The 144,179-nt window shown below is 37.9% G+C and overlaps 1 protein-coding gene across 7 annotated transcripts; it reads left to right on the top strand.

Moving 5' to 3' along the window:
* The first annotated feature begins 44,754 nt into the window (after positions 1-44,754).
* On the top strand, positions 44,755-132,681 carry TANK (TRAF family member associated NFKB activator). Of its 7 annotated transcripts, XR_009520161.1 has the most exons (9): positions 59,979-60,372; positions 78,476-78,623; positions 99,823-99,931; positions 101,046-101,164; positions 121,497-121,573; positions 122,219-122,334; positions 127,819-128,399; positions 129,612-129,776; positions 131,835-131,963. XR_009520161.1 is itself a non-coding variant. In XM_060016693.1 (8 exons), exons 2-8 carry the CDS (start codon positions 78,525-78,527, stop codon positions 132,009-132,011), a joined length of 1,278 nt encoding a protein of 425 aa, XP_059872676.1. In that variant the 5' UTR covers positions 44,755-44,772; positions 78,476-78,524; the 3' UTR covers positions 132,012-132,681. The 7 variants fall into 7 exon arrangements, 6 of the variants coding, with proteins under 6 accessions (XP_059872676.1, XP_059872673.1, XP_059872671.1 ...); XM_060016693.1 differs by lacking the exons at positions 59,979-60,372; positions 129,612-129,776 and adding an exon at positions 44,755-44,772 and having other exon boundaries at positions 131,835-132,681; XM_060016690.1 differs by lacking the exon at positions 129,612-129,776 and having other exon boundaries at positions 59,941-60,016; positions 131,835-132,681.
* Positions 132,682-144,179: the final 11,498 nt, after the last annotated feature.

Genomic DNA, 144,179 nt, shown 5'->3' with positions numbered 1-144,179 from the left:
TAGAGGGGTGGGATAGGGACGGTGGGAGGGAGGGAGATGCAAGAGGGAAGAGATATGGGAACATATGTATATGTATAACTGATTCACTTTGTTATAAAGCAGAAACTAACACACCATTGTAAAGAAATTATACTCCAATAAAGATGTAAAAAAAAAAAAAAGAACAACTTCAGTTTCCTCGGAGAGTCACTGAACCCAAGTTTGTGGTTCAAACACAGCAGCTCCCTACTTCTATCGGGCCTTTCATTTTTCCTAGCTTTGTTTGCAGCCTGAGGTTGCTGCAATTAGGTGTCCTCACTTCATCCTATAGTTCTATACATCGTATGTACTCTGAATCATCTGGTAATATAAGGCCCAGTTAGTCCAGTTCCTGCCAATGTACCTATTTTGCCTGTGTGTTAAATTTCATTATCTCTGGGACTGCATTGTGCTTCCATGATTATGACTCAATAAAATACAGCTCAGTTCAAATCTCAACAACAGGAAAAGAGGTTTGCAGGGTTTGTTTACAAGTAAGAATGCCATATGCTCCTCTAAGAAAAAAAATATGCCAATTACCAAGGAAGAAATCCGATAAGAAAAATACAGAATTGTTGCAGACCTACTACGTAAACAAGCAAGATACTTTCTGTGCAATGGGAATAAATGTGGTAAAGCCACCCCTCATGCTTTCTTGTTCAGCTGAATCTACACTGAATAGGATAAAGAGCAAGAAAAAAATCACTTTCTAGCAGTTATGTAGTATATATGTAGATTGACATATTTCATATTTTAAGTCCGAACTGTCTCACATTCCTTGTTTTGGTCCTGGTAAGGTTAAAGATAAAATAAGATACGGAATCAAAATCTGTGGACAAGTAACCTGAACTGAGTAATTACAACTGACCAAATAAAAGCAGATTCTCCTCCTTTACTTTGTGCTTCTTGAACTTGCTGCCCTTCTCCAACTTCGTGTCTTCACCCTAGAACTTGTTGCTGGAAGGAAATGTTAAGTTCAGTCAATCATTTATCGCCAAAATAACTGCTGGTGCTTGAATTCAACTCTTCAGGGTTTTTCTTTCCTCCAGCTGGTTTGTGATTATAGATAAAGCTTTGTTTAAGGGGAAAAAAAGAAAAAGGAGAAAGAAGGAAACCATACAGCTTTTCCATCCTGAGAACACATGGGCAGGACACACTGGCACAGTGAGCTATGCCTCAAAGCAGAGTTTTCATACCAAGGCACCTTCTTCCATGCCGTACACACTACCCAAGACTCTTGGAACACAAGCGTCCACACGGAATTTCCTCCAGAAGAAAACTGAGGCAGTGTGTCTAATAACCACTTCTAACTTGGTATTTCCAAAGGCTAGGATCTGTACTGGCAGTCTAGAACAAAGGCTAGCCCTCAGCAATTTTGTAAAATAGGCAATTAGGTTTGGTCTGTTTTGCTGGCAGAAGTAAAATAAGAAAAATACAGGCAAGCTTTTAGCAAATGACCCCTTAATGAGGCAAAAACTTCGGGGGGCTAACTCCACTTCTCGTCAGTTTAGCCTGATATTACAAGAATTCCAAAGGGGTGAACACGTAACATTTAGCCATGCTGTTTCCCAGGACACGGAAAGATCCCCATCGCCTTAGTTCTCAATATTTTATCCACCAAGGAGTCAGGAAGATGTCTAACTTTGGAACCATATAGACCAGAATTCAAGTCCTATACATTGTGTAGCACAGAGAAGTCTCAGCCTCAGTTTCCTCATCTTCAAACTGGAGATGATAATTTTGCAGCAGCATCATGAGGGTTTGGGGGATGGTTTCTCACCACTTACTTGCTTGCCTTTGCCCAGAGGGAGGATATTCCACCCACCACGCTCTCTCTCTCCAACAAGAAGGTGAGTGTTGGGTGGAACAAACATTGTCTTCATGTTCAAATTCAACAACAGCGTAGAGGGTCTCCTGCATGGACATTTTCAGGAGGCTCAGTGGCACAGTAGGAAGTAAAACACCAAAGTAGATAACTGTGGCAGAGCAAGACTTGGTTTTATGTGGGAACAGAGGCAATAAAAAGGTTAAATCTCAGAATCATTTAGGTATGACCGAGGCTCTCAAACCAGCACTTCTATTTACCATGCAGCTGATCTTCAATAACGTGTGGTGGCTTCAGTCTTATGAAGTATGCATGGTGGCTCCAACCTTGCGACTTTGAAGCATCTCCAAGGCTTCAAGACACCTAAATAATTAAAATATCTGTTGACAAGTAATATGCATTGCCATGACTGTTCCTAAACTTGATTAAAATGGGTTTGTGGGGAAGCGGGGGATAAGTTACTTGTAACTTTATTTCAACAATTTTTATTATAAAATAATGTCTATTTATCATTAAAAAATAAATGTTATACAACTCTACTTCAGTTCCTTCTCTGTGTATCCTTCCAGAAAGTGCATCTGCAAACACAGGAAGCCTACGCCATGTCACTTGTCCAGGCCTGCCCAAGTACATATGTTGGGCTTTCCCTTCCTGACTCCCAGTGTCCTGGAAATCAAAGACTTTGTATTATATTTCTAGGAGGGAGGAAACCACACAGGGAAATCAGATGAGTCTGGACAAAATATCACATCACAGCTAAGAGGTCACAACTGTTGAACAATCCACATGCGACATGCAGGTAACTTTCCACACAAGACCCTCACAAGAGCTAGAATATGGAAACAGCCCAACATGGTCTCTCAACACAGGCTATGGGCGGTGTCCTCTGGATGGCGACAGATTGTCTGCACTGGCAGACTCCCTCGGTGGGGGGATCCCCGCTGCCCGAGACTGGCAGTACTCAGCTGTCTACAATGGTGACTGCTGCTCTCCATGTGATTCCCACAAGTCCAGTCCCCTCACCTTGGGTCTCACCAGCATCTTTCAAAGTCCTTTTCCACCCACTTTTCTTCCATTTCTACCAACCCAAGTGAATCTCAGCTGCTCGTGTCCATTGCCTAGTTCTCTGTTGGGTTATTCGTCTTTTTCTTATTGATTTATAAGCATTCTTTGCATATTAAAGGAATTTGTTCCTTATTTCCACCTTTGCTGAAGTTATTTTTTCCCAGTACTTGTCTCTTAACTTTTTTAATAGTGTTTTTTTTTCTTTTCAAAAGTCTTAAATTTTCACTAGTCCGCCTTTTCCTTTATGATTTCTAGATTTTATGTCATGCTAGAAAAGAAAGTCTTCCCTGCTCCAACTTTTTTTGTTACTCATGTTTTTGTCCAGCGTTTCTTACAGTTTTATTTTTCACATTCAATATTTGATTGGTCTGCAACTTATTTCAGCTATGGAGTAAGTTAGTGATACAATTTTATATTTTTCAGATAGCTAGCTAGAACTCCGACATTTTTGCTGAATAATGGATATCTGTTCCTCTAATTTGAAATTCCAACATACTAAATTCCTTACACAGTTGGGTCCATTTCTGGACTCTCATTTCTATTCCTTTGGTCTGTCTTGTTTCAAAGTTTTAAAATTGTTACAATCTTATTTATTTTTTTTCGTGGGGCTGTTCTCCACTCCTAGTCCTGTCCCCACATTATTACTCTTTTGTCTCATAATTTGCCTGGTTCTTTCCCTAACCCAACCCCTAAACTTTAGTATCATTTTGAATGATGCCTCACCTCAGGAATGCAGAAAGAATTGGAAAATGAGAGGCTAGTTCCTGCTAATGAGATATCATATAGACTATAGACCTTGACCCACAGACTCTAATTAGCTTCCTTCATTTTTATAACTTCTGTAGAACAGGAGGGCTAGGACTCACAATTGAACCTGGCCAATTATTCACCAGCCAGTCTAGGCATGTGATATAATTTCTCCTCCAATTGTTGGCAAGCAAGATGGCCATATGAAACCAGCTCTTAGCTAGACTACGGGCAGCAGCGAAGTCCGGGTATATTGCTCCTGCCACTGCAACCCTGGTGGGCAACACAAGTGGATGTGAGAGGGAACAGGCAATGAAGATTATCTTTGCAATTGAGAAAACATAGGGCTAAGAGAAACTACATTCCTGTTCTTATCTCCAAGGCAAAGAACCAAAGTCCTTTCCTTGCTTCCTACATTAAAGAGCAAATAGATGGGCTATCCTATGAATTCAGAATGGTTTAAACCAACTTGGAGTGGAGGAAGTGGAGAATTTGTCTTGCATACTCCTAAGTAGGTCTGGTGTACATTTCCTAGGAAGTTATCTCCTTTCCTGCTATGAGGAACACTTACAGTCATTGGAATCATACAGTTTTACTAACCAAATCTTTTACTTAGAAAAAATAAAAATATAAAATTTGGGTTGTTTGTGAAGTGTGGTTGGAAAATCTCATTGTGAAATCCACCTCAAAGGTGATTCTGCAAATCGTAATCTAAAATAGGAAAAAATATAAGGAGTAAGAGCAAATGGCACATCTGGGCAATGGAAGCAGTAATGCCTTCCCCAGGCTATAGATTTCATCCGTGAAACTGAAGCCTCCAATGTCACTAACATTGTTACGAACTACCAGAACTAGTGCTGCTTCCTCCATACTGAGCAAAGTTTTACTTAGGTTTTCTCATCACAGTGAAAAGGAAGTTTTAAGCCAAAGGCTTTTGTTCTCCCCTTATTCCCTAACACATACAGCACTAAACAATATTCAACTAATACCTCACAACTCCTAGGCATCTGTTGAAGGGGGGATACTTTGCATCTAAGACCTCCTCTGGACTGCTACTCTTGGTCTTAGGAATGGCTGCCAGGGAAGCATTTGACCTCAGACTACAGCCAAGCTCCAAGGTGGCAGGTGTGCAATTACTTCCAATGGGAAAAAGATTATTTCCTCTTTTATTACCTCTACTGAAGCAGAAATTGAGAGATTACAGGGGTCTTATGTCATTTAAGCCGAGATCTATGGGAATATCAATCTCAAATTTCTTGATTTGTTCAAAGCACTGAAAAGCAAGTCCCACTCTGTTCTTTAATAGAAACTTTAGAGAGTAAACAAGCATAATTGCTTGATAACAAGGGGCTTTTTGTGATCCTTGTACAAACATTACATGATCTCTTCCCTTGCTGCCATATGTATAATTTACCTTTTAGGAAGAGACTTACAGATCCATCCCTAGTACCTCACAGTTGTGGTCACAGTTTATTAACCCCCCAAATATGTTAAGAGTCTTTAAGATGCATATGCCCTTTAACCCAGTAATTCCAATTCTAGCATTTTATTCAAAACACAAAATTAGTAAGTTAAAGAAAACAAAAATTATATATATCAAAAATTATTTCTAATAATAAAATGGAAAACAACTAAAACGTCCAATAAATAACTGTTTATCTATATGGTTATTTATTACACAACTGTTAAAGGGTATATTTTCAAAGAATAATTAATGATACAGAGAGATATGTGCCCAAACTAATGTATTTATTAAAATATTTACAGAGTATATATAAATGTATAGAGTATTCATTAAAATATTAATATATAAATCCAAATTTCCCCTAGGTCCCATCAGCTTATTTGTAGGAAAGGCCACTAAATCCAAGGGATCATTAGCTGTTTTTTTTTTTTTAAATATCCTTTATTTGGTTTAACAGATTGTTTACACCTTAAATATTTTTTATCTTTTTTTAAATTGAAGTACAGTTGATTTACAATATTGTGTTAGTGTCAGGCATACAGCAAAGTGATTCAGATATATATATATGTGTATATATATATATATATATATATATACACAAGATATTGAATATAGTTCCCTTTGGGGATCATTAGCTCTTAACATCCAAGTTACAAACCCTCAGGCTTCCTTCTGCTGAATACCCCTTAGAAAGTCCCCAAAGGGCACATGGGTTCTCCAAGATGAAGACTGTGTGCAGAACCCAGGCTGGGGTGGATGCATGTGCCATTTCCCTCTTAGCCTGGAACTCCTGCTCCGTCATAGCAATCAAGCCCTGTGAATGGGAATAAAATGGAGGAACAGGGCTCCAGCAGTCACCTTACAGAAAGTGACCAGAAATTCCACATACGACTTCTGCGCATGTCTCATTGATAAGAAGTTTGTCACGTGGCCACACCTGGCCTCAAGGGAACCTGGGAAATGTAGATTTTAGTTGGATGGCCATGTATCCAGGAAGAAAAGCAGAATGAATTTTGAGGTCAACCACTAGTCTGCCACATCACATTATACATACTAAAAAAAAAAAAAAAAAAAATGCAAGAAGGAAATACACCCAAAAGTTCGCAGTGGCCATCTATAGTAGGGCTTGGGGTAATTTTTCTCTTTCTACTTTCTGAATTTTGTAAACTTCCTACAATGGCTATCTATTTCCTTCATAAGATGATGAGAAACATTATTAATTTAAAAGAAAAAAAGACGAAATAAATATTCTAAAATATTATCAGAAGTTGTCTTTGGAAGGTGATGCTACATGTAATTTTTTCTTTATATTTTCTAAATTTTTTATAATCTATTTGGAGTCTTAGAAAGTAGTTCACCAAATGTCTTAGTTCCTGCAGGGGCAGGTAGAAATAGTGTTATGGCCTATATATGAGTTTCACACATGGTCACAATTACAGTGTGCTTCTGTCAGAGCCCTCTGTTTTCTTTGTTTTAAAATAGAAAGTAAGCCTGTTTGTATATCAGTCTCAGTAAAATGATGAATGACATGAAATTCTTCAACCTGCCCCCCAAAGCAACCATTTTAAGTAACTCATCTGTTCAATTCTAGAATGGAAGCTATATTTAACTGCTAACTAGTTTTCTTCAAAGTAACTTACAACTCTCCCATCTACATAACAACTTCTTACCTCCCTGCTCAGCCTCCCTGTTGGAACATTGCTGTCCCTTCCATCCTCACACTTAGCCTATATTACATTCAAGCAGGTTTATCTCACTGAATTAAGTCCACCCTCATCCACCCACCCTGGTTTCCACTGTCAGAAGCTCAAGATGTTATCTTACACAGTATAAAGAAATTTCAATGGGACATTTTTGAAGACCTGATGAAATCAATTCTGAATAGTCAAACCATAGAGACTGAAAGAGTAAGAAACTAAAATATTTGGGAAGAAATAGGGTTCTCCCAGTAACAATTAAATCATATAAGAAAAGTAACACTTTACTCAAAGACAGCTCTGTTTAGGAATGTGTACAACAGAGAAAAATCAATTAAAGTAAACTTAAAAAAAATAAAAGGAGACGTCAGTGTGCTGGAAATGTTACAAAATTGCAAAATACTTCTTCTATATTTTCCCCTTCTTGCTTACCTTCCTACCCCTGCAATATTCCATACCTGAACATCACACAGAATGCAAATATCATTGTAAAAAACAAGTACTAATAGAAACATCATCTATCAGTATTTACAAGAACAAAAACTCTACCTTCACTTTTTTAGGGGACAACTAATATGGTTCATAATGTGGCATTTTACCCTGTGATTCCCACCAAATGATTTAGTTGAAATGGGAATATGTATTTATTTAAGCACATTTATCAAAAATCACTCTGCATAGGGCTTCCCTGGTGACGCACTGGTTGAGAGTCCGCCTGCCGATGCAGGGGACACGGGTTCGTGCCCCGGTCCGGGAAGATTCCCACATGCCGCGGAGCGGCTGGGCCCGTGAGCCCTGGCCGCTGAGCCTGCGCGTCCGGAGCCTGTGCTCCGCAACGGGAGAGGCCACAGCAGTGAGAGGCCCGCGTACCGCAACAAACAAACAAACAAACAAATCACTCTGCATAAGCGATATCACCTCCTGGATGACTGGTGTACACCTTCATGAGAAACCAGTCCCAACTGACAGGTTTCACTGACCTTCTACGTGATGATTGGGTGAGGAGGAAGGAAGCGAGGAGAGACAATGACAGACAGGAATACAGTTCTATTTCACTTATCTTACATTAAGGTTCCAAAGTGTCTTCTTTCTTTCCCATCTCCCACTTCCAAAACTTACTGACTGCTGTACTCTAGCTCATTTATTTTCTCATTCAATTGTTCTGATACTACAGTTCTTTTAAACTCCACAGTAGTGTAATTTCTTAATCATTTGCTCTGACATAGTCCTTATTTCCTTCAGTTTTTCTTCTTTCTCTCCTGAGAAACATAAATTACATTGATTCCTGACCGCTGCTCTGCATCTCTCTTTGTAAAGATTGAGACAAAGAGTTAGCTAGGTCTGATACATTTGTCAGCCAAATTATCCTGGGATTTTGTATTTATAACTACTATTTCATTAATAATATAAAAAGAGTAAGGCTTTATTTTTTTCCCTACTTCCAGGTTCCATTTTCCTCACCTAGACTATCATCTATGATATACAATAGACGACTAAGACATAGATAGATAATTTACTTATTTTTAAAAAAGAAAGATGAAGAAGAGGCAGAGGGGAGACTTACTTGAAACATCCAGTAACTCAAGATTTTGTAGAATAATCTAAAGCTTATTGCTATCTCTGTAGACACAGCTTTTTATTATCCCTAACCCTTTACACTCTCCAGGTCTTAGAGTTTTTGGACTTCTGAATTAGGAATTGTAATGTTTGCATCCCTACCAGTAAATTCCCTTTAAAAAGTTGGTCCTAGTAACTGTGCTAGCTAAAGTCATCATTGTCTAGAAAACATTTTAACAAGAGCCTTTTTTGCAGTCTATTTTTAGCATAAGCTGATATACCAGGTCACCGCCAATTTTTGACTGAAATAGGAATCCTTTCTTTCTAGCAAATGGGTCTTCCAGAAGAGAATAGCATATCCAGAATGAATATTTCTAGATATGCTATTCAGAAAAGATAAAACAAAGAAACATATTTCTTTATTTTACTACAGCTCACTTCCACTGTCTCCCCAAAAGGAGAACAGTCCCCACAGGTTTGGAGAAGCAGAAAAACAGAGAGCTAAGACATAGAATATGGCTAAGTCATTTAAGTGGTAGCCTCCTTTCTAAAATGGAAAGCATCATTGTTATTTTTTCTTTTTTTGTAATAAGGAGGGAGTAAATTCTTGATATAAATTTTGCAAATCTGTAAACTGATAATAAATTATTAATCAGGGCTAAGAGGTTTTTATTAAGATAAGCTCTATGAAATTATGAATACAGAACATGTAGAGGAAATTTAGTTGCTATTGCCATCTGGAAGGCAAACTAGGAAGGTCAAAGACATCTAAGGCCTGGAGAAATGTAGATGAGGCGACAGGATGAATAGCTGCTCCTTTTACGAAAGCTGTTGATCTTCTAGACAACTAGAAATTCTAGACCTTTTATTGGATGCTTTATTGATTATTGTTTATAGCAGAATATGATGAAAGAATATAAATATGCAGATGGGTTCTGAACAGTGAATTCAAGGGGAAAATGTCAAATTTTTAAAACAAAGCTGCACAGGAAACAGACATGGGATAATTCATTTTGACATTCAAAACTAATTACACATTATGAAATAAAATTCACATTGGCCTCTGTGTAATAAATGCTGACTAGATTTGCATGTTCCTAATACAATAAGATTAAGAATATTCTATCACTGTTTATCCTTTGTGATCAGTTGTTTATCCCGTGTTAAACAAATATTGTGGGAAGAATAGATGGGAACAGGCTCCAAAACCATTCCTTGGATGCTCATCAACAGAAACACAGAGAGACAGCAGAGCTCAGAACTTGGACAGATAAAATCCAACAGGAAAACCAAAAGAAAACTGACTAGAATTTTAAATCTTTTAACAATGACTAGCGTCATGGTATTACTGTTATCAATGCAAACCTGATGCTGCAGAAAATAACTTTGGATTTTTGTTATTCAAAAATAATAAATATATCAACTTGACTTCCTGAGGAGATCCTTAATGATACATGTGCCAAGGAAATATATGCATGTGTATATATATATATATATATATATAAAATGTATTTTATATATAGTCTTTTTTGAAAAAAGCAAGAGAAAAAAAAAACATGAAGAACATATAACATATGGCATTCCCTATCGCCTCAGCTGGTGTTTGCCATTTCCTGCTTGTAACTTTCTTAATTTTACATCTTCTCCTCAATTTCAATATACTAGACATTTTAATCAGATTTGCAAGCTGGCCTTCCTGGTTTCCTCATTTGCTGCTCCAGCTCGTATTAATCTTTTCAGTTATATGACTAGGCCTACTCCATTTGAAGAAAAACTAATACTTACAATGCCTAGAGTGTCTTCATGAATAATCAATAATGTGCACATTGTGAGGTAGCTGTCTGGGTAAGCTATGCTCAGATGCAAAAAGCAATAAAATAAAAATGTATTCTAATATTTTAATCAAATTTTATGGGATGAATATACGTGATGTTAGTGAGAGTAAAAACCAATGAGTGGCGTGTAGGCAGCTGTTGAAACAAAAAATATAACTGACTTCGAGCAGCTCAAGTATTGCCCCTCAGAGGTGGGTCTCAATTTTATTAACGTCTAGCTCCAGCCTAAGTTAGGCTATATAATGAAGCAGTTCTCCTTCAGAAAAACAGGAAAACAGAACTGGTTATTTACCCTCAGGCAAATGGGCTGAGTGTCCACTGCCCAAAAGGAGCTAACAAGGAGGTCCAGGCCACTGGGCTGGCAAAACCTTCCTCACCAATTCCATGGTCAAAAGTGAAAGCAAACCATGGGAACTCACCGGAAGTCCACTGGTTCAGCCTCCGCGCTTTCGCCTCTGAGGGCCCAGGTTGGAGCCCTGGTTGGGGGAAGTAAGATCCTGGCAAGCCTTGCAGTGCAGCTAAAAAAAAAAAAAAAAAAGTGAAAGTAAGCCAAAACAAGACAGAAAGTGAAAGCCATTCCACTGATGGTAAAATAAATGCCAAGTTGTTCTCAACTAGAAATCAGAGTTACTGGGAAATGTCAGCAATTCAGGGTGATGCCCCATTCCAAGCTTCTCACTGCAGTCCGAAGAATGCTGAGTTACTGTAGTTTGCTTCAGCAGTTAACTCTGTGCCTCTAGACACCCCAAAGAGTATTGCTGGCAACTGCAAAGAGCAACCCACTCGAAACACATTCTTTCACATGCTGGCAGCAATGTCTAAGATGAGGCAATACCAGTTAAGGAATTAATGTGATCAGCAGGGCTTGATGTTGATATCTCAGATGTTAAGGTTTCCTGAGGGATTCTGAGCTAATTTCCTAAAAGTATACACACATAAGCAGGGTTTCCCTCACATTTTCACAGATTCACTAATCAAGGTGGTTATTAGAGAGTCTGGACTTCACTTTATCTTAAATGTCCCAGCACATGTGATTGCAAACTCACCCCAGCACCTTCCTGGTGTGCTTCCTCACAAAATTGTCTAATGGAGAATATGATTGATTACCTCTTCACAGGTACTTCTCCCCATGAGGATGATCAGGTTTTAATGAAACTTTTACGAACACTACTAGAGGAATCTATAAAATTTGAGAACTGGGAGATAAGAGGGAAAAAAATACACTTTTTCTAGGCAACCAGTTTTGAGGCAGTATTGTCAATAGTCGTTTTCAATTTATCATCTAGCTCTTGATATAAAAGTTCATACATCAAAGCATGAATCCACAAATGCAGAACCAGGACTCCATATATCAAACAGCACAGACATACTTCCTCAGTTATAGAAATTAAAACTCTCTTCTGATCATAAACATCCTATTTAGAATTTTTTAAATTTACTCATAAAAAGAGCCTTCATCACATTATAACAATGTAAAATTAATTTCTCTACAAAACAAAATCAGCAGACAAATTCAAAATTAAAATATGAGAATCTCACATGGATCAGAGTTCCAAAACTGGTAGCTGTAATTAAGACTAGAGGTGTCAGAAAGCAATTTTAAGGCAAGAGAATCTTAAAATCTGAAAGAAATGCCTAAATAATGCTAGATATAAGAATTTACATTAGCAAATGAAACAGGCACAAGGATAAAAATGACACAGTTAAGGAAGGCCAAAACTTAGCTTGTCCTCACATAAAATTGAACATATCCATTCCTTGCCCTAACACCTTACCCTAGCCTAGAGAATTCACAAGAGACTAAGACCTAAAGCAATTAGGTACAACCATCTGTAAATCACCCAGAAAATGATTGAAAGTGTAGTATCAAAAGACTGACAAGAAAAAAAAAAAAAAAAAGACTGACAAGAAGGAAACTCTTATGATGAGAATTTATAGCATTCAAGAAAAAAAAAAAGCAGTGAAGCCAGATGTCAAAATACGTATTTAGTGACTCATAAAATTTCATTGCCCCAAAGTGAAAAAAATGAATACCACAGTTAGGCAACATTTTCAGCAGATGCCCCTAAAATACTTCTAACTTTAAAATAGTTCTTTAAGTCTTCTTGAAGTGCTTGCTATTCATTTATATTTCTCTTAGTTTATTAACGTTTTCTTACCAGTGTCCTACAGAATTAGGGACTGGATGCAGGAGCAAAAGGAATCTAGGTAAACTGAAGATCAAGCTCCCCATACTCTGCTTATCCAGATCTAAGTCAAACTAGCTTCAAACATGTCATCAGATGGGATAAGCCGGGGGATAAAACGAGAGAAGGAAATGGATCCATTTTAATCATAGTCTTATCCTCCATCTTTATAAAAGACAATCTACAAGATATACCTCTTACATTTAATGTTTTAACATTGTTTTAAAAACCTGAAAAAGAAAATAGTACTGACTATTCCACACTGGAAAAGCTGAAGAAAACTCCAGGCATGAGAAGGATCTCCCCAACACCTCAACCCCCAGAAGACTTTATACTCAGGTCAAAGTGGAGACCGAAGGGGGCCAAATCTGTCCACAGATGTGTTTTGATAACTGGAGTGCCTTTCCACAGAGCATCACTCTTCAATATGCCACAACCCCACCGCTACACATTATATTTCACAGAAGCGCTTCACAATCCACTTTATCTATTCGTCCCTGTATACATTTCAGATTTTGACCCCTTCAAATGAAGATTTATCTTCATACTTTCACGTAAACTCAGCATTAGCACCAGCCTTAAAGTCCATCTCGGAGAACAGTCATCCATTAGGTAATTAGATTATCTAATACATTTCTGCCTAGCTTTTGGCACATCAGAAACATCAGAAGGACTTCTTACAAGTATAGGTGCCTGAATGCCATCCCTGATCTACTGAATTAAATATCTAAGGGTAGAGGTGGGATGGGGGTTGGTGGGTGGAGATGGTTGAAACATCTACACAGGTGAATCTGATGAGCTGTGAAGGTTACAAACCATTTCTTTACTATACCCAGTAATGAAGAACTCACTGCCTCCCAACAGTTTTTTGGATAACAATGTAAGCAAGTTCTTTCCTCAGGCAAATCTTAGTGTTCAGACTAGAGATAGAGAAGCTTTACCTGCCTCTCTGGGGTGGTTTGACAGTATATCAGACAGCCTTGTCAAAACTCACAGGAGTTTGTTACAGAAACTAGTCTTCACTTCTTCCACTTCCTGCCGTATGTTTCATCCCCTGCTGGCTCCGTTCTGAGAACATGTTCCACCTCTATGTCCATATGAAAGCTGAAGCTACCTATTCAGGTGTTGCAGCTGTCACCAACAATACCCTGGTGATGGGATGAAATAGATTTTGCTTCAGAAACTATGAAAAGAAATGCGGTGTGCAGAAATGACACGTTATGAAATGGTGAAGTACAACATCTGGCTCCGAAGTGAGTCATATAGGTGCCGTTAATGAGATAAACAGGAAACTTCTTTATTAAATAGCAAAGTTAAATTTCCAGGCTATTTTGGACTTTCTCTACAGGGGTTGGGGAGATTCTTCTCATGCCTATTAATCAATTCAGTCAAAATAACATTACAATGGATTTGACCAGATGTTTGGCTGAATTAGGTGAAATAGCTGGCTATTATAATACAACAAAAATTCATCCATGTGATTTCGTACAGAAATTTGATAGACGTATGTCAAAAATACATTGTTATAGGGGACTTCTCTGGTGGTCCAGTGGGTAAGACTCCACCCTCCCAATGCAGGGGACCCAGGTTCCATCCCAGGTCGGGGAACTAGATCCCACATGCATGCCGCAACTAAGAAGTCCGCATGCTTCAATGAAAAGATCCCACGTGCTACAACAAAGATCCCACGTGCCCCAACTAAGACACGGCACAGCCAAAATAAATAATATATAAATAAATAGATACTTAAAAATATATATATATATAATATTATAATATCAAGTCAAACTGTACAGCACTTTATACCTTTCAAAGCACATGCTCACAAATAATCTCTTCAAAACTTTAAAGAAATCCTTAAATCCATACGATAGATGAAGGAACAGAGACTTCTGTCAAATGATTTACCCACATTTACTCAATTAGGATTAGAGCCTGCACAAGTCCCAGATTCCCCACCTCTGAGGACATGGTCAAGTTCTGGGGAATTTCAGGTTCTTAGATTACAAAAGGAAGCTAAAAAAAAAAAGAAACAAAAAAAAATCAACATAAACCTAATCATGATTATGGAAAACACGTAACCGAACAGGGAAAAAATGCAGTAAAGAAAGAAAATGTTAGCATCTATCTCTGACTGCTTAGGTTACATGTCAGTTTTCAAACCTGAGCCCTAAGGTGCTGCTGGTGGCATAATCATATGCACCCAATTCCCAGGCCCTTAAGGAGCCAGCTGTCAAAGGCACAGATGTAGGGCAGAGAACAGAAGAGTGAGGCCACTTTATAGATGTGCAGCCCTTTAGACAGTCACAGAGAAGAGATGAGACATATTTCCCTGCTAGGTAAATACTGGCTGAAGAATATCGAGACACAGTAGCATTTGGGGAAAGAACATGTGAAGTGCAGCTGAAAGGGCTCTATGAACCTCAGCCACTACAATGCTGATGGTCAACCATGATGGGAGGTGGAAGTAAAGTCCAAGACAGGGGGCTTCCCTGGTGGCGCAGTGGTTAAGAATCTGCCTGCCAATGCAGGGGACACGGGTTCGAGCCCTGCTCTGGGAAGATCCCACATGCCACGGGGCAACGAACCCCGCGAGCCACAACTACCGAAGCCCGCGTGCCTACAGCCCGTGCTCCACAACAAGAGAAGTCGCCGCAATGAGAAGCCCGTGCACCACAACAAAGAACAAAAGCAGCCAAAATAAATAGATTAAATAAATTTTTATATTAAAAAAAGTCCAAGACAGATACTCGACTCGGTAAACAAATAACTTTGAAAACATGTACATAATGCATTATTTTATTCCACCATATTTGGGTCAGCATGCAAAGTTAAGTCATGGTAAAATGAGGAAGAATGTCTCTTAAATATCAAGATCTTAATGCCCTAAATAATTAGGCCCCTGGATCATTAGATTGAGACAAGGAAAAATTGACAGTGAAAACAGTGGCCCCCACTCTATTAAAATATATGGGAATGAAATTAGATATGGAATGACTCCTTCTTCCTACATAATTCCTTGTTATTTAGGACGTTTTACTAGAACTCTGCTATAAAATTGTTAGCAGATTGTAAATTTTTTACAGGTATGAACCCCATAGTTCATTTTATTTTACTCTTCAAATTTTATTAATTTTCACTGTTGATTTTTAGGATCAGGAAACTTCCTCAAAATGTTATGTATCCCTATACTAATACCATATATATATATATCATATACACGTATAGAGAGATATATTTCTCCTGGGCCAGCTATAAGTCTCTCAGAGAAACCCCACAGTCACATGGACCCTGAGCAATACAGGAGTGACTAAAACGAGGCGCCCGACCAGAAGGGCCTGGGAGAGCACTTTCTTCCCCAGGGCCAGCACATGACTGGGTGGTCACAGAAGATGGTTCAAGGTGTTGGCTGTCCAGCTCATGGGCAGTTCAGTAAGATCGTGGGTGAACAGACTGTAGCAGAGCCACTGCTAAGCCAGGGATCGCAGCCAGGCCCCAGAAGGTTTGTCTCACTACAACGAAGGGCTGGGCCAATGTTTCTTAAATAAAAGGAGCTACTGTTCTCCCTATAGTTTTTCTTGGGAAGCATTATGGTCTTGCCCACAGCCAAGGAGACGTGGACCTCCAGCTAGGAATATTTTCCATCAGTGGAAGATGACTCGCAACTGCATATCCCAGGGAAATCTGCTGGAGTGCATCTAAGACTGACAGAACTTTATTACATATTTATCTCTTATCAGATTTACTGTTACTTTTTGTCTAAATTTGTTATAATAGCAGTAGCTCAGATTTGACCAGCATATCAAAAATTCCATACCCAAACACACACACAGAAAGAACTGAACTCAGGCTATGATAAACATACATTACCATCAAAACAATAAATCTGTGCTAGAGAAAGGCAGTTAAGAGACAGTCCTTTAAGTGTTTTCACCCAGGGCAAAGGACATTTATTATGCATTTACAAAGAACAAATATTACTATGCATGCAACCATCATCCCCTTAAGCAGAGGATCTGATCTTTGCCCACAATTAGCTTAGGCACAATGCTGTTCAGGTCATTATATTACATCTGGGTCTGGGTCTGCATAGATCTAAACAATGTAGCTGCTACAGAGATGTACCATAGTCACGCCATATGGTCCACATCCTCTCTCTGCTCCGGCAAACAGCATGACCTTGTTTAAATCACTAACCCCTGTGCCATGGTGTTTCTATTTGTAAGACATAGAAAATACTTCCTGTCCCAGGTGCTCCTATAAGGAAGTTGTAAAAGATGAGATTAGAGATAGCAAAGCTCTTTGTTTGAAAGGTGCCATTTAAATCACAAGTACTATTATTAGGGCTCTCTGCAATTTCTCGGCTAATGGATGATGCAACAGATGGGACTTAGAAGATGTTTGATATTATTGATATTTCCCTTGGATTTTTCTTCTTCCGACCTCTCTTATTTATTATTTATTAAAATTCTAGCTCTGATCTACATGACGAGAAGAAAACAGAAGGCTTCTGTGTTCGGGCTGAATTTGTGAAGATCGCCTTATCCAGACAGTTTAAAATGTATTACTCCTCTGCATTTTTAAACGCATTGAGGTCTTACCAGCAGGAACAATTGATACAACTGGATTAAGAGGTTACTGATGTGCTAGGATTTCTTTCTCTTCTTTTAAAACCTCCTTTTTAGGTGTTTGATGTTTACAAAATAAAAATTGAAAAAAATTGTTAAACCCTACCTGTACTAAAAATGCTTATCTGGAAGGTCGAACATAAACACTTTAGACTAAACTAATAGAGTAGCATTAACTACTGGCCAGAGATATACTGAACATTTACAGTTCCATGAAGGAAGGGGATCAGGAAAACCCGGTAATGAGGGCACTGGCTGCCAGGAGACAGGAGAAGGGGGTGGAGGCTTAAATCTGGCTGGTGGAGGTGTGACAACAGGTATACAAAAGGTTTTTAAAAAGCAACTTGATTCATAGACCTATCATAATCACAGTATCATGCCCGGCAGCCTCCACTGCCTGTTTGCTTTCTGCCGAAAATCGCCTCTGGCCAAACCAATTCCATTTTGAGTGTGATCGAGCCTTCCTTTTAATACAAGTTATTTCAACAGTTAACTCACTGCCATGATGCACTTTAAACTATAAAACACACCTAAGATTAGAGAGAGAGAGATGCCTAGCAAGATACTTTATTTGGCCCCAATTTGCTTTAACCCAGGCACCCAAAGGATGCTGCTTCTGCTGCTGCAACTGTTGCTACAGCAAGTCTCCAGTGAGCAGGCTGCTGCCCGACAGCATAGGAGAGAAAGGAACATGTTGTGCCTGTTTATTGCTGCTTGGTGTCGATCCCAAATAAATGGACGCTTATGGAGAGGGAGTGTGGCTTCGTATTTGATGACACCCTGAGTGTATGCTAGGAAGTCTCGGGAAGGCCGCTTTAAATTAAAGCTAAGGTTAAACTCGGCTTAATTAGCACTGCTGTAGCGGACTTCACTTTTCCCTAACAGGGAGAAGAATGTGGTATGTTACAGTTTTTCTGCTGCAAAATACTAAACTATGGGATAGAGGTGAAGAAGTGATCTGGGAACTGAATGACTTGCTGGCAAAGGAGAAAGGGACAGGATGGCATTTCACTAATTAAGATGAGTGCTGTATAACCAGATGGAAGGAATACAGAGTGGAACAATGGAAAGAAATCCTCAGAATGACACCATTATTTTGGAAACTATTATAAATCAGATGGGGGTTGGGGACCTATAAGCAATTCCCAATAAAAAATGAGCCAGTTACTCTTGAACATTCTGAGCTAAAAAGCATTAAGGATACTGAGAACTGAAACTCTGACTTCCATATAATTCATCTGTACCTGATGGGAGTATAATAGGAACAGCAGAGGTGGGAATAGCCCCTACTTTTGTCAAATATCACTGCCAGTCAGCACACTAATTGCTCCGCCTTTGACCTCACTTAATCTTATCTCTGACACTTGCTTTTGCTTTGTTCCCATTCACACATAAGCTATGCAGGCTTTATGCTTTAGTTCAAGTTCCTTCCTCGAGTGCCAAAGAAAGAGGAGCCACTTAGGCTGCCAGTCACCCAGTCTGTTGGGGACTTCATCTGCAGTAAACACGGAAGCACAGGATTGGTTGTCTCTGGACTGGCCACCAGACATGAAGCACTGGGCATTGCATAAAGCGCAGCCAGGTCAGATGGGCTTTCACAGAATGCTAGCGCAACAAGTTGACCAGAGAGAAAAATCCAAGCTTGTAGCTTTACCTAAAACGGTTTACTAAGTGAACTGTCCTACTCAGAGTCTCAGGAGGATGACTCTGAGTTTGACCACTACACAGCTGCCTACCTCTGCCAAAGACAGCTATTGTCATCCCAGAATAAAGAGATGATTATTCTGCTCTCTGATGCAAGTCAAAATACTCATATCTCCTGCTCACAAGAAGCCAGCATAAAATGGGTACTGACTGGGAGAACAGGTGTGTTTGCACTTGGAGGAAGCAGCTAGGGATATGAAAATGACTTAGCAGCTGGTGAAAAAGATTGAAATTGTGCCAGGCAAAGGGTGTTTTTTCCCTAATTATGCAAAAGCCTTAATTTCATTGATCATGTTGTTCTCTTCTTTCTCCATCTAAATAATATAAAATCTATGTAACAACTCTTTGGGGAAGTCAAAAACATTGCCAGGGATGCTTACTAAGAGAATGTAGGTCAAAAAACACTCTTTAGTGGATAACCTTGCTACTTTCTCAGGGTTTATGAACCATGGTAAGCTTAATTAGAAAAAAATGAAAGATGTAATAAAAGGAGATGTAGTCATTAGAGCTGAAAAAAAATGGCCTAAAAAGAGTAACCTCTGAAAACAAGACCCAGGAAACCCGAAATGCTCTTTTTAAAAAAATATTTATTTATTTATTTATTTATTTATAGCTGCATTGGATCTTTGTTGCTGCGCATGGGCTTTCTCTAGTTGCGGCGAGCGGGGGTTACTCTTCCTTGTGGTGTGCTTCTCATTACAGTGGCTTCTCTTGTTGCAGAGCATGGGCTTTAGGCACATGGGCTTCAGTAGCTGTGGCACACGGGCTCAGTAGTTGTGGCTCACAGGCTCAGTAGTTGTGATGCACGGGCTTAGTTGTTCCGCAGCATGTGACATATTCCTGGACCAGGGCTCGAACCCGTGTCCCCTGCATTGGCAGGAGGATTCTTGACCACTGTGCCACCAGGGAAGTCCAAGGCTCTTTTTTTATTTGCATGGTTATTTAATTGTCGGCATTCATTCCTTTACTCATTTGACAAAAATTTATCAAACGTGTATTTTGTGCCAGGCACTGAGACACACTTCAGAATACAAGGATGAAAAATGCATTTTCTGCCTTCCACAATGGCACATAATCTAGGAGTGAAGAAATGTTTCATCCTAACTCTGTTGAAAGGGTGGTGCGGGCAGCTGCTTAGAACTTCATTCTAACTGAGAAGATTAGTTGGACCTTTCATTCCAGGTGCAAATTCCTTTTTTTTTCTTTTTTGTACGCGGGCCTCTCACTGTTGTGGCCTCTCCCGTTGTGGAGCACAGGCTCCGGATGCGCAGGCTCAGTGGCCATGGCTCACGGGCCCAGCCGCTCTGCGGCATGTGGGATCTTCCCGGACCGGGGCACGAACCCTTGTCCCCTGAATCGGCGGGCGGACTCTCAACCACTGCACCACCAGGGAAATCCAATTCCAGTTTTTAAAGTTGAAGCTTAGATGAGTTCTTGTGATGATTAGTGAGCAACGTAGCAAATGATTTAAATTGAGGACGAGGACCTTGCTCACCCACGTGTGACCGTGCGACACAGAAGGCTTGCTCGATGATCCTATAAGTGATCCTACATGAGCATGTAACCCAGATATGCTCCTCTTCTCCAAACCAAATACAATAAAAGACCAAAATCAACAAAAGAAGGAACCATCCCCCAAAGATTCACATTAAAAAGAACAACTGCTTGAAAATGTGTTTGTGACATCACTGCAATTTGCCTCGGTTCTTTCCCACTCAGGGAAGCAAGTGTGCCAAGCGACCAAGGAGTGGAAGCTACCTTCTGACTCTACAGCTTGTGGTTGTGAACCAACACAACACATCTCTCCACACTGTCAGAAACAGCGTCAGCCATCCTCAGAGCTGGAAACGGCAGTCCCAGGCTGAGGTTCCATGTCGCTCTGTTTGACTTAGAGAGTGTCAATCACTGCGTGGTCTCAGATACATTGACTTGTTCACTGTTTGGTAACATTGCAATGACAATGTGTTTTAAATATATGCTGGAAGGACAATTTAAACACTTGACAGCAGTGAGAGTCAAGACAGACCATATTTTCCTTTCTGAATCTAGTATGCAAGAGAATCTGCACATACTGCCAGTGTTTTATTGTCATTTACATAGTCTTCAAATGTAGAAGGGTTGGCTAAGCAGGCATCCTGCTAGTCGGTTTTACCTTGACAGCCTGATAGAGGGAGGAAGGGTTACTAGTTGAAGAGAACAAAGAGAACTAGAGCCAAAGGCACCAACCCACAGGTTTCCTATTCATTTTGCTTGTTCTCTGTAGGTGCTGCCTCTTTCGTTAAACCCAGCTCCCATGCCCAGGCTACTGTTCTGGAACTTACACCCTTAAAATGGTCCATGCAACACTTTAAAACTTGTCATCCACTTTCTTTTTTTAACCTATGTTTCTACAGAAAGTTGTGATCCAGTTTTATTTTTCATTTTATTTATTTACATTTTTATACAGCAGGTTATTATTACCTACTTTATACATATTAGTATATATATGTCAATCCCAATCTCCCAATTCATCCCATCACTACCACCTAATCATCCACTTTCATTAAAGGAAAGGATCCAAGGAGAATGTAAAGAAAGAAAAAATATAAAACATAGTGTGGCAGGATAATTTACTGAGATATTACATCATGCTGTATTCTCAAATTACACTTCCCTCTTAAGCCCTTTTCCAGAAAAAAGCCATGCCCTTTGGATTCCTTTGCTCCAGGAGCCCAATGATTTTTTTTTTTAATAAATTTATTTATTTATTTATTTATTTATTTTTGTCTGCGTTGGGTCTTCGTTGCTGTGCCCAGGCTTTCTCTAGTTGCGGCGAGCGGGGGCTACTCTTAGTTGCGGTGCGCGGGCTTCTCACTGCGGTGGCTTCTCTTGTTGCGGAGCACAGGCTCTAGGCGCACGGGCTCAGTAGTTGTGGCTCGTGGGCTCTAGAGCGCAGGCTCAGTAGTTGTGACACACAGGCTTAGTTGCTCTGCGGCATGTGGGATCTTCCCAGACCAGGGCTCAAACCCATGTCCCCTGCATTGGCAGGCAGATTCTTAACCGCTGCGCCACCAGGGAAGTCCCAATGTTACCTTCCTGACTTTGTTTTCCAATACTTGAGAGCTCCTTGAAGGTAAACATTATGGTATTATGTTATGAGGATGATGAGAAAGAAGTTGGCCTGACAGAGAGAGGAGGTTTCCTCTCATCTGGAAAGAGATTGGAGGAGCCTGTGACCTGCACTTCCCTCCCAACGTAGAGCTTCAGGAGAGATGATGCTGAGAGCCAGGTGTCACAGAAGCAGCAGGGTCAGCTGCTGATTCAAGGGGAACCTCACCGGTTTAGACAAAGTGCATTTCAGTGGTGACCACACTGGCCCTGCCTCTATTTTCTGGGCAAAATTTAAACCTCTGGAAGGAAGGAAAAGGAGCACAATGATGACAATTTTTTTTTTTTTTACCTGCTTAGTAACTTGCAGAAAATAAAGTAACACAACATTTCTTGGTCATACATATTTGTGATTCCAAATTCGACAGTTTCAAGTACAAGAGAGATAGATTAAGCATATTTGTTAGCAGTGCATTCTACGTAGGTGTCTTTTTCTCCCAGGGGATGTGTGGTTGCCGTTATTTCTTCTTTGGCCATACTTTGTGGGGCAGTGCCAACTTCTCCATGGACCATGAATTTATAATCAGAAGACCCAGAGTCTATTATCTGGGCCTTGATTCTATTCCACAGTCTTTAACTGAATGCCATTTTGTGGTTGTCAAGAATTGTGAAGGCTGTGAGATTGTATCCTATTGATTAGATAACAAGTTAGCCTGCCATAGTTTCATGAATGTTGGCTGATGACATGAGATTCTTGGGTCAGAGATGTAGGACTTATTACTCACGGCACAGCAGCAGGCAGCATGGATAGCATATTTCTGTCAGTTCTTCCTTGTCTTCAAATCCCAGGGAGACAACGCAGATGGGTCCAGATGGGTGCCGGCACATGCAGTGGGTTGCATTTCAGAAAAGGATCTTTGAACTTAGGAAACTTAGATCTTTTATACTGGACAGCAAGCATGCCTGCCCTTTGTTCTGGTGGGAAACACTCTCTCTGTCTTCAAAGGCTATTTGCTATATAAACCTTCTTGAAAAGACTTTCCATAGCAAAGGGCAGACTGTGTCTCTGCTCATGCAGAAATGTGAGAGACACACAGAAAACAGTGCTAAGTCTACTGTAGCATTTATAAAGGCCTCAACCCTCAGATAATCCAGGAAAAGAGATCAATTAGCTGGTATGGGATTTGAAGCAAAAAATTTCATTTTCCAGTGCTTCTCTTCCTGTGATTATAAAGTAGGAAAGATATCTGCCCACTCACTGCTTATTTTGAGAAATAAAGGAAAAAGAATAGTCTGACAAATGTGTTGAGTTTCATGATGGACACACTAAAATAGAAGAACACCATATAAAAACATACTGGGTTCTCATCACGATTCTATTCTCTGATGCCTTTGAAGGAAGTATGATAAACATATAGATATTTCATTCTGAGAACATGGAGATATTAATTTTTTAATGCTGAACATGAATTTAAGCCATTAATCTCATCAAACTGTAAAGCTGATTACATGTATTTAAATATTCTGTTTTTATTTCAAGCACTGTTTAGATTTCTTAAGAAATCCAATAGGTGTGCTGTCTCTTTATCACATCACTTTGTAGCTCAGGGATCCCTGGGTCCTCCTTACAACATCTTCCCCACACCCCACATCATGTCACATGCACAGTGGGCAGGACTGCCTTCCTGTCTGTCTTCCAGCTCAGGGGTAACCGATCTCCTCCTCATTCCCTCAGTCTCACTTCCTCTCTACTGCCTGGTGAGTGATGGTATAAAGTCAAAACTAGATTTTATGCTTATAGGTATAAGAATCACTAGGTTATACAGACTATATTTAAAAGTTTACTTAAGCGCAAATATAGAACCTAAGCATTCCATGGTTAATTCTAACAGCAATTGTGTTAAAAGATGTCCTAAATTTTCCTGAAAACAGTGTTTACTTATCGAATGTGCTCTATAACCCCTACATAAGAAAGTCTAGGTCCACACTCTAGATCTAGTTAATCAATACATCTAAGGATAGAGCCAGAAATTTGCTTTTTAATAAGTCCCACAAGTGATTCTGACAGTCACTAAAGTTTGAGAACCAATCCTTTAAAATAATCACCAATAGAATTTTAGTAATTACATTCATCTTCTAAATTACAGAATACAAGACAGGAGCATAGGTCAAGCAAGAGACAAGCAATGTTTTTTAATTAAATAGAACGATTTCTAAAGACCAAGTATATCTCAATTTTATGTGTATATATAGATATATATATAGTATGTGTAAATAGCCTGATTACCTTTATGAAAAAGCAAAGAGTCTAAAAGGATTAAATATCCAACAATAGGAAAAGAGTTAACTATAGTACATCCACTCAATGGAATATTTTGCAGTTGTTACAAATGATCATTATGAAAACTATTAAGCAATACAAAAATATCTATGAGAAAATACATCAAAATGTAGAGCACAAAACTGCATGTACATAATTACTACAACTAAATATATGTATGTGTTTAGGAAAGTCTAAGAGAGAAAAGGTCAGAGTTATAAGATTACGGATGAATACACCACTCCATTTTTTTTCAAAAATATATTTAATGTATTTTTTCTACAATTTAAGCTAAAGAAGATTGTGATAGAGTTTGGGAATCCAAATTGCAGCCTCTGACAATTCTATCAAGTAGATTAACAATGCTATTTTGTAAGTATTATGACACGAGAATAAGTGAAAGTGACTAATTCTGTTAACCTTGATTTCTGATGGGGCCTAGATTTCACATGAACATATTACGGGGTCTTTTCATTCCCATAATCTTCCCACTAATATCCAAACGCTTATCATCAGGACTTTTAACTCACTTCTCAAACTAGAAACCCAATACTCTCCTTCTTCTCCTCCCTCCCTGAATGGCTTCAAGTTCCTACATCTGTTCACTGTCTCTCAAGGGGTAGCACCAAGATCCACCCTCCAGAAAGTACCTACATTTCCCCTCTCTGGAAACCCACAGTAGAATCCACAATAAATTTTGCTCTGCAGTACAAAAGCCACTGACTGACCTATGAAAATTGGACATATTTGGGTTTTTCGTTGTTTTGTTCTTCTTAGAGTTTCAACTTAGGAGGGGAGAAATTTTTCCCACTACATACAAGTTGAAAACATACGATACTGAGACTCTGAAGATGAAATACTTTTCTTCAACCATCCCCTTATCTTATAAGCAGTAAACTAATATAAATAAAATAAAATCTTGTGTCAGGGATGCCATGAATGGTTATTCAGGAGGTACACTACACAAGAGCTCAGGCAAGACATTAAGTGGCGGCCAACATTGAGTCAGAACTCTGCTCACTACGTCTGTTCTTTTGTTGATGTAACACCTGGAAGGGAGTGTACATTCTCCACTGGGAGAAGTCTGCTATGTTTGTCTATTTTTAAAGCTCCTTGATTGCATGATTTTCACTGCGTCAAAAATGCCTGCCCAGGGGCTTCCCTGGTGGTGCAGTGGTTGAGAGTCCGCCTGCCGATGCAGGGGACGCGGGTTCGTGCCCCGGTCCGGGAAGATCCCACGTGCCGTGGAGCGGCTAGGCCCGTGAGCCATGGCCACTAAGCCTGCGCGTCCGGAGCCTGTGCTCCGCAACAGGAGAGGCCACAGCAGTGAGAGGCCCGCGTACCGCAAAAAAAAAAAAGCCTGCCCAAGAAAGTCTTCAATATAGCAGACAACCTGTGAATACAGACTTGTTCCCTTTCTTCATGCTTTTTTTCCCCTGTACTTTTAACTATACTGGGAAACAAAGGAACTGGATCATACCCTGCCAAGACTACTCCTGATATTCAGTTTCTTCAGGGAATACAGACTCCTGAACAGAGCATGACTTCTGTTTCCCTGACTTAACTCTAGCACCTGTCCCACCCAAGCACAGTTCCAGGACAGCTCAATAATAGTGTTGCTAGTGTCCCTGAAGATGCTATAGCTCCTTCCGAATATGGAGAACAAGATGGAAGCTGGCACTCTGTATCTACAGTAAGTCCTTTCTATCAAAAGATACAAACTTCCAGTTATAAGATAAACAAGTACTTGGGATGTAATGTACAACATGACAAATGTAATTAACGCTGCTGTGTGTTATATATGAACGTTTTTAAGAGTAAATCCTGAGTTCTCATCACAAGAAAAAAAATGTTTTTTTGTATCTCTTTAATTTTGTACCTGTGTGAGTTGGTGAACGTTCACTAAATTTATTATGGTAATCACTTCATGATGTAGGTAAATTAAATCATTATGCTGTATACCTTAAACTTATACAGTGCTGTATGTCAATTATATCTGAATAAAACTGGAAGAAAACTTTTTAAATAAAGAAATAAGTCCTTTCTATTTATGAGCTTTAACTTCAGAGCTAATGTGTGCATACAAGTGCCTAACACAAAACCTAGAACCATTGTGTACCTAGTGAATCACAAATATTCTCATCATTGTCGTCTCTCTCATCTAAACTTTGAGTAAAGAGGAAATCAGTCAAACACTAAGTTGGAGGTGGGGAGATCCCAAAGTAATGCACTGGGTAAGTTTCAGACTAGTCCCAAAACTGTATTTTCCACTTAGCTAACTCTTACCCAGATTAATGAATGTTCACACCATGCTTAGGATTGAAACCATAACTTGTGACAGTCATGTGCCCTTACAGCTGTCCCAAACCACCACAAGACTGCTTCTGCTGCCAAACCAATCTTACAACTGTTACCAATTCTTTAACCACCGGTACTTTTTTTATAGAATTGCTTATTTTTAACACTTTCTCTCATTCAAATCTAATGAAAACTACAGCTTTTATGTTAGGTGTTTAATATTTAGTGTCCATTTTGCAGAGTTGCTATCAAAAAACTTTTCCCATGAGCTCACCCTAGTGATTCGAGCAGTCTTGAGTACATCAAATTATACAGAAGAGCCAGCTCCAGAATTACCTTTGACAATAGTTTTATTCAGTTCCATCCATAATTCAGAAATATAGTCTTAGGAAACCATAATGTTAACTATTGAGTGTTAAGCCTGAACGAATCTCTGAATTAGAGTATTTGAAGTTATGATTCTATCCCAATTCCACCTGGATCGAAGTCAAATCAGGGCTCAAGCACCATGCAACTCGTTGAATTCTCTTGGGTGTCTCCAGGCTTGGTCCAATCTGACCCTCCACCTAAACTGGCAAAGACTGTCAGGCCAGAATCATCAGTTATAGGATTTATAGAGAGTCTGGGAGTTAGTCCAGCATTCGGCTCTTCAGCTCCACAGGGAGAGAAGGAGTGTACCATAGGATGGGAATAGTTGAAGATTTACCAGAAAGAGAATGATGGGATGTGATGGGAAGTGAGAGGAGCCAGACCACAGTCCATTACCACAATGTAAAACACAGCTGGACACATCTACTTAATATGCGTTTCACATGCCACTTGGCTGTGGACTCTTAAAGAAATACTTGTCAGCCATCTATCGTGTGTGGGAAATATCTTTACGGATATCAAAAAAACACGATCTAACAGGCCCTTCTGCCCTCTGGGGAACACAGCATGTGTGCTATACAAAGACCACAGGCCCTGGAGACAGACATACCTGAATTCGAATCCTGATCTGCCATTTACTATGTCCAAGTTACTTAGTCTCTGGGAGCCTACTTCATCCTCTGAAAAGTATCTAATTCACAAGGTAGTTGTGAAAATGCAATGAGAAAGCCTAGCCCAGCACAGAATAGGCTCCCGATAAACATGAGCTTCTTGCTGCTTTCCTTCATAGGAATTTTCCAACTAGGTGTTAAGGGAATAAAAAGAATCTCTGCATTTCCAGGATTAGCCTTTTGTGGAGCTGCTCCACTTCAAGGCAGTCTAATTAACAGCCACTCTTCACCTTCACCCACGCTTTCATCAGTGTCAACATGGTTAATCACCAGCAGGAGGTCACATATCAGATCCAGGCCCCCCGATTCTTAATCCCAATTTAAACTTCTGAGTATCTGTTTGCGACAGGAAATTTAAAGTACAGACTTTATTTGTAGTTTTGGAAAAATATTTAGCTCTTCAAATTCATGCCCCTAACCCCCATCCTTCTAGGTTCTAACACAATAAAAAGATATTTCTAATTAAATGCTTATCTAATTTTTTATTAATTTCTGTGAGCATGTATTTATGCTATAGGAGAGCTGCTCTTTTATGGAGTGTAAACACTTATTACTTTTTTCCCCTGAAGGTCTTTATTTTAAAGGTCTTTAAAGAAATAAAATATCACAGACTTTGCAATGCTGTTTGCACAAAACAATCAATTGGGGAAATTTTTAAAATACTGACACTTGGGACAGACCTGAGACCAATTAAGTCAGAATCTCTTGGGGTGGTACCCAGGCGCTAGAGGGTTTCTAAGGTTCCCCAGATGATTTTAATGAGCCGCCTGAGGGAAGTAGGATGGAAAAGACATGACTAGTTCTCTCCCCTTTTGTTTATTATACCTCTCCCCACTGATTAATCTCTGAGTCCCAACTCCAGCCAAGGCACTCGTTGGGATTTTAGAAGGGCCACATCATCTCTTCCCAGGAAGGAGCCCGGTGAGTTTGCACTGACTTTCCAGGCACAGCCCAGCAGCATTTCCTATGACGCAGCTCTTCCTTTCAGCCCTCCTGATGACTTGGCCCGGTCCTGTGTCCCCGCTGCCCTGGGCTCCTCTTTTAAACTTGTGCTAAGAATGCCCTCATCCTGTGGTCATGAGAGACTTTGTTCGGTTCGCTACTCTGCCAGGCCCTGGTTTCCTTGACAGAGCAAGAATCACCTGGGGATCTTGTCAAAAGGCAGAGGCAAGGCCCTAAAATTTTGCATTTCTAATAGTCTAATGGTGCTGATGCCGCCGATCTGTCAACCACACGTAGGTAGCAAGGACATGGATGGTCTTTTTTATCTCTAAATTCTAAGGAAGAAAGCAATGCTCTTGTTTCAAGGCCTTTTTTCTTTTGTGGGACATTCTTTGTTTGCTATTTCTGGTATATTTGATGTTGAGTCTGTGGGTAGAAATATATCCCACAATTAAAGCGTTGCTCCTATGGAAAAGCACAATCCATTTTATGAAAACCCACTTTTATATTCAGTTCACAGGAAGCACCATGGTGACAGGAAAGAGTGTCTCTGTATAAATTAACTGATAGCTACAATTTAGAGCAGTATATGCTACATATCAAGTGAGGGTATCAATCCAAGTTGGTAAATACACAGCCACCACACATATGTCCCACTACCTTGCCTCTGGAGCCTTTGGAAGATATCAATGACCATTGATAACATTCTTTCTCTTTGAGCACATATGTAGCCTTAGAATCCTTCCCAACACAGCAACCTAACCCAATGTCCAGCATTTGCATCCCTGACATGGATATGATGAGCGTTTAGACAAAGAAACAATCAATTCCAAGAGGAGCATTTCCCAAAGGGAGTGGATTTTGATTCAGCCTGGCCAGACAATTTAACAGCATCTCTTTGTGACACCAACCTGACAGTGAATAATAAACTAGTATGTTTAAATGGTCACTTAAGATAACATTACATTCATTTTATCTGTAACTATGTAATTATAGTTTGTGCTTTATCAATACTTCTCATGAAATCCTTGATTTTCATCTTCCTGATTTACTATCAATAATAACCAAACAACAACAATAATTTCAAATGGTACTCAAAAATAGCTTTGATAGGGCTTCCCTGGTGGCGCAGTGGTTGAGAGTCCGCCTGCTGATGCAGGGGACACGGGTTCGTTCCCCGGTCCGGGAAGATCCCACATGCCGCGGGGCGGCTGGGCCCGTGAGCCATGGCCGCTGAGCCTGCGCGTCTGGAGCCTGTGCTCCGCAACGGGAGAGGCCACAACAGTGAGAGGCCCGCGTACCACAAAAAAAAAAAAAATAGCTTTGATAGAAAACCCATAGATGACATTTAGGATGGTCAGCAGCTGCTACTGCTGACTTAGAGAATTGGGTCTGGAATTCGATGCCACTTTTGTTCCACACTCCGTTTGCTACCATGCAAAAAACATGGTCTCTCCCTGATTAGGTTTCCTGTTTCCTTGTCAGTTGGTATATAGCTGGAGAGTGTGTGGCTTAGATCAGAACTTCCAAAATGTTTGGATTTTATGAACTAGTAATATTTTCAAAAAATATTTTGGAGACTAATATAAGGTTGTTCATCTTTAATTTGCTAAGCAAAGATATAAAAACCAATAATGACCATCCACTAACACTGTTGTTTTATTTTTTAAAAGCACATATTAATACCAAAAAAAATAAAATAGGAGGGAACAAATCACAGACTAAAAAGCAATTCTTTAAAGTGACTAAATTTAGCTTTAGAGGAAAAACCACTACATTATCCTCCTCATTTCACGTGGTCTGATAATAGACAACAGTCCATATACTGTCCTTTGGGTACTACAGGCTTAAGTAACTGAACTCTGGGCAGCAGGTAATGTTTTCCTCATCAACAGCAAGGACTAGGGTCTTCCTTTGCTCAGGGAATGAATTGGCTCTTTTTGAACCAGGCTAGAAAATCAGTACCCGCCAAAACCAGCCCTGTACAAATCATGCTTGTTGTGCTCTGCGTGGAGGACACCCAGCTACCCCTGGAAGGGCAGTTCTGTATCCATCTTTCCCATCTCAGCTTCTTTCCCTCACCTGCTTGTCCATATTGATAGGTTCTATCATGTCTAAGTATGGCAATCCTCTCTCCTATCTACTGAGGAAACGCCAGGTTATAGACAAAACAATCTTTTCCAGTCTTCTTTTATTCCAGAATGTGAATCTCTGATTTCTATCAAGTTGCCACAGACTGTTTTACACTGTGTGGGCTGCATTTATGAGCCCGTTTATGAGGCAGCCCACACAGTGTAAGTACTTAGAAGAGGAACAGGTCTCCAAGTCTCTGTCAGGTTTTAATTCTGTCATTACTTTTAAGAAGTTATGTTGGCTTTGAAGAGAAGGCAAAGCAATTATGTTTTCTCCCTGTCTTAAACTGACCTCAATGACAGTAAAGATGAAATCAAAGAAAAGATTTGGGGGATTTGAGATATGTTAACTTCTTAAATCTTTACTAGCAGGCAAGCTGTGAAAGCAGTGGCAGGATCTTTCCTGATGAGTCACAACAATGGGATGATTCATACTCAAGCAAATTCAAGGCCACGGAAACCAGAACTCTAGCAAGGGAGAAGCAGGAATCAGGCCAAGATTGTAATTTCAAGATTGGAAATATGATTATTGAAATCAAGAGTAAAGTTTAGAAGTAGCACAGGCCACAGGCTGTTTGAGTCTGTTGATCATGCCGAAATTAGGAACACAATAGATCAGAATTGCATCATAATTTGAGGATCAGGAATGTAAAAGACCAGAGGTAGATGGATACTAAGTGAAGCCCCTCGATTCAGGCTTTCTGGGAAAGAAGGCCTAAAAGACCTTAAATAGACGTTTTGGACATCTGCTCCTCTGTTGGCTCTAGCCTAAAAAAATTATTCTCATTTGCCCAGTCTATTCATTACCCGTCTGTGGGAACCACCCTGAAAGAGTGATGAAAGTCTCTGAGGCTAATTCTACACACCAAACTGGGTTCAACCATATTGACTGAAGCAGTACTTCAAATAAGTCTATAAATTAAGCCATTGTCTTGTTGAAAGATATAGCCCAAATCTACACTTTGTGTTTAAATTGTCTCAATAGTAAAATTACTGATGTGTGTAGCAGTATAAGTAGACTTGTTCCTGTTGCCTCTGATTTTCTTTTTTTTTTTATGTTTTTTTTAAAATTTTTATTTTATATTGGAGCCATCGTCGATTAACAATGTTGTGTTCATTTCAAGTGTACAAGAATGTGATTCAGTTATACATATACATGTATCTATTCTTTTTCAAATTCTTTTCCCATTTAGGTTATTACAGAATACTGAGCAGCATTCCCTGTGCTATACAGTAGGTCCTTGTTGATTATCTATTTCAAATATAGCAGTGTGGATTTTACATGTCAATCCTAAACTCCCAATCTATCCCTCCCCCACTCCCAACCCCGGTACCCAAAATTTCGTTCCCAAAATCTGTGAGTCTGTTTCTGTTTTGTAAATAAGTTCACTTGTATCATTTTTTTTAGGTTCTGCATATAAGCAATAGCATATGATACTTGTCTTTGTCTGACTTACTTCACTTAGTATGATAATCTCCATGTCCATCCATGTTGCTGCAAATGGCATTATTTTATTCTTTTTATTAGCTGAGTAATATTCCGTTGCATTACATATATGTACCAAATCTTCTTTATCCATTCATCTTTTGATGGACTTTTAGCTTGCTTCCATGCCTTGACTATTGTAAACAGCACTGCAATGAACATTGGGGTACATGTATCCTTTCAAACCATGTTCTTCTCTGGGTATATGCCCAGGAGTGGGATTGCTGGATCATATGGTAGCTCTATTTTTAGTTTCTTAAGAAACCTCCATACTGTTCTACATAGTGGCTGCACCAGTTTACACTCCCACCAACAGTGTAGGAGGGTTCCATTTTCTCCGTACCCTCTCTGAAGCCCAAGAGCAGAGAACAGTGTTAAGAGCCCACATTATCTGTACATCTGCTCAGGGGTCACCAAAAAAGCTAACCCAGAAACTCAACCCCAAAAATAAAAAGAGGCAAGCTGATGCATCCTGACAAGATTATAGCTGGCCCAGGGGCTGGAGTTTGGGTTGGGGGGTTTGGGGACAGGAATTGTTCAGAGAGAGTAATTATTTGTCAAGAAGTTTCAAAAGGGAATGGTAACAAAAAGACAAAAGATACATGCTGGCGTGGATGTAGAGAAAAGGGAACACTTGTGCACTGTTAGTGAGACTGTAAATTGGTACAGCCACCATGGAAAACAGTATGGAGCTTCCTCAAAAAATCAAAAATAGAACTACTGTATGATCCAGCAATTCCACTTCTGGAAATATATCTAAAGGAAATGAAAACACTAACTCGAAAAGATATCTGCCTCCCCATGTTCATAGCAGCATTATTTACAATAGCCAAGACATGAAAGCAACCTAAGGGTCCATCAGTGGATGAACGGATAAAGAAGTTGTGAGATATATACATATTATATTATTCACCCATACAAAAACACGAGGAAATCCTACCGTTTGTGACAGCATGGATGGACCTTAAAGGAATTATGCTAACTGAAATAAGTAAGACAAAGAAGGAATAAGATCTTACTTATAGGTAGAATCTAATAAAAATCCACACAAACAAATAAATACACCAAACTCGTTGAAAAAGAGATCAGATTTGTGGTTACCAGAGGCAGAGGGGGAGGGGAAGGAGGAATTGAAGGAAGGTGGTCAAAAGACACAAACTTCCAGTTATAAATAAGTAAGAGGGATATAATGTAAAACATGATGACTATAGTTAACACTGCTACATGATAGATAGGACAGTTAAGAGAGTAGATCCTAAGAGTTCTCATCACAAGGAGTTTTTTTTTTCTTTTATTTTTGTTTTATCTTTAAGAAATGATGGATGTTAATTAAACCTAGTATGGTAATTATTTCACAATGTTTGTAAATCAAACCATCATGCCATACACCTTAAACTTAAACAGTAGTGTATATCAATTATTTCTCAGTAAAATTGTGGGGAAAGGGGGAATAATCATTGAGATACAGAACTTCAATTCCAGTCTCCTCAGACTCTTGTAGGATTTACCACCTTAATACTTTATGAGTGAATATAAATCCTGGCTAAGATATCTCCACGTGAATGCTCGATTGCCTCCTGAATATCAATTTCCATAAAAGTGAACAAATCTTCTCCACCACCATGGTCCTGTTCTCTCTACATCCTTCATCTAGGCTCTAGCGTGATTACGAAGATTCAATGAAATGAGATATTTGCGTGCAGCATCTGGAATGGTGTCTGGCACAGCATTTAGCACTCAGGTACTGGCATTACCAACTTTCCAGTCATCCACTTACAAACGCAGTAGCATCCTCAACAACTGCCTTTCCTTGGTTTCCCACATTTAATCAGTGCCCATATTCTGCCAATTGTACAGTCTAATAATCATTCCTAACTGATCTCCCCGCCTCTAATCTCTCTTCTCTTCATTAGATTAGATTATAATGTTTTATACCTCTCTGTATCCCATATATTAGTACAAGTAATTTATTCTACTCAGAGCTTTCAGCTATTAAATAACCCTTTCCTCAGAAAGAGAATGTGTGTACACAAAAGCTGTCTCCTCTAGATGACAGAAATTTTAAAAGTGTAATGGGAAATCCCAACAAATAAATATTTCAGGTACTTTTAGCTTCAAAAATTTACAAGGCTCCAAAGCTATCCCATCTGTGGTACTACCTGTTTCCAGATCATGCCCCCTCGTTTCGGCAGCTGGAAAAAAATCTTCCCCGTCACACGCCTGCCCTGCTGGGCCACCAACTGGATTAAAACTGTGGTTCTTGTCTAGGCCACTTCCCTGATAAGCCCCACCTCATTCTAGCCAATTTCATTCAAAGCTACAAACCCAGTCCTCAAGGAAATGTTCTCTGCTTTTAGAGGAGACCCAGGTCATGCACCTAATCTAAGTAAGTGAATTTGCCACTCATTCTGATGATCATAGATTCTCTTCTCAAGAGAGACCATGTCATGTGGTAGAAAGAGCCTGGGCTCCAGAGTTAGACAGGCCTCAATCCAAATCCTGGTTCCACATCAGTGACTGTGTGACCCTGCCATCTCTATTTTCTCATCTGCAGAGTGAGAACAAAATCTACTTAATAGTGTGGTTGAGATGAGTCATTAAGATACTATGGCACCTGGCACAATGAAGTTACTTAATAAATATGTTTCTTTATCTTTTTTATTAATATTTATTTTTGGCTCTCTCGTCTTACACCTTGAATTATTTTGAGAATCTTGGAAAAAAGCTTGGAGTCCTGCCAGTCATGACTTTAGCTCGTACTGAGCACTGTCATAAAGTTTCTTTGTTTTATTTGGACCATAATTCTTATAAATGGGCAGGACCAAGGTATTCAATTGGGTGGTTTCCTTAAGTTTCTGGGTGGGGCTCAATTCAAGAAAAGAGTGAATGCCCAAAGCCTTTAGCCTTTTGTTTCTGTGAATAAGAGTCTTGTTGCTATAGGAAGTTTTTCTTAACATGTAATGCCAAATAGGAAATTCTTCCTTTGATTATATCATTAACTCATAATATATCAAAACTTAAACATATCATTAACCTCATAGCACTTCTAGGTGCCGTGAGAGTATAAATTATGTGCAAGTCATGGCCTCTGCTTTCAAAATACGTGGAATAATTCTACAACAATGAAGGAATATGTAAGATATAGCTAAACTGTGTGTTTCAGAATCTTGTTGCTTAGAGAAGTTCAGAAGAGACAGGAAAGTTTCCCTAATGATAGGGGAAAGTTTCAGCTTAGGGTCAAAAAAAAAAGACTTCTAATTCAAGAACAGAATGTCCACAATGAATGTACCATCAAATACTAAATTCACTATATTTGTTCCAAGTTGGATAGTTTCATTTTTCTTCTCAAGAACCCCACCTTCAGCCTTGCACACTGGGCAAGTCATCTCTGCAGCCCACCTACCTGCAACCATCCTGGCACACACTTTCACTCCCCACCTTTACCTCCACTCCACCTTCTTTTCTTCTCAATTTCCTCCTGTGTCCTGTCCCCTCATAAACAAGCTCTGTGTTAGAAATTCGATCATGCCAAGGAATAGAATGACAAATTATTGACGTGTTGGAGCCAGATGGCATCTTAGACATCATAGACTACCCTCCCCTTCATCCACTGTATGCAGTTGAGGACTTCTATCTTCTACTACTGTTTAGTTATTCATTATTTCACTTCAAAAATATCTAAGCCATCCTATCATATACAAAGTTCCCAGTAACTGTATTTACTGCTATATCTCCCTTATCCTTAAGGGTCTTATTCCCTGCCTTTTCTCTATGTGATCGGTTTAGACAAAACTGGGAAATGGACAAAACTGTCTTTTGTACTCCTAGCCTCTTCATTCTTAGCCCATGTTCCCCTTCAGTGACCACCCCATCCTAGTTCCTCAAAAATTTCTCATTTCCCTTATCAATGGTTATCATTAGAGTCTTCAGTCACCCTAAGGTTTAACGGCCCATAACAGTATAACAGTTTTCTTTCATGAGGCAGTTACATTTTAATTGGGGTCAAAGTCTTATATTACAAATAAAAGTCAACCTATTTTGGACCTTAGTCAAGGAGGATTTGGGGAGCCTCAAGACTTTGGTGAGGACCTGAAGAGACATTTTATAAGAGACCTGTTTTACCTACCTTCAAGTAATATAGAGGATATACTTAAATAAAAGCTACCATTGAATACTGACATAACAGGGTAAAATGAAAACGAATCCCCTACCTTCAAAAGTGTTCCAGCTAAAACTGTATTGCTTCCTAGTTCCAAAGCCACCTTTGTTGTCTGCCCTAAAAAAATGGAGATGGAATGTTGGAATATTTCTTCTTTGCAATGAGCACGATGTTAAACTTTGTCAGTAAGAGAACTGGAGAGACACTACAAGAGGAACAGGACTTCTCCTACTGGTTCTGGTATCTTCCATTTGCTTCTTGTTCCTATCTCACGGCTGCCAGCTTCATGCTTGCATTTCTTCCAGTGGCACTCACCCTCATCAAGTTTCTGTGGCACATGTGCAGACAGCTTCTCATCAAGTTTCAGTAGCGTCTTGATTGACAGCTTCCCAATGAGTCGCACAGGTATCCCAGAAGCCAGTTTCCCAGCCTTGGCCCACCTGCACTTTGGAGGAGTGGTTCCTGCTTGTCCAGTATCTATGGATAAGTCCTAGTCTGGGCAACTGGATTGCAAAATTCTCTGCAATCCAGGGGTCCACAGCCACACCTTTTCCAATGTGGCCTTCCTTAATCTCAGCCTTAGGGAAGAGAGATCTTTTCCACATTTGTTCCCTCTTTGGGTACCCTCCTGAGCCCTAGAGTATTCTTTTGAGTTATCTTTACCCTTCATAGATCACCATCTGTTACAGTTAATTATTCTTGATATAAAACTTTCCCTGTTTAAATTACTCTAGGGTGTCTGTTTCCTGATTGGCTTCTCATTGATATAATAGAGGGGAGAAAAGATCTTCATTCCTGAGGAATAAACCTTCAAAGCATTTGTTTAAAAACCCAAAGAATGCAAAGAACCAGAAAGATAGTTTGACTTTCTGTCGGAGTAATCTATTGCAAGTGAGCCCAATATCTTGATTACAATAAATGAGATAGAAAAAAAGGCAGTGAACATTCAAATTTTAGAAAAAAAGGATTTTCATATTAAACCTGCAATAAAATAAAGCAAAATGAACAAACAAAATTAAAAATTCAAACCTCAATACACAAGGGCCTTAATTGTCAAGTTTCAGTATTGCTGTGCCCAAATGATTATCTTCTATATTTAGTTTAAAAAATTATCTGGGGGATCAAGGAAGAGGATGCCTGAATAATTAGACATTTACATTTGTTTTCTGTGAAAATATTGGCACAAAAATATGCCACAAACAGGACCTGCTGGAAGTATAAGGTCTGCAGTCATGATACTTTGCACATGGTGTTCATAGTTTCACTCTTTGACTCACAGAGAATGAGAATCATAATACCTGTCTCATGGAGTTATTATAAAGATCAGTACCTAGGACAGTGCTTGCCGCATAGCAACTTCTCCAAAAGTCTATTTTTTGTGGTTATTGCTGTTATTCATGACTTCTTTTTTATTATATTGAGTATTATAGCAAGAAGATTTCAGTTGCTAGTAACAGAAAACCCAACCCAAATTCACTTAAACAATCAAAAAAGTGCTTTGAGGACTACATAATAGGAAAGTCAAGAGGTAAAGGGAAAGTGAGCTATGTATTCCAAAGCAGAGTCCTGAAATTCACTCAGATTAGATTGGCTTAGGTCACATGCTCACCCCAATAGCAAAGTTCAGAGAAACGTAATGTGCTGACTGGCTTAAGCCAATCCTGGCTTACCCGTGAAATCAGGGGTGTTTTCCCAAACTGCACATAGGCTATAAGGGGGAAAAGGAAAAAGCTATATGGATGTTGCATAGAAAAATAAAAAAATCTTGCTTAAATAATTTAATTTCCCTTGTCTATTTTTCCTGTAAAGCTTGTATAAATTCACATTATGATTTTATAGAGATAGTGAATACAAATATAACAAAGAATAAACAACAACAACAATCTCACATAGTCTCATCACGTGCTCAGTGTTTTAAATGTTTTAGATATGCTCATTCATTCAATCCTCAAGACTACCACAAGATTTAAGCAAGGAGCTATCCAAGAATGGAATCAGGATTTGAAACTTAGACAATAAGGCTCCAGAAACTGTGTGCCTAACCCTTCTGTTAGACTGTCTCTCAACAAAGCGGTGATACTTAATTCCTCTGGTGTGCTACAGAAATGTTGTGGAGCTTGGTTCTATGGTGCCCTCTGTCCAGGGGTGATCAGCACAGAGCAATTGATGAATGAAGGACTAATGAGTAAATGAATGACTTGGGAAGGAGGTGTTCTAGAAAGATTTTTTTTTTCCATTCAAACAATGTTTTAAAACCTGAAACCCAATGACAAGAGACAAAGCACATAGGCCATTCACCAACAGAGTAATCTGAAGTTCTCCAGTCACATTCCACTCAGCTTCCAAACCTTAAGAGCATCCTCAGATTGTAAAGTCAGAGATGATCTTGGATCTACGATCTCTAATTCCAAAGATTAGAAAGCTGTCAACACCGTTAATCGAGAAAATCAATCTGAGTCTCAGATTCTTCCCCTGTGAAGTAAAGGAATACAACAAGGTTATCTAAAGAACAGCATGTACACACACACACACACACACACACACGCACACAATTACTCCTACACTTCTAGCACTACCTCAATTTTCCCCCCTCAAACAATAGCTTGTGATTTTATTTGGAACCCATGTTTATTAAATCTTTCATCATGCCTCTGGCATCCCTCCAAATATGATCAAACTAAAAAGGAACGTAACTGGTAAACCAAAGAATAAATAACACACGAGAAATCTTGAAATCTCTCTGCAAGATTCAGCTGGTTAATCCTCCCAACATCCCCTTGGAGTTAAGCTAATCGTTTTCAAAGGTCAGATCTTTGAAAGCCTGACTAATTTTATTAAAGCCATAGAAAAACCCAGAGTTTAAGGATTATCCTTCCTGTCTCTCCCTCTTTTCTCTTCTCTCACTGTGTTGTGTCATAGAGGCTATAGATGGGCTAACATGTTTTTTATCTCCTTATTTATATAGAATTACAAGTTGGAACTATTAATCCTGCTAATGTTAGAAACTATATCAGGACTAAATTACTGTACTGTGTGCTCGCATAGAAAATTATTGATGACCTTAAGCACCTCACAGCAATTTCAATTTCATAAATTTATAAATCCAAAATAAATATGTTTCAGGTAATGCAAAAGCACCATTCATAAATTCTGGACCTTTGTGAAGGATCCAGGTAACTTCTATTTTCTCTATTCTAATAGCTAAATCATTTTCTGGGTTTCTCAGCTTAGAAAGAAAGTGCCTATGAGACTCATTCTTTTGGTTGGTGATTCTCATAAACCTCAGACAAGAGAAATCCCAGTACATAGATCAAAATGAAAGGGCCATTTGGCAATGAACTATTGCTACCTTGGCCACTAAAAGAGAAAGTAGAATGTATAATACCTGAAACAAACCTTTCCGTGGTGAGGTACCTTCATTCCCTGATGAAATTCTGTCAATTTATAGAGATTTTTTTATGGAGACCTAGATAGTTCACCTTGTATCCTGTAGAAAGTATCATGAATTTTTATTTTATGAGATTTACTTAGCAATCCATAACAGATGAGAAAGCAAAAAAATTGAAGGCTAAGTAAATCTGCAGAAACAAAATGTGCACTGTCATCTTCCTTAACTAATGGCATTGAATCTGTTCCAAGGTTGCCCTTTTTTTCTAAATTGACACTTGAGAAAAGGCAGCAAGTCTAATACCTCCTCCACTTCTCCACAGGAGCCCAACTTCTGCCCCACCCTCCTTTTCCTTTCCTATCACCTTGCTGTCTCCAATTATACCATTCTTACATGCCCATCCTAAGGCCAAACTGGTAGGTGTTGGGCAGGGGATTGGAGGTGGCATATGCTCAGTTCATTAACTTCTTGGCAGGCTGGAAGCTTTCAAAACTGGACATAAGAAGGAATAAAAAGTGACAGAGAAAACACCTGAATTTCTTCTCACTGCCTCTAAAATGTTGTGCCCTCAGTAAATGAAGGAATTTGTATTCAATAAAGTGCATTATAATGTACATCCCAGCTGCACTATAGTGAATTTGTTAAGAGCATGGACTTTGGAGACAGATGTCTGGGTTTCCACTTAATAGCTACATGCACTTGGATAAATTAGTTAACTTCCTTTATGCCTCAGTTTTTGTATCTATAAAAGAGCACCTTCCTCATAGGATACTTCTAAGGATTAAATGAGGTGATACATGTAAAGCACTTAGAATTGTGCCAGGACCACAGGAAATGCTATATAGGTATTACTCATTATTATCTCATTTGAGATTTTAATAACCTTTCAATATTCCCAAGCAGCGGTCATTTATCCCATGCTTGATTTTTCCCCAGAACATGGAACTCATTATCTCCCAGGGTAACTTACTATTGTTCTTACTATTGTAATGTTGATCTTTCTACAGTGAACCAAAATTTGTTTTCCTTTTAGCTCCTACTTACTGGTCTGAGGTTCACCTTGGAGCTCTATAGAAGAATTTAATTCAGGTATAAATACTATTATTTCCTTCTCATTTTCTTTAAGCTAAATATCTTCCATTCCTGCAATCATACATATGTAATATGGATGAGTATTTAATAAATAGTTTGTGGTCTTTTTAAAGCGTGGTACCTGGAAAGATGTGTCTGAAAGCAGAACTAGTGCTTCCCTCATTCTAGAGGGAATTCAAAGGTCCTGTTCATTTTGGAATTTTTTTAGCATCCCTGTATTACCACCTCAGATGAAACTCTTAAGTCATTTTTGTATGACTGCTACAAATTGCATCTCACCATCCCTTTCTGGCCTTATGCAATTTTTTCGTGTTTTTTGTTTGTTTGTAGGATGGTGGATGGTTGTAGGGTGATGTAGTCTGTAAGTGAGAGTAGTGATTACTCCTGTTATAGTTCATGTGGCAGCAGCCTACAACATGAGTTTGTCAAGATATTTTTGGATTTTAGTTTTATCAACCTTCATTTCATCATACATCACAAAGTGTCCTCTTCCTTTGATAGTCAAAAGTATGTAGCCATCATACAATGAGGATGACAGAGTACTGTGGAAACCAGGGTCGTATTTTTATTCCTAGTCTCAAAACTAACAGGCCTAACATACTTCTTAACTGCTCAGGCCATCTGTGTACTTCGCAGCTTTGTTTTGTAACGAGAGTTACCCAAAACACTAAAATGGTATCTACCTATCATCAAGACTGTAAATAATCCTCTAGAATGTTAAAAACCAAATTAAGGGCTTCCCTGGTGGTGCAGTGGTTGAGAGTCCACCTGCTGATGCAGGGGACATGGGTTCGTGCCCCGGTCCGGGAGGATCCCACACGCCGTGGAGCGGCTGGGCCCGTGAGCCATGGCCGCTGAGCCTGCGCGTCCGGAGCCTGCGCTCCGCAATGGGAGAGGCCACAGCAGTGAGAGGCCCGCGTACCGCAAAAAAAAAAAAAAAAAATTAATATTTTAGAAAATGTTTACTTATAAAGCTATGGAAATGAGCAAAAAGCCACAAGGTTAGCCTAAAAGAATGAATTTACTGAGAATATGCAGAAAGGTATAATATTGATTTTTAACCCTTGATCTTCTGCTTGCTCAGTTCCTGGATGTCTAGGCATCTCTTTATGAGTTGCTCTAGCTCTGAGAACTGCCTCTCTGCCCACACGGCACTTTGTACGTATCTCTGCTCTCATTTTGGCGATAGGCAGAGGAAAATGTTGTTTGCCTGTCTGTCTCTTTCTTAAGATCATGAGCTCCTCCAAGGCAAGAAAAAGCATTTTAATAATTCCTACACCCAGCACGGAACCTAACACATAATAGATAATACATGTTTATTGAGTAAGCATGCTAAATGTATGTACCTACTGATACGAGGTCCGTCATTAATTTAGGTTACAGCTTAAGTAGAGGAATTGTAAGAAGTAAGGACATTTCCCCTTCCCTATCTCCTCCCTACTTGCACCAAATCCCCTTCCCCTGTTCACTATGACCAGAAATTCAGTTAAATAAGGACATTTTAATTCTACAAGTCTCTAAGAGAGAAAATATAAGTATCCCCACTGGAGCAACACTTTGGAATAAATTTATGTTAAGTTGCAAAGTAGTGATATCAACTACTCCCCACAGTGCACTTTATAGAGACTGAGGTGGTAGCAAAAGAGCGTATCCATCATCCCTGCAGATCCCAGCCCTGCTGCGGCCATGGGCCAATGAAATCCTGTAGCATCAGCTCACCAGCAAGTAGAGGCTAGAAAAGTCTGTTCCTCCCACAAATACCATGCCTGGAACATAGATTTATACTGCAGGTGTCCTTGAAACAGTCTGAACGAAGTTTTCCAATTAAACACCTACCGCATGCAGCCCAGCTGCCTAACTAACTTCTTGGCCAGAGTTACAGGCACCTGGGTCCCATCCTGAAGGAGGAAGTCTATCTCTGAATCCCAGTCGGCAATGAAGAGCACAGGCTTCTGCGCCCTCCGCTATCCCCAGGGAAGACTCTGCTTTCCAGGGATTCTTCTTCGGGACGTCTTTCACCCAGACCTGCCTAGAGAACCTTGTTGTCCCTTGGTGGTGATTTCTTCATTCTTTGATTAGCAAACCCTTGGCCATTCACCTCTGCCTGAATGGGAACCTGACTTGTGCCTCCCATTGTCTCATTTGGGATGGGAGCTCCCCACCCCCTGAATCCCCCGCCTTCTTCTAATCATTGGACCCTAATCCTTGCCAATCCCTCAGTACCAATTTGCTCCTTCCTCCCCTGCAGGAATCTCTGCATTTCTATCTGCTCCGTCACATGGTTTATGACTCTGAGAGGAAAAAAGGAGGGGGAGGGAATAGGAAAAGGAACCACTAGAGACAACAAAGATAAAAACTTCCATCCGCCTCACATGTTTTGCCTGGAGCCAGAACCAGTCCGTGACAGAGGTTCTAAATTCCATGCACGCAGCCAAAATTTCCTCCACAAGCATTTCTAACTATAGCTTCTCTGTCTTGGCCTCAGGATCTTCTTGCAAACAGTGCCCCGCCAGGTTGAGACCAATTACCCTGGATTAGCCAGTTCTGCTGGGGCTTGGGCTCATGCCAAGCTCACATGCCAAAGTAAATAGAAGAGGGAGGGGGCACAGAATAAAGAGATCAAAGGGGCATTTCCCAGTTAAGACATCAGCACTGCTTTAAAAAGTAATAATAAAAATTAAAAAATTTTTTAAAAACCTATGTTTTTAAAATCCAATTCAAAAATGTAAATTCTTGACAAAAAACTTTTCTTTCCACCAATGGCTATCTCACTTTTTTGTTTGATTTGCTGTATTCACAGTATTAGATAGGTTTTATTTTCCCATTACACACAAAAAAGTTTAATGTTTGATATCAGTAAGTTCATTATAAAATGTAAGGTGCTAAAGGAAATTAATACTTCATGATATGTTAGATGAATAAATGGAATGTTTTTAATCATAAGCTTATTCATCACTTTAGATTAATTCAGAATTATTTCCTTTTTATAAAATAATTTCTTCAGGAATAGAAATAACTCAGGTTTATTTAACATCTAATTTAAGAGAGGTGGTGTTTTAAAGTGGAAAAGAAACTAGACCAAGAATCCAAAGTTCTAAATTGTAGTTCTTTTGCTAACTGTGAACTTTTGGGTAAGGTCTCAAACTCTTCATCTATAAAATGCAGGAGTTGAACAAGGAGACTGCTCAATCGCTATAGTCCTTTTCCTGTTCAATAACTTGCTACACTGAGAAAAATACACTCATTCAAAAGACAGATTTTAATCTGAATGCTGCCTCTAACTTTCTTGGTGACTTTGAGCATTTACCCTCTCCTGTTTCCTCATCTGTAATAAAAAGGAAATGGAACAGATGGTGTCTAAGGACATTTCCAGCTCTAAAATTTTATAACAAAGAAAAATGTCTGGGGTGCATATGCCGCCTTCCACCTGCATGTAGAACTTGATGTTTTGCTCCAAGTAGCCTGAGAAGAATATACGTATTTGTAAAGCATTTCCCCAGTGTGCTGGCATATATGCTTATCCACATGAAGAGAGAATCTGAGGTCCCAGGGAGAAAAGCTCTTAAGAGCCTTTTATGTTTCACCTCTCTTCTAAGTACATGAGGTCAGGCTCTGGAATCCAGCATAAACTTTAATATTACTAGGCTTCATCCTAGTGACCTCTGTAGGCCATGAAGCAAAGACAACTATACTCAAATCTAGTCTTCACCTACTGTTTATAAATACACTGCTCAGGTCAAAAAGTGACTTCTTAAAACCTAAAAAAAACATTTATCAAATAAACTTTCTTTAAAATTTTGCTACATGAAAATGTGCTTAATCCAAATATAATTTGGGGTTTACAATTTCTGGATTTTTGTTAAAACGTCCTAGCTCTTCAAATAAAGTATCTTTGCTTCAAAAGGAAGTCAAAGTTACAGCCACGGTGGTTTACAGAACATTTTCTGGTAGTCTTTGCTTTGTTTCAATATCTTGCCATGATTGGCTGTTGAAAGTTACAAAAAAGGAAGTCTTCAAGGCGGGGGATTTCTCAGTGGAAGTTCCCAGTTTAACTCAAGGGAGATCTCAGGACAGTTGGGGCGGCACTGCTAGAGACTCGAGGTAAAACTTCCAGACCCTGTAACTGCCTACTTCTTTAAAAGCAATAGTCTATGAAGGAAGCCTTGTAACCTGGAGAAGAGGTAATCAAAACTTTAGTAGTTCCTACCAATTCTCAAGCTAGCAAGGTGGCCTGGATGTCTTAAACTGACGTGTTGCAGATTTGCTCTACAATTCCTTCTGTTAAGTGAGTAATTTATGACATGATTCAGTAATGCCTTTTATTCATTGCCACAGTTGGAAATTCAGCCTTTTAAAAATGGGGTCCCTAGCCAAGACTAAAGGAAAAAATTTTAAACTGTGATCTTTTTGCATTCTTCTCAACTTTTAAGGTAGAATTTATGTCTTTATTTGAAATGATTTTTTTTAAGTTTATATCTGGAATATAGCCTTCTCCAGTGAGTGGTTTTTATAACATAAGACTTAAAAGATATATATTTAGCATAAGTTAAGTTGTATACCGCTTACTAGGTTGAAAAGTAAATACTGTATATATTCATACTTTTTTTGGTTAAATTTTTAAAGGTCAATTCTGGCCTGATCCAGTGTGTTCATTCAAACATTAACTCACATTTACTATTTTTCTATCTTCTAAGAAACACATGTTTATGAATATTTCTTTACAGTAAAGTATTAACCTTATAGAAAACTTGGCATTTCCTACCTTCGAACATTTAAATTTACACAATAATAGCAATCCAGTCTTATTCTATTATCAATTGGCCTTTATTTTCACAAAAAATGAATATTAAAGATAGTATAGTATATTCTCAAGAATAAGTAGATAGTTCAAAAAGATTAAACCTCAAGGATCATTACTATTGTTATATTAATAGCTGCCATTATTGAGTGTCTGCTACAGGGAAATGGTCACAGGATCTCCCAGCTAGTAAGTGGTAGAGCCAGAGCTTAACCATAAATCCACATCATTTCTTTTTCCATGGCTCTCTGTTACCACTGCCCTGCCTTCTTACAATACGGAAAAAGTGTTTTGAGTTATCTTATCTAAACTGCAAACGGATGGGGAGAAAATGACAATACTTGGTCAAGATCACAGAGAAGCCAAGTCATTCATAGAAGCTTAGAATTCATTCCTAGGTCTTCCTTGTCCTCACTTGCCCACCCCATCTCCTCACTCCCTCCAGGGCTCACTTCCACCTGGGCACAGGTGCACACATTAGTCTGCCTCCATGCAGAAGGGGGGACCTATGGCTGTATACCAGGTCTAACCTGACTGAAGTTCCTGCTAGCAGCCAACTAGAGCAACATCCAATTATTTCTCTTAAACACTTATGACAATGAGAGAGATGGCCAACTGGAAGATTTAAAATAAATATGTTAAATTCCTCCCCAAAAGAGCTGGTTGGAACTTCATGAAACTTACGCACTAATTTGAAGAAAATAATTATCCTTACAGGAGAGAACCTTACTGTCTGCAAACATTCTTTCTCTCCATGTGTTAAGGCCTCAGGAAACATAGGTTGGTTGTTTATTATAAAATGTATTCCAATATATTTTATCTTCTTCATGTGTGTCATAGGGATGCTATCTTGATAGGGGTATTATTTCCACTATATTTTCTAACTAATTACTGCTGACATTTAGGAAAGTTCTTGAAAACATAATTTTATCTTGCATCCAGTCATTATATTGATATTTTATTTATTTCTAAATTATTCTAAATTATTTTAGGTAATTCACATGCAAAGCCTAGATAGGAAGAATTTACTTTTGTCTTCTTTTTTCTTCTGGTGGTGACATTGGCCAGAACTTCTAGAACAGTGTTTAATAACAGAGGAGATTGCAGCCAACCTCATCATGTTCTCATCTCAGTGGGAATTTCCCTAGTGGTTAACATTAAGAATGACGTAGGCTGTTGGTTTGAGATAAACACATTAATCATAAAGACCAAATAACTACCAAATATGCCTCTAACCCTAGTTTGCTAAAAGTGTATCAAGACTTCATGGTAAACTATATTCATTGTCTTTTTGATATCATCAGAGACAGCTGTATGGTTTTTCTACTTTAAACTATATAGTGCCCTGTTGTTACACAATAGAGTAATTGTATTTTTAAAAAATTACGTGTTGTTAAAAATCATCCCTCGGTAATAAAAGTAGGTTTATAATTATGAAGTATATTTTGTTATTGCCCTGGTTAAGATAATAAATTGGTTGATCAAAGCAAACCAAACCTACACATTTCCTCATTTTCTCTTCAATCCACATGCTTAAACGCCTCTCCCCTATTATTTTGGCTTCACAATTCAGTTCACAACTCAAATTAACAGAAAAGAATGAAAACAATGTGGCGTAGCCAAGGAACCCTATCAAGGCAGAGCAACCAACACTCAGACAAAGCAGCTGTTCCTACACATTGTGCAAAAAGCTTTCTCCCTATTTTAACACTGCTAGCTGCAGACCACAATTCAGTTACAACCAACAGTGGTGTGCAAAATGTGTGTCCAAATTGATTTATCTTACACCAATTTATATTAAGAAAATACATACTGAAAAAGAATTAATGAGAATTTTTGCATTCCTATTCATAAGCGAAATTCATCTGTATTTTAATTTTCTGATAAAAATACAAAACTCTCCATGTTCTAAAAAAATTTCGGGGGACTTATCGGCTCCTTGAAATGTTTAAAGAGCATATCTTAGCACTCTGTCCCTGACACGCACTTTTGGAAGTAATTCTTTAAAAGCTTTTCAACGTTTTCTATTGTTATTGATCTATTCAGGTTTTATGCCATTTTTTCGCACAGTTTAGGTTATTTGTTGTTTATAAATAAAATTTTATCAAAATTTTCAAATGTATTGGTATACATGGTATTGTAATTTTTACCATCTCCATAACCATATGGATAACCCTTTTCGTTATGTTTTCTCTCTGTTTTTTTCCTGATTGAACATGTCAAAGGGTTAGTCTCTTGGATGTATCTCATTTATGGTTAGCTCTTTTTTAAATAAATAGTTTTTGCTTTTATCTTTATTACTATTTTCTTACTGCCTTTCCTTCCTTTTAGATTATTTTACTTTTCCCTTCCTCAGTTTTAGATTTGGTTGCTTAGTTCATTTATTTTTTTTCTTTCTTATTTTGTAATGAAAGTATTTAAGGTTAGGAATTTTCTGAGTACCATTTTAACTGTTCTTACACGTTTATATCATTTTCACATTATTTCATTATTATTTTATGTTTTTCTAACTGCAGTTTTATTTCCTCTCTGATCCAAGAGTTATTTAGAACAATAAAGGTTTTTCTTGTTTTTTGGATTTTTTTTACCTAACAGACTTTATTTTTTCGAACAGTTTTAGATTTAGAGAAAAAATGAGTAAACACTATAGGGAGTTCCCATGTACCACCCTGCCTCTTCCCCCGCACCCCTGCTCCCCAACATAGTTTCCCCTGTAATTAACGTATTAGTGTATGGTACATTTGTGACAATAGAGGAACAATATTGATACATTTTTATTAACTCAGTTTATAGTTTATTCAAAGTTCCTTATTTTTTCCTTTTACAAAAATTGAGGTAAAATTCACATAACAAAGTTAAACATTATAAAGTGAACAATTTAGTGATATTTAGTCCACTCACAGTGTTGTGCAACCACCACTTCTATCTAGCTTCAAAACATTTTTACCACCCCAAAAGGAAACCCTTTACCCATTAAGCAGTTGCTCTGCATTTCCTGCTCTCCTCAATCCCTGGCAGCCACCAATCTGTGTCCTGTCTATATGAATATACCTATCCTGGATATTTCACATAAGTGAAATCATATAACCTGTGAGTTTTTCTGTCTGGCTTTTTTTCACTTAGCATAGTATTTTCAAGATATATCCATGTTGTAGCATATGTCAGTACTTCATTTCTTTTATGGCCAAGTAATATTCTGTTGTCTATGTATACACCATTTATTTATCCATTCATCTGTTGATGGACAGGATAGTTGGGCTGTTTTCACTTTTTGGCTATTGTAAACAGTGCTGCTATGACCATGCATTTACATTGTATGATGACCTATTTTCAATTCTTTTAAGTATATACCTCACAGTGGAATTGTGGGGTCACATTGTGGGCTAATTCTATGTTTAACTTTTTTTTTTCCTTTCCTTTTTTTTTTTTTTTTTGCGGTACGTGGGCCTCTCACTGTTGTGGCCTCTCCCATTGCGTAGCACAGGCTCCGGATGCGCAGGCTCAGCGGCCATGGCTCACGGGCCTAGCCGCTCCGCGGCATGCGGGATCTTCCCAGACCGGGGCACGAACCCATGTCCCCTGCATCGGCAGGCGGACTCTCAACCACTGCGCCACCAGGGAAGCCCTATGTTTAACTTTTTAAGTAACTGCCAAATTGTTTTCCACAATGACTGAACCATTTTACATTCCCACCAGCAATGAATGAAAGTTCCAGTTTCTCCACACTCTTGCCAACACTTGTAATTTTCTGGGTTTTTTGTTTTGTTTTGTTTTTGGCTACGTTGGGTCTTTGTTGCTATGTGCAGGCTTTTCTCTAGTTGTGGCAAGCAGGGGCTACTCTTCGTTGCAGTGCACAGGCTTCTCATTGTGGTGGCTTCTCTTGCTACGGATCACAGGCTCTAGGCGCGTGGGCTTCAGTAGTTGCAGCATGCGGGCTCAGTAGTTGCAGCACACAGGCTCAGTAGTTGTGGCAGGTGGGCCCTAGAGCGTGCAGGCTTTAGTAGTTGCAATGCATGGGCTCAGTAGTTGTGGCTCGCAGGTTGTAGAGCGCAAGCTCAGTAGTTGTGGCGCACAGGCTTAGTTGCTCCACAGCATGTGGGATCTTCCCAGACCAAGGATCAAGCCCACGTTCCCTGCATTGGCAGGTGGATTCTTAACCAGGGAAGTCCCCTTTCTGTTTTTTAAGTTATTATTATTATAGTCATCCTAATGGATGTTACATGATACCTCATTGCGGTTTTGATTTGCATTACCCTAATGACTAATGATGTCAAACATCCTTTCATGTGCTTTTTAGTCAACTGTATAGTCTCCTTGGAAAAATGTCTTCAAGTCCTTTACCCATTTTTTAATTGAGTTGTCCTTCTGTTGTTAGGCTAATATAATAAAAGAGTTCTTTATATATTCTGGATACACGACTCTTATGAAATACATAATTTGCAAACATTTTCTCCCATTCTACAGATTGCCTCTTGATAATGTCTTTCAATGCACAAAAGTTTATTTTCAAAAATTTTTAGAGTCCAATTTATTTTTTTCTTGATTGTATTTTTTTGTTTATGATTTTGGTATCATACCTAAGAATCCATTGCCAAATTCAAGGTCACAATTATTTACGTCTTTTCTAAGTTGTATAGTTTTAGCTCTTGTATTTAGATTACTTTTTCACTTTGAGTTAGTTTTTGTATATAATGTGAGATAGGGGTCCAGTTTTGTTATTTTCATTATGGATATCAGTTGCTCCAACATCATTTGTTGAAAAGACTATTCTTTCTCCATTAAATGGTCTTTGTACTCTGCTCAAAATCAATTGGCCATAGATGTAAGGGTTTATTTCTGGACTCTCCGTTCTATTCCTGTGGTCTATATGTCTGTCTTTATGCTCTTATCACACTGTTTTGATTACTGTAGCTTTGTAATGAGTTTTGAAATGGGGAAGTGTGAGTCCTCCAACTCTTTTAATTTTTTCAATATTCCTTGGTTATTTAGGGCTCCTTGCAATTCTACATGAAACTGAAGATTGGCTTTTTCATTTCTGAAAAAAGTCATTGGAATTTTGATACAGATTACATTAAATCTGTAGATCATTTGGGGAGTATTGCCATTTTAACAATTTTAGCTCTTCCAATCATGAACACAGGATGTCTTCCCATTTATTTAGGTCTTCTTTCATTTTTGTCAGCAATATTTTGTAGTTTTCAGTGTACAAGTCATTTGCCTCTTTGGTTAAATTTATTCCTAGATATTTCATTCTTTTGGATGCTATTATAAATTGTTTCCTTAATTTTCTTTTTGAATTGTTCATTGATAACATATTGAAACCAACTGATTTCTGAGTGTTGATCTTGTATCCTGCAACTTTGCTAAATTCATTTATTAGCTCTAGTAGCTTTCCTGTGGATTGTTTGGGATTTTCTACATGTAGGATAATGTCATTTGCAGATATAGTTTTACTTCTTCCTTTTTAATTTAGATGCCTTTTTTTTTTCTTGTTTAATTGCTCTTGCTAGAACTACCATGACAATGTTGAATAGCAGTAGTGAAAAAAAGCACCCTTGTCTTGTTCCTGATCTTAGGGACAAATCTTTCAGTCTTTCACCATTGAGTATGATGTTAGCTGTGGGTTTTTCATAAATTCAGAATGTCTTAATTTCTCCTTCATTTTTGAAGAATGGTTTTGCCGGATATAGAATTCTTGGTTGGCACCTATTTCTTTTTTTTTCCCAGCATTTTAAATATGTCATCCCACTGCCTTCTGGCCTCCATGATTCCAAAGTGAAATTGGCTGTTAATCTTACAGAGGATCCCTTGTAAATAAAGAGTTGCTTCTCTCTCGCTGCTTTCAAGATTCTCTCACTGTATTTGGCTTTCAACAGTTTGATTATAATGTGTCTCAGTGTGAATCTGAGTTTAGCCTACTTGAGTTCACTGAACTTCTTGAATGTACAGATTCAGTCTTTCATCAAATTGGGAAGTTTTCAACCATTATTTCTTTAAATATATTTTCTGCTCCTTTTCTCTCACCTCTCCTTCAGAACTTCCATAATGCATATTTTGGCTTACAAGATGATGTTTCATAGGCCTCTTAGGCTCTATGCACTTTTCTTTATTCTTTTTCCCTTTCTGTTCCTCTATCTAGATAGTTTCAAATGTCTTATAATCACATTCACTGACGTCTTCTGCCTGCTCAAATCTGTTGTCCCTCTAGTGAATTTTTCATTTCACTTATTGTACTATTCAGTTCCAGAGTTTCTATTTGGTTCCTTTTTACAATTTCTATCTCTTTATTGATAATGTCGTCTTGTTCATACATCATTTTCTGATTTCCTTTGGTTTTTTGGTTCACAGTTTCCTTTGGTTTTTTGGGCATATGTAAGACAATTGATTTAAAGTAAGAGATTTTCCTAGTAAGTACAATCTCTACACTTCCTTAGGGTGAACTTTTAAAGACATTTTAAATGATAATTCTGACTACTTACTTAAATTAAAAATCAACTGCATGTAGAACGACCTACTTAAGTTACAGATATTATCTATACAACGTGGGATTGAACTGCATGGGTCCACTAATACGTGGATTCTTTTCAATAAACATGTACTACACAATCTGCAGTTGGTTGAATCTGCAGTTACAGAACCATGGATAGGGAGGGCTGACTGTAACATTATATGTGGATTTTCAACTGCATAGGGGGGTTGGTGCCCCAACCCTCTCATTGTTCAAATGTCAACTGTATTAGCTAATATTTATTGAGTTCCTCCTATAATCCAGGCCCTGTTCATATATTATCTCACTGTACACATACACATACACACACAACTTTTTTTTTTTTTCTTTTGTGGTACACAGGCCTCTCACTGTTGTGGCCTCTCCCGTTGCGAAGCACAGGCTCCGGACGCGCAGGCCCACCGGCCATGGCTCACGGGCCCAGCCGCTCCGCGGCATGTGGGACCCTCCCAGACCGGGGCACAAACCCGTGTCCCCTGCACTGGCAGGCGGGCTTTCAACCACTGCGCCACCAGGAAAGCCCCACACACAACTTTTGAAGCCAGTATTATTATAATCTATACTTGACAGGAGAAGAAACTGAAGCTCGGGGTTGGTCACATGGTTAGTAAATGACAATACCAACATATGACTGGGGCAATTTTAATGAGAACTCTCATTTATAGCCTGCTTGCATTAGCCTATGTCAGCTTGAGTTTGCCTTTGTGAGGGCAATGATCATCTAGGCCTCAGACTGTGTTACAAGTTTCTTTAATATTAGTTGTAATAGTCATCCTAACTTCAGAAACACCCAAATATGTGTCTTGGAATTTCAAGTGTGAGGCATGTCATAAAGGGGAAAGGACAGGGTGAAATAGGAGCCCATAGTTCTAACCTGGAAGAGAAGTCAAGTGAGGCCCTGCTTTGAATCAGACCATTCAGCTGAGGCCTTAATAGACCAAGCAAAATGCGAGGGAAACATGTTCTAGTATGAGGAACACACACTAGCAAACACCTGAAAAAGACAGAACACGGAGCATTTGAGGTGTTGAAAGAAGCCAGAAGAAGAGGCAGGATATGAGTCTAGAGAAGTAAGAAGAAACCTCATACTATGTTTAGAGTTTGGATTTTATTCTAAGGTTAATAGAAAGTGACTTTAGGTGCTAAAGGAACATAATAAAATTTAGAATTTGACAAGAGAAAAAGTTAGGAGAATAGTTAGGAGATTGTGTGGTAAATATGAATTTGATGATGGTCTGAACAAGGGGTGTCAATAGAGTCAGAGTGTGACAGTGAGGACAGAGTTGACAATGAGAACAGAGTATATGCGTGCAAAAACAATGTTGCAGAGGAGTGCTCACAAGAGTTACCTTATTGGATGAGTTTTACATCTTCATTACATGAGCAATGTTTTCCTTTCTTTCTCCTCTATTGAGGAGCATGAAAAAATGGGGAATTCTATGGTGGTCCAATGGTTAGGACTCCTCGCTCTCACTGCCAAGGGCCAGGGTTCAATCCCTGGTGGGGGAACTAAGATCCCACAAGCCATGAGGTGCGGCCAAAAACATAAACATAAACAATAAGCATATAATTTTTAATGGTTTTATTGGAGTATAATTGCTTTTAAGTCTACTTGTAGTTATTTACCTTTATATTTAAAAAAAAATCTAAAATAATATATGTTCAATTATAATATCATTGTTAGAATGAGAGCCTATCATTTCCTTGTTTTCACATATAGAAGATAAGAAAATGAGTAAATTAGAACTTTCTCCTTCCTGCCACCTCTCTTCTACCCACTTGAGTTTTTGTTGCTATAATCAGGAAGTTTAGAACAAATTATTACTAACCTATTTATTTATACTTGGACCTTATATCTTAAAGATTACTTTTAATATTCTCATTATATTTGCAACAAGTTTTTACCTAGTCCAATATTTAAATTATTTCAAATATTTACAGATATTTCTTTTATATCAGAATTTCACCTTTCTTAGTTTTTGCACTTTGATTCCCTTCTGACTAACTGAAGTGTATGTCCAGTTATTTCAGGACATAGGTGAAATACCTCTGAACTATAAGGTATCTAAGAATGTCTTAGTTTTCCTTTCCTATGAAAATGATAATTCGAGTGGGTATAGACTTTGTAAGTCAAATCTTTCTCAGGCTGCTGTACGTGTTATTCTATTCAGCTTCTGAAGCTTAATGTTGAAGTTAAGTCTATTTTTCATTTTTTTTTTCTTCCTTTGAAAATAGTTTCATTTTTTAATCTGTATTCTTATTGAATTTTTTCCATACTTTAGATTCAGAAAGCTTTCTCTCACCCCCTGATGACTAGACTAAGTGTCATCCAATGTGTTTTTTGAGTACCCTATTCTTACCCTTATTGTTATGGTGTAAAACCACATTGTATAGCAATTGCCTATTTCTTGTATGTATATCATCCACAATAGACACTAAGTTCTTTTAAGGTAGAACTGTGACTTGGTAATCTTTGTAGCCCTAACTTTTAGCATATAGCAAGCACTCACAAAATAGTTCCTGAATAGATGAATGGATACATAATTTAACATTACAATCTTTATCAGGATAGGTCAAAATGTTGGGCTGTTTTCATTAATACATTTCAAAACTCACTGAGTTCTTTTCATCTCTGATTGTCTTATACCAAAGTATTACTTCGGATATATTCTGATATATCTTTAGTTGCTATTTCTGTTCCATTTACTCGGATCTCTTTTTCAGAAGTTGGAGCACTATCCTTCCACTATTACATTTAATGGTTTTTCATCTATTTCTCCTTTCCATTCACATTTTGAGAGAGTTTTTCAAGCTTTTTCTCTAATCATTGATTTAACATTCTGCAATATGGATTCCATTTTTTATTATGTTCAAATAATATTTGAATTTTGATGTTGCATGTTCTGTGTCCTTACAGCCTTAACTTACCCAACTTTGTTCTTATGTCTCCCTTCTTGTCTTAGCTTAATATCATGCCTTAGATTTCAACTCTTGTATCACAGAAAATACAAATTGGATTCTTTCCACTTACTTATGCTTCTGGCAAACCATTTTCTAGAGTGTTCATTTTCTCAGGATTTGGGGGGGCTTTGCTCTTCTTCCTTTATGCAGCACAGTCTTTTCAAAGGGATGCTTTATCTTGTATTACACTCATTAATACAAGTATATTATATCTTGTATTAAACTCATTCCAAGGTTTGTGTAGCCCTTACTAACCAGAAGTGTGGATTTTATTTGGTTCTTCTCATTATTTTCCTGATTTCTACTAGCTCCTCAGCACAGATCTTGAGCTGGGAGGCATAAAGACATGCATAGTTCACAGCTAACTTTTGGACCTAAAGCTAACATTTACCAACTTTGTCACTATGAATACTGGCCTGAGGCAGAGATCCCTCACCCTTATTGCCTAGTTGTTTTAATATGAAGAAAAGAATTCCTGGTTAATCAGGAAAAAATCATTGGTCTTTTCCTTGATACGAGCCATGTATGAAAAACTAAACTCCCAGAGAGTCAAACACACAGCTCTATCTGCCCAGGCCCTTCCATTATTTGCTTCACATATCCTTAGATACAGAGTATCACATCTGTCCACTCCCATTGGGATCATGTTGGTATACTCCAAACCAGAGCTCAAAAATATCAATAGATAAGAAAAACACGTACTAATGGGGGATAATGGGGCAACAAGTTGTAAAATAGTACTTGAAGGTGACACATAGTAGTGGGGTTACTGTCCAATTCACTAGTAGGTGACATGAAGCAGAAGCAGATAGCTTTCTTACTATCCTTCAGGGTCACAGGTTTGCTCACCTTCAAACAACAAAGCTCATGTCCATTTCAGCCCTACAGTTCTTGCAAGTGGTGGAAAATCTTGTCAAATTCTGTCAGTAGGATGCTTATCAGCAGGGTTATAGCAACTCTGGAAGACTCAAGCCCAAGGTAGCAAGGCTTGGCAAGTGAGCGAGCACCTATTTCAGCCGAGTGCCCTGTACAGGGCACAGCCTCTCAGCCATATGCGCTGGGTCTGGTCATCAATCCTGCCTTTTGATGCTATTATGAGTTCTCATATTTTTCTGATTTTTCATTAGGCATTTAATTCAGAGACTCTGAGACAAAAACAGCTCGTCCAGATGTCATCCTAAATCAGAAGTCAACCAGATTCTATTAATAGTGATATTTCACATCAAAGATTTGACTAAGACCATTGATGCATACCTGGCATTCCAAGTTAGTTGTAGTGTTTATACTGGCAGCTTTCCTTGTTTCTAGATTTATATTCTGAACTCTCAATAAAATATTAAGCAGTTTTGAAAACAGGTCCTGAAATAGTTTTAATAAAGCTGCAGTTCTCATTTTCATTCCACCCTACCCTCCAGTACTACTTGTTAACCTGAGGTATATAATAATATAAGGAAAATTAGAGTGAAATTATGTCAGTTTTAAAGAATTATTCCTCAAATGAATATCCCAACTCAATTCCTAACCTTGATAAAACATATTGTATGTCATTTCTAAAAAATTCATCATCATTATAAAAAAAGGAAAATGTTTGACACTGTTTTAGCACAAACTCATCCACTTACCCCAGCATTTATGCATGTTTCAGACATTGGAGCAGTATGCAGCCACTTCTCTTCATGACTACAACATCATGGGAGTGGAAAGAGATAAAAATATATAGTTAAAAAATGTGTGTTTAATTTTTTCTTTCCTTATTTAAAGTGTTTAGCACTTTCATATTTCAAAATGCTCATGAATTCAGTTTTAGATTCTGAGTGTATTATTAAATTCTACTATTTAAATTAGAAATAGTCAAAGTAGCTCCTTCAATTTGCTCAAAAGCAGTGCTGGATAAGTTAGACTTTGTTAAAATTAAATTTTTCTGCTCTGCAAAAGACACTGTAAAAAGAATGAAAAGACAAGCCACAGACTGGGAGAAAATATTTTCAAAAGATACATCTGATAAAGGCCTGTTATACAAAACATAAAAAGAACTCTTAAAATTCAACAATAAGAAAACAAACAACCCAATTTTAAAATAGGCCAAATACCTTAACAGATAATTCACAAAAGAAGATATACAGATTGCAAATAACCATGTGAATAGATGCTCCACCTTATATGTCATCAGGGAAATGAAAATTAAAACACAATGAGATACCACTCCACTCCTATTTGAATGGTCAAAAGCCAGAACACTGACAACACCAAATGCTGATGAGGATGTGGAGCAAAAGGAACTCCCATTCATTGCTGGTGGGAATGCAAAATGGTACAGCCACTTTGGAAGACACTTTGGCAGGTTGTTACAAAACTAAATATACTCTTGCTCTACAGCCCAACAATCACGCTCCTTGGTATTTACCCAAAGTAGTTGAAAATATGTGCACACAAAAACCTGTGCACTAATGTTTATAGCAGCTTTATTCAACTTGCCAAAAGTTGAAGCAACCAAGGTGTCCTTCAGTAGGCAAATGGATAAATAAACTGTGGTACATCCAGACAATGGAATATTATTCAGTGCTAACAAGAAATGATCTATCAAGCCATGAAAAGGCATGGAAGAAACTCAAATGCATATTACTAAGTGAAAGAAGCCAATCTGAAAAGGCTACCTACTGTATGATTCCAACAATATGACAATCTGGAAAAGGCAAAACTATGGAGACAGTAAAAAGATCAGTGGTTGTCAGAGATTAGGGAGAGGGAGAGATGAATAGGTGGATCATAGAGGATTTTTAGGGCAATGAAATTATTCTTGTATAGTATGATAGTATAATGATGGATACATGTCAGAGTGTATAGAGTATACTAGTATCCTCCAGTATACTGTAGTATAATACTATAATGATAGATACATGGCATTATGCTTCTGTCCACACCCATCAAATGTACAACACCAAGAGTGAACCCTAATGGAAACTATGGACTTTGAATGATAATAGTATGTCAATGTAGGTTCATCAATTGTGACAAACGTATCACCCTGATGGGAAGTGTTGATGATGAAACAGTCTTATGCATGTTTCAGGGTAGGGAGTATGTGGTAAATCTCTGTATCTTCCTCTCACATTTACCGTGAACTTAAAGTTACTCTTAAAAATTCTTTTTTAAAATGTGCTGTACTGTCATGTTTAACTCAATTACTTATTACAAGAAAACTGTTCAACTGGTCATAATGCTATACACAAGAAGTTTCTGTTGTTTTTTTTAAAAAAGGTTTTTAAATTATGTTTTGGCTTTGACTTTAAAAAATAAGCCCAATATTCAAGTTAACCAAGTAGAATACACCGCAATTTGGCAAGTTTTTAAATTCTTGGACTTACTGGCCTAAGGAAAGAAGTATAAACATCCATGATTCAGAAATGTAGGGAGAAACTGAGGCAGTCAGAACCCCATCCTTCTGCTCTAACAGAGAAAAGATACTATCCTAGGAGGAGCAAGATCCTGGACCTCCCTGGGAAGATAGTAGCTTCTAAGTTATATGGGACAGCATGACTAGAAAAAAGGAGCTCAAGATTCCAGGGCTAGCCTTGCAACTTTCAGGATGAATAAAGATTCTTGGATGGACTGAAGACCTGTCAAGGTATGGCTTAGCCAAGACCACTAGGACAGGAGTGTTACAGGAGTGTTCAGGAGTGTTCTCAACTTTGGAAATTTCATCAAGTCTATGGATATAGAGCTATGCTCTAGAGCAGGCTCTGCCTGACAACAATATACAGTACTCATGGTCATTTTAATCTTTACTATGAAATCACTATTTCAGCACCCTTAGTATGCTTGTGCTTGGTGATAAAGTCTTTTTCAAACACCATTAACCCTTGTCAGATATATGCAAAAATAGTGAGTTTTAAAAATAATGTTTAATTAAATAAATAGTAGGTCATCACCATGGAAGCTTCTGAAAGTGCTACATGCATTCACCCAGAACAGTTATGCTCCAGTCCATGTAGAGAGTCCCAGCCTTCAGTGCTCTCAGGAAGCTTCCACATGTGCTGTGGATTTGACTGCTCTTTTCCTGAAAGGAGTCCTCGGGATGACCTTGGTGGTGGGAAGGAGCCAGCATGACATGAGTGATTCCAGACAACACCTTTCATTTACAGAGCATTCTGAACTTTACCACGACTTTTGCCTACATTATGGATTGATTCTGCAACCATCCATCCAGTGATGTAGGTTATCATTGTCATTTGTCAGATTTTAGAGTATCAGTGTTCAATAGGTTAAGCAACTTGCCTGAGGTAGTAGGTATTCGAGCTAAAACTTTTCTTGAGTTATCTGTCTAAACTTTCTATCTTGGAGAATATTCAAGCATGGTTAGGAAACGGAATAATGGGGAATCGTAAGTCATGGGAAATGTTAAAGGTCTACTTGCATGTAGCAATCATTCAACTTTAGCAAGTACTTTTAATGAAAGGTGTTACTAGTTGGGGGAAAACCAGATGTGTGTGTGTGTGTGTGTGTGTGTGTGTGTGTGTGTGTGTGTGTAATTTTTCTCAGAGTGTGGAGTTTAATCACCTTAATCACATTCATATAGGGATATGTTGAAAATTCGGGTTCCTGGGCTTCACCCCAGTTGCTCTGAACTCTGGGAATCTCTAGGGGTGAATCTACGTCTTTAACAAGCCTCTCAGGTGATTCTTGCGTAATTCTCAGGTGATTCTCAGCTCACACACTGGGTGATGCTAGACCCTGTTATTTGTTGTTTGGCAAAAAAGCTAGCCAACACACTCAGGTGACCTTTAAACTTGACATTGTACGCCTTTCCGTGGCTGTGGTTTTCCCTGCGAGGAGGGGCGGGGCTGCGCTGGGCGGGGCTTGGATGAGCGGGGCTTGGCTTGGATGAGGGGCGAGAGTGGGCGGGGCGGGGAGGGGCGGGGCCGGAGAGGCCAGGCCTGGAGAGGTAGAGGGTGAAGGGTTAATGCTCCGCGCGCAGGCGCTGCCCTCTGAACTGGAACGGAAAACAACTTCCGGTTGGAGTCACTCTGCCGGGCGCCGGCGACCCGCGGTGTGAGAGAGCGGCGCGGAAGCCCTGAACTGTGAGTAAGAAACTTCGTGAGCTAGTTGGTGTGTCCGAAGCCGTCGGGCACGGCGACAGAGAACTTGTGTGTGTGAGCGACGCTGGCCGTATGGGCGCCGCAGGGAGAGAAGCCGAGGAGCTGCAGAGACAACCAGTTCTCAGAGTGGGGAGGGACTTAGTGCGAGAGAAACCACCTGGGTCCCCATCCCCGAGCGGACCAGGGAGGGGCTTTCCGGGCCCGCGACGTCAGCGCAGCAACGACGGACCCCGCTGCGACGGCAGCAGGGGAGGGATCCTGCCCGACTCCGCGTCGGCTGCTCTCGGTGACTTGACTTCTTGGCTAGCCACCGGGGAGGCAGGGTTTGCGATATCAGGGTGAGCAGTGGACCCCGCCTGGAGGTCCCAGCCTCCTTTGAGGACGCGGGCAGCCTTGCAGAAGCTAGTACTATCGTTGTTACTCTTTCGAAAACTTCGTCGGTTCTTTCTGTTGTTTTTCCCCCAAGATTATTGCACAGTTTTGCTCTCAGCTTTCCTGTGGGGTGTTATCATAGCCTTGTCAATGAGAAGTTGGGTAACTTCCCCGAGGGTCACGGAGAGAATAGATGGCTGAGGCGGAAAGAGCAGAAGCAAACCCTGCCCCCAGTGGGAACCGGGCGTTAGGTGGAATCCCCAGCGCGGCGTAAACTGACTAGCGACGAGTTACGGGTGTCACAAGCTGTGCTTGTCACGAAGTGAAGAAAGAAGGGGGAAGACACTCAAACCAAAGAGTCTTTGTGTCTCTTATTATGCTGTAACAAGCAGAAGTAGAGCAGCCTTTGCTATGTCAAGTGTCATTTATCTCACAGATTCATTTGACAAGTTATATCTTAAGAGAGAAACCGGTAGTAAAGGAAGTGAAATGACATGAAAGTGAAGGAAAATAACGTGATCTGCTTCCCTACCACGGTTGGAATACACATTTCAAACGAGAGGTAGCAGAGAAGCAAGCTCTGTATTCTGCTGAAAAATTATTTTGCCCCTCTCATTAGGGAGGGGAGGAGAACCCTAAAGTGATAGTCATGTATAAAGCAGAAAATGTAACTCCTTCACAGCCCTCTCCCCAACCACAGGTACTCCAACGTCTTCCACATCTCTCATGTGTATGTAAACGTGTTGTTTCGCTTTCTTATGAAAATGAGATTATGTATGCATACAGTTCTATTATCTGGTTTTTCAGATGAAAAATATATAGTGGAAATCTTACCACATGTAGCTCTACTTTATCTTAATGCCAGCATGGTATTCCTTTGCCTGGATGTACCATATGTAGTTAACCATTTCTTGATATTGCCTGTCTATATATTTTGCTCTTGTTCTACAAAATTATCTGTATTTCATTAGGATACAGATATATTAATCCTCTGTGAATTATATGGCAAATATTTTCAAGAACTATCAGTCTTTGGTTTAAATGCCCAGGTTTTGTATCGCTTAAGAATGCTGTCCTTACTCAAAAATTATTAAAATATTTTCCTGTATTGTCTGTTAATTCTTTTTATAATTTTGTATGCTTTACTCATTAAAACATATGAAAATTATTTTTGTACATTGTATAAGATAGGGTTTAGCCATTTTCCCTGAAATCATTTGCTGAAATCAATTCTTTCCCAACTGACTAGAAATACTACCTTAATATAGTAAATTTCCACCTGTACATGAGTCTTTTTTTTTTTGGATTCTTCTGTTGCTGTGTTCTATTTGCGTCTTCCTACACAAATACCAATCTCTTTGATTAGGCACTTTTTAGTAATGCATAAAGCAAGTCCCTCTTCATTTGCCTTTTTCAAAATATCCTTGGTGATTGCGTTCTCTTCTCAGGTAAAATTTAAAGTAAACTGTTTATGTTTCATTAAAACATAACTTTTGGGGGGGATTTTAGCCATCCAGTAATATTTTGTGACTGGTATGTAGATAATTTATATATCTGGCCAACTTTCTAAACTTATTGTAATAATTTTTTTCTCTTGAATTTTCTAGGAAAACAGTCATCTAAATATAATCTTGTCTCCTTCCTTATACTTCTTTCTTTCTTTGGTTTAATAAATTTCTAGCTTTTCCAGAACAGTGGTGTATAATAACATTGATTCAGGCCATCCTTATCATATTTCTTAGTTTGTGGATGTTTTTACTGTGTCATCATTAAATATGAATTTTAGAGTAAATTTCAAATAATTTTATTTATCAAGGAAGTGTCTTTAATATTTCTAGCTACCTGGATTTTTGCAGGGAATGGATTTTGGATTGTGTCTGAAGTTGGGTTTTTTTGTTTTTGTTTTTTCTTTTGGTCTGTTTGCATTGGCTAGCACTTGGAGAACAGTTTTAACTAACAGATGTTGAATGTTCATTTGGTCTGTATATTTCTTGTTGTCAAGATGATGTCTTTTCATTACTACTTAACTAAACATTTTTATCAGGAGTAGAAGTTGAGTTTTGTCATACGGCATTTTGGCATCTATCATGGCCTGTCATGTGCTTTTCTTCCTTGACCTATTAGAATGGAAAATTGTTTTAGTAGATTTTTGGGGTTTTTGTTGTTGTTGTTTTGTTTGTTTGTTTTTTAATTTTTATTAGAGTATAGTTGATTTACAATGTTATGTTAGCTTCAGGTGTACAGCAAAGTGAATCAGTTATACATATACATATATCCACTTTTTTTTTTTAGATTCTTTTCCCATATGGGCCATTACAGAGTATTGAGTAGAGTTCCCTGTGCTATACAGCAAGTTCTTATTAGTTATCTATTATATATATAGTAGTGTGTATATGTGAATCCCAATCTCCCAATTTATCCCTCCCCCCCTTTCCCCCTTGGTAACCATAAGTTTGTTTTCTGCATCTGTGACTCTACTTCTGTTTTGTAAATAAGTTCATTTTTACCCTTGATTTCTACTTTTTGAACCAACCTTACACTTGGTCATTGTGTAATATTTAAGCATATAGGTTTCTTTTCGGTCACATTTTTATTTAAAATCAGTAATTGAGTTTCATCTGTAGTTATCTTTTTACTGTTATCTTTGGCAGAGTTTGATAGCAAGGCTATGCTGATTTTCTAAAAAGAATTGAGAAGAGTTCCTTCTTTCTCTGCTCTGAGGTAGTTTAAATACAGCTTAAGAGCTCTCTATTTGAAGGTCTGAAAGAATTCACTCATGAACCCATCTGAAAGTACAGTGGACCCTTGAATAACACTTGGGGGTTAGGGGTGCCAAGCCTACCAGCAGTTGAAAATCTGCATGTAATTTATAGTCAGCCCTCCGTGTCTGAGGTTCTGCATCCTCAGATTCAACCAACTTCAGATAGTATAGTACTGTAGTATATATTTAGTGGGAAAAAAATTCACCTGTAAGTGTATACATGCAGTTAAAACCCATGTTGTTCAAGGGTCAATTGTACATTGTTCTTAAAAACAGCAATAATATTCAGCAAAAAGGTCCAGAACTTTAAAAGGCGAACAAACAAAAACTCCTTAGAGTAAATCCTTATAAAAGAAAGGGTGTGAAACACCAATAATGTCAAGAAAGAAGAACTGCTGTACTGATCCTGGTTATTTTTGTCCCCCACCTTTTTTTTTCCCCCCTGTTCTGGGAAAATGCTGTAGGTAGACTGAGGCTGATAATAAAGTGTTTTACTGTTTTTTCTCTTCTCTACTCCAGTTTATGAAGGAAAGAGTGTTGCTTCTACAGGGGCAAGCTCTTCTATGCCCTGAAAGAAACCAGGAGGGATACTCAACTGAGAAAGCATCAGTTTCACTTTGTTGTCATCAGCTTCCCAATTTTGCCAGGAAATTTCTTGCTTTAGAGGTAGTAACCAAGCTGACATTCTACTCTAGGCAAATCCCATAGGGGAGTTTCAAAAGGAGTGGTTGAGAACATATGCAAGCTCAGCATGCTTTTACTTATTTAATTTGAAGTGAAAATCAGTAGCACCGTCTAGGGATGTACATGGCCTCTGCATACACGTAAGAACAGGGCTGGCTTCTAAGGAATACAAACCATCCAACCAAAGCCCACCGTTTTACTCAGCTAATGGTTTACTGTTAATATGTGGATAGTATTGTATTATGTAATCTTTGGTAGAGTTACTAACTTTTATAAATGATTATTTTAAATATTTTTTGATTACTTTCAAGACTATTACCTTAGATAATGGAGTTTAGCAGTGTACATCTGTGAACTGTGGAGGAGACTTCAAGACACTCGTAAGTGTTATTTACAGAAGAATACAGGCATTATGTCAAATCTTGGATATTTGAGTATCTTAAATTATCATCTATTAATCTAGAACAGATAATTATTGGCATAATTTGGGGGGCGTGCCCTAAATAAATAAAGACTTGCATGTTTTTTAAAAGCATACCTATTATCTGTAAGGAAATGGTAAAAAATAGATAGCCTGTTGATGTAAAACTTCACTATTCTAACTACAGTTGATCCTTGAACAACACAGGGGTTAGGCATGCCAACCCTCTGCTCAGTTGAAAATCTGCATATATTTTACAGTCAGCCTTCTGTATCTAAGGTTCCTCCGTATCTGTGGTTCCACCATACTGGCAGTTCCACATCCAGGGATTCAACCAACCACAACTGAGCAATGCAGTGTTTATGTTTACCTTAGATGGGTAGAACATCACATGCCTAATTTCCTTTTTGGTGTTAATACTATTTAGTTTTGCACTTCAACCCGTAGAATTTGATAAACAGTTTGAGAGAGGTCCTACTGGAGATAAAAAAGGAAATGAGGCAAAGCTGAGACTCATGGGTGTGGTCTTGGCTATAAAGTCTTCTTTTAACTCTTAGAAGATAGCACAAAAAGTTTCACCAAGTTTTAACATCCAGCATAGTGGAGAACCTGGTCTGGGGAGCTTTTGGTTTGATCAGTGGGATTGTCTTACCTTGTTTATCCTGATGCATTTAGCAATCCAGCTTATGAAAAAAATACGAAATCCAAATTCTGACACTACTGGATCTATGATATTTAAGTTTCTATTATTTTAGCTGCCTGATTGGAACATAGTAACAGTGTAGTGCAGTGTGCTATGGGTATATCCATAACCGAAGTTTACAACCTGGAAAGTGAGAACAGAAATGCAAGCTGTCATTTTGGGGAATTGGCTGCTTGTGTTATGGAACTTTCTTAAAAGTGGGAAATGATCGTAAGTAAATGTCAGGAGTGACAGTTCTCTTCCATTTCCTCTCTTCAGGCAAGGAAAACGTACATACTTTTTAGTGTCTTTAAAGGTTTACCTTAACCATCTAAGACAGAGGATGTTATTTTATTTATGTGTATATACTACATTGTTGACTTATTTTCTGCTTTTTGCTTCTGTTGCTTTGTGTGAGTGAGGAGGCAAACATAGAGCTAAGATAGAGAAAAGACAGGATGTATCTCACTTATTCACCTCTTCGTTTGCTAAGATGGCAACTTTTCTGAGATAGAATATGAACTCATTATTATTCATACCCTGAGGGGTTGGGAAAAGCAGGTGACTTTCTTTTCTAGGGCAGAGTGGAAGACGTCATATTTACTCTATGTGATCCTTCCCCCATCCTGAAGCTTCTGTAGATTTGAACTGGCATCTTACCACAAGTGTGAACCCTGGTAGAATATTTACCCAGAAGCAGAATAGTCTCAGCAGTGGGGGAAACCCAGCAGAGGACCTTTTTCTACTTACTAAATCACCCACACTTGTCTCTACTTGTCCACAAAAAGTAGACTTGTTAAAGATTTATAAATCATTTTAGGGGTGGAGGTGGTGGAAATCTACCTTTAGGCCTGTGATTCTTTTCAAACTTGAAATCCCAATGTATATAACTAATCACAGTTGAGCTGCTCTGGTTGAACTGGGCAATTGGTGGTAGACCATTGTTTGGCTCATACACCTGCAGCCTCAGTGGAGCTCCAAAAGCACCACTACTTTCTTTGATTATTAATTTTTATTCAGGATTGGTTAGATATCATTTGATATCATAATGCTGGTTGTCAAAGACAACAGGCTTAAGATATTTTTATCTATAAAATAAGGGAAGAAGTGTTTGTTTAAAAAGAAGGAGGGGGACTTCCCTGGTGGCACAGTGCTTAAGAATCCGCCTGCCAATGCAGGGGACATGGGTTCAAGCCCTGGTCCGGGAAAATCCCACATGCCACAGAGCAGCTAAGCCCATGTGCCACAACTACTGAGCCTGTGCTCTAGAGCTCACGAGCCACAACTACTGAGCCCGCATGCCACAACTACTGAAGCCCGGGTACCTAGAGCCCATGCTCCACAACAAGAGAAGCCACCACAATGAGAAGCCTGTGCACCTCAACAAAGAGTAGCCCCCGCTCGCCACAGCTAGAGAAAACCCGCGCGCAGCAACGAAGACCCAATGCAGCTAAAAATAAATAAATAAACAAACAAGAAGAAGGAGGGTGGGAGGAGTTAGAGTACCACTTCAGAAAATTTAACATCCAGATAGTAGGAGTAGAAAGGGACACAGAAGGAATGAAATTGCTCAAAAAGTTATTCAAGAAAATTTGCAAGAACTGAAGGGTGAACTTCCACGTGGGTTAAGTACAAGATCAGAAATCAAAATGGCTCTGGACTTCAACAAAAACAAAAGGGAGCATAGTAAAACTTATAAAACTCTGAGGAAAAATTACTTCCAACCTAGAACTTTTAACCTGGCAAACTGTCCTTTAAATCTGAGGGTAAAGATATTTTCCGTTATGAAGGGTCTCAAAAAATTTACTTTGCAGGCACTTTATCAGGAAGCTACTAGAGGGTTTACTTCACCAAATTGGGGAGTAAAACAAGAAGGATGAAGATTTGGGATACTGAAAATGAGGGATTCAGCTAGAGAGAGAGGTGAATAAAGGGAATCATCAAATTCAAGTTGAAAGAAAGTCTCAAGATGAAGGCTTTCCTCTAGGCATAGAAATCAACAAATCTAGACTTGAGCAAGTCAGAAAGGTCAAGGAGAGATTCTTCTAGGAAGATGAAATTGATAGAATAATTGAAGTGTCTCAGTGGATTGAGGAGTTGTAGTAATGATAATAAGAAATGAAACAAACAAGAAATTTTTTCAGGAAAAATGTTTTTCAGGAAAGGAAAAGGAGCCATAGTATATTATATGGCTCAGCAGTGAATAGCATTACGTAGTCATAAGAAAGTTAAAGTAGAATGCAAATCTAACCAAAAAATAGGATATAACTATATGAGGAGAATGGAGAGAATATAAAGGGAGGGGAGATTTTAAAGAGAGCTGAATCCTTATTTTGCATAGTGGGAAGACAAGTAAAACTGAAAACTCAGTAGTGGCAATATTAACATGTTATTTAGAGATACAGAGATAATACCAAAAAGAATCAACCAAAAGGGACTTCACTGGTGGCGCAGTGGTTAAGAATCCACCTCCCAATGCAGGGGACACGGGTTCGAGCCCTGGTCAGGGAAGATCCCACATGCCACGGAGCAACTAAGCCCGTGCACCACAACTACTGAGCCTGCACTCTAGAGCCCGCGTGCCACAACTACTGAGCCCACGTGCCACAACTACTGAAGCCCACGTGCCACAACTACTGAAGCCCACACTCCTAGAGCCCGTGCTCCACAACAAGAGAAGCCACTGCAATGAGAAGCCTGTTCACCACAACGAAGAGTAGCCCCTGCTCGCTGCAACTAGAGAAAGCCCGCGTGCAGCAACGAAGAGCTGACACAGCCAAAAATTAAAAATAAAATAAAAATAAATTTATAAAAAAAAAAAGAGGAATCAACCAAAAGAGCTGAAAATTGTTGCCAAGGTGAAGCAGGAAATGGGAAGGGAGGAGAGTAAGGTACTACTGTTTTTCTTAAACCTTATAAAGTTATTTTACTCATTAAAATGTAGATGTGTTATGCTTTGATTAAAAATAAAATAAAAACTAAATTAGGGTGAAAAGAGCTAGGATGTTGGACTTTCACATCAAAGAGACCTGGATTTATCTGGGTCTTCCATTTTCTCATTCGTTGAACTCAGGCAACGTATTTAACCTTTTGAAGCTCAGTTTCCTTATCTGGAAAGGGAACATTAAAATAAGGTAGTTTATGTAAAGTAGCAAGCAGTTTTTACCTCAGCAGGTGTCAGTCTCTACCCCTGTCCCTAAGGTTTCCCAGGAGGAAATAGGGAACCACCACCACTGTTGGGAAGCTTCCCATTCAATTATAAGACTAAGATTGTCCTTCTGGTTCATAGCTGTGTGCCTATTCGGATTGAAGGCATGGCACTGGGATCTATGCCCTTTCTAAACTATCTGTAGATAGTTAGAGAATTTAAATAGAATTGAGATGATTTAGAGTATTGGTAGGGGTAGAATCAAGTTATAAGGACTGCTTGGTGGGAGAACTCTGGTCACAATCAGATTTCTCTTTCAGCATGAACTTCAGTGCAAATGCCATTAATGGTGTCTCTTCCATTAATAGAGAAAACAGTTGTCACATAGACTGATGAACTGTGGAAATTTCATGGAATCAAGATCGACAAGAGTGCTGTTGCTCTGGACCATCTGCCAAAGTATCAAAATACCTTTTTTTTTTTTTTAAGAACATCTACCTTAGCAACTGCTATTTTTGTTTCTCAATTCTATACACTTCTTTTGGAACAGTTCATAAAGCAGATCACTGTGGAACAAAAGGACACTTTATGAAAGCCTATTTCCCTGCCTTGGTGCATATTTGTGTAGTGTTTTACAGAGTACAGTGCTTTCCCAGTTATGACTTGATCCCCTATGGCAGTGATTCTAAATCTTTCACACTTGCTTCTCCCTCTTCCTCCCCTCACCGCCCCCTCTCCACCAAAAAAAATTATGATCCAAGAAGTCTTGGACAGGGGTGGCTGATCTGTTTTTTGAAACTGCCCTGGATTATTCTAATGTACTGACAGGTTGGGAACCCATGTCCTACAGCATGCTGTACCCCAGACATTCTAAACTGGGACAGATGAGGGAACCGAGGTCCACAGAAAGGCTACAGCTTATTTACTCTCACCCATCAACAAGCATATCTAGACTGGACATGTTTTCTGCACTTCAACTCTGATTCTATCTTTGGTTGACTAGGCTTTTTAATTTTGATTCTGTAACTTGTATTAAGAGAGAAATTAACACATTTTACACAAGATGTGGTCTCAGTTAAAAATAAGATTTGGAATCTTATTTTATAGCATCTTTTTAATTTTTCCAGATGCGAAAGGAAATGAAACAGAATCAAATTTTTTAATAAACTCTTGCTCCTCCACAGTAGGGTAGCATAACAAGCTAGACTTAACTAGATCTGAATATTCACATTTGGGATCTGGGACTTAACTAGATCTGAATATTCACATTTGAGGAAAACTGGAGTGGCCCTGAAAAGAGTAGAGATTTGGGTAATTTTGGCACAGAGGCAGGTTTGAGAAGTTGGTTTGTCAGGCTACCCAGGGATTTTTAGTCCTGTCTTCAGGAGTATTCAACAGTAGGAGTAAGAAAGTGTGTTGCATGGTATAAAAATACTGTATCTGGTTTTAAACTTCTATCATATTATACATTTAAAGTCACAACCTAAACATCTTGGGAATGACTAGGAATGGAGATCTGGATATCTCTGAAACCTTATTTATTTTCTCACTGGAGTTCTCTCAGTTACTTCTAATAAGACAAGTTGTGACTTGCAAACATTTGCCCAGCAGCCTCTAGGTGTCCTCAGGGAAATTAAAAGCAGCGGTATGAAGAGCCGTAGAGTTCTGTGCTGGTAATTAAGAGCACAGAGTACAGCTTATAATTATGTAGGCTTTTGCCTGTTCCCATTTATCATTGGTAATATTCTCAAGGCTAAATGACTGTTCAGCGATTTCAACTGCGATTTAAGAGAAAATAGACCTTTTTGTGAAAAGGTCCTATGTCTCCTGAAGTTTCATTCTCTTTTCATAGAAGAGCTCTCTCCTTTCGTAGTGGTTATGATTTAGTAAATGACTCAGAGATGCTGGAGGGGCCCCTAATCTGTTAACTCATGAGATTTTAACTACTTCTTTTTCAAAAACAACTTTGCCCTTTATGAATCTGGTGCAACGTGTGTCATCTCTTCTGGTTGGCGGGACCTTTTTAAGATTACTGAAAATATTTTTTCACACTTTTTAAATTAAAACCAGAAGATAGGTACAAATGTTCTACTCTTGTGAAAGATCATTAATAATACTATTTCATTATCATAAATTTGGTAGAGTAGAAGAGAGAGACTTAAGAAAAATAACACATTCACTCTACCAGAAAGTTATTTTTCTTGTTATTTAACACTGTATAAATGTTAACAGAACAGAACGTTAGATAACATTCCTGTTTGGCTAATAATCTCTTCATATAAGGTAACAGACTTATACTAAAATGCCTTACTATTTTATGCATATCCTAGTTTTCCTTCTGACGTTGTCCAGTGGGCCTATCCTCTTTTTTGGTTTATATTTGGGAGAAAAAAAGTGTGCATCTTGTGACACAAAGTGGTACAATAACAAGTATTGCTTCTTTCTCCCTCCACTGTTTTCTTTTACAAAATGTAAGGGGTTGGTTTGTTTGTTTCTTTTTTGGTAAAAAGATTTTGGCCTGGTTGACTGTCAACCAGTATCAGAGGACATTAAAAACTTTAAGAATATAAGCAGGAGGGAAGGCATACTTAGCCATCATTTCTTCCTTTAGATTTCATTATCACTCAATTGGTACATTTTTCCTGACTGTTGTTAATTATGTCTCTGTTAGCACTTTTGTTCAAAATTGAATTCAATATCCTCTCCTCTCCCCCTCAGTATTTCTTCCTGTTTCTCTGTGGCTGACTAGCATCACTGTTTGCCTAATTTTTGAAGAATATGGCTGGTGAACTATCTTTAACAAAATAACCTTATTACTTTACTTATTAAAATATAGATTATAGGACTCCTTCCCAGGCCAACTAATTCAGAATTGCTGGGCCCTGAACGCTTCCTTCTTGTCTGTTGTACAGATCCAGTTGGCCAACAAATCCTATTGATTCTACCTTTAAAATGTCTCTTGAATTCATTCATCTTTCATTTTCCCTACTCTAGTTTAAGCCCTCATCTTTCACTCAGAATACAGCAGTAGCTTCTTATGGATATCTTCACTTTGTCTCCCTCATTTGTTTATATTCCCTGCTGATATCCAGTTAATCTTTCTAAAACATATCCATCTCCTGCTTGACAATCCTCCATTATTCCTTAATGTTAGCAAGTTAAAGTCTAAATTTCTTAAGAGTGACATTCAAGGTCTACTGCAATCTGGCCGTATCTAATCTGCTGTGTAGTATAGTTTATGTAGTTAGTGCACTCTGTAACTCTAGGGTGTAACTCTTTCCAATTATGGTCTACATGAACGGTACCTATAGGGATCTTTCAGTGCAGCACAATCACACATGGTGGCCCTGACTATGCACCTGTCTTAGCACCCTGACCTCTCCATCCTGTCTGTACATACACCTTACTTTCATAAATACAATACTCACCACCAGTCCCTAAATGCACTATACTAGTGATTTCTCAGAGCCTCAGCTCCTTCAGAGTGAATGTTCTTTCCCCTCTCATTCTCTACTTGTTGAAATCCTTCTCATATTTCAGGTCCCAGTATAAGCGTCAGATCCTCTGTGAAGCCTTCCACAGTTCCTCTCATGTTAATTGTTCCTTCTATTGAGCCTTTTTCCTGCTTATACTCTTTATTTAACAGTTCTTTCTTTTCTTCTTCTTTTGAGATAAAACTTAAATACAATGAAATGTACAAATCTTGAGTGAGCCTTTGGGTCAGTTCCTACAAATGCTTCTACCTATGTTTCCCAGATACCTATCAAGATACGCTTATACATTTTTACACATTTATAATTGATCTGTTAATATGGTTAATCATTTCCATGTGTTTCTGCCTTACTAAATTATAAGCTCTAATTAGAGCTTATAAGGCAAAGACTATGAGTTTGTCTCTTTCCCATGGAAAAAGGAGAACCTACTGTGTGTTCAGCACTGAACCAGTCTTGAATATTGTACCAGTTAGGATACAGCTCAGCTCCTCTCTTAAGAGACCCCCAAAGACACTGGCTTAAACAAATAAGACAGATATTTTATTTCTTTCACGTATTACAATTCAAAGTATAAGATGTCCAGAGCTGATCTGGCAGTTCCACAGTGTCAAGGACCTGTCATTCTTGTTGTTCCACATCTCCTTGTTCCACCATCCTGGAAGTGTTGCCCTCACCACAGTGTTTCGGGTGACTAACCACAATATTCCATCCAACTGGGAAAGGGAAAAAGAAGAGAGCTTGTCTTGGAAGTTATACTTACTTGCCGATGACCAGAACACAGTCACATGACCACATCAGCTAAAAATCAGGAATACTAGAAGAGGAGAGAATGGATATTGAGGAACAGTTAACAGATATTGCTTCATATATGATCTCAGTCTTCACAATAAACCTACAAACTATGTATAAGAAAACTAATGCTCAGAAAAGCTAAGTAAATGGCTAGAAAACTGCAAATCTGAGATCTGAACTCAAAGCCTGTACTTTTTTTTCATTCTACCTAGTAAAGTGTTAGGAGGGACTATATAATTGTTATGAAATAAAGAAAGTCATTAATTTTCACAGTGTTACATCATGTATTTTCATATCACATATTTTCACAGTATCATGTCTCTTCTAGGACATCCCACATAACTTTATTCCATACTTCTCATTATCTTTAAATGAATTACCATATCAACTGGCTTGTAACTTTTAAATCTATGATATCATTTATGAGGAAAAATCACTATATTTGCCAAGCAAAAGCTTCTATACTCTGTATTTGTTTAGAAATGCTGTCTAGTCATAAAGTTGAAGGAGATTGTCTTGTAACCCCTTCACTTTAAAAGCAAGGAAAATCGAGGTCCAGAGCAGATATAGGACTTGTCCTGTATTCCATTACTACCCTTGCTTCTTTTCAAGCATCATGGACAAGGACTAGCCTAATTAATCACTTCTATAAGTAACCATAATTGTTATACTTAAGAATTGTCTCAGGTTTGCAGAGTTGTCCTGATCTGGAAATTCAAACTGAACAATGCATAAGAAATGTGTGTAATCCTGGGCTGTTTTAGTGAAGAATGGATATTATCTAGCACAAAAAAAACATCTTTATAATTGTCAGGAACCTGTTTTAGAAAGGATGACTGCTATTTGACAGTCAAATAAAAGGAATGGGTGAGGTCATTCCTACCCATAATTCAAAACCCAAGTCAAATGCCATCTACCTCTCAAAGCCTTTCCTAAACCTTGTAAATTGATGTGAGCACTTTCCTTTCCAAACTCTAGCCTTTAAATATCTCCAGGTACTCATATATATTCTTTAAGTTACAGCTAATGGTGCCGTCGTCAGGGTAGGTTTCATGTCTGTTTTGTTTTCACTACATCAGTGGCGGCCAGCCCAGGCTTTGTTTTTTGTTGGCACTCAGTAAATGTTTTATGGAATGAAATATCCATCATGGCATTTTAGGAGAATACTTTGCAGCTGGCTTTAATAAACAATCCTTGAACTAAGAGTTTCAAAGATTTAGTCCCAGTCACTTGCTTATAGCTTTGTAGCTGTATGCAGGTCATTTAACTCCTCTGAGCCTTATCAGTCAGATTGGAATACGAGTAACAGGAAATGAAGAGCTGGTGAAAAACTTTGTAAAAGGAACACAACATTAAGGTGGCACTATCCCTAAAGCCCCTTGCTGCATCCCACATAGTGCCTTACATGTATTAAGCAAACAACTACTTCAGTTTTTCTAATTTAATTGAATCATAATGGTATATATTTTATTGAAATCAAAGTTTGGCCCTAGTAGTTGACACAGCTTTGTTGGAGCTGGGAAATTTTACCAAGGGAAAATAAAATTATTGGCCCTCATGCAGGCTGATTCTCCTATCCTAGAACAGTTTCGTTATGAACCAAGGATCAATGAAAGAGGAAGCAGCCTGATGCCCAGGGATTTTCTTAGTACTTCTTCCTGTGCAAGCACATGCTGGACCTGGGAGGCAGAATAGGAACTTGCCACCCTCCATTTTCCATCTTACAGGAACAACCCAAAGGAAAAAAGGGACTTCTGTCAGAGGAATAGAGGTAGGTGTGACAGGACTATCCTGAAGCCAGGATTACCCTGGGGGTGGGATGCTTTGTATTCTGCCCACCCAGCTATACTGTCTTGGGCATCAGTGAGTTAAGTTTTTCCTTGTGTGGTATGAGGAAACTAGTAAACCAAACCCAGAAATAAAGAAATTACCACGGAAGGCTTTCCTTAAAATACATTTAAAAGAGTGAAGCCATAACTAGGAGAATGTTTCCAAGGCAGAGCTGGCTCTAGCTTGGACCTCCTGGGTTTAGGGGATGAGAGTGGCCATTTGATTTGAGTTTGAGCATGTTTATTGTAAATAAAACCATTTCCCTGGAGCCTGGCAAGTTTTGCAGAAGACATACCAAAATGTAATTGAATTGTGACTGCCTCTTAAATTGTGAAATTAATTTTACACTTAACAAATGCTTTAAAAAATAGAGGAACAAGTGGCTTTAAAGTTCAGAGTGTTAATATTTGAAATCTGTCCAATTTAATTAACTGCGTCCCAGAGACTGTTTCCTTTTTCTCTGGTCAGTGTCACTGATCTAACATCCAATTTTCTTCTTTGTTGTGAGAAAGGAATTAAATGCATCATTTATTTAGTTGTATTGACCTGAATCATATCTCCCCAGCATACATTCTTATTTCAGGAAATCGGATGCATCCATGTGGAATTTACTCAGTAACTCTTCCTAGTGACATTTGTGTGATCTAATTCAAGGAACTGAAATGAAGGCTGCACATGATTTACTTGCATATGATGCAGCTGTTTTTAGTACTGTATTTACATTTTTAAAAGCAAGAATGCACCTTCTTGATGGAACAGACATGCATTTTTAGATTCACAGACTCAAGAACCGTAGAACAAAGAAGTTTCTTAGAAATTGAATCCAGACATCTCTTTTTGTTTTGAAGAGGTAGAAACTTGAGTCCCAAAAGATTTGGTGGCCCTGAACTAAGCTCACAGGGTCAGCCAGTGATAGAACAAAACAAGAAACTAGATGGGTTCCCAATTCAAGCCTCTTGTCCCAGATAAATATAGGTGTGGTTTACATTGACAATTTGTTATGACATCTGCAGCTTATTAAGACAGTGATAGACAACCTAGCCACTTAGCTACTTAAATCATCTAATTTCTGCATGAGCATATTACAGTATACTATAGTCCCTTTAGCTACCTACCCTTATTTTTCTTTTCCTGCTTATATACTTATTTCTAATCTTGTGTTTTTTTTAAGCCACCCTAAATCAATTTTTTGAATGATAATATCTAAATAAATACTCGAAGTGATGCTTTGTGTTCATGCTAATTACTCATGTTTCCGTAGTGCCTACGGTATGTCAGAGATCCTGGCAATGTTAATGTTATCCTAACAGTATTTCATCTTTTCCATCTATCAGAAGTAGCAGTAAAAACAAATTTCAAGTGGAGTGCCTAAAAAATATATCATTCTTTCATTGCTTCACAAGGTAAAGACACTGTAATCCCCATAATAAAATCCTTGAAATTGTTTTTATCAAGCCTAGAAAATAACTTAGGAGTGTATTTAGTATCTTAAAATGAAAGACTGGGCTTCCCTGGTGGCGCAGTGGTTGAGAGTCCGCCTGCCGGTGCGGGGGACGCGGGTTCGAGCCCTGGTCTGGGAGGATCCCACATGGCACGGGGCAGCTGGGCCCGTGGGCCACAGCTGCTGAGCCTGCGCGTCTGGAGCCTGTGCTCCGCAGCAGGAGAGGCCACGATAGTGAGAGGCCCGTGCACCGCGATGAAGGGTGGCCTCCGCTTGCCACAACTAGAGAAAGCCCTCACGCAGAAACGAAGACCCAACACAGCCAAAAATGGATAAATAAATAAATAAATTAAAAAAAAAAATGAAAGACTGGCTGATGGGATTGAAATATTACCTAGGTATTTAAAAGGGCATTGTGATTTATGGTAAACTGATTTTCAACAAGGCTGCCAAGGGCATTCAGTGGGAAAAGAAAAGCCTTTTCAACAAATGATACCAGGACAACTGGCTAGCCACATGCAGAGGAATGAATGTGGAGCCCTACCTCATACCATATTATACAAATTAACTCAATATGGATCAAAGATCTAAATGTAAAAGCTAAAATTATAAAATTTCTAAAAGGAAATGCAGGTGAAAATCCATGTAATCTTGGGTTAGGCAGTGGTTTCTTAGATATGATATGAAAAGCACAAGAACAAAAAAAAATAGATAAATTGGACTTCATCAAACTAAAAACTTCGTCAAAGGGCACTATCAAAGAAATGAAAAGATAATCTATAGAATGGGAGAAAATATTACAAATTATATATATATGTATGTATATATGAAAAGTGGGCAAAGGACTTTACTAGAGATTTCTCCAAAGAAGATATACAAATGGCCAATAAGCACTGTAAAGATGCTCAACATCAAAACTGTGATGAGGTATCACTTCATACCCACTAGGATCCTAGCATATAATTTTAAAATGGACAACAATTATTGGTGAAGATGTGGAGAAATTGGAACTCTTGTACGTTGCTAGTGGAAATATAAAATGGTACAGCTTCTGTGGAAACGTCTGGAACTTTTGTGGCAGTTCCTCAAAAAGTTAAACATAATTGTTATCTGACCCAGGAATTCTGCTCCCAAGCACATATCTAAGAGATTAAAAACATATGTTCACACAGATATGTATACACAAATTGTAGCTTTATTCAAAATAACCAAAAAGTGGAAACAACCCAAATGTCCATTAACTGAGAAATGAATAAACAAAATGTAGTATATTCATAAAATGAAATATTATTCAGACATAAAAAGCAATGAAGTACTGTTACATGCTACAACATGGATAAAGGTTGGAAATTTTATGCTACATGAAAAAAGCCAGAGACAAAGGCCATGTATTTTATGACTCCAAACGTCCAAAGTAGGCAAATCCATAGAGTCAGAAAGTAGATTAGTGGTTGTCAGGGGATAGAGGGGAGATGTGAATTGGGACTAACTGCTAATAGGTACAGGCTTTCTTTCTGAGGTGATAAAAATGTTCTGTGATTAGATATTGGTGATGGTTACACAACATTGTGAATATACTGAAAACCACAAAAGTGTATACTTTAGAATGGTGAGTTTATGTTATATGAACATCTTAATGTAAAATACTGAAAGTTTTTTAAAGCATGTATACCTGACAATAAAATAAAGGTGTTATAAAAGGTTAGAGACGGTTATGAAGGATTTCTAATCATAAGGGAGTGAAATAATTTGGTACCCCCAAAATCCCCTATGACTGATAGAGAACTTTGTCTACTCTGGCTTTCAGAGGATTAAGAGAAAGGCTCTGTGGTGTGGTTTTTACAGCTTGACAGGAAGAATCAGTCATTAGATGACCCTCTGCTCAGAGTCAGGGAATGTCGTTAGAGATGTTATGCAAGTTGAGATGATAAAAATAAATTACCTCCACTGAGTAAATCACCTGTAGTTCAGAAATAGCAAAAAAGTTGGCAAACTAATAGAGCATAGGGGTAGGACTGATGGGATGTGATTTTTCTTTTTTAATGTAGAGTCCAACGGCAGCTCTCCCTAGATTTTGTGCTAAAATAAGAGCATTTTCACACATTTTAATTGCTCTGTGATAACAACAGTGTGAACTCCATCCACAAACATTTATCTACTTAATTTTGCTCTAATTTCAGTGTAGCAAGCATTTACCTTGTAAGTGGGAATAACTGTCCATTTAGTAAAAAGAAATCCGTTCTCACATTGCTAATCCTGTTGTGCATTTCTGTAATAAAGAGTAATAACAAATGGCCTTTTATATTTTTCCATTTTTAGCTTGCATTTCTAGAATACCATGTGCAAAGTAGGATCTTTATGAACTGGAACCCTAATTGCTCCTTAAACATTAGTAAAAAATATTTAAAAATTGTAGAAGTTAAGGTTTCACAATATATCTGATCAGGATTTTAAATGAGGCTTTTTTGCCTTTATAAAACTTGATAGTACTTGGTGCTATAATGTTCATGATAAACCATATAGAACTGTCTTTGAGGTACATTTTTTTTTTTTTTTTCGGTACGCGGGCCTCTCACTGTTGTGGCCTCTCCCTTTGCGGAGCACAGGCTCTGGACACGCAGGCTCAGCGGCCATGGCTCACGGGCCCAGCCGCTCTGCGGCATGTGGGATCTTCCCGGACCGGGGCACGAACCTGTGTCCCCTGCATCGGCAGGCGGACTCTCAACCACTGCTCCACCAGGGAAGCCCTGAGGTACATTTTTAAAGTGAGATTTATATAACTTAATAGCTATCTAAATTTTTCAATTATTTTCCAGACCTGTCATTTACTCCATCATTTATAGTGATGCTACAGGACAGAGAGGAATGGATAAAAACATTGGCGAGCAACTCAATAAAGCTTATGAAGCCTTTCGACAGGCATGCATGGATAGAGATTCAGCAGTAAAAGAACTACAGCAAAAGGTATGTGGTTTTGGTTTTGAAAGTTATTTACCCTAGTAAATGGAATTTGAGTCTTGTGCAATGGAAAATATTATATTGTTAGAAAGTGCCTTGAAGAACTAAAACACAGTGATATATTAATGGATGAAATTTGAGATTTTTATTTGTTATCTTTTTTAAAAACATTGTGACCTGTGGGAAGAATTCATTTTAAGGTGATTGTATTGAGGAAAGATAAGAATGTTATCTTCCATAAATAATTTTTAAATAAAATGACAAACTGAAAGTCAGAAGTATTATTATCTCAGCTAGTTTTATTTTTTTGTGTTTTTTTTGTTTTTTTTTTCGATACGCGGGCCTCTCACTGTTGTGGCCTCTCCCGTTGTGGAGCACAGGCTCCAGACGCGCAGGCTCAGCAGCCATGGCACACGGGCCCAGCCGCTCCATGGCATGTGGGATCTTCCCGGACCAGGGCACGAACTCGTGTCCCCTGCATCGGCAGGCCGACTCTCAACCACTGCGCCACCAGGGAAGCCCTTTTTGTGTTTTTTTTTACATGGTTATTTGGCTGGTGCGAGGACTGTACAAATCTTAAAATATCCTGGAACTAAATTTGTTATTAATTTATAATAGTCTTCCATTCTTTAAATGTAACAGTTAAAAATCAACTATTTCAGTGAAATCTTTAGTGACTTACCAGAATGTTCAGCTTTTTAAAATTACTCCTGTACACATAAAACTTCTGTTTAGTGCTTTCAGTTTCAAAAGAAAGTAAATTGGAAGAAAGGTATACCCAGGCAAAAATTACTTGGTCTGGTAGTTACCAGGCACATGTCTGTTATTTGTCCATTATAAGGTTTTCACTGGTCTACAGCAAAATGAGAATAATGTAATGAACTTCTTACAATGCTAAATTTATTCTGTTTAAAACTCTGTCCTTTATTCTGATATTGTTTCCATGTTTCTGTACTGTCAGAATAAAGAGCAAAATTTTATTAACATATATATTCATTGAATGATGATCATAGAGTTTTTTGTTTGCTTGTTTAATATCATTACTTAGTGTTTTGGGGGTCCCCAATGCCACCCACACATTCTGCGATTCTCTAGAAGGACTCACAGGACTTAGTATACTGTCATACTCAGAGCTAAGGTTTATTACAGAGACATTGTAAAGATACACAGCCAGATCACTAATGGAAAAAGACATCAGGTGGAGTCTAGAGGAATCTGTGTGCAGGCTTCCTACGCTCTTTCCCTCCTGTGAGAGGTCACACAGAGTGCACCGTCTCCAGCTTCAAAAATTCACTCAACACACTTGCAGTGTTTTGGCATGGGGAACTCCATTTGAGACTCAAGAGCTTGGGTTTTTTTTAAGGGCTGGTTACATAGGCACCCTCTGTCAACCAAAATTTCAGATTCTCAGAAGGAAAGTAGTTATTCACCATAAATCTCATGGTACAGTCTAAGTAGGCTGGCACAGCATTTAGAATCTTATCACTTAAACGTTTTCAAAAATCAAGTTCCCAGATGCTGTGAAGGGCCAGCCTTGCAAATAGGCCTTTCTGAAGATAAACAGCCTAAGGCCTGCTATGTTAAATTATTCCTGCACGGGCAGTTGAAAGTGGAGGATCTTATGTTGGTTCCCTCAATTAAAAAAAAAAATTTACTAGCCTGTGGAATTCTGAAGTCTAAGAAATATGCTAGCCATGCGGTTCTTAGTTTCTTCCATAAATATAGGAACTACACAATTCCCTTCCTCCTTTCCATTTGATACATCTACTATAAAACTAGCTGTTATACATACTTCACTGCATTCCTCAGAAATTATCATTATTCTTTGTGATTCTCCTTTTGATTTACTAAAGAATACTCACAGTTATATAGGTAAACTTAATGGGCTAGATGTCTTCATTAGGGGTGCACAAGAGAAACAGAGATGGGATAATGACAGGCACTGTCTCAATTTTTTTTTTTTTTGCGGTACGCGGGCCTCTCACTGTTGTGGCCTCTCCCGTTGCGGAGCACAGGCTCCGGACGCGCAGGCTCAGCAGCCATGGCTCACAGACCCAGCCGCTCCGCGGCATGTGGGATCTTCCCAGACCGGGGCAAGAACCCGTGTTACCTTCATCAGCAGGCAGACTCTCAACCACTGCGCCACCAGGGAAGCCCTTTCTCAATTATTGAAATGAAGTTTGGATTTCTTTTCCTTTCCAGTTTATGTATAAGGCATAATCACTTTTTAAAAAACAAAACAAAAACTCCCAGCTTTTATTCTTCTTATTTTCCCATTAGGTTCATTAAGAAACTTCAGCAATACTGTACTTGCTCTAGGAAAGTTAGGAAACACAGAATTAGGGAAAAGGAATATTGAGATATTCTTGGGTTAAGGCAGACACAGGGATTTCTCTATCTCCTCTTCTTTCTGCACTGGCCAGTGGTAAGCAATTGAAAACTTTTGTAATTTAATCTCTTATCTGTCATGGAAGAAACTTTCACTCACAGCAGCAATTATCTTAAAGAGGGGAAAGGGAAATATTTTTTTACATTTCTCAAGAACAGGGGAAGAAAAAATATATACTATATATTCTTATATGTTAAACTCTAAATATTTTGATTTATTTAAGAAACATTATTGAGTGTCTGCTGTGTACTGGGTCCTTAATGAGGTTCTAAGAATACTGAAATAAAATATAGTTTATGTCCTTAAGGAACTTTCAATAAGTAAAAAAGGAAGATCAAGTTATTACCATAGCATATACTAAGTGCTACAGTAGAGATCTGTACAGGATAATATGTGAGCACAGAGAAGAGGCATCTATCTCAGTCTGGAAGGATCAGGTCATAAGCCCACTACTAAGCCCAACCCTTTAGCTAAGATTAGGAGGAGTTGGGTAAATTAGGGAAGACGGATCCTGCAAGCAGAGAGAGAATATTATATAATAAAATCTTGGAAGTGAGGAATGTATGGTATGTTTTATGTACCATAAGGTGATCCTATGGCTCCAGAAGGAACTATAGGGCAGTATAGGAAAAGAAGCTGTGAAGGTAGATTAGAGCCCTATCTCTATGATTATGATTATGTAGTTTGTACGTATTCTTATTCATTCAAAATTTATTGAAGGATTTAATATATGCTTTAGAAGGGTCTTCCTGACAGTGGGATAGGGGATAAATAGGATAGAGAATTCACTCAACAAACATACATTGATGCTAAGCAATGGTCTAAGATCCAGGAATATAAAAATAAGTGGCAAATCAAGTTGCATTTTAATATATATATATATATATTTCTATTAATATACGTATATTAAATACATATGTACATATGCTTCAATTTACAAAAGAAAGAATGAATGCAATCATTTCAAGCGATCAAAATGAGGACTTAAATTAAGCATTGGGAATAAATTTGGGAATAAATCTAAGATTTATTTAGGAGATAGAATGAAAAGCAGGTGGCATATGAATGTAGGCCACTTCTGAGGGTGATGGCATAGATTCTAAGATGATACCCATGTATCTGGAAGAGAAGACTGGATTAATAGTGGTGCTGATGAACTGAAACCAAGAATGGAGAAGAAGGTTCAGATTTAAGGGGTTGGGAAATAAGATGTATAATTAGGTTTTAGTTGTTAGGTTTGGTTACCTATGGGACATGCAGGTGAAAATGTCCAATGGATGGTTGCAAATATGGACCTAAAAGCCTAGGTAGAGTTCTGAATTGGAGTTTCTAGATATAGGTTGTAGAACAACAGATTTCATCATAGCCTTGAATGTTTATAACATTTCTGAGTTATATGTATGGGGTGAAGGAATATATGAAGGACAGGAGGGTAAGAGGGAGAAAATAAGGAAAACCAGTTGGTTGCTGGAGATTCAGAAATAGGTTAAGGAATTTACTACGAACAGAGGAGAAACACCCATTCCTCTAAGAATTGGAGGGAACAAGAGAGAGAAATAGCTGCAAGTGAAAATAAGTTTGCAGATAAGGGGTGGAGGTGGCAGGAAGTTAAAAGGGTTATCATGAATCACTTATATCTGGAATCCAAAAAAAGTCAAACCTGTAAAAAACAGAGAGTAAAATGGTGGTTACTAAGGAATTGGAGGGGGGCAGATAAGACTGACGGTGTTTAAATTTGTAACAAGTAGTAAAGCTAGAGATCCAATGTACGGTATGACAAATATAGATAATAATATTGTACTATAATTATTTAATGTGATAAATATGACTACAACAATCCTATTACAATATATAAATGTATCAAAGTAACACACTGTACACCTTAAACTTACAAAATGTTACATGTCAAATTCATTCAATTTAAAAAAATCAAATAAAAAATAGTAGGGTTATCATATGAGAGTCCACTTTTTTCCTGTGAAATACAAGATAAGGTCATCTACTGAGTGAAATGATTTTAGAATATTCTGAAAGTGGTAATAAAGACTTGAAAGCTTCAGTTAAGAAAAGAAAGAAGAAAAATTTTGCATCCAGCCTTCACCATGAATTTTTGGTGGTGTCAATCCATGTTTGCTGGTTATTTTTTCATCAAGTTTCTTGATATAGAAGTAGAACAAGTGGGTGGCCAAATCCAGGATTAAGAGATTGTAGAGTTAAGAGTAGAAGAATTTCTGGTTAGGTGGCCAGAAAGTGCATACTAAAGCAATTGAAATTATGTGCTTTGCGATATAAGCTAAAATCAGAAAGAAGCTAATCTAGGAGGAATCTCACAGACTAAGAACAAAAAGAGGGTTTATGGCTGAAGTGTTCATGAAGTGAGAGAACAGATATAGAGGGAGTAGAAGAATGTGAGAGTTCAAAGGATAGGTTATTGTCAATGAGTAAATATTGATGTTTAGGATCTTCTGTCTTCATAATGAGTCATAAAAGTGGGTAGCTGGAATGAGATTGAGGAATTCAAGAAACTCTAAGACTAGAGCAATTCTTCTAGAATGGTGGTAGTTTTAGGAGCATTTAGAGAGACTGTTGTGAAAGGAAGAGCAAAAATTCTTGAATGTGAGGAAATGACTAGTATCTTGGAAGATAACTGTTTTGAGGAGAGACTGGTATAATTGAATGCCTTGTGAATGGTCTTTTGCTTAAGTTTAAATGAGTAATGGCCCAGAAGTGGCAGTAATGAAGCAAGATCATACTTATCTTTTTGTTCTCCCACATCTAACTCCATCACCCAACCCCTGTGGTTTGATATGACACTAGACAGCTTCATATGAGGGGGTTACAGAGGCATCTGTATCCTCAAGAGACAACATAATTATTCCCATTTTAATGTGAGATGCCAGGCTTGCTGAAATGCACATTCTTAACCACTGGACCACCAGGGAAGTAACATGGCCCTTTCAAAAGAACAAAATAAATTTCCAGAAACAGCTCCTGAAGAAAACATGCATCAGACTTAATAGACAAAGACTTTAAAATAACTGTTGTAAATATGCTCAAAGAGCTAAATGAAGCCAGACTCAAAGAACTAAAGGAAATCGGGAAAGCAATAATATGAACAAAATAAAAATTTTATTAGAGGGGTTCAAGAATACACTTGAACAGGCAGAATACATAATCAGTGAACTTAAAGACAGGTCATTTGAAAAAATGGAGCCTGAGGTACAAAAAGAAAAATGAAAGAAAAGTTAACAGAACCTAAGGGACTTATAGGACACTATCAAGTGCAGCAATATATGCATCAAGGGAGAAGGAGAAGAGAGAAATTCTTTTGAAGAAATAGATTATTTGAATAAATAATAAAACTTCTCAAGTTTGAGGAATAACATGGATATACAAATCCAGGAAGCTCAACACACTTCATGTAGGATAAATCCAAGAGTCGTACATCAAGACAAATTATAATCAAACTGTTGAAACACAAAGGTAGAATCTGGAAAGCAGCAGGAGGAAAGTGACTCATCATGTACAAGGGAGCCCCAATTAGGCTGTCAGTGGATTTCTCAGCAAAAACCTTGCAGACCAGAAGACAATGGGATGATGTATTTAAAGTATTGAAGAAAAAAAACTGTTAACCAAGAATTTTATATCTGGCAAAACTGTCCTTCAGAAATGAGGGAGAAATTAAAATATTCCCAGACACACAAAAGTGGAAGGAGTTCATTACCCCTAGACCTGACTTACAAGAACTGCTAAGGAATGTCCAAGTTGAAGTGAAAGAGTGCTAGAGAGTAACTTGAAGCCAAGTAAAAATATAAAGTCCTCTGGGAAAGGTAAATACATAGACAAATATAAAAATCAGTATTATTATAATTTTGGTTTGTAACTCTGATTTTTATTTTCTACAGGATTTAAAAGACAAATGTATAAAAAATAATTTTAAGTCTATATTAATGGGTACACAGTATATAAAGGTAAAATTTGTGACATCAATAGCAAAGTGGGGGGCAGAGCTATAAAGGCATAAGGTTTTTGTATGCAGCTGAAGTTAAGTTGTTGTCGATTTGAGATAGATTGTCATAACTTCAGGATATTATATGTAATCTCAGTGATAACCACAAAGAAAATATAAAATATTCACAAAAGGAAAGGAGAAGAGAATCAAAGTGTGTCACTACAAAAAACCAACTAAATACAGAGGAAGGCAGTAGCAGAATAAATGAGGAACAAAATGCTATAAGACATACAAAAAATAAAGAACAAAATGACAAAAGTAAGTACTTCCCTATGGGTAATTACTTTAAGTATAAATGGTCCCACCCTACTCAAAAGACATTGATTAGCATAATGGATAAAAAAACTGGATTCCACTATGTGCTGTCTATAAGACTCACTTTAGATTTTAAAACATGCATAGATTGAAAATGAAAGGATGGGAAAAGACTCCGTGCAAATAGTAACCGAAAGAGAGCAAGTGTGGCTATACTAATATCAGACAAAGTAGACTTTATGTCAAAAATTGTTACAAAAAAAAGGAGGGACATTACATAGTGATAAAAGGACGGTATCAAGAAGATATGACAGTTATAAACATATATGCACTGAACATCAAAACTCAAAAATATACGAAGCAAACATTTATGGTATTTAAGGGAAGAAATAGATGACTCTACAGTAACAGTAGGCAGCTTCAATATCTCACTTTCAACACTTCCATTAATGGATAGAACAACCAGACAAAGATGATCAATAAGGAAATAGAAGACTTGAGCAACATCATGGACCAATTGGAAATAGCAGACATATACAGAATAGTCCACCCAGCAGTAGCAGAATTCACATGTTTTTCAAGTTTACATGAAACATTCTCTAAGACCATATTTTAAGCCATTAAAAAGGCACCATAAATTTAAAAAGATTGAAATCATACAAAGTGTCTTTTCTAATCACAGTGGAATGAAACTAGAAATCAATGGCAGAAGGAAAACTAAGAAATTCACAAGTATGTGGAAATTAAATAACACACTCTTAAATAACCAATGGGTCAGAAAAAAAATCATAAGGGAAATTAGAAAATATCTTGGAGACAAATGAAAATGAAAGCACAACATACCAAAACTTATGGGATGCAGTGAAAGCGTGCTGAAAGGGTGAAGAAAGATCACAAATCGGTAACCTAACTTTACACCTTAAGAAATTAAAAAAAGAACAAAATAAACCCAGAGCTACCAGAAAGAAGGAAATAGTGAAGATTAGAGCAATGATAAACAAAATAGAGACTAGAAACTAATAAAGCCAATGAAACCAAGAATTGGTTCTTCTAAAAGATCAACAAACTTGACAAATCTTTAGCCAAATTGATTAAGAAAAAGAAGACTCAAATAACTAAAATCAGAAATGAAAGAGGGGACAATACTACCAAATTGGATAACCTAGATAACATCGACAAATTCCTAGAAACACACAACCTACCAAGACTGGAACATGGAGAAATAGAAAATCTGAATAGACCTATATCTAGTAAAGAGGTTGAAACAGTAACCAAAAATTTACAACAAAGAAAGCCCAGAACTTAATGTCTTCCCTGGTGATTTCTACCAAACATTCAAAGAAGAATTAACACCAGTCCTTCCCACACTCTTCCAAAATATTGATCAAGATGGAACACTTTCCTAACTCAGTTCTATGAAGCCAGCAACCCTAATCCCAAAGCCAGACAAAGGCACTACAAGAAAACTACAGGCTGATATGTCTTATGAATATTAATACAAAAATCCTCAACAAAATACTAGCAAACGAAATTCAACAGCATTTTAAAAGGATTATACACTTTGACCAAGTGCGATTTATTCCTGCAGTGCAAGGATGGTCAAGTCAATCAGTGTAATCAAAATTAGTCAATGTGGGCTTCCCTGGTGGCACAGTGGTTGAGAGTCCTCCTGCCGATGCAGGGGACATGGGTTCGTGCCCCGGCCCGGGAGGATCCCACGTGCTGTGGAGTGGCTGGGCCCGTGAGCCATGGCTGCTGAGCCTGTACGTCCAGAGCCTGTGCTCCACAACGGGAGAGGCCACAGCAGTGAGAGGCCCGCGTGCCGCAAAAAAAAAAAAAAAAAAAATCAGTCAGGGTAATACACCACTTTAACAGAATGAAGAGGGGGACAAAAACCACAGGATCATCTCAATTGATGCAGAAGAGTTGATAAAATAACACCTTTTTTTTTAATAAAAGCGCTCAACAAACTAGGACTAGAAGGAAATTATTGCAACATAATAAAGGCCATATACGAAAAACCCACAGCTAACATAATACTCCATGGCAAAAGACTGAAAGCTTTTTCTCTGAGATCAGGAACAAGACAAGGATGTCCACTTTCACTACTTCTATTCAACATAGCACTGTAAGTCCTACCCAAAGTAATTAGGCAAGAAAAGCAATATCCAAATTGGAAAGGGAGAAGAAAAATTATTTCCATTTGTTTCCAGATTACTTGATCCTGTGTGTAGAAAACCCGAAAGATTCCATCAAATAAACTATTAGAACTAATAAACAAATTCAGCAAAGTTGTAGGGTACAAAGTCAACACTCAGAAATCATTAACATTAAACAAACTGAAAAGGAAATTAAGAAAATTCAATTTACAATAGTATCAAAATGAATAATATACTTAACAATAAATTTAACCAAGTAGGCGACAGACTTACACACTGAAAACTACAAAATGTTGCTGAAAGAAATTAAAAGAATAGGGAGTTCCCTGGTGGCTTAGTGGTTAGGATTCCAGGCTTTCACTGCCGTGGCCCAGTTCAATCCCTGGTCGGGGAACTGAGATCCTGCAAGCTGCACAGAGCAGCCAGAAGAAAAAAAAATTAAAAGAAGAAACATATGGGGGAAAGTCTGTGTTCTTGGGTTGGACCCTTACCTTTCACCATATACAGATTAACTTAAACCTGATCAAAGACCTAAATGCGAGAGCTACTATAAAACTCTTAGAAGAAATCATAGAGGGAGAGCTTCATGACATTGGGTTTGGCAATGACTTCTTAGATATGACACCAAAAACACAGACAACAAAAGAAAAATTAGGTAAGTTGGACTTATCAAAATTAAAACTTTTGTGCATCAAAGGACGCTATCAACAGAGTGAAAGGCAACCCAAGGAATGAGCGAAGATAATTGCAAATCATTTATCTGATAAAGGATTGATATTTAGAATATATAAAGAGCTCCTACTCTCAACAACAAAAAACAACTTGATAAAAAAATAGGGAAAGGACTTGAATAGACATTCTCCAAAGAAGTTACACAAATGACCAATAAGCACATGAAAAGATGCTCGACATCATTAGGGAAATGCAAGTTAAAACCACAGTAAGACACCACTTTGTACCCATTGGGATGGCTATTACAGAAAATTAAATTAAGGGGCTTCCCTGGTGGCGCAGTGGTTGAGAGTCCGCCTGCCGATGCAGGGGACACGGGTTTGTGCCCCGGTCCGGGAGGATCCCGCGTGCCGCGGAGCGGCTGGGCCCGTGAGTCATGGCCGCTGGGCCTGTGTGTCCGGAACCTGTGCTCCGCAACGGGAGAGGCCACAACAGTGAGAGGCCCGCATACCGCAAAAAAAAAAAAAAAAAAAAAAAAAATCAGTGTTGGTGAGGATGTGGGGAAATTAGAACTCTTGTACATTGCTGATGGGAATGTAAAATAGTGTATCCACTGTGGAAAATAAATGATGTTTCTTCAAAACAAAACATAGGATTACCATATAATCTAGCAATTCCACTTCTGGGTACATACCCAAATGAACTGAAAGCAGGGATTCAAAGAGATATTTGTATGCCCTTGTTCATAGCAGCCTTATTTAGTGGCCAAAAGGTGGAAACAACCCAAGTGCCCCTCAATGGATGAATAGATAAACAAAATGTGGTGTATACATACAATGGATAGACTAGTTGGATTCAGAGAGACAGAAAGTAGTAGGGTGGTTCCTAGAGGCTGGGGGAAAGGAGTGGGGAATTAGTGTTTCAAAGGACAGATTTTCAGTTGGGGAAGATGAAAAAGTTCTGGAGGTGGATGGTGGTGATGGTTGCACAACAATGTAAGTGTACTTAATGCCACAGAACTGTACACTTAAAAATGGTTAAAATAGCAAATTTTATGTTACATATATTTTACCACAACTTTCAAAAAATCTATTACCAAAAAACAAAAATCAGTGTAGCCTAGATTCTCCTGCTATCTATGTTTTATTGCTGTTCACCTGTCATTCATCAGTTTGTACAGACTCGCCTGCCTTTTACCACTTAGCTGTCCATACTCCAAGTCAGTTCTTCTCACAGCATTTCTTCTAGTTCACTGCAGTTTAAGACTCAGAAGCTCCTCTTTGAAAAGTCAGTGTGCTACATCCATTTAAGAACATTCTGTCAAGCAAAGACATCTGAGCATTCCAAATCAATAAAGGAGACAAAGACAAATAAGGCAGGTAAGTGATTTTTTTAAAATACTATTGGCCAAAATTACAAAAGCAGCACATGCTTATTGAAAAAAATGCAAATAATCCAAGATACACAGAATATAAAGTGATGGTCCTCTCCCTCACTTCCCAGAGGTAATCATTGTTAGTAATATATGTATATCCTTCCAAAATATGTGAATCATGTTTTTTCAAAAATGGAGTTATGCTAATTTGAAAAAGGTTTTAAATTTTTTTAAATATCTTTATCTTCACCATCATCATCACTAAGATTTATTGAGGCTTACGTTTGCCAAAGTGCTTCACAGTCGTCTGATTTAATCATTTTACAGCTCTTATGAGGAAGAATTATCTTTCATATGAGGAAACTGAAGTACAAAAAGGGTGAAAAAACTTGCCCACAACCACATCACTAATAAGTAGTAGAACTATGATTTGAAAAAAAAAATTGCTTGACCACAGATTTCATGTGTATGACTTCTTTGCCTAAAATCATCCATAGTCTTTCAAGTTCACACATACAGAACTACCTCATTCCATCTAATAACTGATCATCTCTCTTGTACTACCTCTTACTTAAAGCACTATTTTTCTTTAACATTTCAGATACCATATTTGATTTTTCTCATTCCTTTTTGGGTTGCATTTCCTCATTCTTCTCTGTAGGTTTATTCTCTACTACCAGGTCACTAAACATTAGACTTATTCAAGGCCTTCTTTGCATCTTACTTTATATTCTTGTATGAGCTATTTCATCTTCTCCTATGGCTTCAAATACCTATGACAGTTACTCTTAAATTTATCTCCCTACTCCAGATTTACTCTCTGAGCTCTAGACTCATATATCTTTTTTTTTTTTTTTTTTTTTGTGGTACGCGGGCCTCTCACCGTTGTGGCCTCTCCCGTTGCGGAGCACAGGCTCCGGACGCGCAGGCTCAGCGGCCATGGCTCACGGGCCCAACCGCTCCGCGGCATGTGGGATCCTCCCGGACCGGGGCACGAACCCGCGTCCCCCGCATCGGCAGGCGGACCCTCAACCACTGCACCACCAGGGAAGCCCTAGACTCATATATCTTATTGTCACTTGGAAGGCACATTAAACTGAATGTCAGACCTGAACTTATATATCCACTATTTTTTTCCCACCTATACCATATTAATAGAGTAATGAGTTTTATAAGGTACTGTGTGGAATAATACTGCCTTTTATTTATCCTAAGTTACCTCAGTTAAATTTCAAAGGATGATCCTTCATACGGCTACTAATATCCTACTATTGATCGTCAAGTATATTTACTTTCCCTGGCCCCTAAGAGGTGTTCTTCTCTATACCAAATTTTCCATTGTTACATCTAGGCACTCCTACCACCATGACATTAAATTGTTTGTCTTAGAACCTCTAGTCTGTAAGAAAACATGACTATTTTTAGCTCTTCCTTACAGTTTAGCCTTTATTCTAGAGCATATTAAAATGGCAGGTAATCCCAGAAAATACTGAACCAATTTTATCCTTTTCCCTCCTTCAATCCTTAAATTCATATTTCTTCAGAAAGCAGAAAGGAGAATTAACTTTTTATGAATGAATATATTTTACAAGAGTCACATACTTTATATGTAAATACTCCCAGCCCTACAAAGTTGGCATTGTTAGCCCCGTTTTCAAATGAAGAAACTGACACTCTCAGAAATAAGTTAATTTTTTAACATAAGTGGCAGAATCTATACTGAAACAGTTTATCTGACTCAAAAGTCCATATTCATTATACTAACCTAGTTAAATCACAGCCCATTCCAGGTTTTCAAACCGTTTTCTTCCCATTGCTATAAATAACCAAATATAATCTTCCCTATCCTTGGATAAATCCTTACTTTGTGATTTATACATCTCTTACTAAGAGAGCCTAGAGTATAAAGTTTGCCATTCATATTTCTTTTATTCATCCTACAAATAATTTATGATGTTCCAGGAACATAATAAATGCTAGGGATTCAAAGATACATAAAACATAAAATGTACCTTTTAAAGGATTCACAGTCTAATATGGCTTATTCTGTTTCTTGCTTTGTATAAGCACTTAGGTATACCCAGACTAAAAGGTCTTCTGACTGTTGCAAAGTAGAGGAATATTTTAATCACGGTAGCCCCTGACATAAACAACTTTTAATGTGCTTGAAGGATAAGAGAAGAGATTATTATATAGGGCAGTGATAGAGTTGGCTTGGCCTCTGAATTTTGTGCAGATAGAATAAGCTATTGTTACAAAGAGATCAGGAAATACCATGCTTAAATAAGGTAGAAGTTTATTTCTCTCCCATGTAACAGTCCAGAAGTGAGTAGCCAGGGCTAGTTAGGCAGCTCATTCACCCCTAAATTACAGTTTCCCTCTCTGGAGTCACAGTGGCTGCTCTACTTGTTATCATTTCCCTGCCAGTAAGAAGAGAGAGAAGTGGGGAAGAGCAAACAACTTCCTTTTAATGATGTAGTCCAGAATTTGGACAGGTCACTTCTGTTCATACCCCGTTAGCCAGAACTTAGTTACATGGTCACACCTAGTAGTGGGGAAGGCCAGTAAATATATTCTCTAGCTGGATGATCATGTGCCCACTTAAAGGTCTATATTACTGGGCTTCCCTGGTGGCACAGTGGTTGAGAGTCCGCCTGCCGATGCAGGGGACACAGGTTCGTGCCCCAGTCCGGGAAGATCCCACATACCGCAGAGCGGCTGGGCCCATGAGCCATGGCTGCTGAGCCTGTGCGTCTGTAGCCTGTGCTCTGCAACGGGAGAAGCCACACAAAAAAAGTCTATATTACTAAAAGAAAGAATGAGAATGCGTATGTGGTAATAATTAGCAGTCTTTGCCATATCTTGTGACTGACTAGTTAAGTTGCCTAGGGAGTTTCAAATATCACAAGATTCCACAGTGTGGAATTAAATATTAAATCAGTTTTATTATACCAAGTTGCTTATCACTCATTTCTGCCACTGTCCTGTGGGAGAAACCAAATATATTTTTAAAAGACGTAAGTACCCTCTATTGTTTCTTTGACCAAGAGAAGAATCTTAATAAAGTAATAAAAACATCTGAAAATTTAAAAACTGATTGCCAATTTGAAAGTCAGATTACCATATTCATAAATGATTAAGTTACAGAAAACTTCCTGCGTTTGATCTGCTTGTCCCCAGAGCCTTTGTATTATGTAATCAGAAAATATCTTCTTGTTGAGAAAAGAAGTATTTGTCTCTTCTTGCCCAGTTCTTGATTAAAAAAGAAATATCTACAATAACTTGTATACAAAGGATGAAATTTTCTTAATTCTAAAATAGTTCAGATGCTGTGCTATAAACTGCTTTTTCTTTGTACTGATAAGTAAGTTGAAGGATATAAAATATTTCAGATCATCCTGTGTGCTAAGCAAAGAGCCTTATTGACTAACCAGTGGGTATAAGGTGAAAACCTCAAGTAAGACTAAATTTATGCTGTCTTTTTATCATAAATTACAGTTCTAAATGTTTTTCTGACAATAAATGTAAAGCCATAAGGATTATGCTGTCAGATTGCTTTATTCTAGAGCTAGTCTTGACCCATGTGAAATGTAAACTCTCAAGGCTTATGTTGCCCATAAAAGCTTGTAAAACATGTTTTAAAGGAATGCATAAAGGCGTAACATGCCTTTATTTTATGTACTACTTTATTTTAAAATGCCTTTACTTTCACTTAAGATGTGAATGGCCTCATTATTGTTTACTACTCTTCCTTTTTACCTTTCTTTGCTCCTCAAAACATTTATCTTGGTGTAAAGTGTCGGTAGGAATAAAGTAGTTCACTCTTTTTTTTTTTTCTACTGAAGCTACTGGTATTAGAATAAAGGTGCTTCTGGCTCTTTCTGATCGAAGCCTTATTTCTTCTATTGTACATTGTGAGTACTTTGCCATAAACTTGTTTTCCACCTATTAGAATTTAAAATGTTTGTATCCTTTGTTCCAGGCCTTAATTTTCAGAAATATGTCTTGTTAAAACTTTTAGGCAGGTATGCTAGGATATATATTCAAGAAGATTCATTAATAATTAGGAATATTTAAATTATGATACCCATTCAAAGATTATTTTGAGCACCTACTCAATGTATTGTATCAGGAACTGCTCTAAGTTACTGGGTCTACAATGAGCAGCAGAAATGCTCCCTGCTTCATGAAATGGTGGCACAGACTAGTTAAGCAGAGACTAGTCAAACCTGTGAATGTAAAGTTTCAAACTCTGATAAGTATTAGGAAGAAAAGTAAACTGCTTTTAAAATGTCTGTTAGGGATTTGACCTAATTTAGAGAAGACAATTTTTATGAAGTGATTGTGGAAGGACAAGGTTGGGGGGCTTTCCAGGTACAAGCCCCATTGGCCTAAAGAACTGAAAGTATAAGGGAAATAATGCAATGAGAAGAGTCAAGGGCAAGACTTTGTAGAGTTTTAGAGGCCATATTGAAGATTTTTGGGTTTTTATTCTATAATCAGTAGGGAGCCATTTAAGGTTTTTTGGGGGGAGGGGTGGGAGGAGGAAAGAGTGGGTCTTATGATTAGATTTACATTTTGCAAAGAACACTATGGCTACAGTGTAGAGAGTGGATTGGCTGATAGATTTAAGAAGAGCAGTTAGGCTGTTGCAGTAGTTCATTAATGTTGGATGCTTGAACTGTTATGTCTACATTGGAAATGAACAAGTGGATAGATTTGAGAGTATTTAAGATTAAAATTGACACTTGGTGGTGGATTGGCAATAGAACGAGGAAAGGTCAAGGATGGTTGTAGCTTTCTGGATAAATAGCGGTGCCATGTATTGAGAGAAGGAATGCTAGAAAAGGACCGATTTGGTGGGGTTGCGGGGGGTTTGAGGGGTTTGTTAGTTGGAGGGAGGAGATCATCGGATTTGAGTAAGTAAAATTTGAAATGCTTTTTCAGGAGCACTTGACCACATAGATATAGAGTTCAAAGGAGGGTTCTGCTAGAAGGAGAATTTGAAAGTCTGGGAAATAACCAACCACTGGGAATGAGATTGCCCGAAGGGAGAATATATAGCAAAAAGAGGACCTTGGTAGAGCTAGATAGACTCACATGAGTCTAGCCATGGTGCTTATTTAGGGTCTTGGGCATTGTGGTCAGGCAAACCTGTATTCAAATCCCAGCTCTACTACCTACTGAGAAACCTTGAGCAGGTTATTTTGTAACTCTTTGTGCCTCAGTTTTCTCATCTATAACATGTGGGAAATAATCTCAGAAGGTTAGTTTAAGGATTAAGTGAGATAGAGAAAATAAAGCTCTCTAATTTCTGGAGCATAGTAGTCAGTGAAATGATCATATGATGATGATGTGTTGATGAAAAATTTGGTTGCAAAACAGTTCACATTTTTAAAAAAAAGATACATACACATGTACACGGAAGTTTTGAAAGGGCAAATGCCCAAGTGTCAGTAGTAATTACCTCTGAGGAGGAAAGGAGAGCAAAGTAAAGGAAGAGACTGTCACTTTTACTTTGTATGTATCTGGGGTTTTGTTATGGTGGTAATGGTGGACATTTTGTTGTTTTTTGCATTGTTTTCAACAAACGTGCTACTTTTGTAGTTTTTAACGACAATTTTGTTTCTTAATCATTTCTGAGCCTATTTTGTCTCTTTGTAAACTTTGAACAACCAGAGTTTGTTTTTTTGCTTGACAGAATGTTTTTGATTCAATGGAGATACCACACTGATTTCTTGAAGAGAAGCTTCTGAGTCCTAGATTACAGTGAACTAAAAGGACTGAGAAACTGGCTTAGAGCATGGGGTGGTTGTGTGGTAAGTCTGGTGACAAATTGCCTATGTACGGTGATAATCAGAGCTTTAGTTAATGGACATATGCACTACATGCTATAGTAATAGATATTATGTGGAAACGTTGTTCATTATTACAGGAAAGTAACTAATGTTTGCAAAGAGCTTATTATGTACCATAATAAGCAATCTCCTTCAATCCTGTAAGTAAATATTATTTTCATTTCAAAGTGAAAGAAACCAAGGCTCAAAGAAGCTGAATAAGTTAATCAGGACCAAAATGCAATATTGTAAAATAAAAATAGTTTACCATTTGGCATGCAGAGAAATTGGTGACAGCACTGTCACTTAATAGTAGATAATCAGATTGATAATCTGATCTGTCAAATTGCAGATCTCCCAGGTGAGTCTTGGTATCAGGAAGGTGGGAGAGGGCAGGGTTTATAACTTCTTAGTTATAGGAGAATATAGCAGAGAATGGTTTAGCAATGAGCCGTGTAAACCATATCTCCGAGTTTTTAATCCTATACCGTCTCTTTTTTTTGTAACCTAAAATTGAAGTTGGTTTTTAGTTTACCAAAGTTTCAAGATAAGACAATTAGTTTGTGTCTGAAGTGGTATGTATTGGAATAATTAATATTTAATTATCTTCCTTCATGAACTGTGGAGCTCCCTATTGAGAGCTTTTGTGGTAGCCAAGCAAATCCTTCAATAAAGCTTTTGTCCTCTTTGTTAATCTTGGAACAGTTTGAAAGGTTTTTAAACCAAGGCTTTTTCTTTTAATCCATTCAATATTTACTAAAATTTTTATTCTTTCTATACTTAGAGGAAAAGAATGGTATGTCTCAGAATATTGGGATTAGTTCTTGAGGATGAGAAGAGATAATGTTTGACCTATTTAGAGAATTATGGATGACTTAAGGACACTTGAACTTTTTTTCCCATTTAGGAAATACGTGCTTTGGAAACTATGAAAAATGAGAATTTTCAGTATCAGCAGTAGGAAAAAATTCAATTTATAGAACTCTATATTAATATTTATGAAACCCATGAAAACTTGAGCAGCTGTATGTCCAAAATTATAGAGAATATGCTGCCTTAGTTTTGAAGATGGATTGAAATTTTGCCTGGATAAAGGGACATTTCTTAAGATAAGCTTTTTGCTTTATTTATGATAGTCGAGAGTATGTATGGACAACCATTTTTACTAAATTCAAGATGTGTACTGTATTTAATCACCATTGTTTTAAGTTTTGCTTTTGAACACTGAGAAAGAATACAAAGTACATTCTGGCACCAAGGACCTAAGTACCTGTTTACCTCTTTAGATGCTGATAGACCACTTGTTTTGCTAGTCTTTGGAACTGGAAGGAGTGTCAAATACACAGAAGCCAGAGTCATCTCGGCCAGATGGTGTTTGATACAGATGGATGGTTAGTTGTCATGCAGATCTCCTAGTTGGTAACTTGTTGCTGCCATCTGACTCAAAGAATCATTCACACACACTGGCTGTCAAAAGCATCTTCTCTTCTGTCTGTTTTAGCTGTCATGTCTGTGCTCTGTACAGAAGTGTTGACAAGACATTGCTGTTGTACGTTTTCAATGTGGTTGTTAGTGATTTTTCTGTTTTGTTGGGTCTTTGGTAGTGCTGGAATGTACTTGCTTTTTAATTGTACTGTTTTTTTAAAAAAAATACTGTGACAGTGCAACAATTATCTGACCTTTTAAAAAGACTTTTCAGATAGTAAGTTTGTTAACATCTGTTCAGTGAACAAAAGCATTTACTAAAAAGAAAAAAAAAACCAAACTTCTTGTTCCTGTTAGTTTCCAAACATAGCAAGTAAACTGAATTCTGCTGGTTATTTCCCAGTTTGATACAGTATCCTCTTCTGGACTTCCCCTCTCATAGCCTTGTGGTCAGAAGCTTTATACTATTTTCTAAATATGTATTTTCTCTTCTCAAATTAGTACGTTTTTTTCTGATAGTATAAGCTTCCCTTTTTTTCCAGAAAAAGAAAATCTTCAGACATGGCCTATTTTTTTTGCATCCATCTTCTGAAACTTAATTTCCTTTTGTCTTATTTACCTACTGACCTACTGTCTCTATTTTTCCTATTTTCCTTATAGAAATGTAAGCAAAACCTTATCTCCATTCCTTCAGGTTACTTCTGAAGGCATATCTTATTTCTCTTATATTTCCTTATAAAACTTAGTTTATTTATTCGACTAATATTTATTGAGCATCTCAGTGTGTGCTAGGTACTCTGCTGTACTCTGGAGATGGGGTACTCAGGAGAAAATAGTCTCTGCCCTTGAGGAGGTCATAGTCTAAAGGGAAATCATACATATAAACATTTAGGCTAGACTACTGTAATTGATATAATGTAAGTATGTGGAAAGAACAGTAAAAGAACATGGGTCATTGCTGTTCTATTTCCCCTGCTATACTTCCAGAGCATTGGTTTTTAAATTATTACAGAATTTGCTTAAGTTTATAAAGTACTTTGTTAAGTTGTTTAAGAAATAGTTCGAAACTTCAACTTGAAATTATTGTTGATCTATAGATTTTTTTTCCAGCTAATGAAAACATTTTCAGCATTATTCATTTATTGTAATATGTTATATGCAGATGTGCTAAAGTATATTTTTAAGCCAGAAACTAGAAGATGAAAATTACCTGGCAGAGGCTTTCTGAGTTGGTTCCAAAAGAAAATACAAGTCATTTGTTTTTTCATTAAGGTTGGGGGAAAATATATAGTACATGGAGAATGGACTGAGGCTTGAATAACTTACACATTTATTCTGGGCCCGTCTCTAACTTACTAAGTTTTTTGTACTGGTTACTTAATGCTGGATAGTAGAATATATATAGCTCTCAAAGAATAGTGAAAGAATGGGTAATTTTTCGTTGATATTTATGAAAAGCTTTGAGTTCTTTAGAGAAAGTTCTAAATACACAGAAGTAGGTAGTACAGACTGTAATATCAGCGTGTTTGCTGATTCCTCAGCCCTGGTGGCTCTGTGTAGCCAGGTAAATTTAAAGTATTACAGAATTTGCATTAGAGGTTTAAACCCTTCTTACAGTCAACCTACCCACTCTTCCTAGGGGCTTGGATGTAAGTTTATGTAGGAATAAGAAGTCTTATTTGGGGAAGCCTGGCCCTCGACTGGAATTTGGTATCCAAGGTTCTGTTCTCAGACTCCTAGTCATAGGACATATGGTTCAGACAGATTCAAAAGACTCATTCTTTTATTCATTATAATAAAATTTACTTGGATTTTCTTTTAATTGGATTCTTTATTTCTTTTATTTTATTTTTTCAATAAGCATGTACTGAATTCCTCCTATGTGTAAGTTACTTTGCAGAGTTCTATGGGAGTATCAAGTTATATGATACCACCCTCAGGCAACATGCAAAGACAACACACCAGTTGGGTTATTTACCAGCTTTGTCAGTTACTCATGTGTGAAGTGTAATACTTATAAAATTTCACCTTTTATTTGGGAAAATGTGGTATTTTGCTTTCATTTCTTAAGCTAATTTACTTTGGGAATCTAGGAACAGCTGTGTATATAAAGAACTTTAGGTTTATAGATCTCTGAAAATAATAGAGCTTCATTAATTTTGAACTTTGATTAAGTATCAATTCAAAATAGTATATTTAGTATCTATTGAAGGACAGTCCAAGATTATTAGAACCCCATTTCATATTTCAAGGAATTTACAATTTAGTCATTTATATGTTCTTCTAGTGATAGAAATTGTTAAAGAATTCTCTATTATTCTTTGGTCATATATTTTTCAGACTTCGTGTTAATTTGATAATTGTAATGGAACGTTTTCAAATTTCGGGTTTGCAACATTTGTATTCTCTAATGCAAACTCCTGTTCTTCTTTCATTGCTTAATTCTCACAGCCACTGCAATGAAATAATAAGGTGAATGGATTAAAAATATAAGGGAAATTGTGGTATTTAAGATATCCACTAGAGATTAACCATGTGTTCTCTTGACTTCTTAAAACTTAATCTTAGAAGTTTCTGATCAATATATTTTATAATTTGTACATGTCTCTTTGATTTTCATAGTGTTTTAGCTATAGCTACTTCCTTTGTGTTTTTGTACTCTAAAAGTAAATTCAAAAGTGTGTTTATTTAAAAGACATGAAATCTTCACTTTTTAAAGTTAGTGGGTATTTTTATAGAATAACTTTAATATCCATTTTGTCATTCATGCTTTTTTTGTTATTATTAAGGATTAAATTCTAAATTATAATTTTTATCCAAGAAACTATACGTTGAACTCCTAACTGAAATTTCTTTAAGAAGATTTTTAAAATTTTACAGTGTTTAAAGCATTTTAAATCACTTATGTGTAATGATTATAAATGCATTATTGGATCCTATTTTTAGCTCATAAATAAATGCTCCAGTACCTGGGAAATGGCAATATGGGTAACTCATATCTATATGTAATTATTAAGGGGCAGTAAATGTATGTACATGTCTGTCAGTAAATATCAGGCTAACTGGTTTTTATGTCAGCAGACTGAGAACTATGAGCAGAGAATACGTGAGCAACAGGAACAGCTGTCACTTCAACAAACTATTATTGACAAGCTAAAATCACAGTTACTTCTTGTGAATTCCAGTCGAGGTATGTTCATGTTAAATTTTTATTTATTTCTTAAACCTCTGGGAGAAAAGAAAGATGGAAGTTAAGTTTTTCTATTTTATTTCTCCATTGTTTTACAGTAGTTCTGATATTTTAATAACTGTGGTACAGTTACATTTATTTAAGAAATGAACAGTTGCAGGAAATGGGAAAATGGACATTCACATATATTATCTGGTGGAACTCTTAAGTTGATAAAACTTCCTAGAAGACAATTTGTCAATAAATAGCAAAAGCTTTTAAAATGTCTGTGCCTTTTAAACCAAAAATTCAAGTCCTAAGAATATATCATAAGAAGATATTTCTTTAAGTACTCAAGGTATATATGCAAGGATGCTCATCACAGTATAATTTCTAATAATGGAAAACTAGAAATAAATGTTCAACAGTTAAATTACAGTCATTTGTGTAGTGAACAGCTATGTAGCCAAGAAAAGTGATAATAGGTGTTCAGTTACAAACATGAGACATATTCATGACATATGGCAAACTGAGCAAAGCAAGATAAAAAATAAATGTAATTTTATCTATGCAAAAAAAAAGATTCTTTTGTGAATTTATATGTATTGGAAAAGAAAAATTCTGATAAAATATAAACCAAAATGTTAATAGGAATAATTCACAGATAATAAAAACTGTGGGTAGCTTTTATTTTTTTTATTCTTTTCAGCATGTCTGCATTTTCTCATTTTTTAATAATAAGCATAGAGTATTATGCAAATAATTATCATAAACAAGAAATGCATACCTGAAAATATGACTTAAATAAAAGTTTAATTACATTGCTGATGATAAGATACAAAGAACATACTTCTAGTTTTCTAAATTCTACATATTTTATATACTACTGATATTGGAAGAGTAGGGGTTTTGTGCGTTTAGTGGGAATGAAAGTAAAAAAAATATGAATCAAATATGCCAAAATCTAAATGGGCAAATTGTCAAAGTAGCTATTATCTAAAGAATTTTTTAAATTCATAGTTTAAAATCTCTACTCTTTAAAATTAGGGATTTGGGTTTGTATTCTTTTTACTCTTCCAGGTGGTACCAAAAACAAGGATTTCCCACTTATGTCTACGAGGTTTTTGTCTTACAGATAACAGTTATGGCTGTGTTCCCCTGCTTGAAGACAGTGAAGCAAGGAGGAATAATTTCACTCTGGATCAGCCACATGATAACGTAAAATCACGAATACCAAAAGAAAAAGAATCAAAGGTAGACTGCGCTGCCAGTTTATTCCCTAAAGGAAATAAATGAGAAATCGGGCTTCTTGAATTATTTAGTCAGTATTCTGTCACATTTGGGATGGGCAGGAACGGTGGAGAATCATTCAGCTCTCTTCACCCCTACTCCAATTTCCGTTTATCTAAAACTGCTAGTAAACACAAGAAACTGTGCCACTGGAACATGTTCAGGTTTATTTTGCAAAAGACAAAATTCAGAAACAGTGATTCTGAGTTTTAGAATACAATTTTGTGATAGTGCCTGTTATAGTACATTTTAAAATCATTGAACTACTATAAAATGCTGACATAGATTTAGTGCTTAAGTAAATAATATTTGCAGACCATTTTCCTGTTTCAGAGACTTCTAAATGTCATGATTTATCATCAATTTTTAGTCAAAATTCTTATATTTATTCCAATTATAACATTTCTCTGAAAATAATAAAATATCTGCAGTTCAAGTACATAGAAAGTATTTTTGAAAGTAGCAGTCTTGATTAGAACAAAGGGGATAATGTGAAAGGCTCTAAGATATATTAATAATTTAGTTTATTTTGAATTTGGATAATTTGTCATTATGAAAGTTTTAGAGTTTGTCAATTAGTGTTCAAAGAGAACCTTCAAACAGATTTCTTTTTTAAATTATGTTTGTTTTAATTTTGTAAGATGTCTTTATGTCTCAAATATATATATATCTGAACAGCTGGGCTGAAATTAAGTGTAAGTAACAGAAATGATGTCAAAGGTAGCTTATTTCCAAAAAATTAATAATGTTGCATCAATTATAACCTTATTTGTTGACAGACCACAAGAGGGAAAAATATAAAGCTCCAAGTAGGAAATAAATCTAAATTCAGTGAGTTCTCTTAATTATCTTTACTAACAGGGGAAAGATTTATTTGACAGCTACGTATTTAACTCTTTGAATAGCTCATCAACTCAATCTTTTTGTATTATAATAAAAATTAGCAGTTTTATATTTCAGTTTTCTAATCTTCCTTTATGTATCTAGAGCCAAAGTGCTAATGAGCACTAAACATATAAAGGATTAAAGGGAAGAAATATATTCTAAAAGAATGGATAAATTGGATTTATTGAGTATTTAAGAGCTGGCTATATATGCGTTACAAAAATTAGTCCTAATTTAGAAAAATACTGGCCAATTGAAATTAAAATCTTTTCCATTGGCATATGTGTTGATCTGAGCTAATTAAGTTATAATTAAATACACTTTTAGGTAATACAATTGAAATCCTTTCCTGAAGGAGTTTGATTGGCATGGATATCATTAAGGTTTTTCCAAAATCGAAAAAATTCCATATTGGTTGCTTGCAATTTTGTCAAAGTATGCATGTATACACAAGACAAAACCTAGAAGGTAGTATGCAGAAATGGCTAAGATAATGGCACAATTTTCTGTTTTCAATATGCTTTTATTAGCCTTCTCAAAAACGAATTGATTTTATTTTTTTTACTGAAGTATAGTTAATTTACAACATTATGTTAATTTCTGCTGTACAGCAAAGTGACTCAGTTATACATATATATATATTCTTTTCCATTATGGTTTATCATACTGAATATAGTTCTCTGTGTCATGAAAAACTTAACTGATTTTAGAAATTACATTCCCAATCAGTTGGCCTAGCCTCTGTAATGAATTAGTGAGTTAATAGAAACGTTTTGAACCAACAACAGAAGGAGGCTACTGCTAACCACTCACAGTCCTTTCCTCCTCCTATTTGGTGGGTAGTTTGAGGACTGTTTACCTTGTTTGGGACTTGGATAGGTTATTTGAAAAGGGAAAGACCCCCAGACATTATGGCAAATGGCAACTATGGCTGCCTTGGAAAATGAGACACATAGAGTGGAGGAGAAAGGAATATGTTGAGGGAAAAGAGGACCTTTTAGAAAATTGTATTTGAGAAACATGAAACGTATAGTTTAGTCTGTTCATAGAAATCCTACACAAAGAGCATGCAAGAGTCCTTTGATTTCTAAAAGGACATAAAAAAGTCAAGGTCGCAGAACCTGTGTCATTGAATGACCCTTAGTATTCTGCTTGTAGTTTAGTGACATTAGAGGAGAAGTACTCAGTTTAATGGAAAACTTGAGTTTCACCTCTTGTACACCACTGTAGTTTGTACAGTATTTCTTGTTGAGATAGGATTCATTGTATTATCTATCATATAACAAAGTACCGGGCTTCCCTGGTGGTGCAGTAGCTGAGAGTCCGCCTGCCGATGCAGGGGAAACGGGTTCGTTCCCCGGTCCGGGAAGATCCCACATGCCGCAGAGCGGCTAGGCCCGTGAGCCATGGCTGCTGAGCCTGCGCGTCCGGAGCCTGTGCTCCGCAACGGGAGAGGCCACAACAGTGAGAGGCCCGCATACCGCAAAAACAAAAAAACAAAACAAAGTACCCCAAATTTACCCCAATATATAGCAACAACTATTTATTAATCACTTTTTGTGGGTCAGAAATTCAGAAGTGACTTAGCTGGGTAGTTCTGATTCAGGATCTTATGTGATTGAAGTCAGAATGTGGCCAAGGGCTTCCAGTCACCTGAAAGCTTAACGGTGGTTGGAGGATCCACTTCCAAGATGGCTTACTCCAAGATGGCTGTTGGCAAGATACCTCACCACATGGGCCTCTCATCACAGTGTGCCAGCTATCTTCCTCAGAGTAACAAAGAAAGAGATCCAAGAGAGCAAGGAGGAAGCCACAGTGCTTTCTACAAGCTAGTCTCTAAAATCACACCTTTGCTTCCACTTTATTCTGTTCATTAGAAACAAGTCACTAAGTGCTCCAGAGATAAAATAAGTTCTTCTTTAAAAAAAAAAAAGATTATCAAAGATTTTGTAGACCTACTGTATTTAAAAGCATCACAGGGGGACTTCCCTGGTGGTCCAGTGGTTAAGACTCCGTGCTCCCAATGCAGGGGGCCCCGGGTTTGATTCCTGATCAGGGAACTAGATCGCACATGCCACAACTAAAAGAGCCCGCATGCCACAACTAAGACCCAGCACAGCCTAAATAAATAAATGTTTTTAAAAATAAAAATAAAAGCATCACAGGGATTGTTGATTGTGGTATACAGAAGAGGGTACCAAAAGATCAAGGATGTGCGTGGGGGCAGCATAGTACATCATTTACCATATGATAAATATTGATGAGAGTTAAAGGAACCTGGCAGAATTTAATAATGAATTTGACTCACCTGAATCCTATTGTTATTCATCTCAGAGGAAAGAAATAATCATAGCTTATTATCTTGAGAATAATTTCAAAAATTCTAATATGAATATAGACTTTCCAGAGGAGATTAGCTGAGCAGTGCTTTAGAGCACCAAGAAACTGTCGCATGTTATTACTTTAAAAGTTAAAAATTGTAAGAAATCAAATAACACAAAAATGCATACACTTATTCTTGGCAAAGACTACTATCTTGTTTGCAGGACACCATTGTCAGACATAGTAACATATGTCATGATAGCAGTTATTATTTAGCAAATTTTATATTTTAATATAAATACAAATTCTGAGAAGGGATCGAACCCAGGCCCCCCTGCAGTGGGAGCGCAGACTCCTAACCACTGGAACGCCAGGGAGTTCCCCTGGATCATTTTTATGATCTTGGAAATGAGATTTTTTTATAATACGGCTCTGGGAACCACTTCAGTTGCAAACTAAATGCTACCCTAGGTGTGTAGGGTGTGACAAAAGATTTTGTCATCTTTCTATCCCTTTTTTTGTGTGGAAGTTATACAAAAGTCCTAGAGTGTTTTGACACAAGAAAATATAGAGAGCAAAAATGTAGAATATATAAAAGAATTTAGTGATGTTGGTAAATTTTCTTCACTCATTCATTCAATAACTCTAAACTGCCCTCTGATTTAATAACCAATATAGACGTTATTGAATGTTATAAAATTTTTTCAGATTCTAGGATCCGAGATACAAAGTATATATTATATGAGTTTATTTGAACTTTTAATTATTTAGAGACCATGTGTTCATGTGTATAGAGATGTTTTTATGCTTTATTTCTGATTTTCTATATATAATTTATTCTTTATACATCTTTTTTCATCTGAGTTATACGCTTTAAACAAAAGTTTAAAAGTACAAAGAATGGGGCTTCCCTGGTGGCACAGTGGTTGAGAGTCCGCCTGCCGATGCAGGGGACACAGGTTTGTGCCCTGGTCCGGGAAGATCCCATATGCCGCGGAGCGGCTGAGCCCGTTAGCCATGGTTGCTGAGCCTGCGCATCCGGAGCCTGTGCTCCGCAATGGGAGAGGCCACAACAGTGAGAGGCCCGCGTACCGCAAAAAAAAAAAAAAAAAAAAAATACAAAGAATGCAGTTGTTACTGAAAGATGCCAGTTAGACAGTTGGCAAATTTCTAATGTAGCTATCATTGTGATTAGATCAGCAGATACATGGTAGCTTTGAGGAGCAGGAAAGATTTTATAGGTTTAGAATAGTAAAACAGTAATGGAGCTGTGGAGCTGCCATCAGTGCTAACATTAAGGAAGTAGGATGTGCTGTACCTGTCAATTGCAAGTAAACATAGAAGCTCTGATATGTTTGAAGAAAACTGATGTCTAAAAATTCGCTTGTCAATCAGTTAGACAAGAAGTTTTTGGGTTTTTTTTTAACATCTTTATTGGAGTATAACTGCTTTACAATGGTGTGTTAGTTTCTGCTTTATAACAAAGTGAATCAGCTGTGCATATACATATATCCCCATATCCCCTCCCTCTTGCACCTCCCTCCCACCCTCCCTGTCCCACCCCTCTAGGTGGTCACAAAACACAGAACTGATCTCCCTGTGCTATGCGGCTGCTTCCCACTAGCTATCTATTTTACATTTGGTAGTATATATAAGTCCATGCCACTCTCTCACTTCGTCCCAGCTTACCTTTCCCGCTCCCCGTGTCCTCAAGTCCATTCTCTACATCTGCGTCTTTATTCCTGTCCTGCCCCTAGGTTCTTCAGAACCATTTTTTGTTTGTTTGTTTTTTTAGAATCCATATATATGTGTTAGCATGTGGTATTTGTTTTTCTTTTTCTGGCTTCACTCTGTATGACAGACTCTAGGTCCATCCACCTCATTACAAATTACTCAGTTTCATTTCTTTTTATGGCTGAGTGGACAAGAAGTATTTATTGAACTCCTTCTATTTTCCCAGTCTTGCTAGTCCTTGATAGGAATACCAAAAAAAAAAAAAAAAAAGAGTAAGATCTTTCCCCTTTAAGGAGCTACAGTCTGGTTGGGGAAACAAAATTTGGAGACCCAAAGCAATTAGCAAGCAAATTAAAAGACAATGTGAAGTCCTAATTACATGACAAAATGAAATCCTAATTATCATTTTATGGTACAGATAAAACATATAGGACCTTAATTTAAAAATAAAAATTCCCAGTGAGCTGAAGGTAGGCTTGATCAGGCACTCAACATTTAGTTTAAGTAGGGGAAAGAAAACAAATTCTTAACTTGCTTATGTGGTAGTATGTGCATAGATATGTAAACTTAAATTTTGTGCAGCATTTTAATAGAAAAAGAATAATCTCTAGGCAAGAACCCATATTATTCCAGGCTACTTTGGAGAACATTAAATAAACTGAAAGCTACAACTGAGGGTTTTGGGGGCTTCCCTGGTGGCACAGTGGTTGAGAGTCCGCCTGCCGATGCAGGGGACACGGGTTCGTGCCCTGGTCCGGGAAGATCCCACATGCCACGGGGCAGCTGGGCCCGTGAGCCATGGCCGCTGAGCCTGCGCGTCCGGAGCCTGTGCTCCGCAACGGGAGAGGCCACAACAGTGAGAGGCCCGTGTACGGCAAAAAAATAAGAATAAAACTGAGGGTTTTGAAAGAGCAATTTCATTTACTATAACTTTTTAAAATTACATAATCATGACTTCAGAGGAGAGAGTGCTTCTTTTTGTTTCCTTATTCTTTATTTTTGTTTCTTTATTCTGTAGACGGTTCTTCAGTGAAAGGCATTTGCCCATGGTGTATTCCTCCAGTTATTATATATGACAGTTTTGGCAGACACTGTATGAACTTTAAGTTGTTCTGCTGTCTGGCCTTCTGTAGCTTATAAAATCCTAGCCTCACAAATCTAGGTCTTGGATGACATCTCCATCCATGAACTGTTCATATCTCATATACTCTGGACTTCAGGAGCAGCACCCACTTAGGTGGGGATCGCCATCTGAGTTTCAGGCCCCCATAGCTTCTTTCAACATCTAGATACTTTCTCTATTGCAAGTCTCTTAAACTATATTTATTTATAGGTTAGGTTTATTGTCAGGTACCTGGTTTTATATACATTGTAAATGCTTTAAAATAGAGTATCGTATACAGGTATATGATAAAAACACCTGTTTTTAAATATGTTTTTATTATTTGAACAGAAGTTAGAAATTATATTATTAGTCAAGATATGTAACTATCAAGTGATTTCCTTGGCAAGGTAAAATATGGTTTACATTACCAAAACACATAGTACCTTTCCTGAGAGAGGAACTTTAAAAAAAATATGACTGCTTATGTTCTCACCTTTGTATTACTCACCTTTGTAAACAACAACAACAAAAATTTATCCTTATATTCCTTTAAGGCTCGATTCTTTCTTTTCATCATCTCTTATTAGATAGAAATGCCCATTATACAATGACACATGACAGCCTAGCCTGGGGATTACAGAGGATTGGAGAAAACGTGTGTATGTAGCAACTTACCTTCTTGGTCAGAGCAAATGTCCCATTCCCCCTGGTTTTGTTTTTAGAGATTGGATCAAATATACCTTCTTTTTATATGTAACACTTCTATATTACTTTTCTCTAGAGATTAGTCTTTGTTTATAGACTCTCTGGTAGAATAATAATTAGAAGGAAAAAAGTTATTCAACAAGTTTATTCATTAAAATTCATAGTTTTCCCCAAGGTGTCATAATAAATATATCACAAACTCTAAGAAAATTGATATCCAAATCATTTTAATGTTTACATTGAAGCTTCTGTTGTAGAAATTGTTTCCAAATCTGAATTATTAATTCATCCTAACTCTTTCCTTTTTTGAGTCTTTGGTTTTGTTTTTGTTTTTTTTATTGAAGTATTGTTGATTTACAATGTTGTGTTAGTTTCTGGTGCATAGCAAAGTGATTCAGGTATATATACATATTCTTTTTCATGTTCTTTTCCATTATGGTTTATTACAGGATTTTGAATATAGTTCCCTGTCCTATACAGTAGAACTTTGTTATTTATCTATTTTTTATATAGTAATTTGTATCTGTTATTCCCAAATACCTAATTTATCCCTCCCCCACCCCCTCTCCCCTTTGGTAACCATAAGTTTGTTTTCTATGTCTGTGAGTCTGTTTCATAAATAAGTTCATTTGTGTCATATTTTAGATTCCACATATAAATGTTATATGGTATTTGTCTTTCTCTTTCAGACTTACTTCACTTAGTATGATAATCTCTAGGTCCATCCATGTTGCTGCAAATGACATTACTTCATTCGTTTTTATGGCTGAGTAATATTCCATTATGTATATATACCACATTTTCTTTATCCATTCATCTGTTGATGGACATTTAGGTTGCTTCTATGTCTTGGCTATTGTAAATAGTGCCACAGTGAACTTTGGGGTGCATGTATCTTTTTGAATTATGGTTCTCTCTGGATATATGCCCAGGAGTGGGATTGCTGGATCATATGGCATCTCTCTCTCTTTTAGCTTTTTAAGTAACCTCCATACTGTTTTCCGTAGTGGCTGCAGCAATTTACATTCCCACCAACAGTGTAAAAGGGTTCCCTTTTCTCCACACCCTCTCCAGCATTTGTTACTTGTAGACTTTTTAATGATGGCCATTCTTATCAGTTTGAGGTGGTACCTCACTGTAGTTTTGAATTGCATTTCTCTAATAATTAGCAATGTTGAGCATCTTTTCATGTGCCTGGTGGCCATCTTACCTCTTCTTTGGTTAAATGTCTATTTAGGTCTTCTGCCCATATTTTGATTGGGTTTTTTTTTTTTTTTTCTGTTACTGAGTTGTATGAGCTATTCGTATATTTTGGAAATTAAGCCCTTGTTGGTCGCATCATTTGCAAAGATTTTCTCCCAGTCTGTAGGTTGTCTTTTCATTTTTTTTATGCTTTCCTTTGCTTTGCAAAAGCTTATAAGTTTGATTAGGCCCCATTTGTTTATTTTTGCTCTTATTTCTATTTCCTTGGGAGACTGACCTAAGAAAACATTGGTATGATTTATGTTGGAGAATGTTTTACCTATGTTCTCTTCTAGGAGTTTTATGGTGTCATGTCTTATATTTAAGTCTTTAAGCCATTTTGAGTTTATTTTTGTGTATGGTGTGAGGGTGTGCTCTAACTTCATTGATTTCTATCTAGCTTTCCCAGAACCACTTGCTGAAGAAACTGTCTCTTCTCCATTCTATATTCTTGCCTCCTTTGTCAGAGATAAATTGACCGTAGTGTGTGGGTTTATTTATGGGCTCTCTGTTCTGTTCCATATGTCTGTTTTTGTGCCAATACCATGCTGTTTTAATTACTGTAGCTTTGTAGTATTGTCTGAAGTCTGGGAGGGTTATACCTCCAGGTTTGGTCTTTTTCCTCAGGATAGTGTTGGCAATTTTGGGTCTTTTATGTTTCCATATAAATTTTAGGATTGTTTGTTCTAGTTCTGTGAAAAATATCGTGGGTAATTTGATAGGGATCACATTAAATCTGTAGATTGCTTTGAGTAGTATGGCCACTTTAACAATATTAATTTTTCTAATCCAAGAGCATGGAATATCCTTCCGTTTCCTTGAATCATCTACAGTGTCCTTTATCAGTGTTTTGTAGTTCTCAGCTATAAGTCTTTTCACCTCCTTGCTCAGATTTATTTCTAAGTATTTTATTTATTTTTGGATGCAATTTTTTTTTAAATAAATTTATTTATTTATTGGCTGTGTTGGGTCTTCGTTGCTGTGCGCGGGCTTTCTCTAGTTGCGGCGAGCAGGGGCTACTCTTTGTTGCGGTGTGTGGGCTTCTTATTTCAGTGGCTTCTCTTTGCTGCAGAGCACAGTCTCTAGGCACACGGGCTGCAGTAGTTGTGACACGCGGGCTCAGTAGTTGTGGCTCGTGGGCTCTAGAGCGCAGGCTCAGTAATTGTGGCACACAGGCTTAGTTGCTCCATGGCATGTGGGATCTTCCTGGACCAGGGCTTGAACCCGTGTCCCCTGCATTGGCAGGCAGATTCTTAACCACTGCGCCACCAGGCAAGTCCCCTTGATGGGATTTTAAAAGGGATTGTTCTTTTACTTTCCATTTCTGATACTTCATTGTTAGTGTAAAGAAATGCAACAGATTTCTGTATGTTAATCTTGGTGAGTCTCTGTTTTTTAATTTAATACATAATTTTAGTTTTTGCTTTGTTATTACACTAGAAATAATTTTTGAGGGGAGAAGAAAACGAGAAGTGGCATATCACTTTTTAAATCCTCTTCCCTGGCTTCTAAGAAGATTTAAATAGCTCTAATATGGTATTTCTCCCCTTATTTCCCCTTTCTGTACCCTTTCTCACATTTCCCATTTTTCTTTTTTCTACTCTTCTCCAGAGCCCACTAAACAGAGTTACTGTATTCTGTTCTTCCGTGATTTATCTTGACCAAGGCCTGAAAGGCTGTTTTTTCAACCTCAGTAGGTTGGGGCTAGCCCTCCAAATCAATCTAGTTTCTCTTATTAATATATTATAATCTGTCATCCTAAAAGTTCTCAAAATCTGTTTTAAAGATATTTGTTTCTTCATACTTCCCTGGCGGTCCAGTGGTTAAGACTCTGCGCTTCCAATGCAGGGGGTGAAGTTTTGATCCCTGGTCAGGAAACTAAGATCCCACATGCCGCATGGCGTGGCCAAAAAAAAAAAAGGTATTTGTTTTTTGGTTAGAAATGCTTTTTGCATTTGATCTGTTGTGATATGTTGTGGTGGGTGGTTTGGAGGGGGGCGGGTTGTGGGGGGTTTTTTTTGTTTGTTTGGTTGGTGGAATTACATGAAGAAAATCCAGCTTCACACAGATACGTAGTTGGGAAAGGGAAGAGTATTTTAATAACCTTTTTAGAAATTGTAGATATTTTCCTTTGATACTATACCAAAACTTGGCAAGTGGTAATTTCTTAATGTTAGCTGCAGTATGAAAGCTGAAACCAGTGAACTCTTCTGGTACATTAAAAGCCATCGGTCTGTCTTGTACTTCGAATGTGTCTTTTACTTATGTATGATTTTGTAGCATCATGAATTGGTCATTTGGAAAATACCAGTTCAGGGAGCTATGCACAACTTCCAAATATTGACTTATTTCATGATATAATATTTTAACTCACATTTAACATCATCACTGATCTCATCAGAAAAGTCTTTATACTGGGCAGCTGTCAAGATTATTATAACAGAAGTTTTCCAAAATTTGCACTTGAAAACTTAAATTTTTTCGTAAACAACAAATCTTTTCAGTTGTTTTCCTTAAAGTGGGAAGCTAGCTTCATTTGCTTTTGAGAAAATGTCTGAATAACCATAGCTTGCATGATAATCATGCTTTCAAGTGAAAATGGCATTCCATTAAAAAAGTGACTAGTTCAACTTGCAGCTCGAACACTTGCACAAGTGTTTTTCCCCCTGTACTTCAGTATGAAATAGAAGTCCTTTGTGTATATTTCACATTTTGTCACACAGAATACTAAAAAATGTTAGCTTGGGATCAAAATTCAATAAAGTTAATAGTTTTTACTATGTCATCATCAAGGATATTCTTAGGTGAAACTGGCTTCCTTTTTGATCGAGTATACGGCATTGAAGAATACAATGAGTACAGTTTGGTAACATGGCCTTGGTCATACCCAGGCACCAGCAGTTTTACTCGCCATTGCTTTTGTATCATCAGTATAAATGCCAACACAGTAAAAAAAAAAAAAAGGCAAATAATATTTAATACTACTGTGACAGTTGTTGACCCCATGAGTTTCAGGGTCTGGGGTTTGATTTTACCCTACCTACAAGCTAATAAGTTATAACTTCATGGATGGTGGAAGAAGACATGAGGCTCCTGGATCAGAGTAAAAAAGATCTCTGTTATTTATAGAACAGCAAGCAGCTAGAGCATTATATTTGCATTGGTCTCATGGTGGGGGACACAGGGTGGACCCAAATGGATGCCTGTGCATGCAAAGGGTTGCATTATGCTGTTAAAAGCTGGTGTGGTGCCTGATGCATTTCTTGAGCTATTCCACAGAACCCTAGACTTGTGAAATGTTGCATAGTATGTATTCTTCGTGGTAATTTTTAAAGGCACAAGAATGTATTATAGGATCCAAAATCAACAGTAAGAAAACTACTTAGCGGGAATTCCCTGGTGGTCCAGTGGTTAGGACTCCACACTTTCACTGCTGAGGGCCCAGGTTCAATCCTGGTTGGGGAACTAAGATACCGCAAGCTACGTAACGTGGCCAAAAAGAAAAAAAAAAAAAAAAAAAAAACTACTTAGCTTCATTTTACCATAGAATCTCTAGCTAGCACTTTTCCCAATATTGTATTTTAACAACTCTTATTGAATTTGTAGTCCCCTTTAAGATATTGCTAGAATTTGATGGGGGAGAGATGGGGAGGTCACACCTAATTTATCATTTGCATGTAATATGCTGTGTTCTTTCAGTGTCTTTGTTGCTTGCTTAAGGCACTCTTGCCATGTTATGAAAGCTTTTTTACCTGAAAGATTTTTTTTCTTTGCCAATTAGACATCTTTCCATACACTTGATACTCGGCTCTAAGATAAATAGATAGATCCTAGAATCCTGATAAAATTATTGTAAGGTAGTTCCCAGGCATTCTGTAAGTCATTAAACTATGATTTTTTTTTTCTTCTCTGGTAAGTTCCTTTTGGAAAACCAAATAATTCCAAGATGGGTATCTTTTATTTTCTCTCTCCTGTTATGCTTATCAATAGTGGTGTGATTTTTATATTCCTTATTGGATGGGTTTACCCACCGTTATTACGACCTCTAATTGCTCTTAACTATTTAACATTAAGGCAGCATGTTTCCCTCTACATTTCATCCAAATAATGATGTGCAGGAGGTCACTGACTTGTCCAGATTCCCTGAAAGTGTCACCTAGAATGTATTCCTGCTGGATGGCCAGTGGCCACAGTAAATGTTGCTTTCCTTCTTGCTCCTGCTGATTTGAACATTTTCTCTTCCTCCTCTTTCCCCATGCTGCAGCCACAGAATCCCTGTTCTTGTCCCCGGCTCTTGTTTCTCATCTTGTCCTGAGGACAGAGTGAAAACTTTTTAATAAAGCTGAATCTAAAACTCTCCCTTCGGGACTTCCCTGGTGGCGCAGTGGTTGAGAGTCCGCCTGCCGATGCAGGGGACACGGGTTCGTGCCGCGGTCCGGGAAGATCCCACATGCCGTGGAGCGGCTGGGCCCGTGAGCCATGGCCGCTGAGCCTGCGCGTCCGGAGCCTGTGCTCCGCAACGGGAGAGGCCACAACAGTGAGAGGCCCGCGTACCGCAAAAAAAAAACAACAAAAACTCTCCCTTCTACTTTTTTGATAAATGTCCATTTCTCTTTTACATGAAGAAGATAATAGATCTTTATAGTTAGTTGTTTTTACTAAGTTTTTTCTTGGCAAAGTAAAAAGTTGGTAGCCCTTTATCAGACCCCTAGTTTTGTTTTGAATTTTGCTATTCTAGGAATGCTTAATCTCAGTTTCTTGAAGGTTTTATCTTTCCCTAAGATTTTTTTATTTTAAGGAGAATGGCCTTGCATTAACAAAGGAAAATGAAGATTAGAAGTGTGAACCAGATTTGAGGAAGAGGTGATTGGGTTTATTTTTAATTTTTTTTAATATTTATTTTTATTTATTTATTTATTTATGGCTGCATCGGGTCTTCATTGTGGCGCGGGCTCTTTGTTGCGGCGCGTGGGCTTCTGTCTAGTTGTGGCGCGCAGGTTCCAGGGTGCGTGGGCCCTGTAGTTGTGGCACGCAGGCTCCAGGGCGCATGGGCTCCACAGTTTTCGTCACGCAGGCTCTCTAGTTGAGGCGCATGAGCTTAGTAGTTGTGGTACGTGGGATAGTTGCCCCGCGGCATGTGGGATCTTAGTTCCCTGACCAGGGATCAAACCCATGTCCCCTGCATTGTAAGGCGGATTCTTCACCACTGGACCACCCGGGAAGCCCCTGATTATGTTATATTTTAAAATGTGGTGCTCTACTATAGACAGCAGAACAAGTGAAAATATATTGGATTGAAAGAGAATTGAGAGTGGCTATCAAGAGAGAGGGTGGGCCTGAAGATACAGACTTTAGGAAATGAATACTCAATAGACTTAACACGAGAATGAACAATAAGAGAAAGGTGTATAATGAGGGAAGAACAGTGTACCCATGTGTGAACCTTAGAGAATGCCTACATTTTTAGTCTAAGAAGAACAGGGACCAATGAAAACACCAAAACTCAAAAAGAAAACCTAAATATTATACTGGTAGCCAAAAAGGTCTCAAGAAGGAGGAGCTGCTCACTACTGTGAAGTACTGTCACTAATGGGAGATTCCGAGTTTTCTGTGGTTTTGTCCTGAGGGTGGCCACAATTCCAGTGGCTAAAATTCCAATTGAAAGCCCACCACCATTCTGGCTGGAAGAAGCAGAAAGGAAAATGGTCCCAGAATAACCACAGTCACCAGAGAAGGAAGGAGCCCCATAAAGGAGAGAGCCAGAGAAAGTAAACCTGAAGTTCTGTGTTTAAACTCAGCCCGTCTCTGGCTCTCCCTAAAACCAAGGATGTGTGGGCAAACTGAAAGCAGTTTGCAGCTGAAGCATAAAGGAATGAACTGAGATCTGAGCTGCTGCTCTTCAGAGGAGTGACAGTTTGGAGTCTGAGTCTAACCAACTTAATTTCCTGCAAAAACAAAAACATCAACACTCTTTGGCACCATATAACCGAATATCTCCCCAACATAATATTCACAATGTTCTGGGTACAGTCCAAAATTATTCAACATATGGCGAGTCAAGAAAATATGACCCAGTTTCAAGGGAACAGATACCAACCCTGAGATGATGCAGATATTGAGATTATCAGACAAAGATTTTAAGTCAGCTACTATAACTATGCCCAGTCATCTATTAGGAGGTAGTTAGGAAGGCAGGAAGAGAATTAAGGTTTCGAGAGGATAGCATTAACAGTAAGGTACTCCACTGTCATGCTTTGTCAAATGGTTAACTTTTAATGACAAGTCTGAGAAATACTTAAACTGTGAAATTCTGGTTAAGAAGCTATTGCCAAATTGCCTCTGTTAACACGTAAACTGGTTTGGCAGAACTTGAGTAAGTCTATCTAGGGTGATTTTGGGGTGTAAATTTCTTCTTGGACATTCTTGAGCACAAAAAGGGCCATACCAAAGGCCATTCCCCAGGCAGTATTTAAACATCAAAACTTGGCTTATAACTATGCCTCACTGAGAAATATATTTGTTGTATTACAGACAGGTTTTAGAGTCTTAAAAGTAGTTTGCATTGGTGCAATGTGTAAATGTTACCCTTCTGTATCTTCCTCACCATGCTAGGTAACCCTACTACTTCACTTCTCTAGCAGTCGGGACCTGTAAACTGAGAGGTTAAGAGCCTGAGGCAGTAAGGCTTGGGTTCCAGTGGCAGCTACTCCACCTACTAGACTGTAGACAAATATTTGATCTCTCCAGACCCTTAGTAACTATAGTGAACTTTAAAATCAAATTAAAGTACTTAATTCACAAGATTATGTGGATTTAGTTAAATAATTAATATGTGCAAATTGCTTAAATAACAACTATTTTCATGAAGATATTTTCTGTTCACCATGGTAGTGTTATGACAAAAAAGTAGTAGTTAATGAAAAGGATTTTCCCAAATCATTTCATTTTAAAGTAGTGTTCAGAGAAGGGGTGAAGGAAGTATGGGAAACCTTACTTTTTAAAATTAGTCACTTACGTTATTTCTCTATTTTGCATGAAAAGGCATTCCCACAATTAGATACTTCTTCCTATTAAGAAAATTAATCAGAAAGATAACTTTTTTTTTAATGTTTTATTGTAACATTGAATTGATAGAAGTTTTGGGGGATTTACGTTAAACCAAAACCTTGTAAAGAACTTGGAAGTAATTGGGATATTTAATTTTATTTTTATATTGTTTATTTTCTTGCCTCTTCCTTCAGAACTCTGGGATGGATCCCATTTTGCCCTGGAATTGTTCCCGCACTGGCAGTGGATTTGCCTAGCACACTGTGTCATGCGGAACAGACAAGGCTCCTAGGATTTGTGTTCCTCTTGCTTTTCTAGATTTTCAGTAATATTATTGAGGGTGACAGAACCACAGATTTCACATGGCCATAAGTTCTTATAAATACAATTTCTGTGTATTTTTTTAAATTACCTTTTGTCCTCAAACTTCTTTTTTAATATGCTTTTATATTCTTATCAAATCTCTTGTAACTTTTTTCTGTTCCTATTTTCTACCTTAAGCTCTTCACTTTCTCAGCCCTTTTTTCACTTTCTCCCTAATTCAGCCATATTCAATGCTTGACTTCACTGTAACATTTTGTTTCAATATATCTAAAACTGGTAAATTCAACCTCAGTTTCTCCTTTAACATTTCATTCTTAGTTTCAAAAATCTAAGTGATACCTTATTTTCACTTTCTTTTTCCACTACTCATTTTTTCTTTTTCTGTAATAAATTTTATTAAGTTAGTATTTATAACTATTCCACAGTTTATATTACCTTTACTAATCCATGCCATTTCACCTGGGCTAACTTCTTGGTTGACATTGTTCCAAGTAAGAACATAGCTCTTTTCTGTTTTAAAAGCATAATCTCAGAAATGAAATCAAATATTGGCTACACTCAGTTGCCTGAGCCACCTGAAAATAAATATTCCTTTTGCATGAAAGGATCTCAACTAAATTTTAGAGAGAATCTTTGATGTGAACCCTGGAATAAAGCGATAGTCATTGCTATAGGTTAAATATGTATCATTGAAGACTTACCACCTTTATTCAGTATTAGCCTTTTAAAGTTTAGATTCTGGAAAAAAAAATGGAAAAAATAACTAAGAGGTTGTTTTATCTTATATACCATAAAGAAGAGAACGTTTCTGTTTTTAATTTCCTTTTGAAGTATATGGCTTCAGGCAATCAAATAAATTGGTACAATGTCAAAATAAATAAATAAATAAAGTTTAGATTCCTTCCATATGAGAGGTATTAATGAATTTGAATTGAATCATCTTTAAAAGTTCCATAACTCAATTTAATTTTGCTGACTTTAGTTGCTTAAAATTTTTAAGAAAAAACATGATTCTGATTAAAAATTTTTATTGCATTTCTTCTTCTCCCCTAGCTTTTTGGAGCTATAAATTGACAAATAAAAATATTATATATTTACAATGTATAGTATGATGTTTTGATGTATGTATACATTATGAAATGATTACCACAGTCAATCTAATTAGCATATCCATCACTTCACATGGTTATTTTTCTTTTTTATTGTGGTAAAAACATTTAAGATTTATACTCTTAGCAAATTTCAAGTATACAATACAGTAGTATTAACTGTAGTTGCCATGCTATGCACTAGATCTCCAGAATTTATCCATCTGCATGACTGAAACTTTGTACTCAACATCTTCCCACTTGCCCTACCCCCCAAACCCTGGCAACCACCGTTCTACTTTGCTTCTATGAGTTTGACTTCTTTAGGTTCCACATATAAGTGAGATCATGCTATATTTGTTTTTCTGTGCCTGCCTTATCTTATTTTACATAACATAATGTCCTTCAGGTTCATCCATATTGTCTCGAATGACAGGATTTCCTTCTTTTTTAAAGCTGATGTGTTCGGCCTTAAAATATGTGTGTGTGTGTGTGTGTGTGTGTGTGTGTGTGTGTGTGTGTGTATACACACACAATATTCTATTGTATATATACCACGTTTTCTTTATCTACTCATCCATCATCAACTGACCCTTAGATTGAATTCATATCTTGGCTATTGTGAATCATCTCTGTATTTTTCACATTGATTTATTAAAAAAAAAAAACTTTCACTTTTAGTACCAAATATTAAAAAGGCAGGCATTGGGGAAAATATACATTTCTTTCTTAGAAATGTTGGTATCTAACAGATCTTGGATTCCAACACAAAAACATTTCCCATTATTGCTGCATTAAGAATAAGAAGGTTTTGGACTAATTAAATATTAGCCACTTTTTGTTTTTTCTCCTTCTTAAATATCATTGCATATTCAACTAAGTCTTGAACAGAACCTTTTTTATATATAATACACATCTATGAGAAGCTTAAATTGATTTACACTAAAACAAATTCTCCCAATTTACATAAGAGGAAATTTAAGGAATCATTTCACAACGTCTTCCAACTGCTTCAAATGGGTTTATCTTAATGATTTAGTTGAATGACTTATCCAGTGCCATACTGGAAGTGTAAATGAAAAGTACGACGTGTAAAACTCTTATTTCAGTATTCATTCCACAAGTTCGCCATTTCCAAACTAGTACTTGGAACAGTTTATAATGTTAAGTATTTTAAGTTTTAGTACCTCAAAATAAATTCATTTGTTGAATGATTTAATGTTAAAATCTCCTAAAATATAATGTTCAGAATTCTCTTGCTTTCTTATTTGAAGTTGTAATAACTTCAACTTCCTGCAGTGCGGGGTCCACCTGGATAATATTTGAAAATAGAAAAATACAAATTATCTCTTTTAACGTTTACTTACTCTCTGGGATGCTCAGCAAACTGAGTAGTCTTCATTAGGTAAGATCATTTAGCATTTAAAAGAAAGTCTGAGTTTCTGGGGAAAATGTTGGAGTTGCTGTTAGCTATACTAATCCTAAATCCTTTGAAAAAATAAATGATCTTTTTCAGAAAGTTGTGTTCGATTGCTACAGTGGAAAATAATATTAACATTCTATACCCATTTTAGATAAACCCTACTTCAAAATGTCAGAGAACTGCTTTGCTTTTTCTTGAACTAACATGTTACGGTCTCTTTCGAAATTTTTTCTTAGGTTGTGGGGACATAAAACTTTCATTTGAAATATATCAATAGACTTATTTGGTGCAAATGATAGAAGGTGCAGTGCATTGCTCAGTACAATCAGTAATATGTCTCTTCAATAATGATAACAAAAATGATAGTAAGCAGAACTGTTCCTAACCCCAAAGAAGCTTGAAGTCCTTAGTTTAGATACTTCATAGAAATTCCTCAATAAGTCAGTCCTCCTTTTACCCCCTGCCAACACAAGAAAGAAATCTTTTCCAGATAAATTCACCCACACCGGTTATGAAATCTTAACATCGCAGAAGTAAGTCAATACGTTATTTGGCGAGCCAGCTAAAAGTTATCATTCTTCTCCTGCCTTTTCCTTCACCTCTTTCCCACCACCCCCCCCCACCCCTTAGTTTTTAGGCTTCTTTAACTTCAGAAGCAATCATTCCTACTTTATGTCAAAATCAGTACTTTGAAAATCGGAGTAGTCTTCATTACTGTTTTCTGTAACTATCTTCATTTTCAGACTAAAATTACAGAAGCACTTCTTTTTGGTTCTTTCTAGCTCCTAATAGAATATTTTTATTTCATGTTGAGAATTTCAAATAGTAAATTTTAAAAGGAGATTAATTACTCTATTAATCACTTGTTTTATTATTTATTTAATATCTTAAATTGTCAAATGTTTCTGTTCTCTTAATATTACTTCTTCTCTGATTTTGTTGCTATAGATTTAATATAATATAACCTTTTAAGAGTTTGTTTTTATACTTGTAGCATCCTGAATGATTGGTTAGCTTTAAAATGTTGCCTTTTTTCCTAGTCCACACTAAAATCCATTGAGTGTTCTAACTGCACATAACACTAAAGAAAAGCCTTGTCTACCACTTTTAAAAACAAACTGTGAATGTGAAAATGTCTTTTGATATGACTGCTTTATAAAGCTCAATAAAGCTCTTTTAATCCAGAAGAAGACATGGCTTAAATATTTGTCAGACAGAAAGTATGCAGCAGCAAATGATCTTTATTTTACCTAAGTCTAATGACATAATATATAAAAATAATTGTTTGGGTTGCTAAGATTATATTTTACTAATTACTGTAAAGTAATACACTATTTTAGAAATGGTAAGCAAACACTAGTATTTAGAAAAAGCTGAAAAAGTAGAGCAATAAACTGAAGAAATTGGAGAAGATACTAATTTTAAGAGAAACAAACTAGAATCAGGTTTTTTCCCTAAAGAACAAATAAGACTCTTAAGAAATTGAAAGAACCTTTTAAAAAGCAAGATTATAAGGGAGATGTACTCAGATGATAAGAAACAATGAAGTAAAATCATCCATTTTAGTAAGAGCTTAATGACCTTAACTGAATAAAATCTAAAAAGTCACCTAATATAAAAAACACTGGTTTGAATTTGAACTTAAATAAGACCCTACACAGTTTTGGCCGAATTATAAATGATTGATTAATATTAGGACTTCTTCAAATATTTGGATTTATCAATTTGTAGTTTTAAAAGGTACACAAAGTTCTCTAGGTATGACTGAAGATTTTTTAAAAATCTAAATGTTGACTTTTGTGTCATGATGAATGTAATACCAGTAGAAGCCACAGGGTGGTGGCAGGAACTTGTGTTAAAGGAGCTTAAATACATAATTGCACTATCTTTAAAATGTTTGTTAAATGCTAAGGAGCTGTAGCTTGGTTTTCTTTATTCCTCTAATACAGCCGCATTTCTCAGCAAAGAATCTATAACAAAATACAAAGACATTGATTTAAATGTATAGGCCAACAATGGAAAAAAAAGTAAACTCACACGGATATTTTTTCTTAAAGTTTCTAGTCATGTCAGATGCTTGGTGATCAGAGTAGCAATTTCATCAAGATATGAATTTGAGGAAATTTCTTGAATTAGCAATACTGGAAATAGTAATTGAAGAAGTTACCAGAAATACTTCATGTCTTCATCTTATTTTTCTACTTTCATTTTCCTTTTTCCCTGAATGTTCTCGTTGGGGAAAAAAAAATCTATTGTACCATATATATATATATATATATATATATATATATATATATATCTGTAAGCTAACAAAACTTATTTTTCATTGAGGAAGATAAATTTTCTATTGTGTTTTCTGGTAACCCATTCTCATTTGAGTTTAGAAGCAATTTAAAGTGGTAATCATTTTATATCTTTAAGGTAAGAAGACAAGAGGTTTCTTCTCCAAGAAAAGAAACTTCACCAAGGAGTCTTGGCATTCCTTTATTCCATGAAAGGTAGTTCTATATCCTTTTTTGCCAACCCTACAAATTATAAATATTGAAATATATTTTTATGTACATATTTTAAATTTTTAGCAATTGTAAGAAAAAGCAGCCTTTCAAAACTAGAAGAGACCAACTCAAGGCTCCTCCATGTTAAAATGACCTAATTAAGTCATACAGTTAATAGCAAAGATGGGTCTAAAAACTGAATTCTCTGAAGTTCTCCTATATCAATAGAACAAGTACTATGGCCACATTGTTTTATATGGATGGCTCTTAATGTTAACCTTATCAAAGTGAGGAATATTTAATTTTTTCTATTTAAGATGTTCACAGAGGACAAAAAGTCAATACACTGAAATTTCTAATGTAAGAAAGAGACAGCCAGCATAAGTGTGATATATGAATAAGTAGGTATGCTAGTCTTTGCTACATTTATGTATTAGAACTTTAATTTATCACTTACTTTGTACCTGGCTCTCCAAATATTAAAGTTGTTTTAGGAAACATTTTCTAGGAATTTTAAATGATTTTTCTTTAACTTTAACCTTTCAGTAATTATTTTGTGATACATTAAAAAGTGCTATGTAAATTCAATCATGATTTTTAAAAATTGAAGATATAGCCTTACATTTTAAAATGTTGATTTATTTTTAGAGGTTATATAGAGAAGACTTTCCGGGATCTGAAAGAAGAATTTCATAGAATATGCATGCTAGCCAAAGCACAAAAAGACCACTTAAGCAAACTTAATGTACCAGCCACTGTAACTGGTAAGGTTTGATGTAATGTACAGTAATATTAATTTTATTGGTTGAAACTGATTTATTTTTTATTGTGAAAATATTTCTAAATCCTTATTAAGTGCTGAGGATCTATAACTTGCGCTTCTCACCACTTATAATGGGTAAGTACTGTTTAAATTCTGTAATGTATTGCATCATATAATTATTGGCCTTTTCCCTATTTTATGTGGCACTATGTAGATTGAACTGAATGACATAATTACTAATCATCTTAATGAGAAGTCCCACCTTGGAAGAATAAATATAGAATATATCTCTCAAAGTCTTCAGTTGCTATTTGGGGGTCTTATTAAACATTAATTGATATATTAGTAAGCAACCTTGAAGCTACACTATCACATATGAGCTAAGTAAAATTATAGTATTAGGTTTGTTTTTAACTTCTGCCTAAAAGTTAATTGGACACCATGGATAGATTCTTGTAATTTGATTGAAGAAATAAACATTTCACATTTCATGAGGCCAGTTCTGTTGGACGTACAAAGTACAAATTAAGTATAAAATATAACTTAAAAGGAATATCTGTTTTACAGATATATTGCAGTGTGTTTTTTAGAAGCTCCACCCTTCCCTAAAACCCCAGACCGGCTTCCTGGTATTTGCCTCAGTAGTTCGATATGAATAGCAAAATACCATGGATTGAATCTGGCTACCATGTACCCCTGTAAACAAAAGGAAGGTAAACTGATGGTTTATAATGATAAATTCTCCTTTACCCTTGTGATTTGAGATATTCTACCTACAATTCCCAAGAGCTGTGATTTACAGTTTTTACTCTGAAAGATGTTGCAGCAGTGCTAACACTCCTTTAATTAAAGATCACTTTCCATTTCTTACAGCTCTTATAGCTAGGCTATTTAAAAAATCATTTTATAGGGTAAATTCACTTTTTGCTTACTACTACCGTTTTATTTTCAGAAAAGGTACACAGTATGCTGTTGGAGAAGCAAAACAATCTTTGTAGACAAACATAATTTACTTCTTCCCCTCCCTTCCCTCTGCTTCCCCAAAAGGAACTCTAATGTTTCCACCTTAATTTTTGTCATTTTCTTGAGAATTTGATCTTTTGTGCAGACTGAAGACACTAGGTACTTCTGAAGTACCAATAAAAGAATTATCTTTATTTAAAATCTACTAGCTATAGAGATGTAGTACCTACAATTAATCATGCTTTTTTGAACATCAGCGTAGTATCAAAACATTGTAATGGTGACGTATTCATTGTTACACAAAGAACCTACCCTGTTATCAATGGCTTAATACTTTGACCATTTTTAAATTGCACAAGTCTAAATCTGAGTATGTATTTGTCAACTAGAATACTGAGTGTTTAACTTCAATTTCCTTCCCACTAAAACTGCTTCCTAACATTATTCTTATGTTTTATATTAACTGTGTCACAAATAATAAATACAACATTATTCTTGAAATGTTTTAGGTCTTTTGTGCTACAGACTCCAGTGGAGTTTTGCTGGCTCCAAACAAACCACAATATCAAATATTATGCTTCTGACAGTAGTAGATCAAAGGGGGAAAGAAAGAAAAAGAAATGTTTTGGAAAAAGATGCCTATTCAGGTTTTTTAAGAGTGAACACTGCATTGAATACAAATGGAAAGGAACTATTTTAAATGTGATTTGCATAATACAGCTGGAAAGAGTTTATTTGACATTATTGGCCCCTGTGTTATTTTTTTGTTAAAATTTGATTTTTACTTTTAAGTAAACAGATATAATTCATAAATTGCTGAGTTAGTAGAATTGTACTTTTAATTTTTTTGCTTCTCATCCACATGACAGTAGCCTTGAGAAAGGACAAAGGTAAAATGTATGTTTAAGTAATTGTGGCTTCAAAAAAAAGTACTGTTTGGTCCATGAAGTAGGATCATATTTCAGTGGCGATCAGGAGACAAGGATATAGGACTAGAGGTTAAAACAACCCTCAGATCTTTTTCTTTTGTCAGTATACAAGGTAATTAAACTGAAAAGTCATCCAAATGGACAGCCTATACTTAAAATTTAGAAACCGAAAAAATTTTCTCATTTTACTTTTTTTTCCTTGCAGGAATACACGTCTTGACAAAACAAAACAAAATAGAAAGACAATTAGCTCACCTGATCATGTTTCTTAGTATAGTGTCAGAATGACAAGTGCTTTCATGCACCTTGTTTGATTTTTAAGTTTTCTAAGCTTGGATTTCTAGTAATCTTAGAAATCTTAACGTTTAAAAAAAAATTTTGTGTATGTGAATAGTAACGCTCATTGCTTGAACAGATTAATTCAAAAGATTACTTTAATGTGCTGAGGTATGCCAGCTAGCTATACTAAAAGAAAATATATGCTTTATTCCACCTGTTTGGGTTTTCCATGTTTTGTTCACAAAGGGGATATCTACTACTGGAAGAGAAATTCAAAGCACATTTCTGTCATTTTGGAGACCCTTCTCTATAATTTAGAAACCAGCATGTTCAATTTATCATAATGGTTCAGAGCACAGGCTCTAGGCTGCCTGGGTTCCAGTTCCAGATCTGTCACTCATTCATTAGCTGTGTAGCCCTGGAATTAACCCCTAAATTAATGCACAAACAATGGTTATAAGTGTGTGGCACATAGAAGTGCTGTATATGTTAATAGTTGTCATTATCAGCAGCAGCAGATTCTTTATTCTCCTGTTCTACTGAAGAACATTTTGATAAGTGTTTCCTCCTTCTCAGGTGTTGTAATCTACAAAGAAAATACTGTTTCCTAGAATTTCCTGCCACTCTTATGTCTACTACCAGGAAAAATGACAGCAATTGAGCTTGGTCTCAATTACTGTACCACTCCTAGTTACAGACAGATTATCTAGTAAATGTACATTATTATGCTAGGCTCTGTGGGAAAGAGAACACAGATTCATTCAGAAGGCATTTATTGAAGGCATACTATGTGCAGGCACTGGGCAGGGTACTGGAGATAAGTGGGAAACAAAACATAGTTTAGGACCTCAAGAAACCTACTTCAATGGGAGAAAGAGGTATATTTGCAAATACAATGCAGTGTATAGTCCTCAGAGCACCCAAGAGTCATGGCTAAACCAGTCTTGGGAAACCAGAGAGAACCATCCAGAGAAATTAATGCCTAAGCCAAGACATGAAGGACAAATAAGAGTCAGGCAAAGAGTAATGGAAGGGGGAAGTTCAGGCAGTCTGCACAGCATGTGCAAAGGCTCAAAGACAAGAGAGCATGGCTGTTTGGACAACTGTACCAAAGTTCATTATAGCTGGAGTACGGAGTAGAGCAGATGTGGTGAAAGATGACAGCATGGAGAGGTGACAAAGGGCCAATCATGCACAGCTTTATGTGAGTTTTAGGGCTGAAGGTCTTGGAGAACCATGAAAAGGTTTTATTAAGAAGGTAACATGACCAGATTTGTATTTTAGAAAAACTAAGAGAGGGTTGGGGAAAGCAGTGTAAACAATAGAGTGGATATGAGAAAAATTTAGAGGCAAGGAAGTGGTTCAAAGGCTGCTGTAATCCAGTAAGAGAAGATGGTACATACTAAAGAGAGGTTAGTAGGCATATAACAGGGTGAACCAAGAAGTATTGTACTACAATCATGTCCAAACAGAAAACATCTGTGTTGAAATGTGCTGTGGCAAAAGAGAGAAAAGTGTCACAAGTCTGCAAAGACCAAAGGAAGGGAAAAGAACTGACATTTGTTAAGTGCCTACGAATCTGGACAGACACTGTGCGCAGTGCTCTGTATACCCCGTCTGCTCAAATAGGCATCGTTGGTTAATGTATAACTTCACTGATGACTACTTTTTTAAAGTGCTAGTTTAAAATAAAATGTTTACCCTTTGTCCATTTAATGAAAATATACACATTACCAACCTCCAACCTGTCTTTTTTTTTTTTCTTTTTTTTTGGCTGTGTTGGGTCTTCGTTGCTGCCTGCAGCCTTTCTCTAGTTGTGGTGAGAGGGGGCTACCCTTTGTTGCAGTGCGCAGGCTTCTTATTGCAGTGGCTTCTGTTGTTGCAGAGCACTAGGCACGGGGGCTTCAGTAGTTGTGGCACGCGGGCTCAGTCATTGCGGCACGTGGGCCCTAGAGTGCGTGGGCTTCAGTAGTTGCAGCACACAGGCTCTAGGGCACGTGGGCTCAGTAGATGTGGCTCGAGGGCTCTAGAGCACAGGCTTAGTAGTTGTGGTGCACGGGCTTAGTTGCTCCACAGATGTGGGATCTTCCTGGACCAGGGCTCGAACCCATGTCCCCTGCATTGGCAGGTGGATTCTTAACCACTGCAACACCAGGGAAGTCCCTCACTGTCTTCTTGAAGTAACATTGTGGAATATAATCTAGCTTTTTCTAATGTCTCGGTATCATCAACATGGAGAGTGCTTTGATCATTGATTTTTTTGCATTGAAAAATGTAGCCCTTGTTCGCTCTACACTAGACTGTAGTGTTTTCTGAGTTCTTATATCTGATTTTTTGTTTCTCTTGTCTCCTCTCGTGCTTTCAGCTCTTACTGATATCTATATCTGCTTTCAACAATTCATATCCATACCTTGTAGTTTGTTGCTTGTTACCAGCTATGAACTAGGGAGACATCATCAAGCTTGTTAGAATAAATCTAAAATGAGAATAAGAGCAAAATTCATCTGTGGGCCTTGTGGCTCTTAGCCTGACTCCTGAAAAGCACTATTTACTTTCTAGCTTTTGCCTATGTCCTAGAGAGCTGAATTTGTTGGATAAGTGGCTTCTAGATAAATGAGCTACAGAGGTCCTGGTATCTACCTGATATCTACCTGTTATCTACAGAGGCCTTTTTCTAATAAGATGAGAAAATCATATATTCACATAGACCTTTCTGAACATGCATCCTAAAATTTCATCCTTCTTTTGCCTCCAGTCTTCTCTCTCCCAGCACCCGCCACCACCACGCCTTCACATAGTATTAAGAGTAGACAATGGCTAAGCTGATTGGTGATACACTTTGTCACACAGAGATATAAGGGGGAGTAAATGACCTAATTCATATAGATTCATAACCTGTATACTATATATGTGCCTGGTAAGGGTTTTTCCTTTTAATAACTTACTTGTCTAAGCAAGCTCACAGTTGCAGCTTCCATTACTGATAAAATGTTTAGATGTATACACTACAAGCAAATGTTTTTTAAGTATAGAGCAGTATAACTGAACAAGATGCAAGGCTTACAGCACAAGGACCTAGGAAAAGACAAAGTAGTTAAACTGTGACTAATAAGCTACGTTCCAATTCACCCACTGGAGACTGCTAATATTTCTGTGTAAGGTGGTAGCAAATGTAAAAAAATCCCAGTTGTCTTCAGTTGCTGTAAAAGCCAGTAGAAAAAATAATACTCATCTATCCAAAGCTAATTGAACGTTCAGATTTTTAAGAAGGATTGAAATGCAACTGTTTTCCTTTTGTTTTTTTTCCCCTGCAGAGACACAGTGCTCTGTGCCTATACAGTGTACGGATAAAACAGATAAACAAGAAGTGCTATTTAAGCCTCAGGCAAAAGATGATATAAATAGAGGTGCACCATGCATCACATCTGTCGCACCAAGAGGATTGGGCCAAGATGAGGAAGACACCTCTTTTGAATCACTTTCTAAATTCAATGTCAAGTTTCCACCTACGGACAGTGACTCTACTTTCTTACATAGCAGTCCAGAAAGACCCAGTGTCCTTGGTCCTGCCTCATGTGAGGCTATGTGCCAGGATAAATTTAATATGGAGCCCAGAGACAACCCGGGAAACTTTGTCAAAACAGAAGAAACTTTATTTGAAATTCAGGGAATTGACCCCATAGCTTCAGCTATACAAAACCTTAAAACAACTGACAAAACAAAACCCTCAAATCTTGTAAATACTTGTATCAGGACAACTCTGGATAGAGCTCCGTGTTTGCCACCTGGAGACCATAATGCATTCTATGTAAATACATTCCCACTTCAGGACCCATCTGATGCACCTTTTCCTTCACTCGATTACCCAGGAAAAGCTATCCGAGGACCACAGCAGGTAACTGTTTTGCATTAACAAATATATTAAGTGTGAACACACATTTTGCCATGCATGCACAGATATGTAGCTTTCAGATTATCAGACACCTTTTTTAAACTAATGACTAGCTGAAGTTAAGCTTTCAATAAAAATATCCAAGTCCTGTAATAAATGACATGAAATTTAAAAGATGAATATGGTGAAGCTCTAGTATAAAGTACCTTAAAATTTACGGCACATTTTAAAATACATGTAAACCTTATCCATATCTAGTGTGTGTCATTTTCTTACTTAGTCCCTTATTCAAAGCTTTTAACTCGGGATCATTGTTATAATAGGATTCTTTATTAAATTTCATTCTGTGAAGCAGGTGGCATTTTTTTATCAAAAAGTTTGTGTGTATCATACTTATCTTTACAAGAATGCATGATTTTTTTTATAAGTAAATAATCACATTGTATGTTTCTATTTCTGAAAATAAGCGAACTGTCTTTCAAATAATACTTCTATTACATTCTCAGTTATACAGTACGTAGATCTGTAGGGTTTGGTTTTGGTTTTGGTTTCTAATCTGCAGCCTAATACATTTTTTAAACAGTCTCTACATATGTATGATTCTAATCAAATACTTTCATGTTTCTAAAGCTTGCAGACTACTTACAGCCCCCCACCCCAATCCACTCCTACCCTCCCTTTTATTCAGGTTCTATTACAAAATGATTCTTTAAGTTTAAAAAAAAAAAGGTGTTTAATGCCTAAAGGCAAATGAAAATATGTAATTGTTACAATAAGCTCATAAAAATGCAGATTGGTAAAAGTGTCTAATATAACTTGCAGACATTTGTTTGATTTCTCTTTGCCTTGAGATACTTAATTTACCAAAAACCAAAAAACACCAACAACTTGATTAATCCCCTTTGGCTTTATAAGTACTTTTATAGGTTATAGACTTTTAAATCAGCATACAAAGAAGGCAGTAGTCAAGCTGTGGTATATTTTAGTAGTGGAGAAAACTAGGCATCTCTGACAATAAGCTTTAATTGTAAACTCACTTATGTTCTACATTGTACCTTATTTCACATCATAGTCACAGTTATAGTTACTACTTAATGAAACAGATTAAACAATTTTATTTATTTCAAGTAGAATTCCTGTGGAGCTGTGAAGTGCATCAGTTCTAATGCTTGTTATTTTTTTCTCCATTACATCTCTTGCTTGTTCTTTTACTAGTCTGTGCATTCATGTTTCAGTAGATGGCACCCTGCATTGTGCATTTGCTTTCTAGGCTACAGCAAGGGAAACAGCTGGTATGTGATTACAACTTGATGGAAAAGTATTCAGCTTAAAAAATGCAGGAGAATTGGTGTTGAGCTGTCACAAGACGTGGGGCATAAGGTTAGATAATTGATATTTTGGCAGAAAGGCAAAGAAATTTGTTTGTTTTGAAGGCCATGTTACAGTTTAGGATTCAAAGGATATTTCTTAAAATGGGTTTTTTAAAACATTTTGTTGTTTTATTTGTTTTAATAAAGCTATGAGAAATACAAAATTCTTGAGTTGTCAGTAATAACAAAGGGAAGTGAAATTTTGGTTGCATATTTCAAATTTTTACTTTTATCTCAATCATTACTACTTAGCACCTTTTTTTATACATTCAGCTATCATAATAAAGTCTAAAATATACCTGCTTATTTTTGCTCTATGTGATTTTCTTTTTTTCCTACTTTTGCTGAGTCAGTGATTGGGGTCCCAACTGAATTCTATGAAAAGCTCAAATCCGAACTAATAGCTCCTAATAGAGAAGGATAAGTATGGACTTTGAAAATAAATTGGCAGTAGAAGATTGGCTCATCCAATTTAGAAGCTAAATTGCTTCTGAGTCTATTACTATTTTATAGATCTTAATTTAAAGTATCTTTAACATAACAATCTTTTATTTATATCCGTATCAATTTCCCATTAGAGTGGTGCATATTAATCAATTGTACTTTTTGTTTAAACTGCCAACACTAAAATTTAAATCTAGTTAACTCTGTTACATACTCATAATTATTACTGCTTTTCTTTTATCATGGAAGAGAGAAAATTATTTTACTCCAGATTTCAAATATGTATTTTAATATTACTGTTTTTTGTAATAAAATTGCCACTTCTCACAAAAGTATCTGAGTCAGTGTTATTATACACCCTCTGTACTGATATTTGAATGTTATCTTGGTGCTTAGACAGACTTTGTATATTTACATCAACCGTACACAGCTGTCCACTAAAATGTTTATAAGAAGACAGTGATGTAGTGAAACCCAAATGCTTCAATTAGTAATATACTGTTTATGTAATGATTGGTTAACTAGGATGAAAGAGATTGGTTAAGGGAATGAAAACTAACACTATGTCAGGAGTTGAACTAGGTTGTTATTTTAAAAGCATATTAGTAACAGGAATACAAAGGGGTCTCTTTCAGTTGGCATTTCGAGGTGATTTTCCTCAAAGTGCCAGAATTTAGATATGTCAAGATAAGAAAGCAAATTTTAGAAGTAATTTGGTTTACAACATTTCAGGAAAATAAGATATTCCAGCCAACAAACATATATTGAGCACCTACTCTTGAACTAAATGCTTTTTCTGGCCCTTCTAGATATTTTTTAATAAGTACAGTTAAGAGTATGTAGGTGTTGCTTATAGTAATGGAGGTAGCTCTGTAGAATTATGCTTCCCATAATCCTTTAACTGGCAACTGTTGACAGGCTTCACTTTAGTTAGCCACAAGAAAGGGTAAGAAGGCCAAAGTATGCGCTTGTAACAGGAGCAAAATAAGAAGTCAAAAGAATGCATCCAATGTTGGACTTTGTTGAACGATTAAATATTTGAGGTTTCAAAAAACAACTGATCAATAGAATTTGTTTCATACTTTAAAAAAATTATTTTCAAAAATTAGAACTTATTTCTATATGATTTATTCATTGTGTATTTGCTTATAAATAGTAGCGAAATTACATTGCTCTTGATCAAAATGCATGTACACACACATCGTGTCTAGTATGCTGTGTATTAATAAAGGTCCTATAACTTAAAGTTCCAATATAAGATAGAAGAGATAGAATTTAATTTTTTTAAAGTCTCAATTATTGACTATTGTTCCAAAACTCCAAAACCCGTTGGGATAACGGGTATTAAAACATGCTGGTGTTAAAGCTGAAAGATGTTTTAATGTGTGAAGATAAAGTGCATGAATGTGTATTTTAAGTGATTCCTAAAGTTAAATTATGCCCTTTGTGAAAAAGAGAATTGAGTCATGTCCTCATGCCAATTCTAAAGGAAAGGTAATTCGCTTTCATATTAGGGAATTTCATATATACGCACATAACCCGTTCAAAAAATTTGAATTTGAAATTCAGTGCAAGTTGATTTTAAATACAAATAACAGAAGATGTTTTTATTTGTTTCCTGCAGCCCGTTTGGAAGCCCTTTCCTAATCAAGACAGTGACTTATCGGTACTAAGTGGCACAGGCTCAGAACTGCATATACCTCGAGTATGTGAATTCTGTCAAGCAGTTTTCCCACCATCCATTACATCCAGGGGGGATTTCCTCCGGCATCTTAATTCACACTTTAATGGGGAGACTTAAGACGCATTTGAAAACAGACATATCAAGTTCTATGTGATGATTCTGGGTTTGTAATATTATGTACTTGATTGCAAACTTAGCTCAAAATCATTTATTGAAAAATCCAGTGTCACAGCTATTTGAATTTTTTTCTAAACTTATGTTGTAACTTTCTTTTATTACCTTTTAAAAGATCATTCTGTACAAAACTGTAATTCATTGTATTCATGTTTACAGTGTTTATTGCCATAATTCAAAATTATGTATGTGACTTATGGAATTGTATAACAATAATTTATGTTTTTTTCAAATGTCTAAGCTTATTGCTTGGATTTCTAGTTAGATCTATTGAATTTGGTGATGTCAAATGTTTATAGGGTTTTTTTCACTTGTTTTCATTTAAAAGTTTAGATTATTTATGCTGTGGGTGTTCTTTTTGAATAAACCAATAATAGAGAATAGCAGACAAGATAAACATCTGAGTAAATACCAAACCTAAGACATTTGTTGCTCAGTGATAAGATCACTGGTAGGATTATTTAAACACTTTATTATTTTTTTTTAAATAATAGACATGGTTTTAATTTTTACTATACGTATAGCAACACGATGAAATTAAATATTAAAAGAGTTACTTATATTGTGATAATTAATGTGTTCTTTGTTCTTAAATAAATAAATAAATCACATTTGGGGGAAATTCATAAAATTCATGTTTCTTTCCAGTAATCTGATAGAAGGGTGATACCAGATCTGGTGACATTTTATTATAACTAGTAGATCACTTTGAATTTTAAAATTATTTTTCAAACTAAACTTACTAAAGAAACACATTTGTCTTTAATGGGAGCAAATCTAAAACCCTGTAAGGATTATCCATATTAATTAATTTATATTAGAAATGTTCACATTCTTGAGAAATTTGTTAATTCATTGGTAGCATCCTGCCTGATGACGAGAGGAAGATATTTAAGAAAGAGGATACCAAATTCAGAGGGTTGCAGAATTTTAAAATGAGACTTCCCTTTCATTTTTCTTCCCTATGATTCTTGTCTTTTAGGTTTCTCTTCCCTCCCCCACCCCACACTTAATTTTTAAAAATGGTCGAGGCATGGCTTCCATTTTATGAAGTAAACACTGATTTGCAACTCTCAAAACAGAAATTTAAGCCTTCTTGGGAACGAGTGTTGTAGAAAGCTGGAGGGTTTCAGGTAAGGGATTGGAACAATTTGTTCAGGTATCACCTGTGCCACAGTGAAGAGCCTTAACTTGTGGAAGAATGAGAGTGGTGCTTCGACTTCTCAGGGTGCCAAGCACATCACACTGACATCTTCCTCACCAAGGTGACATAGCCATTATTAGGCATTCACTGTGAAGGGTTCTGAGGCATGTACATCTTTCTTTCATTGCCGCTGGGGCTGAATGGAAATGCCTAGACAATTATCCAAGTCTCTTCCCTTCCCCCCTACCTCCCGCCCAGCCAGCCTCCCCTCTCGCTCACTCCTCCCACACACACGCAAAATTAAACATAAAAACTTCCCAGCGTGTTCCAGCCAGAATATACCACTGTACCTATCTCATGAAAGGGGATTCTTTTTCCTTCTCTTTTCTAGGTGAGGAAGAGTTCCTCTCACACAGTTGACATCTACTAGCCTGCTGACAACCAAAGGAAATTGTGGCCCAGAAAGTGACTCGAAGTGGATCACTGACTCCTCTTCTCCAGTCCACCCTTTTGACACCTCCACCACTTTTAGTAAGCGGGGAACTCTTGTTTTCTATTGGGTTCCAGTGCTACCCCAAGCTCCGGCTTCCGAGGGACAGAGGCCCTCTCGGGCCAAGGGACAGGCAGCCTGGAGAACAGGCTCCGGGCCCGCACTGCAGAGGTGGTGCTGGCTGCAGCTTGGAAAGTGGAGTTGGGCACCCGCTGGGTCTCCCCTCTGGCTCTTAGTTCCGAGTCGTGTAGGGGCTGCATCTTGGCATCTGCTACGCGTGGCCGGGTAAGAACAGTTTCCAGGTAAAAAAGCTGCACACGCGAAACGCTGAGTCTGAAAAAACCACCCCCGCCGAGGCGAGGCAGTTGTGAGCGGGATGCCTGAGAAGTGGGAGGTGAATGTCCTCGGGAGGGCCCCCCCGGTGCAGCTTTCCCCGGAGGCTGAGGCTGCTGCCAGCGGGGACATCTGCTTTCTTACTCTCCAGCCTGGCTCACCCCGCCCCCTCAGCCCCGGGTTGCGTGGTTATTTTACCAACACGGGGGGGAGGGAGAGCTCGAGGAGGTAGAGAAGGGGTGGATGGAAGCTCGGGAGATGTTCTTCCCACTCCCCCACGTCCCCTCCTTTTTTCTTCACATCTTTTAACCTTCAAAGTAAAGACTATAAATATGAAACGATAAGCGTGTCCGCTGGCTCCCAGGCCCGCCTCCTGCTCGCGGGGCTCTCGGGTGCGGGGCCTTGCCCTCCTCTCCAGCCTCCCCGGAGGCGGCCCGGGTTTCGGTGGTTTCGCCGGGCGCAGGGGCAGGCCGGGTGCGCTCAGCCGGTGGCGCCTTCTCTCCCGGGCTGCTGCCTCGACAGCTGCTTGTAGCTACAGTAATTAGACTGTCAGTGCTTGTTAGAGGAGAGGGGGGAAACACGCTTATGACAGCAGATTCCGAGACTCCCCAGTTTGTTAATTTCTAAGAGATCTTTAAAGCATTAATTGAGGTCTCCCTAACTCTCCCCCCCCGTCCCTCTCCTCTCCCCAACTCCTCCCTTCCCAAAAATATCTTTAGGGGAAGAGAATTCTCTCCGCGTGGAAGCAGTGTTTCCCGCAAAACTGCAAGCCCGCCCCCGACTCACGCACACGCACACTATTTTATATATACATCTATATGCACACATGTATACGCAGAAGGTTAACTCGGCAGAGGCCTCGTCCAAATAGGAACCAGGATTGCATTTAAAATAATAAATAAATAAATAAATAAATAAACTAGGACGGAAAGGGGGGAGGGAAGCAGAAGTCGGGAAGAAAAGAGAAAAGCAGCAGGCTGATTACGAGGTGTCAAAACTGCCAGGAGCAAGAAGGTGATAGCAATCAGGGGTGAGAAGAGTGCGGCATTCGTGCGGGGCAACTAATTATCCGTCTCATTTGAGAAGAGCAGCATTTGAGGCAGCAGCGTTCGCCTGCTGAACGGTGACAGATTGGCGCGGAGGAGAGGGGAGGTGTTAAAACAATGGAGCCGGGCGCGCGAGCGCTGCTGCATGCTAATCAGCCCTCCCTCCGCCTGCCTGCCGCGCTCCCTCCTTTCTCCCGGCCTCCCTCCTCCGCGCTCCCCCTCCCGCCTGCGGCGCTCCCTCCTTTCCAGCGGGCCCGCCGCCGCCGCCGCCGCCGCCGCCGCCACCCGCTTCCTGCTCCCTCTCTTTCCCGCGCGTCCTTCCCGCCGCTGGCAAGTGGAACCTGGGCCGGGCCACCGCGTCCACCACGGCCCGGGAGCCCCTGCGCTGCCCACCGCGGGCGCCCTCCGGGGTCCGGGCCGCTCGCGAGCCGCTGGCGAGCGCTGCCCCGCGCGGTGCTCCGAGGGCCGGCCCGCTCCCCGCGCGCCTCTTGAGAGTGGGTCTTGGAGGAGAGGCCGGGGAGCCTGCATTCTCGCGCCCACCGCTTTCAGCTGGTGAATTGAACGCGGTGGGCAGCGAGTTGGGAAGCCAGGCGAAGTCAGGAAGGGCGAGGGGTGGGAAGAGAGTCGGAGCCAGGAAGGCGGAAAAGGTCCCCCGGACCGACGGCAGGCCCCCCGACTCAGCCCCAGCGCCGCCGCCGCCCCGAGCAGCGTCGCCGGCCGCGGGCGAGGTCACCGCCGGCAGAGTCTCCCGGGTCGAGCCCCGCAGACCCCAGCAACCTCCCCTCGCCAGCCAGGCCCCAACTGGACTTACACGGTTTAGTAAGCACCGAGAGGAAGACAAATACAGGGCCTGAGCGTTCGTTGTGCTTCCAAGGCTTGACCTCCTGACCCTAAGACTAGACTAAGGGGCTTCCGGACCCCCGGAGATCATACCATTCAGTCGTTGCGGGGGAAAGAAAGCCTTTCAGAAACCGGCCACCCGCGCCCTCCGCCGCGGTGACCAGAGGCAGGACCGGGCCGGGGCATCTCTGGCAGCCCAGCTCCCCGCCTGAATGTTCCGCTCCGCGTTCTTGCCTTGGGAAAGCTGGTCAAAACCGCAGGGCCGTGGCTGCCCCTGTACAGATAATCCACCAGAACCTGAGTCTCTGCTGGAAAAGGTCTCTTTATACCTGTTGAGGCAGGCCCAGAACCTGAGGTTCTGTCTACTTTTTGAATTTAAAAGCTGATTGTTGAGCTTTTGCTTAAAATACACTTTTGTTCGTACGTTTTTACTACTACAGATTTACATAAACTACCCTTAGAGAATAAAAATCATTGAAACATTGACGTTCTTATGGCTTACGTAGGTTAAGTGAAACACAGCTACAGAGAACCGGTAGGAATTTGGACTGAAGGAGAATGTAATTTCTTCTAACTTGTTCCGTACTATTTAGTTAACCAGGTGCCTAAATTAACATAATAAAACTTCCTTCCCTCAAGCCAGACATGGAAAAGAAAGCAGTTGAAAGGTAATCCATGCAGTATAATTTTTGTTCTGCTGACCTTTACCATTGCATAACTTCACACACAATTGTTTCTTTAAAAAAATCAATATAAAATGTGAAAGTTTGATAAAACTGTCATATATATATGACGGTTTCATTTATATTACTCTCTCTACCCTTCTCTGTTTGAAATGTTTCATAACAAAAGTACAACACAAAAAATAAAATGACCTGAGTAAATTTTGGTATTTTCTATCTTCATCCCTGACCTAGTCCTATGAAAAACTACACAAACACACAGAGTGAATAATTTTTCCTTTTAGAATATGCCCAGGCATACCAATACAATAGCTGAATGCAAAATTGTTAGGATCTACTGAAATCATACAGAATGTTTAAAAGTTTTAAAACTGAAAATTCTTAAAAAGTGTTGTATAAAGAATTGTGTGTAAATAAATGTTAATGCTTTTTGGTTTCCACTCTTGGGAAAACCACTAAGTAGGCCTCTCTGCACTTAGTACATCACAGACTTTTTAGTGCTAGAGTATTAGCTGGCATTTGGAAAATTCCCTGGCATCTCAGTCTGTTAAAATATCAACCTATCTAACAGAAAAAAAAATTAACTTTACATTTCTTAATGTAAACTTGGAGATTCAGATGCTCCATCAGCATCAAAATTAAGCAATTTATTAACTATTCATCAGCCTTTTCTCCATTAACCAATTCTGTGTAAGCAAAGTGTCTCTCTCTGATGTGGTAAACCTATAAAGTACAAATAAATTTAGTTCAATTCCATGTTGTGTTATATATTTCTAATATATAATCAAATCCTTTACCTTCCAACAACTTGGTTATTATGGATTTAGTGTAATTTCTTCTCAGTCTATAGACTTCACAAATTTGCATGATTGTTTTAATGGTGTATTTACAGATAAGTTTTTATTTGCACATAAGGACAAAAAGGTGAAGTGAAATTTGGTCCCAATGGAAACCTGTTAGGTTCCCTGAACATATGGCTCATTGGGCTGTTACTTCCTTTTTGAGATCATTTTCCAAGATTTTTTAATATATACATCAATTTGACACCAGTTATAAAGAAAATATATTGGCTTTGAAAGTGCCTCCACCTGGGACATATCTCTCAATAACAAACCATGTAGTCAGGTGTACCTCTGAATGTACAGGTGTCCAGTCTCAAGAACAGGGCATCATTTGAATCTAGTCAAAACTGACAGTTGATTTTACACTGTCTTTGAAATTAGGTAGTTCTTTGTATTCTTAGAATGCCACAATGACTTGATTAATACAGTTTAGGGGTGACTACTTAAAACTCTTTTTAGGGAAGGCTGTGCATTTGGAATCCACAGTATTACAATGATTACTCTCAGTAAATACAAGTGATGTTAAGTTTCACTTATTGAAAGTGCGTGATGCCAGCTTAAGACTTAAGGGGAAAATCACAGCACTTTGAAAAAGATGTAAATGTTCAATTGGTATAAAGGGAGGGGGGGGGAACCGTGCTAAAACATGTGCCTATTTCCATTATGCTTAATTTACTATTCAAAACAAGTTTTTCCTAATAAGCTCTATTGTTTCTTTCTGTTTTGTAAAAGTTAATATGTGTGAGACAAAAACCTGATTCAGAATGTGAATGAAGTCTGTTTAGCGAAAGCTTGTTGGAGCTTACAGTTCAAGGAGGGCCTCAAATTAAAAGACACTTCACCTAATGACACTGATAATATATAAGGAAGCAAGTCTTATAGGTCATTTCTAGAACCAGTTACAATTAGACTGCTAATTTCCTCCTGTCTCAGAGTGAATTCATACACTTAAAGCGCAGCGAGCACTAGAATATTCGGAATGAGGATGCTGCGTATATTTATTAAATAACTTTAGCTTTTGCTTTATTGCAGTTCTCTTCTTTCTGAGGTCAAGGTTCCCAAATAGGACTGAAGTATAAGTTCTCAAACATGTTATCCCTTTGTCCTGTCTGTACAGGGTTGTTTGTCTTTAAGTCACTCACACTTTTCCAGAGTATTTGCACCTGATTATGCAAGCCCTTGATGTTGAACTGGTCTCCCTCATTTGAATATCCCCTTGGGATCTGGAATGCCCGGATAACCTGGAGTCTGCCCATGCTTTCTTTGTTGTTTAGGGCTATATCATGAATAAATTTTAAAAATACCTTGCTTATATCTTTTGGAAACAGTGTACAAAAGATGAGTTATTGCTTATTAATTCAAGGAATAATTATTTTAGAAATAAAATCTTATAGATTGCCTAATCCAACTTTCTTTTTGTGTGGACCAAAAGAAAAAAAAAACAAGCCAGAAAACAGCAAAACAAAGCTGTGTCTAGAGAAAATGAATGAGTCCTTCAAACCCACTGAGAAAGCTAGAACCCAGCTCAAGCTCTCCTGCATTTCAATCCACTTTTTCCCATAATAATCCTTTACCTCAAAAAAGATATACTTTTTCATTGGCTTTGTACTTGACTTCATAGGATGCTTAAACTACCTTATATCTGGAATCTTTTGTACACAAAGATACTACCCATTATGCTAAACCACAGAGACAGTAGGTTCCCTGACAATGGGATGGAGTGTACTATAGGGGGATTATCAATTTATCATCACCCTAACGCAGGGCCCCAGAACGTGTCTGCTGGGAGAAGAAGCATCTTAGCGAACTGAGTGTTGAGATACCTCATGCCTGCTCCAATGAACAAACAGCAAGTGTTGGAATGTATTTTGCAGCGTGAGACACAATCTGAGGTAGGAGAGAAGGTAAAAAGGATTTGTACCTCTAAAGCATGGGGTTAAAACCTCACCGTGACACCCAAACCACAAGGCTAACCATTTAATAATCCAAATTCTAAATCAAAGGTTATAGTTTGTATGGGAAAGAAAAAAAAATAAACCAGTATGAACTGGAAGCGAGCCTATATATTTTCTAAAACTATTAATCTGGAACTAAAACATTCTCTAAAGCAGAGACTTCATTTTCTTCAAGAGGTGGCCTTCACTTGTCTTGATGGACCCGAGACTCACCAGGAGGTCTCAGCTTTACACTGTCTTCCCTAGAGTGTTGGTGAATCAACACTGAAAACAGCTCTCATTAGACAAATAGTTTCTCCGTTTGCAGTTGTTAAATAGCACTAATTGCTAGCAAGAAAGGGGCATCCTGTGTGGGTGTATTCATACAACTTCAAGCAACTGGCTTGAAAGGAAGGCAAGCTCACTAGGAATTCGAAGTATCAGTAAGGGTGATACAGCTTCCTTGAAAAAGCTCTCTCCAACCAGGACTGAGGAAGAAATGCAAGCAGCAGGCTTCCTCTGCTAAGCAGCTTTGTGACACACTTAAACACACACTTTCTCTCTCTCTCTCTCTCTCTCTCTCACACACACACACACACACACACACACTCACTCCAGTATCCTGAGGTTTTACCACTGGCATTTTGAAAGTCTTTTCCTTCAGCATCTACGGGGCAAGGCCTGGATAAGATCTACTTGTAGGTTAGAATGCTTGATAAATTTCAAAGCAGATTTTGCTCCACCCTCACATCTTTAAAGTTGTCAAGTCCCAACTTAGTTTCTTTCGAAGTACAATTATACCAAGGAGTAATGTGGCTCTCCAGTAAGAGTTAGAAAAAAATACACGATCCCAATATGGGAGTGCCATTGTAAGTGACACTCCACTTCTAGGTGATGCTATGGTACCTTGGACTGGCCTGGAAAGGAGCCAGCCTCAGGGAAAGGACACTGGTCCATTGTCCAGATAAGAGTCAACAAGAGTAAAAAACTCTGCCACTTCCTCCAAAAATAAGGACGTTTCCAAGTGTTTCAGTCATTTCATCCTCTTCCACCCCACCATGTGCTTGGGAAAGTGTGCTGTGGGGATGACTCATTTCCTCTCCAAGGCAAAGTCCCATTAAAAATGTCCCGAATATCCTGATTAATATACATCGGAGAAAGAGCCTTGCTTCTCATACAGTTTTCCTCAATAAAGTATTCTTAGTTAAGATTGCCCGGTTTAGCAAATAAAAATACAGGATGCCCAGTTAAATCTGAATTTTAGATAAACAACAAATAATTTTTTTACTGTAAGTATGCCCTATGCACCCCTATTTGTAATATCTTGTTGACTAAAAAGATGTGAAGTCAAGTCTTACCTAACAGATTTTCCCGTACTTTTTCGCTTTTCTGTGCATGGTTGGGGGTAGGGAATTAGGGGTAGAGCAAATACCCCTATTGTGCCCGGAATTTTCTTTCTTGCTTTCTCATTCCACAAGGAGAGTCTCGGTGCCTCTTAAATAGCTCTCAGGCTTTGCTGTACACACTGCTCTCCTCGCTTTTGATTATACAATGTTTTGCGTTGTGTCGAAACGTGTGTGTTGATCTAGTCTCCTCCAGCATAATGTGAGCTTTTCAAAGGGAGAGAGGGCGCGTATTGCTTGGCTTCCTCCCTAACTCCTGGGTTCTCTGGAGTCTTGCTAACCTCTCCTTCCAGGCTGCCCAGGTGGGCGAGGAGGCGCAGCGGGAATTCTTCACTTCAACCTCTGACCCAGGTGCCAAGGGAAACTGAGACTCGGGAATTGGGCCCCTAGAAGCGTCGGGAAGAAGGGAAGGGAGAGGAGCCAGGAGCGCTAGGTCCTTCCAGGCCCGCCCCGGGAAGCGGTGAGGGCCCGAGCAGGCCCTTCCGGAGGCCCGGCCTGGAGGCCTTCTCTCGCCGCCCGGGGCCTGCCCGGGCCCGCGAGGCCTGGAGCCGGACGCCTGGCCCCGTGGCCCCTGTGGGCGGCGGGCGACGCGGGCACCGACGGCTGGGGGCGCCCGGAACCCTCGGCCCCCCAGCCCCGCGCTTCCCGGCCCGGTCGGCCGCTCGACGCCTCGCTTCAGCCGGGCGTTTCTTCCCCTCATTTGTTGCATTGTTTGCATTAATATGAATATCTTGTTCTGTTTGTTTTGTCTCCTGGGAGCCAATAAAGCTGTGAGTTTTTTCTTTACACCAAATGCAGCTCTACGGGCGATCAATCAATGGGTAGTCTTCGGATAATCTGTGAGAGTGAGAAATCTAATAAAGCTAGCGACTAGAAAAGGAAAACAAAATCTATTTTTCTCTTAGGTTCACTACGTCAGGATGAGTGTGTTCCACTTCTGCTGCTTGAGGTGGGTTTAACTCCATTTTTGGGGGGGCGGGCGGGCGTTTGCTTTAAACAAATGGAGTTAAATGTCAGATGGGAGGGGAAGAGATTTGAGGGGAGACTGAGAAGAAGAGGGATGTTTGGGGGCTTCTTACATTTTCTGATGATTGGGTTCTTCTGGCAAGAGGGAAGAAGGGACTTTCTAACCTCCCAGGAAACGAGAGACACGCACTTTGCATCTGATAAGACGCACTTTGGCAAAGAGGTCTTTCCTCAGTTTTCCAGGCAGACAGGGAATGTAAATTAATAAAGAAGTTTAGTAATGATAATAAATCCAGTTATTTTAGTGTCCTCTGCCCCCATTCCTGGTTTCCTCCTGCTAGACGCTAAACTCCCCAAATGCATTTTGAGAAGGCCCCTCAGCTACCCTGAGCAATGCAAGGAAGATGAGAAAGACTTGCCTGGCTGCAGCCCCCTCACAGCACAGTGCAACCCAAATCGTTTATAAACAGATCAAAATAACCATCTGAATTATCTAACATTAACAGCAGAACTGAAGAGCCCAAGATTATGTGATGAATTGTTAAATTGCAGTAGCATTGTTTTGGATTGCTAATTAAAAAAAAATAAGCAAACGCCATGACTCTAGATATGACAACTGAAAATACCCACAAATTATTTAATAAATGAAGCGTCTAACAACTTTAACACTTCCTGGTCGCCCTGTTAATAAATGTAATTTGAGGTAGATTTTTTAAATCTTCCATCTAAACAGTGAATTCATTACGCGCCATTCAGATATCTGGATGCCTATGGACTTCTTGGAATTAGGTGTTAAATAGACAAAAGTGAACCAAACTGCCTTTAAAAGCACAGCATGACCATGTAATTCTTTTTCCAGTTTGTGGTAAAAAATGATGAAACTTCTTTCCAAGTAGCTATCACCCAGATTTAGTGTGAAAAGTAGTGTAATTGTAATTCACGCCATCAGGGTCTATCGCTGATAGACGATCAGCTGTTCTGTAGTGGAGAGAGGCTTTCTTTTCAAATAGGAAAGCTGCCAAGTGCTCTGCGATACCTCCAGCAAGCTTATCGGATTGAGTTCAGAGCCAAAACAGCAGCTGCACACATATGCAAATTGGCAATTAATAGTATAACATTCTGCAAAAAAAAAAAAAAAAAAATGTTTAAAAAAATTTTTTTAAGAAAATGGAAAGAAGCTACCTGAACATTAACCTTAACTGTAACTGGGACTTCTAGGATGAATGACTAAGGTTTAATTACCCTCTGGAGAGGACTTGCTCTGTATTACTTTTTCTCCTACAGATCAAGTCTTTGTTGTCTTGCTCAGTTTTGTCTGTTTTATGGAACATAACAATAGACTCTAAAGGAAGAAGTTTAAAAATAACTAAAACCCCTTATATTGTGATTCCAGAAAAGGGTGGAAAGGAAGCCCTTTCCACTGATCATTCTTTCTCTGCACAGAGAACACAAAGCAAGAGCTTTAGCATCCTCGTGGAAAAGACATTTTGTTCTGGATGTCATCATCCCTTTCCACTACAGCTTGCAGTAGGAGCAGGCTTCACATCCTGGGGGTGCTGCCTGTCTGTGTCTTGATTTCTGTCTGTCTCTTCCTCCCATTGACAGGAATGCCGTTTGTGGGCTTCACGCAGCAGTTTGCAGAAATCCAGCAAGATTTATGGTTTATGTTGCCCAGCATGTATAAACACAACACTCTCAAATGTTTAAAGAAAAAAAAATCGTATGAATTTGTTAAATTTCTTAACATTCTGGTCCCCCCACTGCACCCCAATTCTCACACACAAGTACTCTGTTTCCCCTGATACAGTCATACAATAGCTGTGGCTGGGAATAGGTTGACAACCTAAACCCCAAGAAGGGCCTAACGTTTTCACAGCAGGCTTTTCCCAGTGCTTTGAGCCTTTCTCTCTAGCACGGGGGTGGGGTGATTAGCAAATGTTTCAGATAATCTGTGAATTCTTAATAGTCATATTTCCATGGTTGAAGATCTGCCTCTTTCTGGGATGTGGCAGGTTTCAGAAATGTTGGTGTTGGGGGTTTTACCGATATTTCCAAGTTCTGGGAGTTTGAAATTTGGGTCAGGATCCTGATTCCCTTCAGTGTGTAAGGGTGAAGTAGGTTTTATTTTGCTTTATTTTCAAGATGTCTCAGTTGGAGATACAGTCCTAACTGTAACATGTACCATAAATGCAGAATTGCGACCATTATTTCTGCCTTTTTCTCCTATCACCTATGCTTCTGGCATTAGTACTTTCAGTTTTACTGCCAATCAAGTGTGCCTTTAGCTTAAAAACACTCTTTTTCTTACACCCTGGAAACACTTCTTTTATAATCTGAGGCAAGTTTTGGATTATTAACTCTTGGAAGTTTGAATATCAAATTTTTAATAGGAACTTCACTCATGTGGAATTTAAATATGTTTGTTTATAC

The sequence above is a fragment of the Delphinus delphis genome, chromosome 7 (assembly GCF_949987515.2).
Source record: "Delphinus delphis chromosome 7, mDelDel1.2, whole genome shotgun sequence".
NCBI classification, from domain to species: domain Eukaryota; kingdom Metazoa; phylum Chordata; class Mammalia; order Artiodactyla; family Delphinidae; genus Delphinus; species Delphinus delphis.
The sequence above is the reverse complement of the archived record's forward strand: the minus strand, read 5'-3'. Positions and strand labels throughout refer to the sequence as shown.

Coding starts and splice junctions, on each gene's coding strand:
- TANK (XM_060016688.1), top strand. CDS start 60,107: ATGGGCGCCGCAGGGAGAGAAGCCGAGGAGCTGCAGAGACAACCAGTT. Junction 78,624..99,822: donor TAAAAGAACTACAGCAAAAG/GTATGTGGTTTT, acceptor TTATGTCAGCAG/ACTGAGAACTATGAGCAGAG. Junction 128,400..131,834: donor CTATCCGAGGACCACAGCAG/GTAACTGTTTTG, acceptor TGTTTCCTGCAG/CCCGTTTGGAAGCCCTTTCC.